Here is a 111,184-nt window from a genome sequence, read left to right as displayed (position 1 = left end):
CCTGTGGAGAAAAAGTTTGTTATTATTGTGAATAAATGAACCTATTTTATAATCCCGTGTTGTTTTTGGAATGTGTTTGAGTTTTTATTTTCCTGATGCCTCTTGCCGTCCTCAACGCATCGTGTAATGAAGCACAGTACTCTTAACCTTGTTTCCACGGTAACGAGGATCATTGTGACAAATTGTATACTGAATTGTGAAAGGGCTTTAGAGGACCTGTGATTTTGACCCATGTGGTTAAATGTGAGGTTTTAACATAAATCATGTTGACTCTTTGTGCTCTGTTGTTTTTTCTTTTTAATATTTAAATTTGGAATTGGCACAATCCTATCAGGCTGTATGTAATTACATATATTGCTTTTCTTTAAACCACTTTTTCATCGGGAAAAAAAAACCCCACCTCTGGTTCATTAGACCTTTTTTCAAAAGCGGAATGTGCAAATAAAATTCATCCCCGAGCAGACAAAGACAGTAAAGCCATTAGCGGTAGTTGAAATTAGCTTTCTGGAACGGTGTCGCCGAGCGTTGTCAAAGTAATGCACTGCAGACTCCAAGACAGAGTAGGAAAACATGTCCCCACGCAGATTTTCTCGCAATTACGCTCCTGTACCACTGCGCCGTTTATTCACTCAGTGGGCAGATCCATAATAAAATGAGCCTACAAGTGTCATTTAAGAAAATAATGCTCCTTCCCATGCTGTGCTGCTTTCTCCGCTGTTAGCGTTGCGTGCAAGATTTTGCCATCAAATTACTTTTTATATAGTTCTTCACCCGCAGAGACAAACGCAATTTAGCTGAAGCGATATCTTGTAAATAACAGACGGCATCGAAGAGCATTTTCCGCGGTAGTGGTCTTTTCCGAGCTTGCGTCTCCACTGGCCATCCGTGAACTCAATCGGTTCTTACACCGTCTGAATCAATTCAACGGGAGAAGTGACCATAATGCTTGCGGGGAGGCAAGTGGGTCCATCACACCGAGCGGAGATCTATGTGTTGAGTCTACGTCCGGGGGATAAAAAAAGGTCATCGATAACATCGTGGCTGAAATTAGGGGCCACGTCGATCTGATCTCAGCTGTGGAATGAACACTCTCACCTAAAAATGCGCCCGTACTCGCTCGCATATAAATATTGCATGTCCGAGCTCCACCTTGTATGCTTGCCCACCCAGGCGCATACACCGACCACATACTAGGACTATTTACCGAAAACCTCCACGCTGACACAGAGCGGCCCCTGTGTCATGTACTTTCAAGGTGGGATGATTTTTTCCGAGTGAGTGGCTGATCATTTGTGCGCTTCTTACACTGGCCACGTTATTTTCTCCTTATTTAACCTTCCTGTAACCTTGACCTTAACCATAAAACTTGGAGAGCTTGTAGGGGGAAAAAAAACACACTTCTAACTTCTAACTATCTAACTTATTAATTCCCGGTCTACAGAGCGCACCTGGTTATAAGCCTCACCTGGTACTTTTGTAAAGGAAATACTATTTGGTACGTACGTACCCCGCAGCCGTGTAAAAGCCGCAAGTGCCCACATTGAAAACCTCGTTGAAACACGAGATATTTACAAAGAAAGACGGTACACAGAAAGTTTAACGCAAGCGCCACCAAGCTAACGGTAGCGCCGCGCTAACAGGGATGGTTTAAAAAAAAAAAAAAAAAAACATACCAATAAAAATCACTGAGACGCAGCAGTAATATGCTAGCGCAGCGCTAACGGGGCCGGACCGGTAAAATTCACTTCCTCGGCACATATATCCTCACCTTTTCCCCTCCAGTGCCCCCTTGTGGCCGTTAGGGTTAGGGCAAATGCAAATTATTGGGCACTTCTTTCGTGAAGAATATAAAATTATGTGGTTTGATTGAACATTTTGGGCTTTAAATATACAATGATTAATTCTTGTTTTAATAGACCAATACAGCAAACATCAACAGGGAGTGACCAACTGCTCGAAGCACAAACACTTTTCCTCCTATTTGAAGAATCGTGTGAGCGGCAGAGTGAAAAAGGGGAACCAAGGAACGCTTATAATAATAATAGCTAACTCTAGCGCCGCGCTAACGGGGCCGGTTTAAAAAAGAAATCAATGAGACACGGCAGTAACACGCTAGCGCAGCGCTAACGGGGCCGGACCGGTAAAATTCACTTTCTTGGCGCATATATTCCACTGGTCTCACTCTTAACTTTTTCACTCGAGTGCCCCTTTGCGGCTGTTGGAAAAAAATGCACAAATTAGCCGCATCAGCGCATAAACCTCAAGGGTCGAAAGCGTGTGAAAAAAGTCGCGGCTTGTAGGCCGGAAATTACGGTATATTGTATGTTCGTGAGTATTATTGTAGGCTCTGTTTGTTTTTGTTGCTGCTCTGTTTGAGTTGAGGTAGCTAGCAGTTGTTTGTAGGTTCAGAATTAATGTAAAATCTATGCTAATTTATGATGGCGTGTCGAGGGTGTTTTACATTATATGTTTGCATTAAGCTAGTACATGTTCAAGAGCCAAATTATGTGGTGTGATTGAACATTTTGGGCACAAACACTTTTTCACCTATTTGAAGAACTGCATGAGCAGCAGAGTGAGAAAAGGCAACAAGGAACTCTTAGAATAGTAATAGCTAACTCTAGCGCCGGTTAAAAAAAAACATACTGCTAAAAATCACTGAGATGTGGCAGTAACACGCTAGCGCGGCGCTAACGGGGCCGGACCGGTAAAAGTAATTTCCTCGGCACATATATTCCGCCGGTCTCACACTTAACCTTTTTCGCTCGAGTGCCCCCTTGCGCCCGTTAGAAAAAAATGCACAAATTCGCCGCATCGCCGCATAAACCGCAGGGTTGAAGACGTGTGAAAAAAAGTAGCGGTTTATCGGACGGAAATTACGGGACTTTGTTGACTATCATTTGAATTGGTGCTGGGTGTTTTTCTCGTTTCATATGAAGTATTCAAAGTATGTTTTTTTTTTTTGACATTGCATCATCCTTTTTGGATATGTTAACAAAAATGATCCAGAAAGTCCCCACCAGGAGATATAAAATGAGGAATTAGTTCGAGTGGTTTGTTGCAAATTGATTTTCGAACTTGCTGTTCGGAAACTTTTAAACCCAGTTGCTATGTTTATGCCACACACACGCACACACACACACAAAAAGGCTCAGAACCTATGTACCTTCATATTCACCGTGTTTTGAGGCAATTGGATAAAAATTACAGAGTAGACTTATACACGAGTGCAGGTCAAAATGATTGACGCTTAGGAGTGTGCCTTGGGAATGTTGCACTTCAATCATCATTAGCACTCTTTACAAAGTGAGAGTGTTACCGAGGTTATTTTTGAAGAACTCCAGCTGCCTGAAAACAAGAATCCAAGCCATCAATATCTAATGTGTGTGTCTGTATACTGCATATACCGGTTAGCATGCTCGTAGGCGGCAAGAATTCTCCCTCCCTTGCCTTACTGAAGCATGCACACCCCAGAGGAAGCAATCAGCTGACTAGTAATCCGCCATCTCATATATTTAGTTGTATAAATGTGTGAAATTAAAACATAAATCAGGCAGTCATGAGCGATACTACCGGATAATGGCAAAACATCAAATGTGATGTGGACGGCGATGGAAGATTTAGATCCTTGTAATTGGCTTGTTTACGAGAGCGATATCGGGCCACTCCATCTGCTTGTGTGGAAAGGTTGAACTTCTGCGGCTTTACTACACAAGTCCTGGTTTGCTTGTTTGGAGCTGTAATGCAGTCATCTTGCCCTGCCACAAATAGACCACTGTGATCCCAAAATGCTCATTTCAAAGATCATTTGACAAAATTACCCTAAAAAATTAATTATAGGTGCACAAATAATTTCATGCCCACTCTCTGCCAACAACCCAGGCTAATTTTCGCGACTCCATATGAAGCTGGTCCACTCAGGAAAGATTGCATTGCTGCAAGGAGCTCTCTTGAAACTGAAGACTACTTTACTTTTATTGCACTTTCATTTTTTTTTTTTTTTGCTCAAATATGATGACCTTATACATTTAATCAACAGATAAGGTGTCGTCCATTTGCCAATCAGACGAGAATGTGTTGTGCAGTGCGGCTGCTGTCCTTGATCTTTGTACGAAGAAACCAGCCGGTGACATCCTCCTCACCCCAGGCGTTGCCGTGGAGACGAACGACAACAGATGAGGAGCGGAAAGTTAGTATCTCGGCCCAAGGTCTGTCTCTTTACCATGGACCCATATATATAAAAACCTCGTGTTACCGGGCAGCTTTTGTCTTCTTCTTTGGGTTATCCTGCCAGAAGACACACGTCTCGTGTGCGGCATATACCGAGATAATTGCACATTCCTTTGTAATAAATCCATTTCCTGTTAACTCCTCTCATCATTGGTCATCTCTTCCTCGATCCTTGAACACGCCTAGGGTCCAACTCGCAAATCCCTAGAAAACCAAGTTTTGTACTACTTTTATATATTTAAACAAGGATTTGGCGGCATCTTGTGGCATTTTACGGTGTTTCAAAAACCGCAAATAGGTGAGTTTTTCCAGTAGATAGGGGAAAGGGAACAAATGGGTGAACTGCGAATACACAAGGGATTACTGTGTCAATATTACAAAAATATCTTCCATGCATCATGTGATTTCACTCCAGTAATGTTTGGTATTTGCGTCCCAGTTTCGGAGCAGAGGCACAAGGGATTGGGCTAATTGTGATAACACACCAGTGATTGTGAAGAGATATGATTTCCTCAAATCTGTCGCTCTTTTTTTTTTTTTTTTACACAAAGCTGTTATTATTACTGTAGACTGTGCATGTCTAATTTATTGAGCTTATTATTGAGCGTCGCATTCAGTGTACCCTCACTGGACACTTCATTACTCACACTTTAGATAATGTCATGAGCTCCATTATAAGTGCTATGTCAATTTTTTTCCCCCGCATCGGCAAACGCAATAATACAGAATATTTATTAGCGTCTTAAGAAAAGCAGGAGTTAAAAATGTTTACGTTGTGCGATGTTGCATTGCAGTTGAATTCTATAACTTGTTTATATGAGAGTGTGCGAAATATTGGAAAAACTCCTCGGCAACAGCAGTCCTGCAGAGGCAGTTTGGATAAGGGGCTATTGAAGTACTTCTATAGCAGGCCAACAAACCAATGAAAACGCAGGACTGATGGAAGGTGATTTACGCTCCTGACATTTTTAACCGAATTACCCAGTAGCCCTTGCGGTGTGATTACTGTGATACAGTCTTGGTGGGTGTCTCATTTCTCTTCTCTCCCCGCCTACGCGGGGGCTCAAGGAAGGATTTAAACTCAATAAGTATGATATAAAAGTAGCAGAAAGGAAAATGTTGCTCCCCCCACCTCCCCGCAGCTCTTGTGCTGTTCCAAATAGCGGGGGGCAATTAGTATGCTGGCTGGAGGTGAGCCTTAAATGTTGTGTCTACTGAAAATATCATTTTCGTGTTGATTCAAATGCATTTTTACTAGCTGGTATTTTGTAGAAAAATGTATTATACATAAGCATGCGTGGGTCATTGAATCCTCCTGTGCCGAAACAAATGTCCTAATGACAAAACAATTTGCCTAAACATAAAATAAAATATACAGTGAAGAGAATAAGTATTTGAACAGCCTGCTATATTGCAAGTTCTCCCGCTAAGAAATCATGGAGGGGTGTGAAAGTTTCATCGTAGGTGCATGTCTGCTGTGTGAGAAATAATCTAAACAGAACAATCCTGAAATCACAATGTATGATTTTTCTAACGATTTATTTGTGTGATACAGCTGCAAATGAGTATTTGAACACCTGAGAAAACCAATGTTGATATTTGGTACAGTAGCCTTTGTTTGCAATTGCAGAGGTCAAACATTTCCTGGAGTTGTTCACCAGGTTTGCACACACTGCAGGAGGGATTATGGCCCACTCCTCCACACAGATCTTCTCTGGATCAGACAGGTTTCTGGGCTGTCGCTGAGAAACACAGAGTTTCAGCTCCCTCCAAAGATTTTCTATTGGGTTTAGATCTGGAGACTGGCTAGGCCACACCAGAACCTTGATGTGCTTCTTACGGAGCCACTCCTTGGTTTTCCTGGCTGTGTGCTTCGGGTCATGGTCATGTTGAAAGACCTAGCCGAGACCCATCTTCAGTGCTCTGACTGAGGGTAAGAGGTTGTTCCCCAAAATCTCACAATGCATGGTCGCGGTCATCCTCTCCTGAATACAGTGCGGTGGTCCTGTCCCATGTGCAGAAAAACACCCCCAACGCATGATGCTACCACCCCCATGCTTCACAGAAGGGATGGTGTTCTTGGGAAGGAACTCATCATTCGTTTTCCTCCAAACACGGTGAGTGGAATTACGACCAAAAAGTTCCATTTTGGTCTCATCTGACCACAAAACTTTCAGTGGCAAACTTAAGACGAGCTTTGACATATTTTAAGTCGGAAAACTTTCCGTGCCATGCGTGATTTCAAACCATGACGTCTTAGTGTATTACCAACAGTCACCTCGGAAACCGTGGTCCCAGCTCTTTTCAGGTCATTGAACAAGTCCTGTTGTGTCGTCCTGGGCTGATTCTTCACCTTTCTAAGGATCAATGAGACCCCACGAGGTGATGTCTCGCACGGGGCTCCACTCCAATTGAGATTGACCGTCATGTTTCGCTTCTTCCATTTTTTCTACTGATTGCTCGAACAGTGAACCTTTTTTCACCAAGCTGCTTGGCAATTTCTCCGTCGCCCTCTCCAGCCGTGTGGAGTTGTACAATTTTGTCTCTGGTGTCTTTGGACTGCTCTTTGGTTTTGGCCATGTTACAAGTTTGAGTCCTACAGATTGTATAGGGTGGACAGGTGTGTTTATGCAGCTAATGATCTTACACTGGTGCATCTGATTCAGGATAGCACATGGAGTGGAGGTGGACTTTTAAAGGCGGACTTACAGGTCTTTGAGGGTCAGAATCCTATCTGATAGACAGGTGTTCAAATAGTTACTTGCGGCTGTGTTACACAAATAAATCGCTAAAAAAATCAGACATTGTGATTTCTGGATTTTTCTTTTTAGATTCTCTCTCTCAAAGTGGACATTCACCTACGGTGAAAATTTCAGACCCCTCCATGATTTCTAACCGGGAGAACTTGCAATATAGCAGGGTGTTCAAATACTTATTTTCTTGACTGTAATAAAATAAAATAAGGTTGTAGTTGTTGTTGTTTGTACAAGGAACCACTTTGCCATGTTAAGTCTCTCTCCACGCAAACCGGCCCGGTATCAAGTCGTGCCAAAGGGGCCAAAACCACCGAGCGCATTCGCTTGTTTCGGTCAGCTCCTTAAAAAAAAACCAAAAAAACACAGAGAGGAAATGCTCTCATTTCACGCTTGCAGGAGTTAACGTCATTAAACCAAGCGCACAGACACACTGAAACGAGCCGCGATTCCGGCACGCACGAGCACATACACGCCAGTGTGCACGTGCACACTTATACACTTACATACACACACACACACACACACACACACACACACACACACACACACACACGCGTGCGCGGTGTAGCTGCTATCTGATAGCCTGAACGGTAACCTCTGAGATAAAGAGCAGCTTTCCTCTTCCTGATACACATCCATGTTCAGCCTCAAGATGATGGTGTGTGTGTGTGTGTGTGTGTGTGTGTGTGTGTGTGTGTGTGTGTGTGGTGTGTGTGTGTGCGTGTGTGTGTGTGTGTGCAGCTGCACTGTGACTGAGGCAGGACCAATCACTCAGTGATCCCATTACAAGGCTCTGAAAAAGTATGTATGCGAGTGTGCGTGTGTTTGTGTGTGTGTGTCCGCTGCATTCTCAATCACTCTGGCATGCTATTATCTATCCATGGGCAAGGCTACATCACTCACACTTAAACACACAAGCCCGATTTTGGGGAGGTATTTTTCACGGGTTTTTCTTTTGCCTGCGTCGAGTTCGTTATTTTTACTCATCTGATCCGTAGATCAGATCAATAACACACTTGTGTGACTAGTCAGGCGAGGAAAATAATGATGTTTTGAACACTTTGGATGTCTTGAGAACATCAGTAAAAGAGAAGCCGCCACCCCCCAAAATAAAGTAATAAACACATATCGGACTTCCAATTCACAGTTTGAGCGGACCTTTTCTATATTTTGGTTCTGAACTCTGGAAAAATGTGATATTTTATTCATGTGTGCAAGAAATCCATCCATTTCCTTAGCCGCTTATCCTCACAAGGGTCACGGGAGTGCCAGAGGCTATCCCAGCTGTCAACAGGCAGGAGGCGGGGTGACACCCTGAACTGATCGCCAGCCAATTGCAGGGCACATCGAGAAACAATCACACCTTGGGGCAATTTAGTGTCCAATTAATGTTGCACGTTTTTGGGAGGAAACCGGAGTGCCCGGAGAAAAGGGACGGGGTGGACATGCAAACTCCACACAGGGGGGGCTGGGATTGAACCCGGGTCCTCAGAACTGTAAGGCCAACGCTTTCCAGCTGAGCCACCGTGCCGCCGTGCAAGAATTCACTAAACAAATTAAATTTTATATGTTGAAGTCATTTTTGCAGGAAAAAAAGACTGAATACCTTTGTGACTAAAAACCCCTATAGAAAAACCATATATCCATAATTCTAGACAATCAAAAAGGCGTCACTATAGAGAAATATTCCGGAACAGAAGTTATCTTTATTGTTTGTAAGAATTGCACATAGATATTCAGTTTCTGTATTTGTTTTTCTCTCTTCTCACTGCATTTGTTCAACATTCTTTTGTATTTTCTGTTGTTCTTTAACACCTTGCGTAGAGATCCAGAAATAAAAACTCTGGAAAAAGATTCTGCAAAAACTCATTTATTAAGCCATTCATGGACAGGGTGGCAATTTTTTTATTGAGATAAAAGTGAAATGAAATAACACTTCTTTTTCGTTTATGGTTAAGTTATATGATAACTTTACTCATTTATAATCTCGTCCCGAAAATGGGACGCTCCCCGCGAGAGGGTACTTGGGTTTTCTTAATAGATCATCACAAAAACCAGAATCAGAATCAGATTCAAACACTTAAATATTTTGATATACTGAAGGATATAATGCGCGAAAATCATGATGTCCCAAAAACGGGACGCTGCCCACGAATGGGGTTTTGTTTTGTTTTTTTTTCCTCCCGTGTCGACAGATATCGTCGCCATGTTGCACGTCGAAAAAGATTCCATTTAAAAACACTATTTGGGTCCCTTTACAAACACGTCGTTTCATTTTAGCGATTTCCCTGTTCTGTTAGCTTGTTAGCTTGACTCATACTCACGAAATAAGCGTTCATGTCAGTCGTGAAGCTCTCCCGTGTTGCGTTTTCATGTAAAATGTCATATTTTAAAACAGAAGAAAAGAGTCAATACAAAAGCGCAACACGGGCAAAGCCTCGTGTGTGCAACCAAATGTTCCGCGACTCTGCCCTCCCTCCTCATGTTTCTCACCTGGCCCCTCAATTACTCGCTCGCGTTTGTGACACATGAAAGCGGATTATTGTTTACGGGGGTTTCCGTCAGAACAAGCGCTGCAAGTCGATCTGTTATCCTGAGCTCCGATCTAATTATATGCGATGTTTCCAAACACACAAGCACACGCACGGCGTCGGCAGATAAGGCGACAGCGGTGGTACCGTTCGGAAACAAAGCCTGCTCTTGTTTTTTTTTTTTTTTTTTTTGAAGACTTACCTAAGCTTCTCCGATATCCTTTTGTCGGGTGTTCTCCCAGCTCGCCTCACTGACGGAAGACAACTCGGCAGGAATTTAATGAACCTTCCCCGCAGCGTGTGGTCGATCGCGCGAGTCACTACAACAATTACGGCGTCTCCAGAACTCTGCCGGGCCGTGTTATCGCAAGAACCACATGGCTCCGTGGCTCCCTTTCTGATACCGCATGCAATAAAGAAAATACTGAATCTGCACCTTCCGGGCCATCAATAATTTCGCCACGGTGTACCTTTTGCTGACCTCTTTCACCTTGCCGTCCCCTCCCGCCCTCTCGGATCCTCGCCCTCCGTCCCCCTCGCCGTCCCCATCCACCCATCTGTCCACCGTCAAGGACAGAGACTTCAGCCGCTCCGTCTGCCGTCTTTGGAATAAATGAATTATTATTGTTGTTTTTGTTGTTGTTACATAACTGTTTGTGTCTTTGTAGACCTGGAGGAAGCCCGTGACAGAGTACCAAGAGAGGAACTGTGCTACTGCATGCGCAAGTCCAGTGTGGCAGAGAAATGTGTTAGAATAGTACTGGACATGTATGAGGGCAGCAGAACAGCGGTGAGATGTGCCGTAGGTGTGTCAGAAGAATTTAAGGTGGAGGTGGGAGTGCATCAGGGATCCGCGCTGAGCCCCTTCCTGTTTGCGGTAGTAATAGATAGGCTGGCAGTTGAGGTTAGACTGGAATCCCCTTGGACCACGGTGTTCGCAGATGATATTGGGGCTGCATGATGGTGCAGCTGGAAAGCGTTGGCCTCACCATCCTGAGGTCCCGGGTTCAAACCCGGACCCGCCTGTGTGTGGTTTTCATGTCCTCCCCGTCCCCTGCGTGGGTTTCCTCCCACATCCCAAAAACATCCTAAATGAATTGGACGCTCTAAATTGCCCCTAGGTGTGATTGTGAGTCCGACTGTGTCTCAATGTACCCCGCTATTGGCTGGCAACCAGCTCAGGGTGTACCCCGCCTCCTGCCCATTGACAGCCGGGATAGGCTCTAGCACTCCCGTGACCCTCGTGAGGATAACCTGCTCAGAAAATGGATGATCTATTGGGATTAATTTTTTATTTTATTTTTTACATCAGACCCCTCCGAAACTGAACGAATGAGTCTCGACGCTTGAATCACAATAAAACGAAGCGACGTCAGCATCAAACCATTGATCCCATCCAAAACCCATCCACGATTTGTAGGCCCAATTTAGCATTCAGCAGCTTTCATGCATTATGGACATCATATATTCCTTTCATGGTTTGAGTGAAATAACACGGGAAAGGTTCCATCGTTCATCCACATCAAACAGCCGCGACCACTTGACTTCAGTTAGTGCTCCGACGGCTCTTTCATCACTTTGACCCATCTTGCTCGCACTTTTATCCACAGCTAACGGGGGTGCTCATTAATTTCTCATCAAAGAGAAGCAGAGGTGCCAGGTGGATATTCAAACCCCCCCCCCCCCACTCCCCCTCCCCGCGGACCAGAAGTAGATAGGGGTCAATTATATTTTAAACAATAGATGTGGGGTACAAAAGGCACACATGAGTGCTTAAGTACATGAAAAGAAGTGAATATAACGTATCCAAGGCGGCCTACGATCAGATAATTTTTCATTCCATACATCTGAGACAAAAGAAAACGCACTGGAAAATGAGGAGAGGGAGTTAAAGCGAGCTGCTCACGGTCCAAAAAAAATGGTTTGCAGCAAGTCTCCCTGACCCAAAAACGTTTTCACCCTGAACCTTGAGCTGATTAATCCACAAGAAAAACTATATATAATAATGTACTGTAATATTATATTTATATATTATGAGATAATATATATCTTAAGTGCGGACATTAAAGCTATCTGCGCTAAATGGAACGAGATCCATAATTTTTAGAACTTCATCACCTGAATAAAGCTGAATGCTGCAGAGCACTGCAAAATTTTAATTATGTTGTTATAAGCCACTTATGAAAAGTGCTTAAAAGAGGGCAGAAACAAACATTAGATTCGTTCTATGTGAAAACGTGTCGAGTCCCCCCCACCGAAGACATCCGAAACTGTTGTTTTGCATTGTTTTTTTCTTTTGTTCCATTAACGCTACCTCTAGTTGCAAGTCAAATTTTTTGTACGTTACGTACTTTCTGTGCAAATAAAAAACAATGCGTCTGTTTTTTCCCGCTCATTATTGCTGGTTTAAAGTTATTCTGCACTTTTGCTAATAAAAAAAAGGTTTACAAGGCTGGGGGTCGAGTCGCTACAGATACGGCAATGCACTCCCAGCCTAGCATACTCTATGAGGCTAAAGCATACATTTTAATCAAAAAATAAATACATTTCTTAAATTATTTAATCATATTAAGTCTGTAAACTATACATGTATCTCTACTATGCAGTTTATTATCAGGAAAAGGTTAAAAACAGCTTTAAAAAGTATTTTTTAGGCTTGGAACGCATTATTTCATTTTCCATTCATTGTAATGGGAAAACGTGCTTTGGTTTTCAAACATTTTGGTTTTCAACCAGCCTTCTGGAACGGATGGTGTTCGAGAACCAAGGCACCACTGTACATATTTTCAGATAACCAAACTAATTAAAATATCTTGGAAATTTGTACCACAAGATCAGAAATTAGATCGAGTCACGTGGACGGATGATCATGCCGACCCATTTCAGTACCAAAAGACTGAAACAGAATGTGAACATTATGTTGATGAAAATAATTGAGCGGTCACGGAAAAACCTTTTGTAAGGGGGGGGGGGGGGGACACATGGCAATCCATGTGTGGAATGTTAGATGAAGTGCATTCCAGAGTCAACATGTTTTATGAGCAGGTTTAAGAATTTATCTTGATCCCTCCAGAAGTAAATAGTGATTTACCAAATGGTTCCAGGATTTTTTTTTTTTAATAAACCGTTTTAAGAGTATCATCACTGCCAAATATCAAGAAGACCATCTGTGATATTAATCAAACAAAGGCCAGCAACGGTATGAACACAACACAAATGGTTTTGAAGTCTGGATTTCAAAAATGAGACAAAGACAGCAGTACTGTACTGTACTGTATTCATATTGTCTTGCAGTGCCACCTAGCATCACACTGAAGTACTACAACTGGCTTTTCACAAAATCAATAGTGAGATTTACGTGTGCAGACTAATTTATCCAAGTACAGTACTAATGACTGTACAAAACTAAAATATTCCTACTTTAACATGTATAGTAAAACAGAATACTATGTATACAACGTAGGTAGGTAGGTGTGTTTCAGCCATCTTTTCTCATTTTATATGATAAACAAAACACAGTTAACTTATAGACGACATACCAGCCACATGAAGTAATTGGTTAAAGAAAAACTGAAAAATAAATTCGCAAGTGAAAACAATCAAAACACCCGCTATGAATAAAAATGTGTTATTTTGACCACAAGGTGGTGCTCTATTTTCCGTCGTGGACCACCGACATGACGTAACTTCCGTTTTGTCAGCTTCCGCCATATCCATGTGTTGACAAAAAAAATGTGAATTAGTTTTAACATGTTTCGAAGGATTATTTGAACCAGGGTCGCTGTTTAAAACATGGGGAAGCTAAACGTGGTGGTGTTGAGATACTTGTCTCGAGATGACTTCCGAGTGCTGACGGCGGTAAAAATACGTTTCACATATTGCTGTCTGCTATATTTTCCAAGCTCAGTTAGCTTCGACAATGCTAATTATGTTTCCACTTACATTCATGTTCATTTTAGTATTGCTGTGTAACTGAATATATGCGTGAATTCCTTACCGTAGGGCAATACTTTACAAATTATTCAGTATGAGGCAGTTGTATCACAGTATTACCACAATGAAAAGCACATCCATCCAGTCAAAGTTTATATAAAGACCTTTAATTAGATTATGTACTTGGGATTTATATTGTGGCTAGTGAATGTCTATTAAAATTTAAAAAAGGAACTAACAATAGTTAAATAGTGGCTAACCAGGTAGACATGACAAATAAAAGTACCTTTATCTTTGACACTCACTGTCAAATATAACGTTCATCTGCTTGTATGAATTTCATATCATGTTCGCCTTTGCTTGCGTAGGTCGAGATGGGGATGAAGAACCACGAGATTGTTCCAGTGAGTCTCCTCTCTTCAATTGCCAGCCTCAAACACGGCGGCTGCAACAAGATCCTCCGAGAGCTCGTCAAACATAAGCTTGTGGCCTACGATCGCACCAAGAGTAATCCTGAGGATTCTACTTCACGTGTTTTGATCCGTGTTATGACAATGCACGCCCTCTCAGATGATGTGTGTTACATTTCAGCCGTGCAAGGTTACAGGTTGAACTACGGAGGTTACGACTACCTGGCGCTGAAGGCCTTGTGCGCCAGAGATGTAATCGCTTCAGTTGGAAACCAAATGGGCGTAGGGAAAGAGTCAGGTGAAATTTATTAACGCATTTTACATTTTGCACTCACCCGTCACAACAGTGTATGTTGGTACTCGGGCCTTAACGATCCTAAAGATCTATTTGTTGGTGACAATAATGTCGCAAATGTCGAAATTGACCAATGGATGACGCTTTTTGCGCCACGGATCGGTTTCACGTAGACATATTGAGCAGGACCGTGATTTTGACATTGTACAACAGTACAAACTGCGAGCACAATAATGAACATAAATGTCAAATTAACAACAAAATAAATAGAGCATTATATTTGTGTTTTTACATGCATCATATTGTGCTGTGTCACATTTTATTCATGAATCTCTACATACGCAGTACAGTGGTGCCTTGGTTCTCGAACACAATCTGCTCCAGAAGGCCGGTTGAAAATCGAAGCACGTTTTCCCCATTACAATGAATGGAAAATTGAAATAATGCATTCCAAGCCTAAAAAATTGGACTTTTTAAAGCGTTTTTTTTTTTTTTTTAAGCTTTTCCTGATCATAAACTGTAGAGTTGAAATACATGTATAGTTAAAATACTTTATATAATAAAATAATTTAAGAAATGTGTTTATTTTTTGCTTTAAATGTAAGCTTTAGCAGTGGAATAGGCTAGGCTGGGAGTGCATTGCCGTATCTATAGCGACTCGGCCCCCAGCCTTGTAAACATTTTTTGTATTAACATAAGTGCAAGCAATAATGGGGGGGGGGGCAGAAAAAAATGTTTGTTTTTACAAAAAGTAACATACAAAAACATTAACTCGTAACTCGAGTTAATCAAATCTTTGAAACAAAACAAAAATGCAGAAATGGTAATGGAACAGAGCATTAGTAAAGTTCACAAGAAAAAAGCAATGCAAAACTATCAACTACTGTATCAAATCTCTTCGGTGGGGGGGGTGACTCGCCCCCTGGAAGTTCTTTTCTTTTCCCAAAGAACTTACCTACTGTCTCTTCTTTGGAGCCATGATTGGGGGTCAATAGTTCTCAATAGGAAGAAAAAACAGTCAATAAATGTAGCTAACGGGACGCGTCTGCCTACAAAGGCTGCGTTATACACAATAACAAAGCGGGTCGTGGGTCAGCTGGTCGGGCCGCACACTTATGTTATTTCCGGGCTTTGTCGGGGGCGTTCGAGTACCGATTTTCGTTTGAAAACAGAAGCAAAAAAATCTCAAAATCTTCATTTGAAAACCGATATTCACTGCAAATAGACTTCCACAGTTGTACATGTACGCAATGTTCAAAGCTGATCTATTTGTGTCTTTTTTTCATCAGATATTTATATTGTAGCAAATTCAGACGGGGATCAGTACGCGCTGAAGCTTCACAGATTGGGTCGCACTTCCTTCAGGAACCTAAAGAATAAGAGAGATTACCACAAGCACAGGAAGAACATGTCCTGGCTGTACCTCTCTCGCCTCTCTGCCATGAAGGAGTTTGCCTACATGAAGGTAATTCGAACCAGGCCGCATTATCATTATTATGCATCACGTGTGGAAAATGGCTACTCATCAGGGTTACATTAAGTAAGTGTCGTTGAGCGAGGTGCATCATTTATTATATCAAGGCGATCTTTTTCCAGGCACTCTATGATCGAGGCTTCCCTGTCCCCAAGCCTGTGGACTACAACAGACACGCAGTCGTCATGGAGCTCATCAATGGATACCCACTGTATGAAAAGAAGCCATCCCTCGTTCTTTAATCACTTCAGTCTCGTTGCACATTTATTTCTGAATTGTTCTCCATCCTCACATCAGATGTCAGGTGCACGAGCTCCAAGATCCGCCGGCCCTGTACAGCGAGTTCATGGAGCTCATCGTCAAACTGGCCAACCACGGCCTGATCCACGGAGACTTTAACGAGTTCAACCTGATGCTGAACGACCAGGACCACATCACGATGATCGACTTCCCTCAGATGGTGTCCACCTCGCACCCCAACGCTGAATGGTAGCCGCTTGTGACCGCACACCTCATCGCGAAACATTTCACATGTAACCGGATGGCCTTTCAACTCCCTTCTCTGATCCTTGCAGGTATTTCGACCGAGATGTCAAATGCATAAGAGATTTCTTCGCAAAACGATATAATTATGAGAGCGAGCTGTTCCCAACCTTCAAAGACATCAGGTAACTTCTCACTAGCAAACTGGATACAACTGTAATTAGTGTCAAATTGAAATGATGTGTATCTTGGTTTCTTTAGAACAGGGGTGCCCAGAGTTTTTTACCCCAAGATCTACTTTTCAAGCAGCCAGCCTCTCGCGAGCTACCGACGACGGGGTGGGGGGGTGTTAATCATGATACCAAACCGTTTTAAGGTTGATGTTATGTTGCCTCCTATATTTAAAATGCAGAATTAGCTTTTTGTGCACTATATTATCTGTGCTTTCATCCTGAATCAGGCTGTGGCAAGGTGGAATTCTAAAATGATACACCATCTCATCCTGCACTTTCTACTTTGGCTTCAGACCAGACCTTTCCCACTCAGAAAAGAGAAAATCTCGTCCAGTTTAACCACTTTTTCTTCTATTATTCACATACTCCGACAGTCATTGCGTCTTAAAACAACATAATTTCTTTTTTAACATTCTCCATTAGTATTGAAAATAAACATAAGCAGCACGTCTACCTCGTCTTTGCTCTACGTTGCCCGGACTGTGTTGCTGACTAAAGCAGTGGTGGTGGACACTTTCATTATAAAATACATTGATGGGGTGCGTGAGTACTGTTATGTTTGTAATTATGAGTGTACGTCTTTAAGAACGGAGGGGGGCGGTGTAAGGTAAAATAAGAAAAAGAGCGTTTGGCGGAGCGGCGGTCGTAGAGAAACTTCCGTGTGCTGCCTAAAAGAAACCAGTGGCTTCTTCTTTTCATTTTTTTACAGTACGTATGTGAATTGTGCCTTTGGATGTAACAACCAGTCATCCCTCACTTATTGAATCACATTGCAAAATGCCACAATCTACATAGATGTATGTTATACTTTCAATTTGCATTGGATTTTTTTTTTTTGTGCACAGCGCAGAATATCTGCGAGGATACTGCCTCAGCACGCGCAATTGTCCCGCGATCGACGCATTGAGCACCCCTGCTTTAGAATAAGCTTATCACATTGTTCATCACTTTTTGCTCTCTATGAACAAAAAGTTAATGTTAAACTTTTAACTGGGGTATCAATATGTTCAGGCTGGTTTTGTTTTGACCTATGAAGAGCTGCTTTGCATCTTGAGTTCGGTGCATGTATTAAAATAGGATCTTGTGCTTGAGTGCGTTCTTAATCGAGTTGAAACACTTGTTTATTTTTGCAGACGCTCAAGTTCTCTCGACGTCGAGGTCTCGGCGAGCGGTTTCACCAAAGATCTGGAGGAAGACGCTGCAGTGCTCCATCCAGCTGGGCCTGACGGAGAGCAAGACGGAGAGCAAGACGATGAGCAAGAGGACAGTGACGACGAGGAGTCCGGCGAGGAATTTGAAACAGAGCAGCAAAGTGTGGATGCGACTGACTACAAGAATGCAATTCTGGAACTCGAGGGCCTGAAGGTCAGCGGCGCAAACGGTGACGTGCCTGATAAAGACGAACAGGGTGAAGGAAGGGATGGTGAAGAGGAGGACGAGACAAATGCTGAAGCTAGAATCCATGACACGGCCGTGAATGATGTGGAAGAGGAGTTGGCGGATGACTTCCCCGAAGTGTCAAACCTTTCCGCGTCTAACAAAGAGTTCAAACCTTTCAGGTGCTGAATGATGAAAAAATTGGCTTTTCACTAGTTGAGTGTCATTTATTGTTTGTTTTTATTCGAATGTGTGTGCATTGGTAGCCTAATGTTAGTAGTAATGTAAGTAAAATGACACCCAATCATTTTCTAATGTCTTGCAGAGACTCAGAAAGTCTTCTCCAGATGGCAGAGCACAGGAGGAGGAGGAGGACAGACAGCGAGGCTACAATGGGCAGCACGGGAAGCTGCTCAACCATCCCACCGGTAAGTAAGACAGAAAGCTGACGTCGAGAGTGAGTCAATAGATACTTTTCACGTGACGTCTTGAGTCACATGGCTTTTGTTTACGACGCCATACTGGACGGCAGAACTGCAACACAACTCGTGTTTTTTCGTGATCTCTTTGTGAATATCGGCTCGTGTTACGGCCTTTTCATCATGCCATTTCGGACAGAAAAAAAGGTCTGACACTTCAGGCATTGTTTACCTTTTGCTGGCCATTCGTATTCTCCACACTTGTTACCTATCTTTACGGAGGCAACAAGCACCCGCAGTGAAACTTTGCTTTCCAGGTTTGCGGTGGATAACGTGAACCTCGTGGCTGTCGCTGGCCATAGCCTTTAGCTGCACTTTTGCTAATTCGTGGGAGCGGGCCTTGTCGATCGCTTTTTTTCCAGCGTGCGCTCCGGCCCCTGGCTGAGTAACTCTTCGCGTGCACTCGGTGAGTTGGTGGCGAAAAGTATGCGGTCTCTGACCATCTCATCGCTGTTTGTGTAGTTACAGTCTTTAAGGAACAGCTTGAGTTCTGTCACAAAATGGTCACATGATTCACAGTTACCTTGCACCTTATAGTTAGTTAGTTAATATCTAGCAAATATGGAGTTTGCTTTCGGAGTGAGGTAATCAGAGAATTCTTTGTAATAAGTAAATTGGAGACTCTAATTTGCCCCTAGGTGTGATTGTGAGTGCGGCTGTTTGTCTCTATGTGCCCTGCGAATGGCTGGCAACCAGTTCAGGGTGTAACCCCGCCTCCTGCCCGTTGACAGCTGGGATAGGCTCCAGCACTCCCTGCGACCCTCGTGAGGATAAGCGGCAAAGAAAATGGATGGATAGATGGAAGTTTTTAACCAACTTATCTTCGTCTCCGGTCAGTGTCCACGTATTGCCGACATCCCGTCCTTTATCTCCGATGAGTTGGAACTCCAAACGCCTCCTTGTTGTCTTTGTTTTTTTTCCCCTGAATTAGTTTTTTTTTTTCGTGAGTCCGCAGTTATACTACCGTCATTCTGATAACATGATATGATCTCGCTGTCGTGTTATTGAATAATGTAGGCGTAAGTCCAACAGTACTTTTTAACGTGGGTGATATTTATTTCGCTTTTCCCCCCCTGCCAACCTCTCTCGCTCACTTCCTTATCGTCCTGTCTTGTCACGGCCCGCTGACGTCGACACAGTCACACCACACTTGCTATGTTCGAGAAGTATCGTATTTTCTGCACTATAAAGCGCACCTAAAAGCCTTTCATTTTCTCAAAAGCCGACGGTGCGCCTTATAATCGGGTGCGGCTTATATATGGCTCAATATTGAGCCTTTTGTGCAGCTCCATTTAATGGATGCATAACGTAACCCCAGCCTCCACTGTAGCATGTATTCTATGCGCCTTATAATCCGGTGCGCCTTATATATGGGGAAAAAACTTATAGTGCGGAAAATATGGCACTATAGCTCAATCTAATAATAACAGACGGTGCTTGCTCTCGAGTTTCACACGCGGCGTCTTCTTTTATTCCTCACTCCAGCACAAGTGCCTCAACCGCTTCTACTTACAGCGTTCGTTTGTCAAAGGACTTTCAAGATAAAAGATCAAATGATAACCATAACCATAGCCAGAACATTACAGTAGACACTGGTCGTACCGTGATATGTAGACACGATCTTGCCGTCCAAAATGGCGCTGTAAACAAAAACACGTGGTCGGCGTGATGTCAATGAAAAGTATCAATTGTCTGTTAGTGTCGCCAAATAAACAGCTCGAGGTGTGCAGTGTCTGTCAGGTTCCGTTTTAAGTTTTCAACCCAGCGTCGTTATTGCGCGTTGCAGGATGTGGTCCGTCAGAAAGTGCGGAGGCAGCTCACCAAACAGCAGAAGTCTGCGCAAAGGAGACGGCTGCAGAAGGGTGAAGCCAATTTGGTGACCAAATCGAGACGAGAGAATGAAAACAACATCAGGTCAAGTTTGGAGAGCGCTACCTTCTGGGGATGAGCGCTCGTCTGGCACTGACGGGGTAGACGCCGTCACGCCTGTTCGACAAACTGTTTTGGAACGGTGACATCCCATCATTTTCCATCGCTTCAATGTAGACATGAACTACTTTATTGAAGCTATGTCAATAAAAATATCGGCATTTATACAATTGCTAAATGTGTATTATTCTGGTTTTTACAAACTCTGAAAATTGAGACCGAATGTGTTTGGGTTTTTTGGGGTGGGGGAAATCTTCCAAAATTTGCATAGTTTTTTTTTTTTTTTTTTTTTTTTTTTTGGAGGAGGTATTCAGAAAGCGAGTGATTTGAATTCCAACTCGAACAAAGGCTATTCAGTTCCAAGGGGATGAATGGAGCTCAGACCCCGAGCTCACTGGGCTCAAAACCGAGTGGCTCAAGTGTTTTGTTTTTTTGCTTAACCCTCTTCCCACACTTTTTGCAAACCAAATCATCACTAAACGTCGAAACTAACGCGGGGTTATTAACTTGTCATACATTCAATTTTGCAACTAAATCCTTTTTTTTTTTTTTTTTTCAAGTGAGTGTTCTGGGATAAGCCAGCTGCACAGCGTGATGGGAGGGGCTCAGCATTCCAGGGCTGCACCTCTGCGTGCGGTAGAGGGCGAGGGCCCCCTCGCCGCTAATTGGCAGCCAGCGTAACAAAGGTGGTCAGCTTCAAACAAAAACCACAGCGAGACCGGTGGACCCGGGGGCGGAGGAGTGGGGGGGGGGGGTCAGTAAGTGGAGAGAGAATGCGTTTGATTTTGAGTGTTGCCTTCCTGCAACGGGATGGCGGCGGAGCCCGGGACAGGTGAACGAGGCGAGCGTTCTGCGTGACTATTTTTGAACAGTTTGTGAATGATGATGAATAAAGCGGACGACGGGGACAGTATCGTGTCCCGCTTGACCCGGAACGACATTGACTTCAGCCCCAAAGACTGTGAGTAAACTTTCAACTAACAATTCCATTTTACAATAAGGATATCAAGAGCTATTTAAATTGTGTGCGTGTTCGTAGGGATTAGTTTGTGAGCTTTATTAAGGCTTAATAAAGGAGCGTGTAAGCCAACATTTAGCTCAACTCTTTTGTCGCAGTTTGTTATAAATGTTAAAACCACATTAACGATATTTCTTAACTTTTTTTTTGTGATTTATAAGTCATGCAAGCAAAGCGTAGTAGACAGTGGACTATTAAATGTTATTTAAACAGGTTTATTTAATTTTTTGGGGTAACTTTATAAAGTATTCACCACCTTATAATAATGTTTTTTTTCTTTGTTTGCTCAGTTTAGGTCAGTGTCAGTAATACGTGTTCAATTATACAGATGTCAGAAGCACTTTTTTGAAAATCTGCCAGGCCTGACTTATTAATTTGCGCCTACACGTTAAATTAAATCGCAACACTGGGAATTATTAGTAAGATAAAATTCGAGCAGTGAATCTCAAAAGTGCTTCATTAGTACCACTTCGTAGAGGAATATGGAGAAAAAAAATCGCCGCCTAAGTACAGTTCAAATATTTGAATTTACCCTCTAATAGCTGAATAAGCCGCTTATCCTCACGTGGGTCAGTGGAGTGCCGGAGCGTATCCCAACTAATTTTGTGCGAAAGGTGGAGTACACCACGAACTGGTCGCCAGTCAGTCACAGGGCACCTATCGACACCGTCACTGAGCAGGAATTGTGCCCGCGTCAAAGTAAGGCGTGTGTGTACCGCTACACCATCTATGATGGGGCTAGCTGAATATATGTAAACATTTCTTTAGGTATATTCATAAAATCATCCAATACATTTATTTTTATTTTTTTCACATATTTCTATGTACAAACAGAGAAGAAAAGAACAAAAGGGAGAGAATTTTTTTCAATTAATTTACATTCATTAATAGTGTGATAATAATACCTTTATAAATGACAAAATTAGAGGGTTTCTCTCATCTCCAATTATCTGATCTAGTACGTCATCCTCAACAAAGTTTATACCTGTAAGTGAGCAAAAAAAAAAAATTACCAAAGGGAAAACAAGAATAATCATAGTGGAAAAAAAGAAGAACAATGATGCCACCTCTAAGCACCTTATAACAAATGTTCCAAAAGCAATGTACAATGATTTACATATTTGCTTCAAGTAAAAAAAAAAAAACATTTTTGGTATCAGAACCCTTGGGTGATAAATGACAAGACAAGATGCAATATTGTGAGTTAGAAAAAAAAAAATCACAACACTCACAGCACATAATAATAATAATAATGGAATAAGTGGTGGGAACCAATGAACAAAATTAAGATAAACATGATTTGACATTATGTAGTAACATCTTATGACGTTATGGCAGGAGTTGAGCCCGCGTAAAAGGAAGGTGTGTGTAACACTACACCATCAAATAGGGGGCGAGTTGAATACTATAGATTTATATATATGAAGAGTTTGTTTTCAAAACGAGACATAGGCATTTTTTTCAATTAAAATTATCCAGCTTCGAATGGATAATTTTGGCGCGAGTTTCGTAAATCTGAAAAAAATGCCTATGTCTCGTTTTGAAAATAAACTCTTCATATACAAAAAAAATTTTCAGGTATATTCATAAAATCATCCAATACATTTAACTTGAATCGTTGGTATGTTTTTCCTTATATTTTAGCGCTATGTTATGTTCAAACTGAATAATATTACAGTGTCTTACAATAATATTAAACATGCTTTTTTATGGTTCAATCTGTATTTGTTGTATTTTTTTAATCAAGGCTATGACACTTTTTTTTTAAGTGTGGTCATTATGGTGGCACACTTTGATAGCTAAAAAAAAAACAATATTTAGGTTGTAGGCGGTGGGTCAGTGGATCAGCTCGCCTCACAGTTCTGAGGTCCCGGGTTCGATCCCAGACCCGCCTGTGTGGAGTTTGCATGCTCTCCTCGTGCCTGCGTGGGTTTTCTCCGGGCATTCAGGTTTCCTCCCACATCCCAAAAACATACGACATTAATTGGACACTCGAAATTGCCCCTAGGTGAGAATGAATGTGAGTGTGATTGGTTGTTTGTCTCCACGTGCCCTGCGATTGGCTGGCAACCAGTTCAGGGCTGGATAGGCTCCAGCACTCCCTGCAACCCATGTGAGGATAAGCAGCAAAAAATGGATAGATGGATGGATTTAGGTTGTACTAAATTCAAGAACTGCTGTATTTTAGGATATTTTTGACATTGCAAAATGTTCCCATCCCGCCTCTATTCTTGGACCATATGGACTTCCATCTGTGTCGTTGTCACGTTTCCATTTTCCTCCTCTCACCCTTCATTTTGCGCTCCTCGCGTGTCCAGTCAATGTCGTCGCCCTGCTCCATAACTTCTGGGAGCAGAAACAGGCGGGTCACGCGGACGGCTCTTGCCCCGGCTCAGACGGTTCTGCGACGGATGCGGCGGCTCAGGCGGAGAGCCTGCTCCTGTACGAATCTGCCGGTTCTCCGGGTCCGCCGTTTGTCTGCTTCGTCACACTGCCCGGAGGAAGCTGCTTTGGGAACTATAAGGTGTGTCGATATTGCTTCAATCATCCCTCTTGTGGATTGACCCAGACTCTTTTAATGACATCATTAGTTCCTTGTAGATACATTTAGCGTACATTATTGATCATATTGCTGAGTGCCTGTACAAAAATAAACATGCTGGTAGTGTCCGGCCTGCAAGTTTGACAATGTAGCAATAATTGTCCTAGAGTAATATAGTAAAAAAAAAATTATTTCATTGATAATTTTACTTAGTGCCCTATTAAGGTTTAAATGATTGTTTACTTTGGGACTGAATGTGTGTATTTATGCTCCATCAATGCATAAAGCTTGTGGAATATAGCACTAAAACTGCAAAATATATTGAGTCATTAATTTTTTAAATTCAGAAACAAACGCAAAAGTATGAATGTTGTTAAGTTGATGCCAGTGTATTTATCTTTGGAATAAATGAAAATACAATCTATTAACCCCAGAATTTTTTAACACCGTTTCCAAACATCTTGAATCTTTTAAGATTAAGACTAATATCACATTTTGCACAAATTAGATTTTCTGCAGGTGACCCAACACAAAAAAAAGTGGAAATTCCCCCCAATTCTTTTTTACCACCTTGCATTTTTATTTATTCCGTGAGATGCAATATTACATAACATTTAATGAAGCAAGACATTTGGAGCTTATATTGTGGCCAGTTGACTTGAAGACCGTTTCCGGGTGGTTTAAAACGAACGTTGTTTATGAACATGACTTCTGAACCTCGTGGTTCCTCTCTGAAATGCATCGTGACCCAGACCGAGTCTCGGCACCATGTGATTGGCGGTCTGTGACCGCCTCTAACGTCATTAACTCCCCGAGCTGAGATCCCGTGACCGTCTGCAGCGAAGTGTAAAATGGAAACGTAACAGAAAGGGCGCGTCGGACTCGAGGGGAATTTTTCATCCCACGCCCGCCCTCTCGCCCCCAGCTGTGCAACACTCAGGCAGAGGCCCGTCGAGATGCCGCCCGAGTGGCTCTGATGAACTCGCTGGTCAACGAGCTGCCTTGCCGACGCATCTGCCCGCAATTCATCGCTCAGAGTCTGCAGCAGGCCACCGTAGACACTGATGTGAGCTTTTACACGTGCGGCATTGGCACTTTTCATGCATTTAGATTGACTTTCTGTGTTGTCTGTGGTCAGGTTTCAATTGAGGATGCGAAGGATTCGAGCACACACATTGGAACATACAGTCTGCTTCTGCACTCTTACATGGGAAGGACCATGCTGGAGTTCCAGGTAAAATATCACTCGAGTTATGAGGTTTTCCTTGCAGTTATGAATCAGTCAACAGGAGCCATGCTGTAGAATTTGAACGTATATAAACAGATCCATCGGCTGCAGGTGTTTAAAGTAGCTGTCGGGCTAGTATTTGATTTATTTTAGTTACAGTGAAGAAAGTAAGTATTTGAACAGCCTGGTATATTGCAGGTTCTCCCACTTAGAAATCATGGAGCGGCCTGAATTTTTTATCGTAGGTGCATGTCCACTGTGAGAGAGAAAATCCAGAAATCACAATGTGTGATTTTTTTAAACGATTTATTTGTGTGATACAGCTGCGAATAAGTATTTGAACACCTGTCTATCAGCTAGAATTTTGACCCTCAAAGACCTGTTAGTGAGCCTTTAAAAGTCCACCTCCACTCCATGGATTATCCTGAATCAGATCCACCTGTCCACCCCACACAATCAGTCAGACTCAAACTTGTAACATGGCCTAGGCCAAAGACACCAGAGACAAAATTGTACAACTCCACACGGCTGGAAAGGGCTACGGAGAAATTTCCAAGCAGCTTGGTGCAAAAAATGTCCACTGTTGGAGTAATCAGTAGAAAATGGAAGAAGCGAAACATGGCGGTCAATCTCGATCGGAGTGGAGACTCATGCAAGATGTCACCTCGTGGGGTCTCAATGATCCTTAGAAAGGTGAGGAATCAGACCAGGACTATTCAACAGGACTTGATCAATGACCTAAAAAGAGCTGGGACCACCGTTTCCGAGGTGACTGTTGGTAGTACACTAAGACGTCATGGTTTGAAATCATGCTTGGCACGGAAGGTTCCCCTGCTTAAACCAGCACATGTCAAGGCCCGTCTTAACTTTGCCAATGACCATTTGAATGATACAGAGGAGTCACGGGAGAAGGTTTTGTGGTCAGATGAGACCAAAATGGAACTTTTTGGTCGTGATTCCACAAGCCATGTTTGGAGGAAGACGAACGATGAGTTCCATCACAAGAACACCATCCCTACTGTGAAGCATGGAGGTGGTAGCATCCTGCTTTGGGGGTGTTTTTCTGCACATTGGACAGGACGAATGCACTGTATTAAGGAGAGGATGACAACGACCTGAAGTACACAGCCAGGAAAACCAAGGAGTGGCTCCCTAAGAAGCATATCAAGGTTCTGGTATGGCCTAGCCAGTCTCCAGACCTAAACCCAATAGAAAATCTTTGTGTTTCTCAGCGACAGCCCAAAACCTGTCTGATCTAGAGAAGATCTGTGTGGAGGAGTGGACAAAAATCCCTCCTGCAGTGTGTGCAAATCATACATTGTGATTTCTGGATTTTTGTTTTTAGATGATCTCGCTCCCAGTGGACATGCACCTACACTGAAAATTTCAGACCCCTCCATGGTTTCTAACAGGGAGAATTTGCAATATAGCAGGGTGTTCAAATACTTATTTTCTCCACTGAACTATCAGTACTACGTCCTTAGTCAAATGACAAATATTTTATCCACGGTCATGTCTTTACTAAAACACTCGTAAACTAAGCTACGTAAACTGTAATACAGCTGCATATTTAACTTGTGTTGCACAACTACAGGAGATGATGACAGTTTTTCAGCTGTTGCACTGGAACGGGACATTAAAAGCTCTGCGAGAAAGGCAATGCTCCCGTCAGGTACGACGCAACGAGCACCGCTTTTTTTCCTGAAAACGACACATCTACTGTAAACCTCTCGCCTTGCCATCCAGAGCGTGATTGCCTATTACACCCGGCGCGGCCTTGACGAGTACACGCGCAGCAGCATGGCCCTGGACTGGCTCGGGCGGGAGCAGAGGTCGCCGGGCCGACTGGGCGAGGAGCTGCGGGCGGCGCAGAGGGAGCTGCTGTCGGCCAGGCGCCGAGGCGTCGAACTCCGCTTTTACAAGGAGAAGACGGTCATCCTCTCCTTGGCTCTCAGTCAAGCGTATATTCACCCCACGCCCGAGGTTCGCGCCCAGGCGCGCGACGACAAGGAGGAACAAATCCCCTTGCAAATATTGAGCCCCCTTGATATGGAAGTGGCGGCCACGCCATCCTGCAGCCCGTCACCATCCCTCCACGGACACGCAAACGCGGCGGTTTGCGAAAATTGCGGCAGGAACTTTCCCTCCGGTCGTTACGCAACCTGCTCGGTTTGCGCGCGCGTCCGTCCACGAAAGCGGAATGTATTCGAGGATACATGAAATTTCAACGTTTCGAGAGCTTTTCGACAGGGCGTAATAGCATGTCTGTGATGCTGCACAATTATGTCATTACAAAGTAATTCAGTTGTATAGGATTTGGATATCACGAAATACTAATGTATGAGTGTGCATTTCATTTATGAAATCTAAAATCAAGCATTTTCAAGCATAAATAGCATTCACATTGAGTAGGAAGGAACATTCTATGTATCATTTCAACTATATCTGCGACTGGCCGGTACGTACCCCGCCTCCAGCTCGAAGATAGCTGATGCTCCAGCACTCCTGCGATTTTTGTGAGGATAAGCGGCTCAGAAAATGGATGGATTTCAGCTATATTTTGGAATTATACAACCTCCCCCACTGCACTCAGCAATTTACTGCCATATTCCACCTGCCTTGTCATTCAGTACGTGCGATTGACTCCCAAAAGCAACTGTGAAATATGCTTGAAAGTTATTAATATTAAGTTACAGCAGGGCACAGCAACCTTTTTGAGGCTGAGGGCTGCTTCGTGAGGGCCGATCGTATGAAGGGCTACGTGACCTGTTTGCGGCAAATTTCGGACTCAGTTCATCACACCTACATTAAATATTTTTGATTTGTTTATTGTAGTAATTGACATTACAGGTATTTCAACATTTTAATTCACGTAAGCAAGTCAGATTCAGAATTTAAAGCACAAATATTAGCCAGAATTTGTGGCCTGCGCTATTTTTAGAACATACCTTACATTCGCCTTATATGGCCCTCGCGGGCTACCATTCGCCAGCGGGCACCGCGTTGGTGACCCCTGCCAGAGTTATACAATTATCTCATAAACCGAGTTATACGATTCAGTCTAAATTGTGTGTTCGATGAGATTACATAATAATACACTAATACTGATGGAGAAAAGGGAAAGTGCGTAAATAAATATTAGTGTTTACAAATGATTGTAGGCGTTTGTGTGTGAAATTGTCACGTAATTGTTTTTTATTTTATTTTTTTTACACGACTAAAAATGACTCAAAATGTGTACCACATTGTCGGTTAAAATAAGTCCTGATGGGTAGGAATTGTCCTTGGTAATTACCACACGGTACACGCGTGATGTTTTGTTTACGTTTAGGCCGCATTTTGGCCTTTCTCCTCTTCCGTAGAAAGGTGGAGTTACCACGTGATTACAGATTGTGACAGCCCATTTCCTGGAACAAACAAAACAAACGACAGCCGAGCCGCGGACGAGACCACCGACAGGATGTCCCCGGTTTGCGTTTTAAGTGCTCGAGAAACAGAACGAAGAGGTTCGGGACGCTGGGAGACGGACTCGTAGCGGTGGACCCGACGCGACGAACCAACGAGACCGCAATCCGTTAGCATCTTAGCTATAATTCGTCGAATTTTTTTTTTATTTTTCCTCGTTACATCGTTTATGTCGTCCCCATTGTCTTCATTGTGAAGTAGACACGCGTGTAACCGCCTTCTTAAATGCGTCCAACGAGCTTCCAAACTATTTGTATTTACATCCCCTGTCGCTGTTTTAACTCTTCAGCACAGCTTGCCACTTACAGCTTATCAAAGAAAAGCACGTTTGCTTCTTATCGATTGTTTGTGCACGTTATTGATCCGAAGAGCAAAGTGTTTTCCGGGACTGTTGTGATGTAAGATTCGGGGTCAAGATGGAGGCTGTGCGACACAAGAAGACCAAGGCAAAAGTTGGCGGAAAGGTATATGTGGGCTTACTTTGGGTTGACTTATGTTAAACACATCATCATAACAATATTCTGTCGCAAACAATATTAATTGGTTGTGCTGATCTATTTTCTGTGCGCATTTTTAAAAAATAAACATCTTCTTTATCAGCCGGTGAGGAAGCAGAAAACGACAGAAGCCAAAAAAGATGCGGCCCCGTCATCCATTTGTGTCGACGCCTCCGCCTCTGAATTCGCCAGCATCCCTCTGTCCCTCCCGCAAGAGGAAAAGTGTGAGCCCACCCGTACCCCCGATCCGAAAGCCCAGGCGACGGACCTCCCCGCAGACTCACGGGCTTCGTTAACGTCCGTGTTAACTGAGACTTTACAGCCAAGTCCAGATTTGTCGCAGGCGTCACGAGTCACCCAGCAGAAAGAAACGGATTTGGGCGTCAGCGTTTTGGAATCCGAGCTTGAGGTGTCGTGCATTTCGACCCATCTTGATGTCAAACACGTCCCCAGTGCTCCTTCGCTGTACCCATCGGTCCCCGCGCTGGAGGAGGGATCCTTGCTGGAGTTTCACGGGCGAGCTGTGAAGAACTGCGGGAAAGGACCCGCCGTCTTGGCGCTTGCCGAGCAGGAATCTTCTCCTCCGAGTCTGCAGCCCCTCGAGTGTGTGGCTGAACTCTCCAGGAACAAACTCTACCCCGAATTACCAAGAACCGCAACGGAAGTTCAGGTAGTTTCACGCAGACGCCATCCCAGCTGTCATCCTGAGGCCCTCGTGAGGATAAGCGGCAAAGAAAATGCATGGATGGATGGATAATAATAACGTGTACGCACTTTGTGTTTTTTTTTTTTTTTTTGCAGCCGTTCTCGTTGGAGCAGCTGAGCGTTTGGGAGCCCGGAGGAGGGCTTCGAGCTTGGCTAGAAGGCGTCGAAGTGTGCTCGGGTCAGTTCTGCGCGCTGGCGCGACAAGAGAGCCACGAGTTGACGGAACTTCTCCAGAACTACTGGCGCTGTCGCAGACAGCTGACTCAGTCCCACACGCAATTGCACACGCAGTCGTCGGACTGCAAAAGCGCTCAAAACCGTCTGTGGAGCTTCAGAGACGAACAGCTGACGCTCCAGGTTCGGTGTTGAAATAATCCGGCGGATGCAATGATAAGAATCATTTGCCGATGGATTTGAATTTCTGCCTTCCACCAGGGTGTGTGCGCGGATCAATCCAAAGTGTGCGGGTACCACCGTTTCCAGCAGGCGGAGTTCGGTAGGGACGCGCTGGCCGAGCTGAGGAAACTCTTCGAAATCCGCAGCGAGCTGCTCCATCAGAAGGTGGCGCTGCACGCGTACACCGCGTTGCTCTCACGCCTGCAGGTGGAATCATACTTGCACCGCTTATTAAAAGGTGACGTCAACTTACGCCCAAAGCATTGCACATCCCACGTTATTTTATTTGATATTTATGATAAAAAAAAAAAATGATGATCCCTCGAGGGAAAATTCAATTGAAATTGAAATTAAATGTTAACTCTCACCGCACATTGAATCAGACCACACTCACGCAGGCATGCGAAGATGCAAACACCGAATATGCCCTAGAATTTTTTTAATTAATATTTATGTATTTTCTCCACAGATTTTACTGATTCCTTTGTGAGCTTTATTAAGGCTTAATAAAGGAGCGTGTAAGCCAACATTTAGCTCAATTCTTTTGTCCCAGTTTGTTATAAATGTTAAAACCTCATCAATGATACTTCATCCATTTTTTTTTGTGATTTATAAGTCATGCAAGGAAAATGTAACGCATAGTGGACTATTACAAGTTTCAGGTTCTATTATTTACCTTTTTGGGTAACTTTATAAAGTGTTCAGCACTTTATAATAACATTTGTTTTGGGTTTGTTTTCTCACTTTAGGTCAGTGTCAGTAATACGTGTTCAATTATACAAATATCAGGACCCCTTTTTTGAAAATTTGCTATGCTGACGCCTGACTAATAATTTGCACCTACACTTCAAATTAAATCGCAACACTGGGAAGTATTGATAAGATAAAATTCGAGCAGTGAATCTCAAAAGTGCATCATTAGTACCACTACGTAGAGGTATATGGGAAAAAAAGCACAGTTCAAATATTTAAATTTGCCCTCTAATAGTTGAATAAGCTGCTTATGCTCATGAGGGTCAGGGGAGTGCCTAACTAACTTTGTGCGAGAGGCGGACTACACCACGAACTGGTCGCCAGTCAGTCACAGGGCACCTATCGACACCCGTCACTGAGCAGGAATTGAACCGGCGTCAAAGTCAGACGTGTGTGTACCACTACACCATCTATGATGGGGCTAGCTGAATATATGTAAACATTTATTTATGTATATTCATAAAATCATCCAATTCATTTATTTTTTCATTTATTTTTTTTCCACATTTTTATATACAAACAGAGAAAGGAAGAAGAAAAGAAAAAAAAACGAGACAATTTTTTTCAGTTAATTTACATTCATCAATAGTGGGATAATAACACCTTTATAAATGACAGAATACACTACACTACTACTACACTATAAGTGAGTGGGCTAGTTGAATAAAGTATGTGTAAACATTTCTTTAGGTATCTTCATAAAATTATCCAAAACATTTAACTTGAATCATCAGTATGTTTTTCAATATATTTTAGCGCTGTGTTGTGTTCAAACTGCACAATATTACAGTGTCTTACAATAATATTTAACGTACTTTTTATGGTTAAATCTTTGTTTGCAAAGATGCAAACACTGAATATGCCCTAGAACAGAGTGCTTGTTTTGTTTTCTCCACAGATTGTTCTGAAAGCCAAAGACAGCCGCGTTCCATTCAACCGCTTAAAGATGCCGTCAGCGTCCTCTTTAGCTTCACGCGACGCGTCCTTGATGACGCCCAGTTCCAGACAGACATCCATCACTGGTTGGAAATACTGGTACTGCTGTACACTACGCACAAAGCACACAAACACGCAGCAGTCAGTCGCGTTTGAAAAATGTACGGCTGTGCTCAGTCATGCCCGCGGATAAAGTCGCGGGTGTGATTAGGGATTGCATCTCGAGACTTTAAAACAGGGGTGTCAAACTCATTTTTGTCGTGGGGCACATTTTACTTGCGGTTCCCCTCGGAGGGCCGTTAGGACTGTGAAGCTTTAAAAATCTTTAACCGCCTCATCATATTTACATATGAAATTTATGAACTCATTTTGGAATCAGAAATCGAGACTAATGGGTTTTGCAGGTATTGCTGTTGGGTAACACAAAAATGCTTGTAATATCTCAGTGTTATCATTTATGATATGACAATTTGAAATTTGGGTACGGATTTGAACAAAAATCATGAAAGTCGATACATGTGACTTGCCTCCGCGGGCCACATAAAATCACGCGACGGGCCGGGTCTGGCCCCAGGGCCTCGTGTTGGACACCTGTGTTTTAAAATAACTTACTGGATTAATATAATATAGCTGTCAATTAAAAAAACAAAATAAACAAATACATAACTAAAATAGAAAACAAAAATTTCAAACTCAGAAATGATCATTTACAATTTCAACTGAGTTTAGTAGAACATGATTTAAAACGGTATTTAAAATTTTTCATCAATAAAAATTATTGATCTGACAACTTTATGTGAAGAAAAGTGAAACGCACCGGCCTGTCAAGGAATGAACACGAATGTTTTGAAAATGCTGAAAGTTTAGTTCAACAAAATCAGCTAGCGATACATTGGAACAAACGTTCCTGTCGGCAATCGTGATGTATTTTTACTACTATCTGGCGTAATTTACGGCGTTATCTAGTAGCAATCCATTGATGAAAGCCAGCAGTAGATGATCTATATCTTCCTAGAGCACGTAGAAGGGAAAAGTTTTCAACTTCGAGATAAACACGTACCACAGGGAAAATGACCGTTCGCATTTAGCTATATGGGCAGAATAGTCTAACATTGACCCCGAAAGGGACAAGCCGAAAGAAACACACACAATGTAGATCAAGTCAAAGTAAATCACAATCTCTTACTTATTACCGTTAGATACTGAAACATAACTTGTGTTTATATCCCAGAAATGTTTTCAATGTAACTCAGGGGTGCCCAGATTTTTTTTCCCCCCAAGATCTACTTTTCAAGCAGATGGCCTCTCGTGATGGACTGGCAGGGCGGGTGGGGGCACACGGCAACGCCTTAAATAAATGGGCCGGCTTTGCTGGACGCACCTCAATCAAGTGACGAGGTGGATGATAGTCTAATGTCTTTTTTTTTGGGGGGGGGGGGGGTCACGCCATCACACGATCAACCAAAACTGCCTCGCGATCGACGCATTGAGCACCCCTGCTGTAACTGAATTTCCTCATGGCTCATGATGTTGATGACTTTCGACGTAAATGCGCTCGCAATACGTGAAGCAGCTCTGAACACGCACTTTCGGCCTAACTTCCGTACATGCTCAGTACGGTGAACTTGCATTTCCTGTTTCTGGGTGAACACTGCGATTGTTTAGGAGCAGGCTTGTTTCGTTAACAACGTTTTTGAAATAAACACGTGAATTCACGTCAAGACTACACAAAATAAGCGACGTCTTTCCATATCTAGTTTTTCTACTTGTGCGGATTTGCGCCCGTCAAATCACAGTGACTGCACTGCCTTGTGTTTGTGTTCCGCCCGCACTGCTCAGTGGCTGCCTTTCGACTCTGCAGGTGGGAGTGTTGCTGCACGTTGGTGGTTCAGGAGAGCACCTGTTCGTGCTCGGTCACCTGCTGTGCTGTCCTGCTGGGGTGGGCAAGTGGGCCGCCCCCTTCCTCCAGGTTGGCCAAGGAAACCTCCTGTCAGCCATCTTACACTGTTACATATTCAGAACTAACAACGCGATCTCCTCAGATCGAAGTGTGGGGAAACGCCTGTGGAGTGCAGGACTTCATGCAAGCCTTGGCAATTCTAATGTCACCTGCTCGGTGGGTAAAAAAACACACGCAATGCCCACAACTTTAGGTCCACCTGGATGATAAAATAAAATAAATTAAAAAAAAAAAAAACATTTCCCGCCTCAGCTAGGAAAACGTTGGCCTCACAGTTCTGAGGTTCCGAGTTCAATCCCGGACCTGCCTGTGTGGAGTTTGCACGTTCTCCCCGTGCCTGCATGGGTGCGTTTTTCTTCGGACTCTCCGGTTTCCTCCCACATCCCAAAAACATGCAACATTAATTGGACACTCTAAATTGCCCATAGGTGTGATTGTGAGTGCGGCTGCATGTCTCCATGTGCCCTGCGATTGGCTGGCATCCAGTTCAGGGTGTAACCCCGCCTCCTGTCTGTTGACAGCTGGGATAGGCTCCAGCACTCCTGCGACCCTCGTGTGGATAAGCGGAAAAAGAAAATGTATGGATGGGTAACGTTTCCCATCGAAATAAGATTGTTTTATTGCAAGATTACTTCCCTTATTTATATGGAAAGGGCACACCACGTCTGCTACGAAATCGTACTTGTACTGATCTGCATAAGATTCTGTACCCATGCGCCGTACATCACTGACTGAATCCATTTCTGTTCTGACATTAGACACCGTGCTGAGTTTTTGGCACATATGAAACCTTGTGAGAGCCTTAATCCAGCTTCATTTGGACCTGAGTCAGGCAACTGGACTCTTGTGGATGAAGGAGGAGAAGAGGTACCTGCATCAAGCCTTTAAGCATCTTTCACACACAGTTTTGACAAGATTGGCACATCAAACCTTCACCACATTCCTCAAACAACTCAGCAAAGCAGCTTTTGACCTTTAGCGTTGCCTGCGTGCGGATCATTAGATTTGTGACATGCTGGTTGGCAATAATTGCTATTAACACAACAGGAAAGGTGAAATGAATGTTGATATTAAACCCAAAGACCTGCTAAACTGACCCAAAATTATTTAGTGGGGGGAGGGGCGGCTCATGCCGGAGGCGAGCTTGCGTTAGTTAGCCTCGATTTTGTCCCTTCCCAAAAATCCGGTCAATTGACAGAGTGAAAAAAAAGGTTTAGGGGAAAAAAAAACTTGAAAATGAGTTTACCGGGGCTTTAATGTACTGTAATTTCTCAAAAATAATGCACAAATTTTTAGCAAAAATATTTTCAAAAAGTTAATAAAGCGCATTATATTTAGGTATGGATGAAAAATAAAAAATACAATCACATTGCATCGTCGTATACAGGTACACAGCGTGGTAAAAAACATATACAATACATATACGATATTTGATGTCTTATGTTACACATTTATATATATTAAGTTAACGTGCGCCCCCAACCTGAGCTCTCAGAGGTCCTCTGGGAGCTTGCATTTTATGATCGTTAGCGTAGCAGGCTTGTTGCTACATCACCAAAGATCAGACACGACTGCCCATGAGTTTGTTTAAACATAATAAGACAAAAAAAAATGGCGACTACAACGGCTAGTTCTGCAGCTTCTTTTAAAAGAAAAATATGTCATCATTCATGCCGATGACACCGCCATCCCGGAAGTAGCGCGGCTGTCCGAAACGTGAGCCCAAATTACGTAGTATGAGCAACATGGACACATGAAAAAAGGGAAATGCTCGCTTTTTTGAAAATATGCCAATTACGCTCGTTTCTACATAGTTTGAGCTCACGTTGTTTTGATAGCAGGAGAAGCTGCGCCGCGCAACCCAAACTCTTGGGATTCAAAAAATGTTTCCTCACAAACGCCACGGATGGCACAAAGGATGACATGCGGTGGGAGAAAGATGGAATGTTAATGATGCAAAGCAAAAGGCACCGGAACTGTACCAAGTCATCAATGATGAGTTCCACAGCGATGCACCAAAGGTCGCTACTATGGATCTTTTTCAGATCGGAGATGAGTCATAATGCTTCTTTTGAGGGCTCGGCCAAGGATGTGTAATAAATAGAGGATAAACTGCACTACGCACAAATGTTTTATGCACAAATATTTCATGCAAAAAAATGTTTAAGTCAAACATTGTTAAATAGTTTATATTTTTAAGACTGCAGTATGTGTTATCAACAGTATTAATAAAATATTGTGCCATCCTTAAGCAATTATTTTAGTTGGTTGAGGGATTCTTTTCTGCGTGGCCTGTCGCCTGTCCCGAAATATATATTACCGCTACATCAGAAGATGCACAATGATTATTATTAATGATTGTTGTATGGACAGTTTTTTGAAAAACAATACAAGTACAAACCTTACAAAATATAAATACAGATCATTCCTAACATTCTGAGCACATGGGTAGTGGCAAATTGGTGGTGCGCATTGTTCGCTGGTAGAAGGGTTTACCAGATTTGTTTTAGGTCAACTTTGGGGGTGCGCATTATACTTCAGGACACATTATACTCGAGAAATTACGGTACTTATTGCAACTTTTATCCTCTCAGTCCAGCAGTGTCACACCCGTGATGCTCCCTCAAAAGCCAGGAAACGCCGTTGTTTGTCGATGCCTTTCACACAGAAAAGGCAAAGGCTGACTAATCTCTTTATCTTTCTAAATTCCTGTTTTCTTTACTCCCTTAGTACTTTCAGTATCTCTTTTATTTCGATAATGGCGATGCTTCCTGGGCGAATAGTTTGTGCACGTCAAAAAAAAAAAATTGAAATCAGCAGCCGATAATGTTCAGACAATCAAAACAAGATTATGTTTTGATCTTTGTTCCTGTGAGCTGAGTCACATTTCACAGTAGTGTATAAAATGAACAGCCCTTTAAATATCACTCTGTTGACTCGGCACCGGGTCTGCAACTGTGTCGTTGGTGAAATGTCAAGCGTGCCGTCCTCCTTTCTAGGATGAGGATCCGGAGAGCAGTTGGTTGCTGCTTTGTGAGGACGACCTCGTCTCCTTCATGACCCAGTTCCCGTTCCAGCAGCTCTATTCACACATGCTGGGGATGAGCAAGCACGGTAAATGCGTCTGCCCTTACTTTTGTCTTGTGAAGCTCTAACGAAGGGACAAGTCGTTGCCAAGTAATTACAAAAACCGCCTGCCGCAGAGGCCCTGGTGCACACCCATTAGCTGTGGTGTCCTGGAGCACAGCACTGAAAACGTTAAAGGTCTAATCCAGATGAAATGTGTTTTATTTGTCTATCATACAAATGTAGCTAAAATTTCATGATTTTTTTTTTCTAATTCTCAACACAACAAAAATGAAATAAATTAGCATCAAAGTCAGTCTCGAGATTTTTTTCAAAATGTCGCTTAGATTCGGCAAGTTCTGGTACTCTCCGGGATGTGACGTCACGTCACGACGACATTTAGCCGGAGAGTGGAAAAGCTAGCAATGAGAATGAGGAAGTGTGTTGTTTGTTTACATGAATGGCCGAAACGTGAACGGATAGCTAGGTTATGGACCAGGTTTGTGAAGACAAAGCGGGCGCATTGGACTTACGTATCAAATTGGACAGTAATATGTTCCAAGCATTTCACGGAGGACTGCTCTGAAAACCCGGTGCAGCATTCACTTGGCTTCCGTAGCAAGAAAGTACGTACATACGTGTTCAATTGTTCATTATTGACAAGTATCTACCTCATTTTAAATGAAAGTACAATAGCGATACAGATATTTATATGTATGTATGTATGTGTGATTTTTAAGAGGTGACCAAATTTGGGCACTGTATAAAGTTAGTGTACCGTTGACGCTGAGGTCTTCCTGAAATTTGACTACGGCGGTGTGTGCTCTCAAGTGTTAGGTGCATTATTTAAAATACGGGGCTAAATCTTCGTTCTGTTTCAATTTTTGTTTTACGCCGACTCCGTCGCCAGCACAACAACAACAAACAAACGACTCACTGATCATCAGACGTTTAAACGTGTTTGAATGAGATTATTTCGTCAACAAGGTGTACGGTAGATTTCTCGAGGCACCTACCGGTCTGTGTTTTGGGCGCGAAGTTCCACATCAACTTCATCAGGTCTCGTCGAATCCCGTCCTTGTGTTGCATTCGACGCTCACACCGTCACACCGGTTCGAACATATATGGATGAATTACACCTGCGTGGGATGTTTTTTGAACATGGGAAGAGTCTGTAGATTATTGGTTGTTTGTCACTCTGCCAAGTAGGGGCATACACATCTCCTAGGTGTTATGGGTTAGGTCCCTTATCTATGTTCTAGTTATTTACCTGCGGCAGTCTATGTGTCGCCGCTCACTGTGTCTATGTCCTCGGAGTTCACAATAAACACTCATTGCTTCGGAAACCTGTGTGATCTCTTATGCATTTACACATTCCATAAAAACCTCTTCATCACTGCTGTCTATCTTCTCGAGATCCCACTCGCGTGTATGATTGTCTATGTAGGAAGCCATTTCTGTACTGGGGTTGTCTAGGTGTGACATCACAACAGAGCCTCGGTTTGAAACCGACATGGGAGGCATTTGGATTCCAAAGAAAATGTGGACTCTGGGGCTATATTATATACACATTTTTAATGACATTTTAGCTACATTTGCTTGATAGACAAATAAAATACATTTCCTCTGTATTAGATCTTTAAGAACAAAGATTATTATAAAAGCCACGTCAAGAAAGGTAAATCATTTTTTCTGGGTGAACTAATTCAACCATTGTTTGTAGGCGTCTATGAGCCTCAGGGGTACTCCAGTCAGAAGATGATGCGCGTGTTTGCTTTCGCCTCCTCGCTCGTTGAAATCCTTGCCCTCGGCCTGCAAACGTACAACCGGTCCCGATACAGACAGCTTGTGAAACGAGTCGGACACATCATACGGTCAGTAAACCAAGCGGATCACGCGGTTGTTACGCTCATGCTTGGTGTTGACACAATTACTGGCAGAAAATGTGATCACATTGCTGCGTTTCTTTTTTTTTTCTTTTTTTTTTATATATATATATATATATATATATATACATTTCCAGGATGACACTTTGTTACGTCAGTGATCACTGGGCACAATATGTCAGCGTTACTGGTACCACTGGGTCGAGCACCCATGCGCACGCTTTGCCTCTAGAGAAGTTGCAGGTGGAATATGATCACCTTTTTCTCAGATCTGTTCTGCATGTGCTCAGAAACAAGAGGTGTGCCGCCATTCTTGAGATTTTATTTCAAGAGAATAAAAGACGAGTATTCTTATTCCTCTCCTATTTCTCTGGCAGGTTGGGAATTTGGTTGTTTATGTCTGAGATGCCATACGGGACTCTGTCCAGCCCCATGCTTTGGAGGATCCTTTACGTGATGCAATGTGCAGAAACAGCAGGACTGGAAACTCTTAGTCATTCAAATGACACGCAGTCCTTCATTCAGGCTCTAAGAGGTAAACAAAGAAAGCAAAATTGAAAAAGAATATTTACAATGGGCTACCCGGCTTCAATTTTTATATATTTATTTGTTTTTATATCGATATGTATATTGTGTTGGAAGACGAGCCCGTGCCGGTGAGGTATTGAAAATCTTTGTTGCAGAACCCGATCACCAAGAGAGGTTTGAGTCGTGGTTGTGTGAGGTGAACAGCTCTGACGGCATCTCGCTGCTCACGGCGCTTGCGCACATGGCCACGCCCACTCAGCACTCCGATCCTGCCTTTGTCACGACCATCACTCTGCTGATTTACCAGGTACGGCAAAAACGCACAAAGGGAATCTCTTACAACTTGCGGGGTACACCTAGACAATCCAGTGAGATACAGTACAAGAGCTGCAGTAGTATTTCTGCCTCTGTACAATCCTCAATGCAATTGTAATTGATGTTATGAGAAACAAATTTAATTAAATTCAAGTGAACAGATTCAGCATTCCTGCGACCCTCATGAGGATAAGTGGTTCAGAAAATGGATGGATAGATGGATATATATAAATTATAAATACATGTCAGTATGTTGTAATTCAGTTCAACAAAAACTTCACCTGCATCACAAAACCACATACTGTAAAGCCTCGGTTTTCGAACGTCCCCGTTTTCAAACAAATCGGTTTTCGGATGAAAATTTCGAGATTTTTTTTGCTTCCCTTTTCGAACGAAAATCGGTGCTCGGACGCCGCTGAAAAAACACGGAAATAACATATTGCTCGCGGCAAGACAAGCTGACCCACGACACGCTTTGTTGTGAATTCCCGCGCTGCCGAAAAAAAAACGGGAAATAACATAATGCGCATGGCGCGAGCAGCTGACCCACCCACGACTGGTTTTGCTATTGTCTATTCAAAGCCGCCCCTCCCTGAAAAAAACCCGGAAATAACATTGCGCGCGGCGCAAGCAGTTGAGAGCAGAAACAAATGCTTTTTTTCCCCCCTTATTATTGTTTGTTTAAAGTTATTCTGCACTTTTGTTAATAAAAAAAAGTTTACAAGGCTGGGGGCTGAGTCGCTAGAGATACGACAATGCACTCCCAGCCTAGCGTACTCTACTACAACAGCATACATTTTAAGCAAAAAATAAATATATTTCTTAAATTATTTTATTGTATAAAGTATTTAAACTATACATGTATTTCTACTATGCTGTTTATTATCAGGAAAAGCTAAAAAAAATGCTTTAAAAAGCCATTTTTTTAGGCTTGGAACGGATTCTTTCTTTTTGCATTCATTGTAATGGGAAACATCAATTTGGTTTTCGAACAATTCACTTTTCGAACCGTTTTCTGGAACGGATTGTGGCCGAGAACCGAGGCGTCACTGTAGTTTAATGAATCTATATCACAGCATATTCAAACCTCATCTTCTTTCCAAAGGCTGAATTTTGATCTCGTTCTTTTCGTGGATCTTATGAGTGTCCCTAAAGCTGTGGCCTACGCATTTACAATATTTGTTCTTATGGCTTTGCTCTGTTTACAGGTGTCTTACGTTAGTGTGTCCACGAGAGAAATTTACTCAAAGGTCGGAAGAGAGCTGTTGGCTACCATCGCGTCAGCCCATCCCCACATTATCTCTGTGCTTCTGGAGAGGCTGCGAGAAACCATCCAAGCTGTGGGCATGGTTAGCTCCTTTGTGTCCTGAACTCTAACCGGGTGACAATGTGTCAAGTGTAAAGCCAAACCCATTTTCTGTGTGTTAGGCGGCACTGTACTTGTGTAAAGAGCTTCCTCTGAGCCTTTGGCATCCACAGCCCGAGGAAATATGCGTGATCGGCGCGTGGTTGCTCCAGCATCCTCTGTCCGCTGTGGAGAATCGTCTGGCCTGTGTCATACTGGAGGGTCTGAACTGGGGATACTCGCCGGTGGGTCCAAGTCTTTCCCCAGTTGTCTCTCGTGTTTGTCCGTCTCGTGTCGTTTTCGGTTTGATGCGACGAAACCTGTCTGGTTTGTCAGGATGGCTCCTTGGCCTTGTCGTCGTCGCTCCACAGTAAAGTGGCGCTGCTGGTGGCTGAGGCCTATCAGAAGTATCTGACTGACAAACCTTATAGTGGCCTCATATCAGAAGGGATCAAACAGGTAAGCCGGTGTCGGATATCCATGATGAAAGACTTTTACCGAGAACTTCTCTTCTTCCTTCAGGTGTCTTACCTCGCCAGCGTCCTTCGCTTGGGCGTATCCCCTGAAGTGTCTTTCAGTCAGTGGGCGTGGCAGCTCTTGCTACGACTAAAGCTTCATGCCAACGCACAGAACCCCAAAGGGGCCTGGTCAGTCCCCGCTTTAGTGTCCGTCCCGCCTGCAGAACTTACCCACTCTCCCAGCATGCACTCTGTTCTCCGGGCTGTAAAAGCGGGCATCCCCATCGGAGCATACCTGTCGATTGCCATGACGACAGTGGGACATAGGTATGTGGACTCCTGCATTAAAAAATGATTTTTACCGGTCAATGAATGAGCTCAGTCGATGTGATTTTTCATCAGCCTGGAGCACTTTTGCACCGACGGAGTCAGCTTGTTGAAGAGCCTGATTCAGTCTCGCCACCTGCGGGCCGCAGTGCATCTTCTGGACATCATTCTTCCTCAAATCTACCCACTCAGTTTCTACCTTCTCAACAACTCTCAGTAAATAAAATGCACCTTCTTGACAGACATTGACTTATTAGCTACTTATAGACTATTTTTGATTTAGAATGCGGGCGCCATCTTGGTTGGGTGAGTTCGCGTAAACACGCGTAACTAATGCAGGAATCATTTGAGAACGGCGTGTGAATGTGGGCGCACTGCTATGTTATCGGTTGCTCAAACAAAAATGGGCATTGTGCAGCGTCTTTCTTTCGACTGTTAGCTGTGATCAAGAATTGGTGCGAGAAAACGGAGCAACCAAACGGCGACAACTGCGGCAGTCTCATATTAGGAGAGCCGAGCTAGCAGCCAAGCACAATACTCGTGTGTGTGAATGCAATGCATGTCTCCAAAATCTGTATTTTCTGTTTTGTTACAATAAGTTTGCGAAAATGAGTGACCGCACCGCTAGCTTGTATTTCGTGCGTTGAGTTAAAAATGTAACCGTGGAAGTGGAGAAAAAGGCGCGGGATCCACTTGGGACTCGTCCCGGTCGAACCTCTCTCTCTCTCTCTCTCTCTGCCTCTCGGTAACAAAAACAAAAATAATAATCTACACCCCTTTCGTTGGTATAATCCACACAATTTAACACAACGCTGACTGTAATCACGCGGTACATATTTAAATTGCATTGTGCGGTACACTAACCTTAGCAGCGTGCTTACAATGGATACCGCCGCATGACGAACCCAGCCATTGGTGAATTGTTTGTAGGCCTCCACACCTTTGTAATTCTTTAGTCGGTCCACGGTATAAGCGCTTGTCAAAAAAAGGAGATAGTTGACGATGTCTGGATAGGTTAACGACGCCCACATTTGTGTGCTCCATTTGTGTTTCTCCAAGGCATATAGGTCGATATTGTCGATCAAAGCACATTTCTTGTCGTGACGTTTTTTTGAAACAACATCTAATGAGCCCCGATAACTTTCCAAAGTCAAAACTTTTGTGTAACTCCGATCTGTATGCAAAAGCCATAGAGTGAGCGGCGCGTCAGTAGAGTGAACCCATCCAACATGGCCGCGTGCCCCGGATGTAGTCACGTGGTCGAAAACAGTCTATTAGCTGCCTCAGCTAACCCTTTAAATCTTGTCTTTTTCTGTCCATGCAAGGTTTGTGAGTTGCATTCAGTTATTCTTGCAGTACGACAGCGTGTGTCCTCAGGGTGTGACGCAGCAAGTCACACACCGGGTAGCGCCGCTCCTCACCGGAACCACCTACGGAGACAATGTGCGACTGCTGAACAGTGTCATACAGGTACGTTATCGGTCCATTTTGCAGCATTGATTCCAGAAAACAGTTGTCGTATTTCCCGGCCTGCAGAGCGCACTTGGTTATAAGCCTCACCCAGTACATTTGTAAAGGAAATACCATTTGGTACATACATAAGCTGCAGCTGTGTAAAAGCCGCAAGTGCACACATTGAAACGAGATATTTACAAAGACGGACGGTACACAGAGAGTTTATCGCTAACGCTAGTGCCGCTGCATTAACGGTAACGCTTGCACCGCCGCACTAATGCTAGCCCCGCGCTAACCCTAGCGCCACCCTAACAGGGCCGGACCGGTAAAAGTCACTTCCTCGGCACATATATTCCACCGGTCTCACTCTTACCTTTTTCCACTCGAGTGCCCCCTTGCGGCCGTTAGAAGAAATGCACAAATTAGCCACAAAAGGTCGCAGCTTGTAGGCCGGAAATAACAATAAATATACACGCATTTTGATTATTTAGAGAGTCAGTGCTTTTGGTTATGCACACTTAAGATCTGTTTTGAATTTTTAACATGGGTGTGCCACTGATTATGTAAAATTGACTTTTTAATTGCTTGTATAGAAATAGTTGGGCCTATTGGACGGCGTGCTCAAACATCAAGCGATAGACAATTGATGAATCATTAATAGAAGCGTGCACATTTGTCTTCCAGTGCCACGTGGTCGAGAGTTCACAGCCCAGCCGTGTTGGCGCTGTTGCCGTGCTGGAGTTTTGGGTGGGGATTTTGACCCAGCAGAACTTGTGGTACCGGGATAAGACCGTGTTGTTCCTCATGGATCAGATCTGCTGTGCGGCATTCACACACCGTCAGGAGGAATGTCTGCTGAAACTCCTCCACCAACAACACAAGGTATTTGCATCAGCCACCGGTGATCGTTTGAATTCCCGACCGGGAATTGAGCAAAGTCAGTCATGCCGTGATTTGAATGCCTGATGCAGAATGCTTTGGGTTACCACGGAGATCGAGGTCTGCTCTCCTCTCTGGTTGGTTGGATTGCTGGAAATGCCACACCTTCCTTCATCGAGGGCCAATCACTGAGTACTGAGGTGAAGCTCCCTAAGCACACACAAAAAAAAAAAAAAAAAAAAAGATTGTTCTCACTTGTTGACAGGATTAGTTTTGTTGCTAGGTTTGGTTTGCCTGGCTGGTGCTTAATATGGAGGGCACATTTGAGGAGGACTCTCAGCTTCGACCGTGTGTTGAAAATGAGCTCCTTTCGGAGCCTAATATCGCTCCAGAACAAGCCTTAAAGGTACAAAAGTGAATGACGTAACCAAAATGGATGAATGAACTAGAACTAAAACGCTGTAACTGCTCCATGTGAGGCAGAGGGCGCAGCAGAGGCTGAAGTTGCCGGTCACCCCTTCTTTGCAACGGCTGCAAGTGTACCGCTGGGCCTACCAGGCATTAGCCACGCCCCCTGACCACCCCCTCCTACCTCTTGTTTGGCAAAAGTTCCTCCAGCTCTACCTCAGGCAGGCTGGTCCCGATTATGGGTATGAGACGCTCATCTTCTGAGCGCAAACATTTTTTACTACCCTGTGCAAAATGGCAAACTTCATCCAGTGCTGAGTTGTTCATTCATATTTGTAATTTGAACGGGATCTGCGTCCTACAGACTGGCCGCCGGGGGATGCATTGGCCGCCGTTTTTTCCAGGCATCCTCTCATGCCGCTTTACTGCGAGACTTGAGACAGAGAATACAAACCGTATCCGACTTCCATCATGCTGCCAGCCAGGCCCTAAAGGTGCCCCCGGCAGTCACACCCTCGGCGGAAACCCAGTGCGACCGACGTTCCGGCAGCCCCCGTCTGTCTTACCTCACCTCCCCTCAGCTGCACACGGAGCTGGTCAGGTGGGTCGCCTGCTTTGCTGAGAGCACGGAGAATATTGTCGCTTCTCACTGTGGGATTTAGCTGAAAAATCATATCTCGTCTTGCAGGCTCTTTGGCGTTTTTGCCGTGTGGTTGGATGATGAAACGCTGCAGAAGCAGGAAGTTTACCTCCCCTCTCTCCCTGCTGAATATGAACCACACAGGCTCGCGCAGGTTATGCAGCAGCAACAGGTCCGTCGGATACTTCAAACTATTCGACGCTTTACATTTTGAAAAGCTAATAAAATTTGCTTTAGGTACTCTGGCTGGAGTTTGTGGACCAAGAGCGTCTGCAGTATGACATGATGGAGGTCCTGTCCCTGTGGGAGAGGGTGCAGAGTGAGCCGTCTTTCCTCCAAACCCAAAACTTCAGCTTCACTGACTACACCAGCCTCAGCAATGGTACAAATCGCTGCTCACGGGTTCAGTGACGTTAGAAGCTCATTTGTGAGATTTGAACACGCAGGTGTCCGATTTTGTCTGCCCTGTTCATCAACTTGATTGCTCAAACAGGAATGCGTGAAAAATCTCTCACTTCGACATGAAAATGTTTGTTTTTAGATGTTGCAACTTAATAACTGAAACAACAAAATGTAATATTCAACAGATAAAAAAATAAGTATAAAGTAATATAAGTGAATACTCGGTTCTCGCACATCTCCGTTCTCGAACAAATCGGTTTTCGGATGAAAATTTCGAGATTTTTTTGCTTCCGTTTTCAAACGAAAATCAGTACTCGAACGCCAGCGACAAGACCCGGAAATAACATAACGCGCGCGGCCCGACCAGCTGATCCACGACACGCGTTGTTATTGTGTATAACGCTGCCTCTGTACGCAAACGTGGGAAATTTTCGATTCGGTTATCGAACAAATCGGCTCTCGAACCGCCTTCTGGAATGGATTGTGGTCGAAAACCGAGGTTGTACTGTATAATAATCAAATAAAGCATATTTTTGATGTTTTTTTTAAATTGAGATCTCAATGTATGGATGGATTTTATTCATTATTTTGTAGAATAAAAGACCATTATATCAAACTCCAAATTTATCCAAGCCTTTTTGGAGCAGCAGCTCATTATAGTGTAAGAGCAATCGAAGTACTAAATGGCTGTGTCTCCGGTTCTGTAGCAAAGGAACGTATCCGGTCCAACTTGCAGAAGCATCCAGTACCTCGTCCACCCCCAGAACTCCAACACTTGAAGACTCCAGTGGCTGAAGTTCCCAGCATTTGTCTCTCCGACTCCAAAGCTGCTGCTGAACTGCTGCAACGGGATCTCGGGATCCTGCAGGACCAAGCCAGGTAGTCTCAACCTTTTACAGGGTGGATGGTAGATGATTAAAGTGCTACTGTCATGAAATGCATGATTTTTAGTATGTTATTAATAAAAAAAAGGCAGCTGGAATGGACCCATCCGTTTTTTTCACCACAAAACATGATTTTGACGTATCTGGCTTTTTGTCACTCCCGGCCTGAAAATCCTCTTGAGGGATTTGTTTTTGGAAATTAAGCAGGAAGTGACGTTAACAGCAGCAAGCGCACTCAGGCAGGCTCGTCTGTTTATACGCGTTTTACCTGTTGGAAGGGAGCTCGTTGTTCCTTCGTGTTAGCCAAAACGCCGGCTCGTTGTATTGCTGGATATTGCTCGAACACTCGGGAGGATGGATTCACTCTTCATACTTTTCCAAAAGACCCGGTTTGTCGTGAAAAATGGATTGCACGGGTGCAAAGGACGAGAGCTTTGTGGGTTCCAAATGACAGGTACGTGTGTGTACAGCTACTAAAAAAAATTATAGTTTGAGGAAGGAGGGCTTAATCCTCTCAGAATGTAATAAAAGATCTGCGCACGTAAGTCAGGGGTGCTAAATGTGTCGATGTACCCGTCGGCTCCTCATCCACCGCGGACGAGGCACGGCTTCGGTTGGGCTGGCTCATACATATTGTCTGGGAGTCTGTTAGTTAGAAGTGATCCAAATATCATCTAAATATGGCTCGAAACGATGGGGTTATATTGCCCCGGTCACTTCACTCGATTGTGAGATCTTCTCTTCTTTGAAAAGAGCTTCTTTGTCCCATGGTAGGCGGGCGGGCAAGGCGCGGCTTTGGCCAGGCTGGCTCATACATACTGTCTGGGAGTTAGCTGTTAGTTTGAAGTGATCCGTATATCATCTAAATATGGCTCGAAACAATAGGGTAATATTGCCCCGTTCACTTCACTCGCTTGTGAGATGTTCTCTTCTTTGTAAAGAGCTTCCGTGTCCCGTAATAGGTGGCCCAGAGTGTTTCCAATGTCGCGGTGTGACGTAATGAACAGAGGATGCAGGCAATATGGCTACCATTTGGATGTCAAATGAGACTTCCGCAACTTTGCGCACGGATGACGGGCACTCCACTCAGATTTCTTTTTTCGTATGGACATTGAAGTGAATAATGTTATGAGTATTTTTCATTACAATATCTATTTTAGAATGTTTACAGGCATGACACTTGACCTTTAAGGTAGACGTTATTGTCTTAAAGCAGATACTCTGCGTTTGTGTTTTCAGGATTGCAGTATCACGAGAAGCCCAGCAGGTGGCGATGGAGCAGGAGCTCCTGGAGAGTCTTCCTCTGCTTTACAAGAACCGATCGGAGCAAGTGACCATGACCCTGGAATGTAAAGGGAAAGGAGGGCAGCCTTGCAAGGGTCCGGCTAATATCACCATCACGGTATCGCCCCCTCTGATTGCGCTGCAGAAGCATTTTGAGACTTCCCGGCCTTGCTGTTCACCGGGCGTCCTCGTGTGTTTCGCTGGTGTAGTGCGAGTGTGTCCAGAGACAAGAGGCTGTGCAGACTCAGATAACGTCGCTGCGGAGGGACATCAAGAACCTTCAAACTGACGCCATGGCTCCTCCTCCCCAAAGTCTGGCTCAGGCCGCCGTCCACACAGAAAACTTTATCACGTCAGCGCAAACGAACATCCGCTATCTCCACAACAAAAACAGTACACAGGTGTTTTTTTTTTTTTTCCTTCTGCAATGTCGTCTATTAATGTGCGCAGGGCTCTGGTGAACATGTACAAATCGCAAAAATCCCCATCAGTGCACCATGTTGGGGTGTCAGCCTTCTACAAGGTGGTGTCCTACGTGTGTGAAGACACGCTACGCCACCCGCCAACACGCCAGTACCTCTGCTCGTGCGTGGAGATACTGGGACAGGTACGCACACATACACACAAATGTTGCCGTGGCGAGTAGCATTCAGGAAGATGCGGACCTCAGCCAATGATTGTAACACAACCCACCTCATGGATTTGCTTCAAAAGTTAAATTCAGATTCAAGCTTTACTCACTGTGAAATTAAAGTGATGATACCCAAAGTGAAAACAAAAGGAATTATTTGTACTTTGCTACTGCCCCACCTGTTCAGTAGAAGCTGACGTAATTCTTCTTCTTCTTTTCCTTTCGGCTTGTCCTGTTAGGGGTCGCCACAGCGTGTCATCTAGGCCTATCTCGTGCATCTTCCTCGCTAACACCCGCTCATGTCCTCCCTCACAACATCCATCATCCGTTTCTTTGGTCTTCCTCTCGCTCTTTTGCCTGGCAGCTCCATCCTCAGCACCCTTCTACCGACATACTCACTCTCTCGCCTCTGAACATGTCCAAACCATCGAAGTCTGCTCTCTCTAACCTCCTCTCCAAAACATCCAACTTCGGCTGTCCCTCTAATGAGCTCATTTCTAATCCTATCCAACCTCGAGAACCTCAACATCTTCATTTCTGCCACCTCCAGGTCTGCTTCCTGTTGTCTCTTCAGTGCCATTGTCTCCAATCCGCACATCATGGCCGGCCTCACCACTGTTTTATAAACTTTGCCCTTCATCCTAGCGGAGAATCTTCTGTCACATAAAACACCAGACACCTTCCGCCAGCTGTTCCAACCCCGCTTGGACCCGTTTCTTCACTTCCTTACCACACTCTCCATTGCTCTGTATTGTTGACCCCAAGTATTTGAAGTCGTCCGTCCTCGCTATCTCTTCTGCCTGGAGCTTCACTCTGATTCCTCCACCCCTCCCGTTCACGCACATTTATTCAGTTTTACTTCAGCTAATCTTCATTCGTCTCCTTTCCAGTGCGTGCCTCCGTCTCTCTAATTGTTCCTCCTTCACCGCAGATCGTAATATCATCTGCGAACATCATGGTCTAAGGGGATTCCAGTCTAACCTCATCTGTCAACCTTTCCATTACTACCGCAAACAGGAAGGGACTCAGCGCGGATCCCTGATGCACTCCCACCTCCACCTTAAATTCTTCTGACACACATACAGCACACCTCACCGCTTTTCTGCTGTCCTCATACGTGTCCTGTGCTATTCTAACATATTTCTCCGCCACACCGGACTTGCGCATGCAGTACCAAAGTTCTTCTCTTGGTACTCTGTCATAAGCTTTCTCTAGGTCTACAAAGACACAATGTAGCTCCTTCTGACATTCTCTGTTCTTGTACTTGTAGAAACTGTTGTAATTGTACTCACTAAAAAGCAGTGATCCCTTTTTAAAGTGATGATAAGTCCAGTGAAGCTCTCGTTCCTCTCAAGGTGTTCATCCAGGGCAATGCCGAAGAGTGTGGGCGTGTCCTGAAGTCCATCCTGGAGCAGAGGCGTCTCTGCCCTCTCATTTCTCCTTTTTTCACGCCCAACGCGGCCCCCGCCCAGCTGGTCCTGCTCTACCAAGAGGTGGTGACGTCCCTGCACTTCGACAGTGCCGATGTGGTTTTCATGCTGCTCACCAAGGTCAGTCCAAATTGTGGAGAATTTTTAAATACAGAGTCGTTCTGTGTCAACGTTTTTGTCTGTTTTCATCCGATTTCAGTTTGATTTGCCCGCGTGGCTGAATGAAACGCATCCCGTGTTTTCCGAGAGGAGCCGCTTACTCGAATTAGTCCACGGGGGTCTTTGCGTGTGCGGCCGAGATCCCGAACCTGATCTCCTCACCCCTTTTCACCTTTTCACCAAACACTGGACCTCGCTTTTACGTCACCGCTTCCCCGACCACTACAGCGACTGCCTGCGTCTGCTCACGACCAGTAAGTGTGTCTGTTTGCGACGTGATAAATTACATGAGGTCGTCAAGGTCGAGTAGTTTGCTCACACCGGATAAAAATGTTTATTTTCGTCAGCCGTAATTTTGAATTTAATTGGCGGTAACAAAAGCCCGCAAAACAATTGATGAAAAGGTTTTTATTAGCGGCAGTGATTCATGGCAGGGACTTGCTTGTTTTTCCGTTTATTCGTATTTTCCTTTTTTTTTTTGTTATTTGCTCGGTCGTGTCCCTTGGAGTAGGCACTTAGATAAAACACAGAGTCATCGCTTTGAAGGACTTCCATGTACTCATCGTTTGCGCTTGCAACAGATTAAATAAGTGGAACATCGTGAAATAAATCTGAATGGTTTTCAAAGATTTTCCCAAGATAAATATTTTTTTTTTTATAGCAGTGTTGACATTTTGACTGTCTGGCTTTCTCTACTCTGCTGTTGACTGCCGACAAGTGCGGGCTGTATTTACGTTACAATTCATCCATCCATCTATTTTCTTTGCCGCTTATCCTCACGAGGGTCGCGGGGAGTGCTGGAGCCTATCCCAGCTATCAATGGGCAGGAGGCGGGGTACACCCTGAACTGGTTGCCAGCCAATCGCAGGGCACATGGAGACAAACAAGCCGCACTCACAATCAGACCTTGGGGCAATTTAGAGTCTCCAATTAATCTTGTTTTTGGGTTGTGAGAGAAAACCCACGCAGGCACGGGGAGAACATGCAAACTCCAGACAGGCGGGGCCGGGATCGGACCCGGGTCCTCACAACTGTGAGGCCAACGCTTTAACAGCGTGCTGCACCGTCCCGCCTTACATGACAATGTTCATCTTTTTTCAACGCATCACAATAAACACAGAAAGCGCAAGTCAGGGTTTATAATGTGATCTGTAATCTGATTTTAGTACGATCTTTTTTACATATAATATTGATTGCAATCTTCAGAAAGGTCATCATTTAAGTACAATTATTTAGTAGATTTGAAATATATATTATATTTTTTTTGTGTAGCTCACCATTGGCATAACTTCTGAGATTGTTTGAATACACTTGTGTAGTTGTTGTAAAAGTTTTTTGTTTTTTTTCCCCCCCGACAGGTTCCTCAAACCAATTACTGAGTCCGGAATGCTGGAAAGTGACGACGCGAGTGCTCGGCTGCTCCCCTCCATCCCGCAACACGAAGAACAAATGCGAGCAAGGTCACGGCTCGGACGCGGCGGCACGCGCAACGGCTTCCCCGGGGTCGCCACGCAGATCCGCACCGATCACCCTCTCGCCTCAGCAGGTGACTTCATGAATCGTGTCATGAATGTTCTCATTGATGACTCGAATCTCGTAAAAAATAACTTAAAAATCAGTTGTGCCTTTATGCCAGATTTTATTTGCGTTTATCCTTAAAGGTGTTGCTTACATTGAATTTTGTGTCTGTGCAAATTGTGATTTTAAGCCTGCCAATTTCTCTCTGTTTGTCATTATTTATGTTTTTATCAGGTGAATGAGACGATAGATTGGCTCAGCGACTACTTCCTGCGTAGTCGCCTCAGCAAACCTGATCTGCGTACTTTCGGCCTCTACTCTGCCTGGTCGCCCTACATCGCCGAGGTGGCTTCCTTCTGGGACTATTTGGTCAGCTGTCTAACCAACGCATCACTTAGCGGCTGTGCAAGAGAGTCCGTTGGCAGCAATAGAATAATAAAAGGTAAAAAAATCGCAATATTTTGAACATTCGAACTTCGTCCTCGTGCTCGTATGGCATCGTAACACAAGTGTGGCACTCTCACAGCTCTTCACGACCTTCACAGTAAGATTGTGAAGTTATTTAAGCCTTGGATCTTTCCCCTGGACACCGACGACGGAAGGTACGTCTGCCTTCGAGAGCCATGTTTTCACCCAGTTGGAATGCAGTTCAACTCGCCGCAGTATGATAAGTGGTAAACCGTGATCTCGTGGAGTGCGTAGTTGGAATTGAGTCACTGGACTCGTCTTACGTAAATAATGACGACATCGCAGCAAAACGCAGTGTTAAGTGGTCATTAACGACAATGAAGGTCGTGTATAGCGTCGTCTTTATCTTTTAGCATGTTTGGTGTCTCCGACTTACTTCATTATTTCTGGCGGCACGTTTGAGGCACCGTACCACCGAAGTTAGTACCCCAAAAGATCTTTTGAGACGGTACTGCTCAGCTGTTCTATTACCCTTACAATCACATAAATATACCACATAGAGCTGAACAAACGACGCCGCTCGGTGGAAACTTAGCATAACTGAACCGCAATGTTTGCAAAAAATGATGTGAAGTGAACATTTGCAATTAGCGGATCACAACCGCTCAAGTTAATCGCATTTTCTTTGCTGCCTTTTCTTCTCTTTTTTTTTTTTTTACCGACCACTTCGTTAATCACGTCGAAATAAAATAATACGTGTACAGTATAACATGACTCACTGAGGGTGTAGTGGTACACACGCCTGCCTTTGATGCGGGCAGCGTGGGGATCGATTCCCGCTCAGTGATGTTGTCGATATCTGCCCCGCGACTGACTGGCGACCAGTTCAGGGTGTCGTCCGCCTATCGCCCGAAGCTAGCTGGGATAGGCTCCGGCTTTCCCGCAACCCTTGTGAGGATAAACGTCTTGGATAATGACATGACATGACAGTATAACATATCAAGGTTGCAAAGGTGATACATGTACCGTATTCCCGGCCTACAAGCCGCGACTTTTTTCACAGCCGCTAGTTAGCGTTAGGGCCTCCGGGTTAACGTTAGCACCACCGCACAAGCGTTAGCACCGCTACGTTAGCGTTAGCACTGCCGCATTAGCGTTAGCGCAGCCGCACTAGCGTTAAACTCTTTCTGTGGACCGAGGCTTATCACCATGTGCACTGTGTAGGACGGGAATTACGGTACTGTATTTAAATGTGTAGAATCTAAGCCATCTAGGTCGTGACAATCTGCAAAACGTAAATTGAGGCAACTGGACTTTTTCTGGGTTGTTGAATCTTTTACCTTTAATTGAAACGGCTCCTTCGGTTCTAAATGGACCTTTTTTTTTTTTTCGGCTTAGTAAGGTCGGGGGAGATTCTTTGGCAGCGAAGTGATTTAGGGTCTTGGTGCGGTCACGCATATACGTCCTCTCTCTTGCTTTTTCCGGCTGACCAAGTTTTGTCCGGTGTAATCGACGGCGTTTCTGTCACAGCAATGTCAAGTGCTACCCGTGGCTGGAGACGGACGCGACTACCGCGGGGCGCCTGGTGGGCCTCTACGCTCAACTCACCGACAGACTGCATCAGAGATTCAAAGGTAGCCTCCGAGCCGTCGTTTGCCCCCTTCTTCCGCTTCCTGTGGGGTATTTGAGTGCACTGCGTGTGTCCGCGCATCCGTTGCAGACCGCCTCCTCCCCGGCCAGAGAGGCGTCCTGTGGCTCAGCGTGATGCAGTACTGCGAAAGCTGCACCTCTCCGCGGACGCCCGAGTACCTGTTGTACCTGCACCACACTCACCTGCGCGGCCTGCCGTGGAGATACCTGCATCCCGACACCGTCCTCATGGAGCAGCTCTTCAATGTGAGACCCGACGCGCAGTCAGTTTCAGCGCCGTGTTGCTGTTATTAACCGGCAAATCTCATTTTAAAACACATTTCCTGACAATCTTTCAGTATGATATGCAGATCATGTTTTCTTAACCTTTCAAGCAAACGTATGACTCATCGTGAGTTATTTCTGATATTGTATATGCTTGGAATCTAATAACACATTGCCAGCGTTGAATGTTTTATGTACAGTCATCTGTGGGTGAAAACTGTTTGTTTTTCCTCGTCGCATTTTGCCGTTCTTATTTTTGTATGTACATACAAGGTGGAGAGAGGAAGCCCCAAAAGCTGCTTCCTGTTCATGGGGGACGTTTTGTGTGAAGTGAACTGGGTCAGCGTCCTAAGCGAGCATTTACAGCCACCTCCGGAACCCGCGGCCGGCCCGCCTCAGTCCGGTGCGGACCCTCGGAAGGAATCGCACACCATGCTGGTGTATCTGCTCTACATGCTGGTTTTTCTGGCGAAAGAGGAGCAGCTGCTCAGCCAGCAGGTGACTCCCAAAATATTTTGACGCTTTCCAGAGTAGACCAGCAACCCACGTGTCCCCCGTTATCCAGGACTCTCCGCTCCTCAGTCTGTTGACCCAGTGCACGTCTTTGCCCTGGCACCAGCTAGACCTGTCGGCCTACCAGGGGGTCCTGGGATACGTCGGGAATTATTACAATCCCTCGCTGCTGCTCAGCGCCGATTCCGCAACTCAGTTGTTGCTTAAATCGCTGCGTAGTGCGGCCGGGCTTCACCCCCGCCCCTATGAAGCTGCGCACACGGTAAGCCGACTTCAGCACGTGCACATTTTTTTCTTGAACTCCATAATGCTGCGTCACAATAAATGTACAGTACATCAGTAAGTGGCGACGTATTGCCGGATGCTCAATTTATTGTCTGAATGCTGCCGATTTTTCTCTTTTTTTTTTTTTTTAAATTCACTTTTGGATGCTACACTGGTAATTAAGAAATGTTTCCTTTTCAATCCATCCAATCCATTTTCTTTGCCGCTTATCCTCACGAGAGTCGCGGGGAGTGCCGGAGCCTATCCCAGCTGTCAACGGGCAGGAGGCGGGGTTACACCCTGAACTGGTTGCCAGCCAATCGCAGGGCACATCGAGACAAAGAGCCGCACTCACAATCACACCTATGGGCAATTTAGTGTCGAATTAATGTTGCATGTTTTTGGGATGTGGGATGGACCTGGAGAAAACCCACGCAGGCACAGGCAGGGAGAACACGCTAACGCCACACAGGCGGGGCCGGGATCGAACACAGGTCCTCAGAACTGCGAGGCCGACGCTTTTACCATCTGATCCACCCTGCCGGTTCTTTTTCAATATTTCCTCACTTATTTCCCACATAAATTATGACAGCAATCTACTCAGTGACAACCTGGGGGGGTTCCACATTCTCATTACCGGCGTCATTAGGTAGAGCTGCACAGTCTAATGAGATCCATTAGGAGAGTCGCAAGAGCCGAGACCTAAAAATCTCCCTTCACAAGCGATAATAATCCTTCATTGTCTGAGATATTAATTCAACGGAATTGTTTTATTACTTTGTCGTACGTTTAGGAACGTACATTTCCTTTTTCTTTGTTCGCACGAGTGCGCGTCACACCCTTTTGTTGTCATAGTGTATATTGTGTATTTTGAAGGTGTGTAATTACCTTTTTAGGTATCATTTCTGATGGATTATCAGCCATTTAATTGTTTTTGTTTCATATATATTAGGGGTGTCAAATTCGTTTTTGTCACAGGCCACATTGGAGTTCCGGTGTGACGGTCTGAGCACTCCCCCGTGCTGAAAAGTCTCCTTGTGATGAATGCGCATGCGTGACTAACAGGGGAATTCTGGGTACGTAGCAAACGCTTACTGGGAAATCTCCCAGTCTCATAGTTCCCCGTCTTCACCATAGAGGGAGCTAACATACGTTATTACCTAACCTTAAAACAAAAGTTGATAAAAAAGATATACACATATATGTACGTTCGCTACGTACGATAGCGAACACGAACACTCGGCGACAAGTTGTCGAACGGCACACGTTGAAGCACGGATGGGGATTTTTCAGACTGGCCAGAAGTTTACAAAAATATACCCGCATGCGCATTAATCACAAGGAGACTTTTCAGCACCGGGAGCGCTCAGACCGTCACAGCGGTTTCCCTCAGAGGGCCGTTATGACTGTGAAACCATAAAAAAAATCTTTCACCGCCTCATCATATTTCCACATGGTATTTATAAACAATTTTTGCACAAAACACAAGACAAAAATGCTTGCAAAACCTCAATGTCATCATTTCTCTTCTTCTTCTTTTTTTCCTTTCGGCTTGTCCCGATTAGGGGTCGCCACAGTGTGTCATCTTTTTCCATCTAAGCCTATCTCGTGCATCTTCCTCTCTAACCCCCCCCCCCACTGTCCTCATGTCCTCCCTCACCACATCCATCATCCGTTTCTTTGGTCTTCCTCTCGCTCTTTTGCCTGGCAGCCCCATCCTCAGCACCCTTCTACCAAAATACTCACTGTCTCTCATCTCTGAACGTGTCCAAACCATCGACGTCTGCTCTCTCCAACCTTGTCTCCAAAACATCCAACTTCGGCTGTCCCTCCCATGAGCTCATTTCTAATCCTATCCAACCTGCTCACTCCGAGCGAGAACCTCAACATCTTCATTTCTGCTACCTCCAGTTCTGCTTCCTGTTGTCCCGTCTCTAATTCGTACATCATGGCCGGCTTCACCGCTGTTTTATAAACTTTGCCCTTCATCCTAGCAAAGACTCTTCGGTCACATAGAACACCAGACACCTTCCGCCAGCTGTTCCACCCCGCTTGGACCACTTTCTTCACTTCCTTACCAATGTCATCATTTATGATATGAGAATTTTAAATTTTGGTACAGACGCCAACAAAAATTGATGGCACGATGGATCAGCTGATAAAGCGTTGGCCTCACAGTTCTGAGGTCCCGGGTTCAATCCCGGCCCCGCCTGTGTGGAGTTTGCATGTTCTCCCTGCCTGCGCCTGCGTGGGTTTTCTCCAGGTGGGCACTCCGATTTCCTTCCACATCCCAAAAACATGCAACATTAATTAGACACTAAATTGCCCATAGATGTGATTGTGAGCGCGGCTCTTTGTCTCCATGTGTCCTGCGATTGGCTGGCGACCAGTTCAGGTTGCACCCTGGCTCCTGCCCATTGACAGTTGGGATAGGCTTCCAGCATTCCCCGCGACCCTAGTGAGGATAAGCGGCAAAGAAGATGGATGATGGATGAATGGATGGATGGATGGATGGATGGATTCCAACAAAAATCATGGACGTTAATACGCAATATTTTTCTTCGCGGGCCACATAAAATCATGCGACAGGCCGGATTTGGCCCCGGGGCCTTGAGTTTGACACCTGCGATATATATATATATAAATGTGAAAGTACGCTCGATTAGTACGATACATACAGTATATATCAATCATCTTGTGAAGAAAATGAAATGTTAAAAACCATTGCACCAGCAAACAACAGCCTCGATAATACGACGACAACAAATGTCTGTCTAAATTCTTGTGAAAAATTCAATTTTTCCTCCAAGTGCACTTTGCTCAAAACCCAGACAACACGGTGTTGCTTATTTTGTTCTGTCTGCATATCACGCGTCGTGTACATCAATTGCGCCGCCGCGCGTGCCAGGAGGAGACGCCGAAGGCGGCGGCGTTCTTGTGCTGGTCCGTGCGCTGCTTGGTGGCGCTGGAGCAATCGGGCGGCGTCAGCGTGAGCGTCCTTGAGACGCAGCTGGAGACGCTGTTGGAAAACGTCGTCACGTTCAGCCCGCCAGGTGAAGCCCGTCTCGTCCCGCGAACATCTCGCCCCGAGTCCTCGGTCACCATCTGGCTCGTCTCGGTCTCCTCGGCAGAAACGGGTCTGGAGGAGCGGCACATGGCGTTCTGCAGCCTGTTCAGCGGCGCGCTGGCTCTGCTCAACGGAGTCGGCGTCTCCGCGGGCGAGGCCCTCTCAGTCCGGGTCATCGCCTGGCTGGACAGGAAGGGGCGGGGCTGCCCGATTCTGCCCCTGCTCACCGCTTGCTCGCGCTGTCTGGCCTCGGTGAGCCACATGACGCGCATCATGGAGGCGTGCATCACGGCCCACTTCAACCACGGTACGCAACCGAGTGCTGCATTTCTGAAATTATGATTCAGGATTTTGATATCACGTGCTTCATTGCTCAGCTGAGGAGGAGCGTGTCGGCTGGGGTCCCGTCCTGGCGTCGCTGCAAGTGCCCGAGCTCACAGTGGAGGACTTCCTGTCCGAGAGCCAATCAGGAGGCAGCTTCCTCACACTCTACGCCTTCGTCCTGCAGCGCCTTAACTCCGAACACACGGCAGCCAACGAGAGGAGGACGCTGGCTCTGATCCACACGTGGACCCACCAGGTTTTCCCCAGGTTTGCGGGTTTGCAAAACTTGTTTCAAAATGTTTGCTCGGAAAACGTGTAAATCCCGAAACTGAAAAACAACAAAAACAAAGGACTTGCACAGCCATCTATAGAGCTCGTGCACCTACGTCATAAAATCACGTCACTGGCCGGAAGTGGCGGTCAAACAAAGCATTCTTCAATGCTAAGTCAGTTGAAAATGACGCAAAAATACGTCTTATGGCACGACGCCCAGAGTTTTGTCAGATACCGTTAAACATTTAGAAGGTGATAATAAAGAAAGGTACGTGGAAAAATGAGCATAGAGGACCCATATTTAATACTGATGTCGCTGATAAGAAATTGGACTGTTCACCCGCTTCGGCTTGTCTTGGACAACTGGATCTACACACGGATCTGGGGAGTAAGTCGTCGAGATTTACACGGAGACTTTGAAAGCTTAGAAAAGTCTGGACACATACAAATACTTTGTTGCTGGATCTGTTCTCAATCAAGAATAAATCCCACATAGTGATGGATTAATACAAATACCAATATTTAAATAAATGACCCCTGGTGTTATACAAACTCGCATTCATTAACTATAATTGGAAAAAAGACAAAAAAAGACAGCGAGTTGGCTCCTCGTACACGGAAGCGTGTTGCGGCCACACGTTAAACTTTAGTAAACCTCTCCGTTGACAGACGTTTTTTTTTTTTTTTTAATATGCATTGTTCCCAAAATGAGTCCAATGCGTATTTAAAAAAAATCAAATAAAATCAACCGCTGGGATAGGCTTCAGCCCCCATACACGGAAGCGTGTTGCGGCCACACGTTAACCTACGTAAACCTTTGTGTGACCGACGGTTTATTTTCTTCTTTTTAAATACGCATTGGACTTATGTGATAACAATGCAAATTAAACAAACAAAAAAAAATGTCTGTCAGGGAGAAGTTTACCGAAGTTTAACTTGTAGCCGCAATACGCTTCCGTGTACGTTCGAGACAACTCCCTGTCATTTTTTTTTTTAAAGCATTGTTCTCAAATGAGCCAACTTGGCATTATAAATACTTCTTGGGAATTTGAGATTGAGAAGAACAATTCCTACCTGGCGTGTGCGTATTTTGGTCGGGCACCATCCATCACGTTTATTTACCAAAATCCATCGTTTTTTTTCTCGTCTTTTCAACTGGTATTCCATAGAATGACCTCTTTGAATATCTGTCTCGTCTGTTGTGAATGCCAACAGCACAACGGGTCTGTTTGACCGCCAATATGGCGCCGTCAAAATGGTGACGTCACGTGCACGAGCTCTATGGAATGCATAATTCATCAAAGAATGAGTTATTCATAATTCCCATGTAAATATTGTAAGTACACACTCAAGAAGTGTGCTGAAAATACTGCGAATGTACACTGCCAGCAGTAGGTGGAAATCTGCAATGTCGACATATCAATTAAAATCATATTTTTCTTTTTAAGTAGTTTCAAAAATATTTCCACTTTTCAAAAGCAGATTAGTTTCATTTCATTCGTTCTGCTGACTTCATCAAGGCTCAGCATATCAAGAAATGTCTTGAATATTGAAGCCGCAGCCTTGAAGGGCAGCATTGGCAAATTTGATTCTGTGCCATCGACATCAAAAACAAAAAAAATTCTTCACATTTTGGGTCAAAGGCAATCCATATTTTGGCAAAGTAGAGATTTTGTCGTGTGTGTCTCCCCCCCCCCAGCGGACCATGCAACGAAGCCAAACTGTTTCTGTGGTGGCACAAAGCGCTGAATCTGTCCCTGGAGCACTTGCAGCCCCAAGCGGGCCACACTGAACTGTCCGGAGTGGTCTCGGGTCTGCTGAAGTTGCAAACGCGCCTGCTTCAGCTGGGAGAAGAAAGACTCAACTCCGGACTGCTGGGGGCCATCGGTCTCGGGAAGAAGTCCCCCGTTTCCAACAAGTAAGCGCACTGGCGACTCGAAGGTTCTGACAGGGCAGCTGCTAAGGCCTCCTCCGCTGCCCGTCTAGATTCCGGGTCGTCGTCCGCAGCCTGGCGGCGTTCCTCTCCGTGCAGGTGGCGTCGCCAAGCGAGCTCCGACTCCAGCCCACCTCCGACTTGCAACTCTCCGCAAAAGCGCAGCAAGTAGGCAGCAAGCGCGCTTTCGCGTTTAGAGTCTTTTCACCGTCACCTGAATATAGAAATTATATTTTGTTGTTGTTGTTTTTTTTTTTTTTTGCACAGTCGCTGGGAACGCTGGAAGCCATGACCGGCAATAAGCAGTACGCTGAAGTGGAAGACTCGCTGAAAAAAGCTCTTCAGTTCATCCGCTACCCGGGTCACTGCCTCAAAGACGGACCTCGACTCCTGGCCCTGCTGACAAACCAGCTCTACCCGGACCTCAAATACTTGCACGTCATCCGCTGACCCAAACGCTGCCTGGTGCGATGAACCCCCTCCCGACCCCCGACCTCCGCCCCCGCCCCCTCTCGGGAAAATCATCGATGGAGCACACTTGTCGAGAAACTGGGACTGCAGTTAAGTGGCCTCGGGAGTAAAAAAAAGTTCTCAGTCGGAGCGTTTGTTCAAGAGCCGATCCGTTTTCTTGGCATCCCGTGTCGGCGCTTTTCTTCCTCTGCTTATCGTCGGGCCGTTTTTTGCTCTTTTCGCGGCTGATCTGTTCATCGTCATTGAGGTCAAGACCGCGGACCGCTCCAACGGGGAATCCAAAAAAAGAAGAAAAGAAAAATGGAGGAAGTTGAAGGAGATGTCGAACAAAAAAAAATTAATAGAGGCTCGGTACTCTTCACACACAAAAGATGGCCGCCTTTCTGAATTAGCAAGGAGTCAGTATTTATATTCATATTCATCCCCGACCAAAAGTGCTTTCCATGAAGGAATATTAAGGTCCACACTGAAAAGTTTGAAAAAAAAAAAAGAAATAGTGGGAGAAGTCGTAATGATACAAAATAAAGTTGTAATATTTCGGGAGTAAAGACACATTTTTAACTTAATAAAGGCCAAGATGAAAAACATACAATTTTGGTACAGTGACAAATGTTGTGGATATATTACTTTTAATTCCATTTTCACAAATAATAAAACCCCAAAAAGCTCCATCATGAAGCTGAACACTTTGAGAAATCAAATTCATCCATCAACCCATCCATTTTCTTTCCCGCTTATCCTCACAAGGGTCATGGGGAGGGAGAAAACAAATATGATATCTTGATGAACATTAGGCAGATATTGAGTTCATGTGCGAATTTGGACTCTACAATACAACTTTTGTTCTTGACATATTAAAATAAATTTTTCCCCCCTTAAAAAATATAGATTTTCCTAATAATTTCTCATAACATTCACTCAGAATTGTAAATGTTTTCCTTTTCGGTGTGGCTGTAATAGTCCTTGGTAGCGTTTTGGAGGGGGGAGGGAGGAAAGAGGTTTTTGTTTTTTGTGTGGCAGCACGGTGGGCTCAGCTGTTAAAGCGTCGGCCTCACAGTTCTGAGGACCCAGGTTCGATCCCGGACCCACCTGTGTGGAGTTTGCATGTTCTCCCCCGTGCCTGCGTGCGTTTCCTCCCGCATCCCAAAAACACGCAACATTAATTGGACACTCTAAATTGTCCCAAGGTGTGATTGTGAGTGCGGCTGTTTGTCTCGCTGTGCCCTGCGATTGGCTGACGACCAGTCCAGGATGTACCCCCGCCTCCTGCCCATCGATAGCCGGGATAGGCTCCAGCACGCCACGCTACCCTCGTGAGGATAAGCGGCAAAGCAAATGGATGGATCATGATTGTGTAGTTTCGAGTCCGGTACCCCAAATTCTTGTAGGTTCTGTAATGTTCTTCCGTTCCGATCCGTTTTTCCACATTTCCACCGCCAGCGCCGTGCGCTGACTGTTAATGCGGAAAAGGTTTCAGTCGCCGTTTGTCGGGAAAGCTCGGACGACGCTCGCGCGTGGAAAAGTGGAGCCGCGAGACACCCCAAACTCCCCGCCGTTCTCTCCGGGAGCGACAAACTGCAAAATAAATCATCTTTGCGCAACGGCGAGCCATCCAGCGCCGAGCTCACGTGCGAGTACGTCGGACGTCCTCGTCTGACACCGCTTCTGGCCGCCGCGGTTTCCACGGTTACGGAAAGAGGGAGAGGAGGCGGGAGTTAGACGGGTTTGCTTTGAGACCGAAAAAAAATTCAAAAAGAGGAGCGGGGGATTTTTTTTTTTTTTTTTTTTTTTGTCTTTCCCACACGTGCGTCTGTGGGAAGCGTCTCGTCTGTCTGGCATTCTCGTCGACCTTCTTTTCGCTGGTCGAGTCTAATTTATGGAGCGCGGCCACGCTGGCCAGCACGTTACATGTCCTCACATGAACACATAAAAAAGAAAAAAAAAATGTAAAATTGAGACGAGTACTCCTGGCAGGCGCGTCGATGTCTGGCACATCCCTGCGTCGCCATGGAAACCCGGATCGGGTCAGGAATTGTTGGTCCTAGACTGCCGCAGCGCCCAAATGAGCCAAGTGTGCGCTTTCGGAGATGTTGCCTCGCATTTATGAGGTTTGGGGTTCGAATCCCCCCTCCTGTCCGACGACAGTTGGGACAGGCTGCGGCGCTCTCGCGGCCCTTGTGAGGATAAGCGGCTCAGATGATGGAAAAATGATGCACTTTTGGCAGGCGCGCATCGCTGTGGAAACCCGGGATCGAGTCAGCCCTAGACTGCCGGAGCGCCCAAACAAGCCGAGCGTGCGCCTTCGCACTCGTCGCCTCGCATTTATGAGGACTGGAGTTCGAATCCCAGGTGTACCCCACATCCCGCCCGATGGCAGTTGGAATAGGCTGTGGCGCTCCTGCAGCCCTTGTGAGGATAAGCGGCTCAGATAATGGATCAATGATGCACTCCTGGCAAGCGCGTTGCCATGGAAACCCGGGATCAGGTCAGGAATTGTTAGTCCCAGACTGCCGGAGCGCCCAAACGAGCCGAGCGTGCGCTTTCGGAGACGTCGCTTCGCGTTTATGAGGACGGGTTCGAATCCCGGGCGCACCCCGCCTTCTGCCCGATGACAGTTGGGATGAGCTGTGGCGCTCCCGCGCACCCTTGTGAGGATAAACTGCTTAGATAATGGCTGGATGATTCAATCCTTGTCGCAAATTCTACTTGAAAATGTTCAAAATGTTCAGGATCTTTGCGTTGAAACAACAAAACGTGAACAGCGGCAACACATGTAGACTATATTGTTTGAATTTGATCAATTTGCTGTGGTGACCACCGGCAGAAAGCTTGGAGAGAAATCCGACAGTGGCATAAAAATGAATAATACACTGTTAAAAACACCCAAAAAGACGAAAACATTGACGTATTGTGAGGTGGTTTTGGATAATCCCTGATCTAAACCCTGTTGAACATCAGTGGAAGGATCTGAAACGTTCCATTTCATAAATGACCTTTGAACCCCGAGATAGACGGATGGAGCAGCTCTGTCACAAAGCGTGGGCCGAAATACATCTTTACATGAATATTAATGTAGTTTTCCTAAGTTCAGCCCCTATTAAACTATTCCACAAACGTCGCTCGAAGTTCCCTCGCGGTGTCAACAGGTGAAGGCGGCGCGATGACTCAACCGTGCACTTCTCTCCAAGTGACCCATCGGGCCACTTTGCCCCCGCTGCCGGCGCCGCCTTTGTGCACTTAACACTTAAAAGTCACCGGTAATGACTCAGAGCTTCGCCGGCGTTCCGTCCCAAGTTCATTTTTAGAAAATAGTGGGCTGCATGTTGAACTGCATCATCATATACAAACTACCTTATATCTGTTGATACTCAGGATATTATTATATATATATATTTTTTGTTGTACCTCTTGATAACAGGAAACAACACGGGCAGTAATCGTCCTTTTTTTTTAGTCGCACTTGAGATGTACGATCTTTCTTTCCTCCCCGGAGACGCTCCAGTTGCTTGTACAGTAATACTGCATTATTCATCCTGCATCTGTCGTAGTCAGTGGGTCGTCGCATACAGCTGGTGATGTATCGTGTTTTGCAACTGTCAGCAATCGTAAGCACGTTCTAGAACACTGGTGTCAAACTCGAGGCCCGGGGGCCAGCTCTGGCCCGCCGTATGGTTTTATGTGGCCCACGGAGGCAAATCGTGTGTGTCATCTTCGAGGATTTTTGTTGAAATTTCAAATTTGCCATGTCATAAATGACAACTTGGAGATATTTCCAGGATTTTTGTGTTTCCAAACAAAATGAACAATAGTCGGAAAAACCCGCTTAGCTTTATTTCTGATTCAAAGACTAGTTGATAAATTGCATGCGTAAATATAAGGAGACGGTTAAAAATTGTTATTGTTTCACAATCATAATAACAACTACGGTGTGGCAAAAATGAGTTTGACGCCACTGTTCAAGAACATACACATCCACACCACGACTGCCTCCTCCGCGATGTGGCGCGGTTTTCCTTATATATATATTTATAGGCGGCACGGTGGCCTCACGGTTCTGAGGACCCGGGTTCGATCACTGCCCCACCTGTGTGGAGTTTGCATGTTCTCCCCGTGCCTGCGTGGGTTTCCTCTGGGTACTCCGGTTTCCACAACATTAATCGGACACTCGAAATTGCCCCGAGGTGCGATTGTGAGTGCGGCTGTTTGTCTCGACGTGCGCTGCGATTGGCTGGCGACCACTTCAGGGTGTACCCCGGCTCCTGCCTGTTGACAGGTTGGACAGGCTCCAGCATTCCCTGCAACCCTTGTGAGGATAAGCGGCTAAGAAAATGGATGGCGTTGTGTGTATATATATATATTTGTTTTTGTTTTTTAATATTCAAAAAGATGTTTGAATAGTTTTAAAGTTTATCCGAAGTTACCTCGCTGATGCATGAAATCGTTGGGTCGGACTGGACAGTATTTGGGTCTGGTACATTCAAAATCAGGTAAATCTCATTCCGTTCAATCAAAATTTGTCGGTATATCATAAGAAAATTGTGTCACCGCTGCTTTTATGCCGGATGCATTTCTCTGTAAGAGATATTTTTGAATGATTTACGCGAGTGTATTCGGGAGCAACAACAAAACACACAAGAAACATTTCCGTGATGTGTGAGGGAAATAATCCCGAATTATATCCTGACGTCAATTTTTTTTTATTATTATTTTTTCCTCGTGGACACACGTCGTGGGCAGAACAGAACCGGTGCGAGGGTTGGGCTTCCTTTTGGAAGACTCGACGGCACATTCCAGGCAAAGTCAGAAGCAGAATTTTGGATGCGCGGCCAGACAAGGTAAGGAAATGACTCAAATGAAATCCCTCCCGGGGGGGGGGGGGGGGGGTTAAAATTGGCTCAGGGCAGTCACTGGTGCTGTGGGGGTTAAATCCAGATTTAATCAGACACGCTCAAGAGTTATTTTAAAATACATCACCGCCGTCGTGGATATGTGCGTCGAGGTCCTCCACTCCGCTCGCCTCACGCGTTATTTTCTCTCCTGACGTCACTGGAGACGGAAGCGGCAGTTCGGAAAAGAGCAACACAGAACCCGGTCGGAGCGCCGGGGGAGAAGCCGGGGACGCCGGACCGCGGTGATGTGAACAGCCAAAACCTCGTCTCCTTTCGGTAGGATCCAGTTCCACTCACGGTTCTTTTTAAATTGGGCTTTTTACGTGTTGCCATTGAACGTGTCACCCTCGTTTATAATATTAATATTGAGTGCGGCGTTGGGGGGGGGGTTCCCACTCGAATTTCTTTATCGAGCACTCCCATTTTCCATTTTCCTATGACTGTATTGTTGTATTTCTGATCGAAGCAGACGGCATTTGGACTCTTTGTTCCCACCCGCAGTGGACAATAGAAGCCATCCAGGCATATGATTGCAAATATTTGCGGCAATTAATCATTTTATTCGTGGGAGAAGCCCTTCGACAAAGCAGGTGATGGGGGATTCCTCGTCCGCGCTCCGTACCTGACTTCGACCCATCAGCATCCGTGTCGCCATGGCAACATCGTTGTTTGCTCTTCGTGCACTCGGAGGAGAGTCCTCGCTTGCACTCCCCGTGGCTAAAGATTTTCCCGAGCGCTTGAGCTCCTCACATTAAATAAAAAAGAAGAAAAAAATCACTCAAATATCTAAAAGAACAAAACAAATCAATAAGAAGTGCGGCAAAATTATGAAAAAATAATTAGGGATGCGGAAAGTCCTCCCCATTGACTTTCATTTGAGTTTGAGTTGTATTGTCAATGTAATTTTTTTTTTTTCAAATTAATTTCTCAGTTTTACTAATCCAATCTGGCATATACTTTAGTTGCTGGCCCGTGAAGGTCAAACTCAGCTAATCCCTACAACTATCCATCGGACTACCTGCAGCACTGGTGTCAAACATAAGGCCCGGGGGCCAGACACGGCCCGCCAAATCATTTTATGTTGCCCGCGGAAGCAAATCATGTGCATCAGGGTCTGGTAAAATGTTACAAGTATTATTCATTTTTGTTACCAATCGCCCCCTTTTTTTTTTTTTTTTTTTTGACAGGAACTGAATCCTGTAATCCTGATTTCAGAATTGGTTGTGCGTCAACAGTATTTCTTGTGGACTGTATATGTAATAATATGAGGTGATTAGCCATTTGTAGGCGGAACGGTGGCACAGCTGGAAAGGGTTGGCCGTACAGTTCTGAGGTCCCTGGTTCAATCCCCCCCCCCCATGTGTGAAGTTTGCATGTTCTCCGGGCACTCCGGTTTCCTCCCACATCCCAAAAACAAACATTAATTGGACCCTCTAAATTGTCCCTAGGTGTGATTGTGAGTGCGGTTCTTTGTCTCGATGTACCCTGGGATTGGCTGGCAACCAGTTCAGGGTGTACCCCGCCTCCTGCCTGCTGACAGGCTCCAGCACTCCCGCGACCCTCGTGAGGATAAGCAGCTCAGAAAACGGATGGATGATAACCATTTCTACACCTTCACAGTCAAATCGCCCCTCCGAGGGAAATCGTAACTAACAAAACAAATTTGACACCCTTGGCGAAAGCATCTGTACATTCTGTATCTCAAGATATCAAATCAATTCATTTTTTAAGGAGATTCACATCTCCGTCAATGATCATTCGATAGTTGCCTGAGCGACGTATCAAAATCCGAATTTTTCCGTGGGATCAATTAAGGAATCCTCACGCTGCGTCTCAGTCACGACGGTTCCGGTTCCTCGTTCGAGATAAGAACCCGACGCTCTTGTCCGCCGCTCCGCAGCCATGGGGAAAGACTACTACAAGACCTTGGGCATCCCCAAGGGCTCCAACGAGGAGGAGATCAAGAAGGCCTACCGGCGCATGGCGCTGCGCTTCCACCCTGACAAGAACACGGATGCCGACGCCGAGGAGAAGTTCAAGGAGATCGCCGAGGCCTACGAGGTGCTCAGCGACCCCAAGAAGAGGCTCGTCTACGACCAGCTCGGGGAGGAAGGTGAGCGGAGAGTCCTTTCGGCCCGCCCCGATCGAGCCCCGCTAAAAGACCCTCTGATAGTTCACCGCGGTTTTCAGTGTACTCGCACAATCCAGTAGGAGCCAAAACAAGAACTGTGTCAGAAATTCTGCCTTTGCATGTTTGCGTTTGTGATACGGTTCTGGTTTTAGGTGATCATTACTTTGGGTAGGGTTGGAGTTGCGATTGAAGTCACCCGTGAAGCAATTCAGCGTCCTTTTACGCGAGTGCGGGACTTTCGAGGTCGTCACCCGCCGACTTTCCAGACGATGAGATATGAATAGCCGTGACGGCTGGACTTTGGATCTGTGGGTGTTTTGTGTCAAGCTACGGTGGGGGTGCGTAACTCGGGTCTTCAGGGATGGATTTGCCAGGGACTGTTTTCGAGCTAACACACGCACGCTCGTCCAGTTCTGGCAACGTCCCGAATCCTCCGGAATTTCTGTTAACAGTCAAATCAGGCAGTCAAATATTGGAAATTATGGAACGTCGCGTGGGAAATGCGTCCAATATTAAAGCAATTCGATTGGTATTTTACATTCAAAAGTTCATACGTTCTCGTCACAGGTTTCAAGACCGGGGGCAGCAGCTCGTCCGGTGCTCCCGGTACCTCGACGCAGCACTACACCTTCCACGGAGACCCCCACGCCACCTTCGCCACCTTCTTCGGGGGCTCCAATCCGTTCGATATGTTTTTCAGCTCCAACCGCGGCCACGCCCGCGCCAACGGTTTCCCCTTCCACAGCGAGCACGCGAACGACGGCGAGCCGGACGCCGACGCGGACGACGACGACGACCACTTCGTTCACTTCGGGAGGCCGTTTGGCTTCGCGGGAGGGATGAAAAACAGCGAGGGCCGCAGGAGGAGGGGCGGGCCCCCGGAGTGCCCGGGGGCGGCTCGCAAGCAGCAGGACCCCCCGGTGGTCCACGAGCTGAAGGTCTCGCTGGAGGAGGTCTTCCACGGCTGCACCAAGCGTATGAAGATCACGCGCCGCAGGCTGAACCCGGATGGGAGGAGCTTGAGGACCGAGGACAAGATTCTCAACATTGTGATCAAGAAGGGCTGGAAGGAGGGCACCAAGATCACCTTCCCCAAGGAGGGCGACCAGACCCCCGAGAATATTCCCGCCGACATCGCCTTTGTGCTCAAAGACAAGGGCCACGCCCACTTCAAGCGAGATGGTTCCAATATCATTTATAACTGCAAGATCAGCCTCAAAGAGGTGAGTTTTGGCCTTTTCTGATCGATTCATTCATCGAATTTCGGAACTGATCAGGGAATCCATGCATCTACGTATACACAATTACAATAAACAGTTTGGTAATGACAGTAACAAACTGTCATGGACCAACGGCGCGGGGGCGAGCCAAAATGCAGGACTTCGAGGCAGAGGCATAATGTTCAATGCAGTTTATTCCGAAAACTGGGTCATACACGGTGTAGCAGTCCGACAAGGCAGATGCGCAGAAACGCTAGGCTAGGCGGGATCCAAAAGACATACAGCGAGGTCCGATGACTATGGGGCAAACTAACAACTCAACAGGACAGGATCAAACAAAACGGCACAGAATCGCTGTGACTGGGGTTACTCTAATTTAGGCATAGAAGCGGGAAGTGAATGCAACTCACTAACGCAAGGCAACGAACTGGCAAACGCCAGTGACAAAAACTCCAACTTAAATGCTTGTCTAATTACTGGTGTCACCGCCCAGAGCAGTGGCCTGGCCACGCCCCTCTTTGCAGTGCCCAATCCTTTGCTCATGACACAAACAGACAGTTTTCAGTATGACAGAGCAATTCCATACCACTGCAAACTACAACATTATATTGCGATATTATATAAGCGTACAGTAAACCCCCGGCGATTGGTGAATGACCGATTATCAAAATAGTCGCGAACGGATTCATGTCGATCCAGGTGTTTTTGCGCTCTTTCTGTAACGGCAGATTCTATCCAAACAACCCGCTACGCCGAAGGTGCTACGTTAGCGGAGGAGTAGCTAGCTGTGGCTAACGGCTATCGGGCGCGCAAAGATCCTCGTGAGCTTGAGGCTGGAGAAACACCTCAAGATGATCCAAAGAAAGGAACCGATCGCTACCGCCGGTGGTGGAAGTTCATGGGAGAACAGCCTGAGCTGGATCTATTTATTATTCGTAGATTTGTTATTTATGAAAAAAATGACAGTAGCCATGTGTGACTGGGAAAAAAAAAAAATAGAAAAATGATGCGCCTTGCACTTCCTGTGCATTTTTTTCTCTAACTCAAACCACTTGTAAATTATATATTATTCATGCGCGGTGGGCTCAGCTGGTAAAGCGGTGGCCTCGCAGGTCCGAGGACTCGGGTTCAATTCCGGACCCACCTGTGTGGAGTTTGCACGTTCTCCCCCGTGCCTGCGTGGGTTTCCTCCCACACCCCCAAAAACTGACATTAATTGGAGACTCTAAATTGCCCCAAGGTGTGATTGTGAGTGCGGCTGTTTGTCTCGATGTGCCCTGCGCTTGGGCTGGCAACCAGTTCAGGGACAGCTGTGATAGTCTCCAGCGACCCTCGTGAGGATAAGCGGCAAAAGAAAATGGATGGATATTATTCATGATATAAGATCAGTGTTTTTGCAATCATACTTTGATGTATATTTCGAGTTTCAACTACAATAATATCGGAAGTCATTCACATTTGTAGTGAAGGTCAATTTTCATATTTTTTTACGATTTGTCGCCCACGGCACGATCGTTTAAATTTGCGAGCTGTCAATCAAAACCGTAAAAGCATTGCATCCGTTTGGACTATGTCCCTAATGTTTTGGACATTGCGAGCATTTTGGGATCCCACACTCCGACCCGAGCACGAAATGCGTGACCGTGTTTCATAATCTGAACCCATTGGAGTACTCGTGCATGTGTGGTTTTTGTGGACGCTCAGGCCGGAGGAAATCCTCCGTGACAGGATCGGACTCGCGGTGTCCTCGTGTGACTGTTGCAGAGCGGACTCTCTCTGCTCTTGTTCTTTCCGCCGCGCGACCGCGAGCAGGCGTCCCCCGTCGGACGGTCGACGTAAAACATGCAGCCGGGCCTGGAGCACGACTCGAGACTCATTCGTCCGTGAAGTACACGAGTTGTAACGTCGCTTCAAATGGCGCCGGCCACTTTCGGGGCACTTAGCGGCAAAGGCGTCGGGGTAATTATTTGGACACCAGTCGTGATAATATCGTTCGGCTTCCCTTTTAGAAGGAGTTTTGGGCTCAGCTCGTGGACTGCGTGTTCTGATGAGGATTAGAGCGCACGCGTCTCACAGCCGGAGTGTTTGCAGCTCGAAGAAGGGATTTGGGGGGGGGGGGGGATGTGGGACGGGAGGATGGCAGCTCGAACTGGGGAACGTTAGGGAAGTGGGTCGAATGATTCAGAATCCAAAGAAAAAAACGAGCTCTTATTCCTTTTGCCCGAAGACGTGATCGCTCAGCGCGAGCATGGTATCGCTCTGCTGTGATTTAAAGTGGCGGACCCCACACTTGTGGGTGCAAGCGCAGTGGAAAGGAGGCATGGAGGGGGCTGAAATTGTCATCGTGGGTGCATGTCCACTGTGAGAGAGATCATCCAAAAAGAAAAATCCAGAAATCACAATGTATGATTTTTCTCAACGATTTATTTGTGTGATACAGCTGCAAATAAGTATTTGAACACCTGAGAAAACCAATGTTAATATTTGGTACAGTAGCCTTTCTTTGCGATTACAGAGGTCAAAGGTTTCCTGTAGTTGTTCACCAGTTTTGCGCACATTGCAGGAGGGATTTTGGCCCACTCCTCCACACAGATCTTATATAGATCAGAGAGATTTCTTGGGCTGTCGCTGAGTTTCAGCTCCCTCGAAAGATTTTCTATTGGGTTTAAGTCTGGAGACTGGCTAGGCCACGCTACAACCTTGATATGCTTCTTCTTATTGACTATTGACTGATTCAGGATCATACATGGAGTGGAGGTGGACTTTTAAAGGCGGACTAACGGGTCTTTGAGGGCCAGAATTCTAGCTGACGGACAGGTGTTCAAATACTTATTTGCAGCTGTATCACACAAATAAATCGTTTTTAAAAAAAATCATACATTGTGATTTCTGGATTTTTCTTTTTAGATGATCTCTCTCACAGCGGACATGCACCTACGATGAAGATTTCAGACCCCTCCATGATTTCTAAGCGGGAGAACTTGCAATGTAGCAGGCTGTTCAAATACTTATTCTCTTCGCCGTGTCTGGCGAAACTTAGCATGCTGTATCGGTAAACAAATCTTTTTCATAGGATCTCATTAGGAGGCGCAGGTGCATGGAAGGAAATAAGTGCCACCGGGATTTGAATTTGAAATGCAAAGTGATCACGTTTTCAATAGTTGTATTTCAGTGTAACTTTTCAACGTTAACGTGGGTTCGTATCCCACTGGGGCCTCCACTCCCTGAGAAGGGTTGCGTCAGGAAGGCCATCCGGCGTAAAAATTGCGTTCATCTGAGCTGACACGCTGTGGCGACCCCAAAAGGGACAAGCCGAAAGAAACGTTTTGTTTTTTTTCAATGTTAACAATTACACCGGCTACATTTCGCCGTCTGTGCCACCAGGCGGGGTTACTTCAGGTCAGAACCGAACACCCAGCCAATCCAGTTACGCTTTCTTAGTCAGGTGACGTCACATACTAAGAAAGCGTAACTGGATTGGCTGGCTGTGCGGTTCTGACCTGAAGTAACCCCGCCTGGTGCCACAGACGGTGAATTTTAGACACCGAACTATTGAAAATTTGATCGCTTTACATTTCAAATTCAAACCCTGGTGGCACTTATTTACTTCCACGTAGGTGTTCCTAATACCGTCCATGCTTACTTGGTTTTCGAGTAATATTAACTTTAAGTTGGCAGGATGGTGGCGCAGCTGTAGAGCACAGTTCTGAGGACCGGGGTTCTGTGTGGAGTTTGCGTGTTCTCCCCGTGCCTACGTGGGTTTTCTCCAGGCACTCCGGTTTCCTCCCACATCCCAAAAACATGCGACGTGAATTGGACATTCTAAATTGCCCCAAGGTGTGATTGTGAGTCCTGCGACTGTTTGTCTGCGATTGGCTAGCAACCAGTTCAGGCTGTACCCCGCCTCCTGCCTCTTGACAGCTGGGATAGGCTCCAGCACTCCCCACGACCCTCGTGAGGATGAGCGGCATAGAAAATTTACGTGTGGAAAATTATTTCTTTCATCATGACAATGAGTGAACCGCCTGGAATTCACGGAAAAGCGACGCGCATTGGGCCTTTTCGCCGCCGGACGGCGTGACGGGTCCTCGGACTATTCCTGGCTCTCTTCGTCAGTCCGGGCTATGAGAAGGTTGCTAAAATTAGTCCCGTGTGTAACGTGTCGCTCCTCTGACGAGGACACACACTGAACGGTAAAGTTTTTCCACTTCCTGTCATGTTTTTATTCATCGTTGGGCGGAACCCCGCAAGGCGGCTCTTGTAAATATTCGAGCCCCTTTTTCACACACATGATCTCGGTACTTACTCATGAGCATCATTTATTGAAGGAAGACTCACTTTTTTAATCCATATTGTTCTCGGGACCGCTAAGTTATGAACGCACTTCGGAAGAGAGAAATTTCCAGCGTGTGTCCTTTGGCCCGCAGGCGTTGTGCGGCTGCACGCTCAGCATCCCCACGCTGGAGAAGCGTTTCATCGCCCTGCCGTGCCACGACATCATCAAACCCGGGACGGTCAAGCGGCTCCGGGGGGAGGGCCTGCCGTTCCCCAAGAACCCCTCGCAACGCGGCGACCTCATCGTGGAGTTCTCGGTCCGCTTCCCGGACAGGATCTTGCCCCAGTCCAAAGAGATTATCAGACTCCATCTTCCTCCATCGTAAGAATTCCGTAACCGAGATGGATCTGGATCCTCTCCTGCGGTTTACGAACCCCTCCCGTGATCCGTCACTCCCTCTCGGCGTTTTTACAGGTCCTCTCGGGATTCGCGGGTGGGGGGCCGACATTTTATTGGGGTTCAAACTGCACAATCTAATAAAATCCACTGCAAGAGCCGGAACAAGAACTCTGCCTTGGCAAAAATTTGGATTGACACTATCAGAGACACAATGTTTCTTACTATAGTTGTTGCGGTTTACAGTGGGTTTCGAATTACATCGCTTCGTACCAGAAGGTATTTACAACATTTTGCTTACCTTTAATTGAGCAACAGGAGAAGGAAAATAAAAGTATGGCTTGACTGTAACTTCCATAAATAGTTCATAGACGCCACGCATCGCTTCGTTGCCGACTGCATCACATAGCGGAGACGTCACTGCCAAATTTCAGACGCACAAAGTGATACTCCTTGATAATTACAGTATAGTAATCGATGTGTATCCCTGCATAATCGGGGTTTGGCATCCACAGATTATATTACGCGCAGGATTTTTTTTCCCCAATTTTTAAAAATCTATTTCTTGATCTTATAATTTTTGGGGGGAAAGAATGGGGACCAACCCTAATACAATTAGTGGTGATCTATCCCTAATTATTAAAGAATTTTTTGAGTAAAAAAACAAACATATGTCCAAAAATAAATACATTAAAAAAATAATAATGCAATTACCGTAATTCCCGGCCTACAGAGCGCACCTGGTTATAACCCTCGGTATGCAGAAAGAGTTTAACGCTAGCGCGGCACTAAACTAGCTAAGCTAGATAGCTAACGCTAGCGCCGCACTAACGCTAGCGCCCCACTAATGCTAGCGCCGCATCACCGCATTAACCACATGGTTGAAAGCGTGTGAAAAACGCCGCGGCTTGTAGGCCGGAAATTACGCTAAGGGGTGGATCAAAAAATAAAGGGTGGATTTTTGCATTGTACAGTATTTTACACATTTCTACAAAAAATATTTATCTTATTGAATATTATTTTCAATATGCATCTAGACAAAATAATAAATGTGTGGTACACAAGGCCGTTGATTTAACACCGCTGGCCACTATTTCAGGAAATAGACAATACCGTACAGCATACAGTATTAAAATTGTTGTTCCTCCATGTTTTTTGTTATCTGCACACCAGTCAGTTTGATTTACATTTTTTCCTTTTACGATGATATCTTGGCTCTTTCAAAACAGTCCTATCGGTGGTTTCCTCCGCACCATTTTGGGTGCCCCTCTGATATTTCTACACAGCGCCATTTATTTCTTCGGAACTTCTCTGCCGATTAGATGATCAACTTGAATTAGAATAACAAATGAGGAATGACAATCATATACTGGCTGAATCAGCAGTTTAAGCTCAGAGCTTGCACAGCAAAATCGGTGCTTTTCCGTTTGAACCGCACAGCCAGGCTCGCTATTTATGTGCCTTAGCCAAATGTCGTAACACACACACACATACACGCGCACAAAACCAACAGATAAAAATGTAACACACAACCAGCCATGAGCAACTGTAAGCAAACGACCTTAAAAGCAGTCAAAACGTTGTACTGTAAGCGCGCGCAACCAGTAGACATCCTCGCGCGGACTCATTTATTTTGCTGTCAAATGCTACGGACCTTTCCGACTGGCGATCTTAAGCTCCGCCCCCTTAGCTACAGTTGCCATGTCCCGCAAGCTTCCAAAATGGCGACTGAACAGAACAGGTTTGAAGTCGATTCTTTAGAAGTGAGTGGGTGTATTCATTTGACCCGGCCCGTAATGGAACCCAGTGCTCTGTCTTAAAAGTCCGATGTGATGCAAATCGGCAAATAGAAATTTCTCTTGCACGACATTAGCGTATTTACGTATCGCTAACCCGACTCTCCGGCATAAAACATGACACGCTTCATTCAGCAGGTCAGTCATACGCTAACAAAGTGAAAGTTGTTCTCCTGCAATGTATAAAGCCCTGATAATAATTCAAGATACTTCTCCCTCACTTACCTTGGAACACACAGCCTTGTGTTTGTTGATATTGTCCACATTTAGTTGTACGCGCGCTCTTCCGCGAGCCTTAATCCATCGTAGACACTTCGTCAACTGTGTTTTAGGCTTTGGAAAATGAATCAAGCGGGCCCCTTGTAATCTTTCATCAGAATTGCGCGTCCTCCAAGCGCATCTGAGGACCATTTTCCTCGTAACATAAACTTTTCCAAGCGCACGCTACTGACAACCAGCATTGCTTGCGGGGCAACATGGCGAGAGGGGCGTGTCAAGACAATGCGGCTATCTGATTGGCTATTATTGTACGAGCGATTGACGGGTCGGAAAGGTCCATTCAGCACAGGTTGAGTTGCAGTACCACTGAATAGAGCTGGACAATAAATACTGTCACGGTGAGTCCTCCGGGGGCCGCCATCTTGTCGCCCGTTTTGTTTCGATTTCTCTCGTGTCATTCCAAGGCGCTGGTGCTACCGTGAGCGGTGCCGACAACAACCTTTTGCTTTCGTTGACTAATTTATTCATATTTAAACTTTGCTTGTGCCACGTGTAACATCTGTACATTGATATTTAACCTTTTTTTTTTTTTTTTAAGGAGAAACCCATGAATATACAGTGCGAATACTGGATCCGCTGTGCTATGTTTCACTTGTAGGTGGCCCTTTGGTTATTTCTAAAGTTGTTTATAGGCAGTTTGAGGGGTCTACTGTGCATTAGTTGGCCAAAATATTAAATATAGCTGCACATTCGAATGAGTTTCAATCTCCCGCCTCGGCTCTCATTACTGAACGTGCAGTTGTACGCAAACGGTAATCGCAAATAAATGCACTTGACGTCCTGTAAAAGAACTCAAATAAGCCCTGGATGACATCAGGACATGGATAATGTCATACCATATGAAATATGAAGTCGGCTCCAGGCAGAAAGCACACGTGCTGCTGCTGCTGCTGCTGCTGCTCACCACTTCAGTGCATTTGCCAGTGTTCGTTGTTTTTAAAATGGCAACAAATAAAAACCAAATGTTTGAAACTGTTGGTCTACATGTCGTGACGGACAAAAAGCACAAATGTGAAATGATCGCAGCCCAGCGTAGTTTCTCCAAAGTCCACACGGAAGGGCCGGAACTGGGATTCAAACGCACGGCGATTCACATTACCAACCACCATTAAATTATTTGAAACATTTACTCATTTCAATCACATCGATCCTAACGAGTACTCATTTAGATACTGAGTTTTTCTAAAGATAATAAGCACTGGATCTAGACTTTAGTAAATGTGTGCTTTTGGCCATGGGGAATACATAACGCAAAAGAAAGAAAAACATATTTCGACCGCAAGTGTGTTGAATCCCGTGGAGTTTGGACATCAGCTTCGGTTACAGATCAACAAGTTAGGAAGACTTTGACCTTGGTCTGCTAAAAAAAAAAAAAAACATACCGGCTGTCATTTTTCTCATCTACCCAAAAAAAAAAAGACATTCCAGGTAGGCTCAATTTTTATTTCATACTTTTTTTTTTTTAAATCTAAATGAACCAGATGGCGGAGGTGACCTCTGTTAAGGTGTCACAGGGTGAGGGGAAAAAAGCAGATGATTAGTGAGCCGCGGGAAGGTCGATGCCGGCAGACGAGCGGCACGAATTGCACGCCACGCCGTCGCTAATGCTGCGTCGCTGCGTTGACTGTTTCTGGCAAGCCGGCGAGCGTTCACCCAGGGAGCAATTATGTCCACGTGAGGTTAAAATAGCGCAATCTTGTAAAATGTCAACTACTTTGTAGCGTAATGAAAATCTATTCAGATCAAAAGATAATCGCTCTATTGCTGTGGGTTAAAAACAACATTTAAAAGTATTGAAAACCTTTAAACGTTCATCTTTGGATTTGAACATTTTCCTGTCAATCACATGAAGCAGATTTGGGCAGAGTAGCCAAATATTCTACTCAAGTACGAATACTGTGACTCGAGTGAAAGTAAAAAAGTAATGTAAAGAAACTTCTCAAGGACTGAGTAAATAGCGAATCACTTCTGATATATATATATTTTTTTAATCAGAGCATGAACGTCCAATAAAATAAAATGTGTATAATCTTTTTCAGATGCGAGGTTAAAATTAAACTATGGAAGTAAATAAGTGCCACCAGGATTTGAATTTGAAATGTAACGTGATCACATTTTCAACAGTTGCTACAATTTGCTGTCTGAAATTCACCGTCAGTGCCACCAGGCAGGGTTACTTCAGGTCAGAACCAAACTGACAGCCAATCGCAGTTACGCTTTCTTAGTCACGTGACGTCACACGCTTACAAACTGTAACTGGATTGGCTGGGTGAATTGTAGCCGGTTGAATTGTTAACATTGAAAATTTACACTAAAATACAACTACTGAAAATGTGATCACTTAACATTTCAAATTCAAATCCCGTTTTCTGTACGATTTATAATTCAAATCCTGGTGGCACATATTTACTTCCATAGGTAAACACCTGAAATCAACTTGAACGTGATTGGTTTAGACTCAAGATTGAACTTGGTGGCCAGGTCACCACTTCAAAAGGGATCTTCCGTTTTAATTGGTCCTTTACTTTGGTAAAATAACGTCGAGCTAAAATAAATCAAAAATAAAATGTGTTCCCACAAGGACATCTCCCACCATTTTAATTTTGAAATGGGGGAGGTGACAGCAACACTATTTGCTTTTCACTAAAATGAAAAAACAAAAACATGTGAAATTTACCACAGGGTGTTTTTTTTTTTTCAAGTTAGGAGTGGTCTTAAATGTCCAAACTTGGTCCGTGACAAAACGACACGACATATTAAAGATATTTATCGTAAATTAAACGCAAGATTTGTCACGGCTCATTTTCATTGGCCCGAGAAGTGTGTATGTGCAGACACGTGACATTTTTGTATCGTTTGATTGGTGAACTCGAGTGAGGCGTCATTGTGGCAATCACGATTGATTGGAGCAACGGCGGCTCAGAATGTTCAATTAAAAAAAGAGCAACGGCGCCCGATGCGGAAGTGGAAAATAATAGTTTTAAAATATATCTCACACGCAATTTTTAACATCTGCATTACTGTCATCAAGTTTCTTCTTAGTGTAAATATTCGAGTAAAAATTAAAAAGGCATGTCTTTAGAGGGTATCTGTTCCGGTAGCCACATTTTAGTTTAGTTTTGCGATCGAGCGATCTGAGCTCGATTGTTGACGTCTCAGCGCACCCAGCGTGACGACGTCACCGCAGCGGGAGTTTCCTCGCTCAGGTCTGATGAGCAACCATCACGTGACCCCGTTGTGATTCTTTCTCTCCGTTTTCAGGTACGTTCCTTGCCGGACATCATTCAGATTCGTCTGACGTTTAGTAGATTGCCGCGAGTGTAAAGCACAATACTGTGCGATGTAAATATTTTCCGTAAAAGACGGACCCATTGGGGCCGCAGCCATTTTACGGCTCCGCGGGTGAGGGCAAGTCCACTTTTTGCTGTTATTTGGAGCCTCTGGGGCATGTAAACATAATATCTACTTTCATGAGAAGATGCATGCATTATTGATGGATTTCCGTGTATTCTGCACATTTGGAGTAAATCTTGCATAACGTTATCAATACCCCCCATTTAAATGGCCATTGCCGTTTGTTAAAGGGAAAAATATTGTAAGTAGAAATGATTTTTGTGTAAAATGTGGATTCGTTGGGCGAGGAAACGACACGTGTGCCCCCTCCGGATTATTTCTGCCTGATTTCAGTAAATTCCCCTGCTAAAAATTTTCTAAAGAACATTTCCAAAGAATTTCTTAAGAACTATAGAACTTTAGGACCCAAGTCCTATAGAATATCTATAGAAAATCACAGCCAAAGTTGTTCTGCACAAATTCTATAGATTTTTTTTTTTTTTTTTTAGCAGGGTCAGGGTGTGACATGCATTTATAATCTCCAAAACAGATGAGCAAATTTTGAAAAAAAAAAAAAAAACATTTGTGCAACTTGCCAGGTTGAATAGAGTTCAATAGTTTCAGGATTTTTTGTGGATTCCACTCCGTGGTGGGATGTAACCAAATACTCTTGTTACTCAAGTAGATTTTTGGCGGGATAGCTTTAGATTTATTGTTTTATTGAGTATGTTCTTTAATGATAACGCGTGTGTGTGTTTTTTTTTTAAATACATATATTTAAAGACAGTCATTTGTACTTGGACTGTGAAACCTGACGCTAATCAGGACCTGGTCGTGGTGACCGCTGACTTGACAGACTCACTTGACGCGTCAGCTGCACAGAGGTGGAACATGAGCGCCTTCACGACTCTCAGGACGGGCCAGACGATGCCCACGGTCGGCCTCGGTACATGGAAGAGTGCCCCGGGCCAGGTAGAAGCAATTATGCAGTCCGCCCGCGCTTTCAGTTCTAAAACTGGAGCGCAAATTGCGCTACTGTCGTGGCTGATGAATGGTTGCGCTGACGCGATGCGTTTCAGGTGAAACAGGCCGTGTTGACCGCTTTGGACTGCGGCTACAGGCACATCGATTGCGCGGCGGCGTATTGCAATGAACAGGAGGTGGGAGAGGCTCTGGCTCTCAGGGTCGGTCCGGGAAAGGTGACGTTGTCCAGTATTTGACCGTCTCGCGATGGTGCCGCTCACTCTGGCCTATTTTATAGGAAAATTCCGGTGGTCTGGAGCAACAATGTATCCAATAGGTCATGTGATATGTACTCTATCTTGATAATGTGATGTTAAATCCTCTCTCATTTAATAGTGTTTTGCCAAGGTTTTTATAGACAATTACAAATACGTTTAAATCTGTATGAAAGTATTCCTCCGTCTTCCCGATCATCCGATACTGCTATTTCTTCATCAGATGAGGATATGGACATAAACGGTGTCCCATGTAACCGAGCGTTTGGAACGGCACGTAACAACATTACTTGCGAGAATGGCGGCGCACCTAAAAATTTGCAATTGTCATTAAAAATATTCTTAAAACACTCTTAAATGAGAGAGGATTTAACATCACATTGTCAAGATAGAGTACATATTACATGACCTGTTCGATACATTTTTACTCCAATCCACCGGAATTTTCCTTTAATTAAAATGTGCAGATTCACAGACATACTCTACTTATTTTGTTTTTACAGGGATTTGTCTTCATTTTTAGTCAGTTAGTCCATTTGACCATAGATGTAAATTATATATATTTTTTATGTATTCTTATTGAATTTTATTTAATTATTTATTTATTTAGAAAACGTCAGAATGCTAATATTAAAAAATGAATAGCAGTAAAAAAATAATAATCTTTTTTTTTAAATAAAAAACAGGTACCTTATCAGAATCTGAATTAAATATGTAAAACAAGGAATTTGTCCCTGGAATTTTGATCCTTTTTAGTATGATAGCAAACAAGCCAGTTTAGCAAAATCCAGGACATAATTAGGACATAAATGCAAAACTACTGAGGGTTCGGAACCAAAATAAAGGATTCAGAAGTGCAATAATATTGATAAACTGCAGCTTTTAATATTGGATTGTGCTTTATGGAGGCAGCACAGTGGAGCAGCTGGTAAAGCGTTGGCCTCACAGTTCTGAGGACCCGGGTTCGATCCCGGCCCCGCCTGTGTGGAGTTTGTGTGTTCTCCCCCGTGCCTGCGTGGGTTTTCTCCGGGTGGCCACTCCGGTTTCCTCCCACATCCCAAAAACATGCAACATTAATTGCACACTCTAAATTGCCCCTAGGTGTGATTGTGAGTGCGGCTGTTTGTCTCCATGTGCCCTGCGATTGGCTGGCAACCAGCTCAGGGTGTGCCCCGCCTCCTTCCTGTTGACGGCTGGGATAGGCTCCAGCACTCCCCGCTACCCTCGTGGGGATAAGCGGCAAGGAAAATGGACAGATGGATGTATTATGGAGAAGGTGATGTCATGGCTGGGGTAAGGCCCCGCCCTAATTTTAGCAGAGGCTGGTTTTGATCCAGCAACCTCTGCCCAGACCGCTTCTGCTGCGCCGTTTCGCTATACCTTCCAGATGCTGATCATAAAAATGTAAAAAATATCATAAAAAATATAACACCATCAACACCAGAACTGACGCAGATGAGCTAACTAATCAAAACTACAACCACAAGAACTACTACATGAATAAACGTCAGTTCAAACATATTTTGACGTCGATCATGAAGGGTCCCAATTTCATTTTTTTTTTTTTTTTAAAGAGTCAAACCGATGGCGATGTATTGACAGAAACTGTTTTGTTCTTTCGCACTCAAGACTTTGCGTCGTGACGAAGTGTTTGTGACGTCGAAACTGTGGAACACCAAACACGAGCCCTCGGACGTCGAGCAAACATGCAGGACCACCCTGGCCCACCTGGGTCTCTCCTACGTGGACCTGTATCTGATCCACTGGCCCATGGCCTTTCAGTGAGGGATTCTTTGCACCCGACCGCGCCGTACTTGTGTTTGTGCGTCACGTCGCGTGGTCTCGATGTGCTCAGAGCGGGGAACGAGCTGATGCCTCGACGGGAGGACGGCAGCGTGCGTTACTCCGACAGGCACTACACGGACACTTGGGCCGCCATGGAGGACCTCGTGGACCGAGGCCTGGTCAAGGCCGTCGGGCTGTCCAACTTCAACGCCAGGCAGGTGGATGACATCATCAAAATGGCCAGACACAAGCCTGCGGTAAACCAGGTAAACCTCAAATACCTCACGTGGGATTTAGTTCCTCTGTACGTAGCATGTTGTCATGGTCTTCCAGAAGATTCCAAACTACTAACTCTTTATTTGCAATTTCAAAAAAATCTCTCTTGCATAACACCAGTCCTGGAACCTTTTTGACACGTCTTGGAGAAGTCCCCAAAATCTATTTATAGCAACGTTTTACGTCACAAAAAAAGCAATGTGACAGTTTTCACAAAGTAAGAAATCAGACAAACACATGGGCAACTACCGTAATTTCACACGCTTTCAACCCTGCGGTTGATGCGGTGATGCGGCGCCACTGATCTTGAAAAAGAAAAAGACTGGATAGCAAATACACATCAAGCGGGATTGAAGACAGTTGGCCGCCATCTTTGTACTCCCAAAACGTGTGGAGGACATGGTTTACAAGTCGGATTAGGGTGGGGTTTTTCTCAAAATTTGGCCTGTAGAATTAAAACTGGTCATGTGAGCTTGACATTTTTCCAGTTCTGGTGACATGAAGGATTTTTAATTCGACTTAAGTGCAAAGGAAAGACATAGAACACCGTGAGTAACAAGAAACATTGCATATTACCTAGGGCCCGATTTCCGTGACGTGTTAACTTTTCCCAAAATATGCTGTGAAGCACTACCATCATAACATAGCAAAAAAATAAGTTTTTTTTGGTCATAAAAACATTACATTTTAAGTCAATCAGTTATTTGCAAATAAGGACTCGCACTGGAAAAATACACGCTAAATGCATTGTTCATTTGTTGTCTCTGCGACCTCTGAATCCAGACAGAAAAATTCAACTTGTTTCCTCGCACTTGAAAATCATATTCAATTTGCAGAGTTCTGTATTCTGAAATTCATCAAAAAATTTCAGTGTTTTCTTGCTTATCCACTGATGAAGTTTGGGAAAATCTCTACATCGCTTTTTCGCGAAAAACCGCCGGCCTATAAAAGGTGAAGCAGAGAGTGAACAGTGAACAACCGTAAACAAAACTTTGTTCAAGTGAATTAAGCACATCAGAAAATTAAAAAAAAAAAAAAAAAAAAACCCTTTACAAAGAAACTCTAACAATGTCAAAGTAAATCTAACTTACTGTGGAATGTTTTCTCACACCCACGAAAACTGGCGATTAGCGCACAAGTCCGCATGGTTGTTTTGGGAGTATCAAGATGGCGGATGGCGACTTCACTTTTGGTAGCCAATTAATTAATTAAAGAAGAAGAAGTGTGCAGCGTTAGCGTGGCACTAGCTTTAGCGCACTTGGTTATATAAGCCTGGATACACAGAGTTTAACACTAGCACCACGCTAACGCTAAACTGCGTACCGAGGCTTATAACCAGGTACGCTGTGTAGGCCGTGAATTACAGTATATGGAGTAAAAAGAAGCAGAAAATACTAGGGGACAAGTATCTTTAAAAAAAAATATATATATATATAATATTTAGGTACTTTCCTTTCTCCGTTAACTCATTTTTGCTGCAGGTGGAAAGTCATCCGTATTTGTCCCAAGCAGATCTTCTTGCTCACTGTCGGTGAGTAACAAAGTTGGATTTTCCTTTTTTTTTTTTTTTTTACAAAAAGGTGCTCAAAAGGTGTTTTACTGTATGCCTCACTCAGGTCAGCGGGAGTCTGCCTGACCGCCTACAGTCCTTTGGGCAGCGGGGATCGACCCTGGGCCTCTGCCCAGGAGCCTCGTCTCCTGGAGGATCCTCAACTGGGAGAAATCGCTCAGAGACTCCACAAGACACCGGCCCAGATCATACTCAGGTTGGAGAGCAACTCTACCATCCATCCATCCATCCATTTTTATTTGCCACTTATCCTCACGAGGGTCACAGGGAGTGCTGGAGCCTATCCCGGCTGTCAGCGGGCAGGAGCTGGGGTACACCCTGAACTGGTTCCTAGCCAATCGCAGGACTCCCAATCACACCAAGGGCCAATTTAGTGTCCAATGAATGTTGCATGTTTTGGGGATGGGGGAGGGAACCGGAGTGCCCAGAGAAAACCCACGCAGGCGGGGCCGGGATTGAACCCGGGTCCTCAGAACTGTGAGGCCAACACTTTACCAGCTGCGCCACCGTGACGCCTCAACCCACCCACTATCTACAAAAGTTTAGGGCTTTGTGACCAGGAAGTGTACCTGTGACAAAATGTCGTCCTCTGTGTGCAGGTGGCACGTTCAGAGGGGCGTTGTGTGCATCCCCAAAAGCGTGACCGCCTCCAGAATCCAGGAGAACCTGCAACTTTTTGACTTTTCCCTGTCAGAGGACGACATGACGCTGGTCGACGCTTTAAACCGCGGCCAGCGCTTCATCGTGCCAACAGTCGAGGTGATTCCGCGCGTGCGCTCTGGCGCCTTGTCAAGTGTTTTTTTGTTCTCAACTGTAACATGAGCACGTTTGCTTTTCCAGAGGGATGGCAAGAGAGTTTGGAGAGATGCTGAACACCCCCACTTCCCATTCCACGACCCTTACTGAGCCGATATTTACATGTACCTCGTGTGCGCATTTTGTCATTTCAATTGCAAAATCTATTTCTATCAATTACTCAATCTATGCAATAATTAGTACAATAAATTCTGATAATTTTCAGCATTGTATATTGTAGTGATTAAGGATTTTAGATTTTGGGGTCACCCGCCATCCTGTATCCCACTAAATTAGTGCCACCAGAATTTGAATTGAATCACATTTTTTTTTTATTTGCTACAATACAGACAGGGTTACTATTATGTTATTACTAGTATGTGACGTCACGTGACTAACAAAGCGTAACTGGGATTGGCTGGGTGTTTGGTTCTGACCTGAAGTAACCCTGCCTGATGGTACAGATTGAATTTTAGACAGCAAATTGTAGCAACTATTGAAAATGTGGTCACTTTACATTTCAAATCCTGTCCGCACTAATTTACTTCCATACTTAAGGCTCATTATTGAGACGTTAACAAATCTTACTTTTGCTACAAAGCAGAAGGGGAGGAAAGCAGTTTCTTTGCAACTTTTTTTTTTTTTTACAATTTTTGTTCAATTACTTTTTACACCCGTCTTAATCTAACAACAAAAAATTGAGCTGTCAGATTTGTGTGTATATATATATATATATCGTATTTTCCACACTGTAAGACGCATAGAATAAACACTACCGTAGAGCCTGGGGTTACGTTATGCATCCATTAAATGGAGTTGCACTAAAGGCTCAGTATCGATCCATATATAAGGCCCACCGGATTATAAGGTGCACCGTCGGCTTTTGAGAAAATTAAAAGGCTTTTAAGTGCGCCTTATAGTGCAGAAAATATGGTAAGAAGCAACGCCCTTTTTTTAAAGTCCAAAATCAGTTTGGACACACCTGAAGCAAACCACATAATGCCATCAACAACTAAATGTCTCAGTATTGCTCTTCAGACAATAAGCCATGTTACTGTACATGAGTTACTGTCTCTACAGACAATAGTAAACCATAAAGTTGCTACGTGATCACTGCAGACAATGCCAATACAGACCAGCAATATTATAGCTGCCAACCAACTTACTTTCAAAATTGCTGCGGTACAAAGACATGGAAAGATTGAAACCCTTTTTAAACAAATGTATCCAATAGATCGTGTAGTATGTACTGTATCTTGAAAATGTGATGTTAATCCTCTCTCATTTAATGGTGTTTTGAGTAGATTTTTGTAGAGAATTACGAATTTTCAGGGGCGCCGTCATGACCGGCGTGCGCAGATGTGACGTTAATAGGCTCGATTACGTTGGGAAAGAATTGTGGCCAGCGCTGATTTCTCAGATTTATCCTCATCCGATGAAGAAATAGCAGTATTGGTTGATCGGGAAAAACGGATGAATACTTCCATACAGATTTGAACATGTGGCTGTAAATAATGTTGAATATTCGGATGGTTCTTCGGACGGGAATGACACGGAGTCTGACGAGCGAGCGGTGGGGCTTCACGTCATTCCGTCCGAGGGACCATCCGAATATTCAACATTTACAGCCACGGGTTCAAATCTGTATGGAAGTATTCCTCCGTTTTCCTGATCAACCAATACTGCTATTTCTTCATGAGATGAGGATGAATCCAAGAAATCAGCGCTGGTCACAATTGTTTCCCTATATGAGCAAGCCTTTGGTGCCGCGCCAACTAGGTCATGTGACTCTCCCAAAACAGCAGCGCCACCGAAAATTCGGAATTGTCAATAAAAATCTTCTGAAAACACCATTAAATGAGATATTTAAATCACATATTACACGACCTAGTGGATACACCAAAATTTCCCTTTAAGCTTCTTCTGATGCACTGGCAGACAATTCTTTGTAAATCATTCACAGTAGCCCAATTTTCAGTAATTTAAGTCGACTGAATTTGGGCAAGCTTGGCACAATCACTGCCTTTGGCCCCCCCCCCGATCAGAAGGTCACATGCCACTGAACAAAAATGTGGGAAAGCCCCACTCTGCTAAAAATGGTCTAGAACCACCACTGATGTCAACCTTTAACCACTTAAAGCTCATTAACGATTATGACAGTTTGACCACCAGCCAGTCCGAAAATGTTGACACAGATGGATTATGGACCACACTGCAATCTAGCACAAGTCATTTAACGCAAAGACATTTATAACACGTGAAATTTTATTTTCAACAACATAATCTTGACAAATTTAATACATTATATGCTACTGTTTTTTTTATTTAAAAAAACAAAAGTAATTTAGCAATTTTTTTTTTCTCCATTTCTCTAGCATCGAATCCCGCCACTAACTGTATTATATAATATACTGAAAACGAGGCCGCTCAAACCCCCCCCCCCACCCCGTTGGAAAAGCTCCGTAACTCACCTTCCGTTTGCAAACATCCCCTTCTCCGTGCCCACAATAAAGCCAGGGCAAGCCAAGTGGCAACATGCTGTCTCCGAGGGAACTCATACAAAAAACATAGGAACACAAGAAAGAAGCACAAAGTCCTAGAAAGGTGGAATCTGGTGAGAATTTGTACAGGTGTCATCCCCTGTGCTGACCGCTATGGGGCAGCGTGCACATTTATCCATACAGGTCGTCGTCGTTATCTTCATTGAAAACGGGACCGGTGCCGCTTCCTCCCGAGCCGTGGCTTGGGCCGCTGCCGCCTGTGGTGCTGTTGGGGAACCTGGAAAAAACGAAGATGTGAGCTTTTAGACCAGGGATCCATGGGAGGAACCAGAACAGATGTCGAGGAGCCCACCCATGTGCTAACCACAACTGTACTCCATGGAAATTTGTCCTTACACGAAGCAGTAAATTGCATCATTGTAATAAGATACGGGATGCGTTATGATACAAAAATGTTGAACAAAATTAGCACTCAATAAAAATCACATAATACATATTGCTGTCTTGAAGGCAAGCAGTACAAAAGATTCCTAGATGATAGTCTTCTAAAAGAAAACTCATTTTTTTTACAAAAAAAAAAAAAAAAAAAATCAGAATGTTGGGCACCTCGACTTTAACATTAGCTGACAATACCAATTTTAACAATCGTAAAATTAGAAACGCATACAACCGTTTGGTTCAGAACCTTAATTTATGGTATGACGGTCTGAGCGCTCCCGGTGCTGAAAAGTCTTCTTGTGATTAACGCGCATGCGCATTAATAGATGCGCATATTTTGTAAACATCGCCATCCATGCTTCAATGCGTGCCATTTGACAACTTGTCGCCGAGTGTTTGTGTTTGCTATGGATGTCTCAGAAAAACGAAAACAGTGAACGTATGTGTATATCTTTTTAAATCAATTTTTGTTTTAAGGTTAGGTTATAACGTATGTTAGCTCCCTCTACGTAGAAGAAGGGGAACTATGAGACCGGGGGATTTCCCTACCCAGAGTTCCCCTGTTCATAATGCATGCACATTAATCACAAGGGGATTTTTCAGCACAGGGGAGCGCTCAGACTGTCACACCGGCCTATAAATTATGTTATGTTTTTTCTTTTATTGAATAAACAGCCCTGTTCGTTCTACCGTGTTGTTACTATGTTAAGCTAAGGTATTAAAACTTTGAAAATTCTGTGTACATTCTCTCTTCGTAAATATGTGGGCACTTGCGGCTTATGCATGTACCAAATGGCGTTTCCTTTACAAATGGGTGAGGCTGATACAATCAGGTGCATTTTGTAGGCCGGAGATTACGGTACTTTGTTTTCGGGAAACCCCTCAAAATAAAAAATATAAACAAAGGCTTGGGGGATTAACTGTACATAACATTTCAGGAACCCCCTACATATTGACTTATTTGTGTATAAAAGGGGAACTTGTTTTCAGTTATTCACGCAAAAAAACCAACAATGTATTTTTTTCCCCCCCACAAAATAAAAGCTCTTTGGTGGCAAGGAACTTATGATGAGTCCAATTTTATTTAGATAAAAGTAGTTTTGTCTCCATCTTGTACATTCTGTATTTTTCTTTTAATTTGCTAACAGTGAGCAGCATCGGCAACCTCATTATTAGTTGGGGCGATGAGGATGCTGCTGACATGACGACAAACCCAGATGCGGGAACCAGCCTGTGCACTTTTCCTAGAACTGCTATAGACAAATATGAGCGAACATTTTGCAAGAGGATTACAAATTGGTGTATTTTAGGAGGCCATAATCTGTGAATCAGCTATGGGACTCTTCCAAGGTGGAATCTGAATTCACGCAAATGAGTCAAGATCAAAACTGTACCTGAAGCTGCCGAAGCCACGACTCTGCTGCAGCGTCTGTGCAAACATCTCGTATTTGCGGATGTCGTTGTCGCTGACGGAGCGGCGGGCGAATCGCATGGCCTCCTCAAAGTGGTCCTTCCTGATTTCAGGCACAGGGTCATCCTCTTCCACCTCCTATAAAAAGAAGAAACGTGTTGGAAACAGAATAACCGCTTGATGGAGACCAAGAGAAAAGGACGAGCACTGACCATGGCTAAAGGATTGGTCTGCCTCTCCCTCTCTCTGCGGATCTCGTTCTCGATGCTCTCCCTGATGGCCAGCTTACACGCTCGCTGGCAGATCTCTGTGAGGTCAGCTCCTGAGAAGCCATTGGTCATCTTCGCCAGGTAGTCCAGGTTCACATCCTAGGTGTTGGTTCGAAAGGTTAGTTGTGGTTTGAGTGGCGGCTCTAAATGACATCATAAGCCAAGATGCAGTGTTTGGGAATATTGCTGTCTACGCTTTATGAGCCGGGCTTATGAAGTTTCACAAGTTAGCATTAAACAGAGTCAAAGATATCCATTTGAACATACTACGTTTAGTCTTTTGTTTTTACGGTCAGTTTCACTGTAAAAATTCAACTGGGAGTGATACAATAACACTTGAAGCGAGGAAGACTTTAAAACACTGATTCTCAACTGGTGGGTCAGTACCTGCTAAATGGGTCGTGGACCCTTTGTGTGTGGGTTGTGGACTATAAAGTGAAGTAAAATTTAAAAAAAAAATGAAATAAAAATACAGCGGACACGCAGGTCAGCGCAAGGGGTGACATTGCTCCATTCGTGCGCACACAACATTAAGCATTATAAAGGGGTATAGAGATACTCTTTGAATAATAAACTTGTAAGCATAGCACCGTTCAGAAATATGTTTGCAAATGTTACTTCTGAGGATTACATTTTCTATTACAGATCTGAACATATAAAATTGGGGTGTGACAATAGGACAATCCAGGTCCCAGGGTAACAATAGTTGAGAACCACTGCTTTAAAAATTGCACCTTACCGTATTTTCCGCACTATAAGGCGCACCTAAAAGCCTTTAATTTTCCTCAAAAGCTGTCCGTGCGGTTTATATATGGATGAATATTGAGCCTTTAGTGCAGCTCCATCTAATGGTATGTAGAAAATAACCAACCTCTACTGTAGCGTCTATTCTATGAGCCTTGTAATGTGGTGCACCTTATATCTGAAAGGTTTTAAAATAGGCCATTCGTTGAAGGTGCGCCTTATAGAGCGGAAAATGCGTTAAGTTTAAAATGTGTTCTAAAGCATGGGGTAGGGATTCCCCCCCACCACCACCAATATTGTTTCTATATACAACCGCTTTCTACAGATTGGACATTGGTCTGGAATTACCCTGGCCCCACGATGAATTTTGCAACATTTATTCAACTTGGACTTGTGAATAATTCAGTCTCAATGAATGTAGTAAAGTACCGTAAATTTCCGCCCTACAACCCGCGCCTTTTTTCACACGCTTGCGGTGATGCAGCTTATTTGTGCATTTTTTTTTTTTCCCCCCTAACGGCCGCAAGGGGGCAATTCGAGTGGAAAAGGTAAGAATGAGATCTGTGGAATATATGTGCCGAGGAAGTGACCTTTACTAGTCCTGTTAGCGCTGCACTAGCGTTAGGGCTGTGCTAGTGTGTTGCTACTGTGTTACTGGCGTGTCTAAGTGATATTAACCATGAAGTTTTATTTTAACTGGCCCTGTTAGCATTAGCGATAGGGCACTAGCGTTAGCGCTAGCTTTAGCACAGCGCTAGTGTTAAACTCCGTGTACTGTCTTCCTTTGTAAATATCTCGTGTTTGAATGTGGGTTTCAAATGTGGCCACTTGTGGCTAATGCACAGCTGCGGCGTATGTATGTACCAAATGGTATTTCCTTTACAAACGTACTCTGAGGCTTATAACCAGGTGTGCTCTCTAGGCCGGGAATTATGGTAGATAACTCGGATTCAGTGTAAAGAGAAACTTCACCTTGCTGATGGGACTCTTGCGCAGGTTGGCCTTGAGGATGCTCATTCGGCTCTTCTCGTCTGGCAGGGGGATGTAGATGAGCTGATCCAAACGGCCGGGTCTCAGGATGGCGGGGTCGATGATGTCTGGTCTGTTGGTGGCGCCGATGATGAAGACGTTCTTCTTGCTGGACATTCCGTCCATCTCTGTCAGGATCTGGTTGATGACTCGGTCAGCCGCGCCGCCGCCGTCTCCCACGTTGCCGCCACGAGCCTTCGCTATGGAGTCCAACTCGTCAAAGAAGAGAACGCAGGGGGCTGCTTGACGTGCCTGCCAACACACATTAGCGACCGTGAACACTTTCGCCAGATGCAGGAATCATCTCGACAGGCGGGGCGAAGCGATACTAACCTTGTCAAAAATTTCTCTGACGTTTGCCTCAGACTCTCCAAACCACATGGTGAGCAACTCGGGGCCTTTGATGGAGATGAAATTCGCTTGGCACTCGTTGGCGATGGCTTTGGCCAGCAGAGTTTTACCACAACCAGGAGGCCCGTAGAAGAGCACACCCTTGGACGGGGTCATGCCAAACTTGAGGAATTTGTCCGGGTGCTCCACTGGGTACTGAATTGAAGAAGACATTTTATAGACGTTTGCAGATTGTCATCCAGTGCTTGTTCCGTTCAGTGAGGTTTCCATTACCTGCACCAACTCTTGCAGCTCTCTCTTGACATCTTCCAGTCCACCAATATCCTCCCAAGTAATGTTAGGAACCTCAACAACAGTTTCTCTGAGAGCTGATGGGTTGCTCTGGCTCAGAGCCCACTGAACAACATTTAATTATTGAAAGTTAGTGAATGTTATCGCAAGAAATCTCTGAATACTGAACGCTGTACCTTGAAGTCATCCATGGTAACAGCAAGAGAATTCATGACTTCAGCATCAATTGTCTCATCCTCCAAGTCGATCAGGTCCATCTTCTTTCTGATGGCCTGCAGGGCCGCCTCGGAGCACAGGGCAGCCAGATCGGCACCCACGTGGCCGTGGGTCTCATTGGCTACCTGCCACAGCACACGCATATTTCAAAAATGCTGAACTCGCAAGTCGACGATCAATGAAGTGGAAAAGTTGGACTCTACAAACGTTATCACCTGTCGACTAAGTCCTGAAAGCAACGTGCCAAGTAAGCTTTACAATCATATTGCTCAATGAATGGAAAAATGAAAGACTCAACGTTGAGCATTTGAATAAAAAGCCAAGCTCCAGTAGTTTCCATACAACATCAGTCTAGCAATAATCCACGTCAGTACAATAGAAGAGCACAGACCTGTTCCAAGTCCACATCATCAGCCAGCTTCATGTTTTTGGTGTGAATCTGAAGAATCTCTAGTCTGCCAGTGGCATCTGGGATGCCAATGTCCACCTCCCGGTCAAAACGCCCTGAAAGGGTTTAAATATCCTTATTAGCTCCACTGAATGATTTGACAGCGTGAACATGAAAGCCACTGAACTTCTATTGTGTCACCACCATCCAAAAGGAGGCTGGCGTAATTTCTAACTATCTCAAGTGAGCAGCTGTATATAATTTACAACTGGGTATACAATGTGTAGAGCAGGGGTGCCCAGACTTTTTTTTTTTTTACCCCAAGATATACTTTTCAAGCAGCTAGCAAGTAAGAGACCATAAATAGGATGCCAGCTTGCAGAACGCACCTTTATGTGTATCTGCCACACCTGAATCATGCGACAAGATGGATGATAGGCTGACTGCCTTTTTTTTTTTTTAAACACACCGTCAGGTGATCAAACAAAACTGCCTCACGATCGACACCTTGAGCACTTCTGGTGTAGTTTTGAATATTCCGAGAAAATAAAAAATAATACAGAAGTTGTCCAGTGAATTATTCAAAGAGTTTACTGTTGCCAAGTATTGTACTGGCACAAAATCCCACACACCATCAAAAATGATTTTCCTATAGTGGAGATTTTGGAATGACAAATTTACTCCAATTCAGTCTTGAAATAATATGGTCAAAAATTAAATTCATACCTACACTCCTCAAGTCAAACAAATTCTTAAGAGTTAATATTTGTCCTTTTAAACATGTTACTTGGTCAATTGGGACCTCTTGCAACGCCAAACCCAATTTGAGTCTAAAAAGAATTTAAATGACTTTTTTCCAAGGCAAATTTCATTTTGAATATTATTACCGAGGCCCCGCATCATATTTCAAAGTTGTTTTTCTTCTGGGTTTGAATCTTTGCTCTGGTCTTCCTGTGTGGAGCTTTTTTTTTTTTTTTTTTTTTAAGTTTCCCTGAGGAAGCCAGAGTATTGGGGCGGGGGGACAACATATATGCAAACCAAAATAGAAATTTAAAAACAATTTTAAAAAATAATTAAAAAAAAAAAAAACTCCTCATGAGAAAGCTAGAAAATAAAAGATTAAAACCCAGAAAACAAAACTTTGAAATATGATGCAGGGCTCTGGTAATAATATGCAAAAATGAAATTTGCCACACCAAATTTCAACAGACAGAACTTGGCATGGACTCCAAGCTTTGTACATTAGTGTGCGAGTCTGCATCAACCAACCAAGAATTCTAACTAAAACTTGCTCATTTGTAAGCAACTCTGCAACAGATGCTTGTTGGCCATGTCGAGTGTGCCGTGTTATTTACCAAATCTCCTGAGAGCTGGGTCGATGCTGTTAGGTCTGTTTGTGGCGGCCATAACGATGACATGGGCTCTCTGTTTGAGGCCATCCATCAGAGTCAGCAGCTGCGACACAATGCGCCTCTCCACCTCACCGTGAGTCTACAAAAAGACATTGTTACAGCAAAAAGCATGGCACCATTTAAATGTAATCAATAATATATACCCAGCGCAAGTGTTTGGCAACATATGACTGTGGATTTTAGTTTCAAGAGTGCAAGCTATAGATGTATTCATCTCTCTCTCTCTCTCACCTTCTCTCTCTTAGGAGCAATAGCATCGAGCTCGTCGATGAAGATGATGGCAGGAGCATTTTTCTCTGCTTCCTCAAAGGCTTTCCTTAAGTTACTCTCACTCTCTCCAGCCAGCTTGCTCATTATCTCAGGGCCTTTAAAAAAAAAAAAAAAAAAAAACATTTTCATTAGAGAAATACTGTTGTTTTTTTTTTTTTGTAAGAGGCTGGCAAATCCTAGTCTTGTCCACGACCAGAATCTAAAAAGAGCAAGGCTGACACTGGCAGTATTTTATGACACCCAAAGGAAAACTGTTATGAAGTCGAAACTCATTTAGCCAGTTCTCATGACAATGCAGTCACACCATTATAATAAATAGCATTCATACAGAGGGATTACGGTACATTGAAAAGTCACCATACCATTGATCAGGAAGAAAAAGGCCCCCGTTTCATTGGCCACAGCCCTGGCAATCAAGGTCTTTCCAGTTCCCGGGGGTCCATAAAGAAGAATTCCGCGTGGGGGCTGGAAAAAGCAATGGATTAACACAATGTAGTTTTAAGACCAAGTATCATATAGGACAACATTTTATTTTTTGTCATAGTAGGGTTTTCAATACACCAGCAGCAAAATTAACTAAATTTCTGGTACTAACTGTTGCTTGTGTGGCATTTTATGCAACACTTTGCAATTAAAAAGCGCTGTCTCCCGAATAAAAGAACTACTACTATGGAAATACAGTATGAGAGAAAGTTCGACTTCTAAATTATTATGAATCATATGGTTGTCATGCAAGATGACCGTTACCTTGCTATTACAACAAAACCATCATAGGCAAAACACTTAATACAAAGTTAGGTACACGTTTAACCCATTCGTGAGCAGAGTCACGCATTATATCCTTCAGTATATCAAAATATTTAAGTGTTTTAATCTGAAGCCATAATTTGGTATCAGGAGAGGATAACTCATCGGTCAAAGTTAGCACAGAGTTATTTCCCTTTCCTTCCTGACCCAACACGGCTGCCTCAAGTACACATGGAGCATTTTCCAAGAGTAGAAAGGCAGAAAGGTCAGTGTGCAACCAAGTTTGTCTTCAAAATGCTAATCCATCAGTATTCCTCCTCCCATCTTTCCACTTGTCTCTTTCGGGGTCGCCACAGCGTGTCATCTCAGATGAACGCACATGTGTGTTTAGCACAATTTTTACGCCGGATGCCCTTCCTGACGCAACCCTTCTCAGGGAGTGGAGGCCCCAGTGGGATACGAACCCACAACCCCTGGTTTACCAAACCAGTGCTCTAACCACTGAGCTACGGGGTCTCCTAATCCATCAGTATTATTAATGCATAAATGTTCTATAATAAGAATTAATTAATAAACATATCTAGTATGTACCACTTCACAGAACTGATAACATACCTGTCCCAATTTTGGGACACTGCCCGCGAGAGGGGATATCTTTTTTGCCCTTTGTTTTGCGTTAAACGAAAAAGAAGTTATTTCCTTGATTGTGGCCTGTTAGGAGACTTATCTAAATAAGGCAAAGAATTGCCACCCTCTCCATGAATGAGTTAATATCTAGCATTCTGAAAACAGCTGCATTAGGAGTTAAGGCCAATGTAAAAGCACACCTTGACACCTATGGCCTTGAAAAGTGCAGGATGCCTCAGAGGAAGTTCCACCATTTCTTTGATCTGAGCGAGCTGCTTCCTCACGCCACCAATGTCATCATAGCCGACCTCATTCAAAGACTCCTCTTCATCCTGCGCGATTGACCCAAAGTGAGAAGGGGATAGTTGAATACGTGCTTGTGGGCAAGCAGGACAGCTTCGTACCCACCTCTCTCCTGATTGGCTCGCCCTCACAGTGAATGACGGTGTCCGGAGCAACGATGCAGTAGGGAGAAGGATCGGTTTCCACTACTTTGAATTCCACAGCACGCATGCCTCCTCTGACCAGGAAAATATCACCTTCGAAGTAATAATCAGGTCATTTATATTAAGGTTTCAACTCACTGAAAATAAAACGTGGTCGTATAAATCTTGCACACACAAACCTTTGCGGATGGGTCTATAAGCCTCGAGAAAGTACGGCTTGAGATAAACCTCAAACAAGTTGCCAGTGATTCCCTCTACTGTGTCATCTATTGGTAGGACGTGGATCCTCTTTCCATACTTTACATCAGGACATGGCTGAATGCTGAGGGAAAATATAATTTTTTTTTTTTTAAAAGCCAACTTTAGAACAAGCCAAGACAGTAGTGCATCACTCCCCCACCTGATGACATCACCCAGTCGGACCCTCAGGTTGTTGCGCACCACCCTGTTCATTCGAACCTTTTCGTCTGAGCAGGTGTCATCAGACAGTACGATGCACACCGTCTCACGCCTCTTTTTGCCCTTCATCAGCACTGTGTCACCACGGAAGAGCTGCAGCTCATCCATCTTGGTCTGGAAGCCACATTAAAAGACATTGGATTTGAACACCACTCATGTGCTGATAATATTCAAACACCACTCAGCTGTACAATCCTCCGTACCTGAGAGAGAGACACCACACTGTTGTCTTCATTAATAGACTCGTCGACTATCAGTCTGTTAGGCCTGTTCTTCTGTTTCAGAATTGCTGTGGCTAAGTCATCATTCTTTGATCTTGAAAGGACAAATAATAACCACAATGAACATAGGCACTAAATAGAAAACCAAGTCAGATATTGCAGTTGTAAATACAGATTGTTGAAAATCTTCTTGTGACTTGTCTGAAGTGGTTGCTTACTCAGCTAAACAAAAAAATAAGTAAAATCTGTGCGAATTACACAATTTGTGCTCCAGGCTTTCTTTTCCATTCATATTGACAAGTGTCTGTGCTCAGTATATTATACTCTCCTGACACTCAGCCTTCAATATACATAAATTACTTATGTATACTATTTTTCCACACTCACGTTTGTAAACACATAAAATGACCGTGTCACCTACTTCACTATTTTAAGGGTTTCCTTATGATAACGTGTGTTTGAGAGGACTGTCAAAAAAAAACAACGTGAAATAAGACACGTGCTCGAAAAGATTTCGTTTCTAGAACACGCCAGCACCGCTTTTATAATGAGTTTCCATGTCGTTAGCACGCTAATGTTAGCCTTTACGCTCAGTGACGGGCGAGCGAGGGAGCCCAGATGACACAGCAAAAGAATCGAAAAGGGAAACTATGGCAGTTTTTTTCTACCACAAGATAAAGTTGTGAACGCTTCTACACAACCGGTTGTAGCGTATCCCACGTTATCTTATGGATTTTGTCGTACATTCACCCGGTGAAACATTATTACACCTTTAGCGTTAACTTGGGCGTTTAGCATAAACGCTAATGATGCTAACCAGCTAGCATTTGCGGCTGTTTGTAGTGTTGATGTGACGCGAGAAGGTCGCTACGTCTTCAGAAACAACAGTTAGTAATGACTCTGCCTATTTTGTGGGGCGTCGGGTTGAATGTTCCAGCACTCCTCACCGTTAGGCCAACTGTGGCCGGGCTACAAGCTGCCAAATGGTGTGAACGCCACTTCTGTGTAATGGTGGATGATGGCTTTGGCCTTGACGGTGTTGCTAAGCTAAGACGCGGAACGATTCCACAGCGATGACTGCGCTTTGTCGAGCCGTTCACAAGACAAGTTCGCTGAAACTACTCAACGACAGCGTGGGAATAACACCGATATGTTAATTTGTTACATCCATTCACGATAACACCCCAGTGTCAGAAAAATGTAGCTAATTGGCAAATAACTGACCCCGTTAGCTTTATACGTTAGCAGTCCGGCTAACTTTAACCAACTTGTGCATTTCAGGACCGGTAGTATCATTTTTCGATGAAAACATACATTAATGTGTCTACTTACTCCCCGCCCGATGCCATGGTCGTCCACCTGCTTGACAATAATAAATATATAAAAGCTAGTTAAATGCGCGATGCTTCACCGGCTCTCGTTTCCACACTTAGCAAAATATCACACGAATGTCCAAGCAGAGGTTTCCGTGGTTTTCTATGCTGCTGTACAGAGCACCCGACGCCCCATTCGCTCTGATTGGTTGGTGCCCTTCATCAAACTCGTCAACCAATTGTAGTCAAGACGGCATGACGTCACGTCCAGCGGTGTTCCTCTTTAGCCAATTGCAAACACTTCAGTCTGGCCTTATGGTCCGCCTGCTTTGATCTAATTGGTCACTCGACCCTGTCAGTAAACCAATGAGCGTGTACCGCGTTAAAGAAGTGCTAACTCTTGTCACTTTCACCTTTCTTCGACGAAAAGTTAAGCGATATATTTCCACAGAATGGATACTAAACGCGACACCGTCGTGTCGAGTTTCCAGCCAAACGGTCAAACACCCACGATAATCGTGTCATTCGCGAAGCTCTGTCATGTCTGATACGTCAGCAGGACGTTTGTTCTTGATTGTTGTGCATCTCGAGGGCGACGTGATTGGTTGTCTTGGAACGTCAGAGGGACACAAATTTCCCGGCGACTTGTTCCAAAACTACATAAAGTTGCATCGCTTAATGCAGGTATCTGTCAAAGGTTTGATTCTTTGGCCTGTTTAGTTTAATAGGAATACTTCTGTAAACAAAGTTGAAGAAAGAACAACAACAACAAAAAAATAAGCATCCAGTAAAAAAATAATAATAAAAAGTTCAGCCATAACTATGGCATGAAGTAACCTTGAAGTACACGTCCAATTAGATTTTAGGGATGTCATTCCTGACAGCAATTGGCACATCATTTTAGTCCTCAAATCATTTACTGAGTTAGCATTTCAGATCATACAAATGGTCTTTAAAAAAAAAAATAAATAAATTTACCCTGAAATTTTTTGTAACTGTGGCAGTATGTGAGCAGTTTTGCAATGTGTTGTGTGTTCTGGGGCCTCACAGTTCTTAGTATTCGTATTCGATCCCAGGCCTGCCTGTGTAGAGTTTGCATGTTCTCCCCGTCCGTCCCTGCGTGGGTTTCAAAACATGCAACATTAATTGGACACTCTATATAGCCCCTAGGTGTGATCATGAGCGCGGGTATTTGTCTCCATGTGCCCTGCGATTGGCTCCAGCACTCACCGCGACCCTCGTGAGGATAAGCGGCAAAGAAAATGGATGGATGGGTGTGTGTTCTGCATGCTGCAAATCCATTAGTTTTAGTTATAAACAATGCAAATGTGTCGCTTTCCTTTAGACATTGACAGCTGTACAAATAAGCAAAAAGTTACATATGAATATACGTGACATTCTTCTTCATCGCTCAAGGCGAGCTAGCCGGAATGAAGTTCACGTATCCTGCGGCGAAGTTCTTCAGTGTCCAACGTGGGTCCGGATTGAGGTTCCCGCAAGTACATAGGCATGTTCCTACACCAACAACAAAAGGTATAAAAATGTATACGCTATGAAATTATTCATTTTGGGGACAGAACATTCAGACTAAACGACTGTCCCCTGGGGTTCTTACTTACTCTGCTGAGCTTATGCTAATGCTCCACGTCTTCTCCCATATTGCGGCCGCCTCACTTTTCCTGTCGAACCTCCACAGCAACTCTCCACACCAGAGTCTTGCATTCACATACTCTGCACAGGGAGAGATGCGACAAGATTTACGGTGTAAAATTCTAGTTTAAGTCGGCTTGTCAAAACAAATAATGCGTCATTTTGATTGATATTGATTGTTTCTCATGGATGTTGTTCGCAGTGGCGTACAACTATTGGTCTACTACTTCCTCACAGTTTCTAATACATTCAATATTTTACCGATGTGAAGTAGCTACACAAAACAACAGCAGTACTACAACCACCTCAGTTGTCATTGTCCGCATGTGTGCATAGCTAACATGCACTGTTCCAATCCATAGAATTTTATTTCAAATCAAGTTCAGAAAACTAGCGTAATTCCCGGCCTACACAGCGCACCTGGTTACAAGCCTCACCGAGTACATTTATAAAGGAAATACCATTTGGTACATGCACGCAAGTGCCCACATTGAAACACGAGATATTTACTAAGAAAGACGGTACACAGAAAGAGTTTAACGCTAGGGGGCGCTAATGCTAGCTTTACGCTAACAAGGCCGGTTAAAATAAAACTTACCGGTAAATATCATTTAGACGGGCCAGTAACACAGCAGCAACACGCTAGCACAGAACTTAACGCCAGCGCAGTGCTAACAGGGCTGGTAAAAGTCACTTCCTCGGCACATATATTCCACCGGTCTCTCTCTCACCTTTTCCGCTCGAGTGCCCCCTTGCGGCCGTTAGAAAAAAATGCACAAATTCGCCACATCACCGCATAAACCGCAGGGTTTACAGCGTTTAAAAAAAGACGCGGCTTGTATGCTAGAAATTACGGTAAATAATCAGAAGGGACCAATACTGTTCCAGTTATGTATTGTACATATATGATTTAGGAGAAGCGGTATACAACAACAACAACAAATTTCTTTCGGGTTTTCCCGTTAGGGGTCGCCACAGCGTGTCATCTCAGATGAACCCTCGTATTTGTTTGGCACAGTTTTTCCGCCAGATGCCCTTCCTGATGCAACCCCGCTTTGGGGAGTGGAGGCCCCAGTGAGAAACGAACTCACAACCCCTGGTTTACCAAACCAATGCGCTAACCACTGAGCTATGGGGCCTCCAGGGGAAGCGGTATACAATTAAAAAAAAAAAAAAAAAACGAAAAGTCATTAACTTGTTTCTCTGTCTCTGACCAAGTTGCTCATTTGTGTGATTAACAATATACCTGGAAAAGCGTGCAGGCTGAGCTGGAGGTTTCTCAGTGCGTGTCGAAGCTGGTCGGTCTGCGCGAAGCTGATGCCCCGCCCCGCTAATGAGAGCCCCTTCATCCTCTGTAGAATCTGAAGATCTCTTCTTTTCTCATTGCACATGTCCGGAGTCGGGATTTGAGGTTGGCCACCTAAGAAGTCAACGTGGAAGCCTTTTTACTCCAAAGACAATTTTCGTCTCGAGGCTGCCGGCGAGGAAAGTACTTGCCTCTCTCTTTAAAGCTCACTTTCACCAGCAGGTTAATACATCTGTGACGCACAACAGAGTCTCAGTTTGGTCAGATAAAGAGGTGACCGAAGTCCTGCTTCACAAACCTTGTGTAGTGTGCCGCAGCTTGCTTCCAGTCCTGCAGCTGACAGCAGCTGTGACCCTGGAGGAGGTAAGCCGCCCCCGTCCAAAAAAGCATCGCCGCCCCATCCTGTTCACCGTCAGCGCACGTAGACGACTCCTCCACCCCTTCCTCCGGGTCTTCCAGCACCACGCGCTCCGGCAGCAGCTCCGCCGTGGTGGCGATGACTTCATCGCACAAAGTCATGCAATCGACGGGGCGCTCGGCCATGAGCAAGGCGGTGCCGGCTTCCAGGTAAAGTTCGGCTAACCGGGGAAGGCGAGAGTCCTCTGAAGATACCTGGGGGGGTTGATAATCAACAGCACAGCGGACTAAAGTATAGAACTCGTGCACGTGACGTCACCATTTTCACGGCGCCACATTGCCGGTCAAAAAGAGCTGGTCGACAGTGTTGGGAGGACATTGAACCGGAGCAGAATATTCACAATGCCCGAGACTTGTTGTGCTGGTGGTTGTCACAACAGACGAGACAGATACTCAAGAGATCGTTCCATAGAATACCGTCTGAAAATACCAGAAAAGATCGATGGATTTTGGCAATTAAACTTGATGGATGGGGCCCAACCAAATAGACACGACTGTGTAACGATCACTTCATTTCAGGTAGGAATTATTCTTCTCAATCTCAAATTCCCAAGAAGTATTTATAATGCCAAGTTGGCTCATTTGAGAATAATATGTTTAAGAAAAAAAATAAAATGACAGGGAGTCGTCGTCTTCAACGTGCACGGAAGCGTGGTGCGGCCACACGTTCAACTTCGGTAAACCTCTCCCCGACAGACTCAAATTCCCAAGAAGTATTTATAATGCCAAGTTGGCTCATTTGAGAACAATGCGTGAAAAAAAAACCAAAAACAAAACAGGGAGTCGTCTGCAACGTACACGGAAGCGTGTTAAGGCCACACATTAAACTTCAATAAACCTCTACCCGACAGACATTTTGCTTTCTTTTTAAAATATGCATTGTTCTCAAATGAGTCCAATGCATGATTAAAAAAATAAATAAATAAACCGTCTGTCACAGAGAGCTTTATGTAGGTTAAGGTGTGGCCACAACACGCTTCCGTGTACAGGGGCTGAAGCCTATCCCAGCAGTTCACTTTCTTTTTTTAAATACGCATTGAACTCATTTGAGAACAATGCATATTAAAAAAAAAAAAAAAAAAAACATCTGTCACAGAGAAGTTTAAGGTGTGGTCGCAACACGTTTCCGTGTACAAGGAGCGGACTCTTTTTTTGTCCGATCATAGTTAATGAATGCGAGTTTGTGTAAAACCAGGGGTCATTTATTTAAATATTGGTATTTGTATTAAAAAAATCTGAGTGGCTCCATCACTATGTGGGATTTATTCTTGATTGAGAACAGATCTAGCGTATGCGTCCAGACTTTTCTATGCTTTCAAACTCTTGCATGTAAATCTTGACGACTTACTGACCAGATCCATGAGTAGATCCAGTTGTCCAAGACAAGCGGAAGCGTGTTAACAGTCCACTTTCTTATCGGGAGAAAACATCAAATTTGGGATTAAATATGGGTCCTCTTTGCCAAGCGTTTCTCATTTTTCCACATACCTTCATTTATTATCACCTTCTAAATGTTTAACGGTATCGGACAAAACTCTGAACGTCCTGCTATAAGACGTAGTTTCGCGCCGTCTCCAACCGACTTAGCATTGAAGAATTCTTTGCTAGACCGACAGTACGGCCAGTCACGTGACTTCGGTGACGTAGGTGCACGAGCTCTATAGTGTGCGCGGAAAAAGTGTTTCTTCTTACGCTGTGTTCCTCGGAATGAATAGCAGCCAGCAGGTCCAGATAACATTCCACACCTTCAGACACCCTAGAAGAATTAGACATCTATTGAATACCATTTCTATCAATGTGCATAACTACACTCACAAGGCAACTGAAGTGAAAAAAAACAAAAAAACGGGGAAAATGTAGGCGGCACGGTGGAGCAGCTGGTAAAGCGTTGGCCTCACAGTTCTGAGGTCTTGGGTTCAATCCGTACTCGCCTGTGTGAAGTCTGCATGTTCCTCCCACATCCCAAAAACATGCAACATTAATTGGAGACTCTAAATTGCCCCTAGGTGTGATTGTGGGTCTGGCTGTTTTCTGTCTCTGTGTGCCCTGCGATTGGCTGGCAACCAGTTCAGGGCGTAACCCGCCTCCTGCCCATTGACAGCTGGGATAGGCTCCAGCACTCCCTGCGACCCTCGTGAGGATAAGCGGCAAAGATAATGGATGGAAAATAGAGTTAGGAAGCAGAGGCGGGATTCCGATTCACCTTGAATCCAGCACGCATTTCTGGGCCAAACTGTGAAGAACACACAAGGCAGTCGGGACAAAAAGCAGGCTGCGCAGGGCCGGACTCCGTAGAAGTACGGACAGCGAGAAGATCTGATCGCCGGCTGTCAGAGGCTCAGAGGTGGAGGGCAACATCAGCGTCTGCCGGAGAAGAATCAACTTTACCCCCCCCACCACCACCACGCAAGCGTGCGCATCAACAGCGGGGACGCATCGCTTTACCCACAGAGTGCAAGAATCGAAGCATTTGTATCTCCGCCTGCGTGTCCCCCAAGCCCCTGAAGATGAGCACGCTCTGATATTGAGCGCACACACACAGGAAATCTGTCTCCACCGCGTTCCTGAAACAGTGCAGTGCCATCTGAGGGCGGCCCTATATATTATAAAAAAAAAAAAAAAAAACACGCAGACATTGAATGCATTTACACACGCACGCACGGATCGCTATTTCCTTTCCGTTATTTTAAAGCGACGCTACCGTGCGGGCCAGACAGGCGCCGGATAGCAGGTGCGTGTACGCCACTAGAATTCTGGGAGCAGGCAGGGAGGAAGCAGCGTGCAGAGCCGTTAGAGCCTCTGAGCTTCGGCCCTCATTCAATCTCTCCGCGCCTTCGTGCATCAAAGAAAGAACAACATAGTCGAGATCGAGATGACGCTGGCATTATAATTCACGGAAATTAATATTTAAACACACGAGCTTTATTAGCTCAATCTGCTGAATCTGAGAAGTCGTGACAAAGGAAATGTTACATGATAAGTGACGCATTTCTAAAGCAGTGGGTTTTTTTTCTAAACATATGCCGAGATTATGGAACTCAATAATTTTAACTTTATCGAAAGGCACCTAGAGATGAAATAATACTCCCGGGGATTTCTCACAAATTAGAATTTCTACATTCTTTCAAGCTTTGGACAAAATGTCAATGTTAAATGTCACGTTAATCCTTGTGAGACGTCACAGTCCAGGTTTCAAAATATTACAAATAATGTGATTTTGTGAAATTCTACACTTATGGAAGTAAACATGTGCCGCCATAATTTGAATTTGAAATGCCAGCCAGCCAATCCAGTTACACTTTCTTAGTATGTGACGTCTCGGGCGGATGATGGTGAAGACGCTCCCAAACCGTTTTAGGGTTAATGTTATGTTGCCTCCCATAATTAAAATACAGAATTAGCTTTTTGTGCACTGTATTGTCTGTGCTTTCATCCTGCATCAGGCTGCGCCAAGGTGGAATTTTAACATTATACACCATCTCATCCTGGCACTTTCTACTCTGACTTCAGACCAGACCTTTCCCACTCTGAAAAGAGAAAATCTCGTCCAGTGTAACCACTTTTTCTTCGATTATTCACATACTGCGACAGTCACTCCATGTTAAAACAACACCATTTATTTTTTTAACTTTCTCCATTAATATCGAAAGTGAACATAAGCAGCATGTCTAGCTCGTCTTTGCTCTACGTTGCCCAGACTCTGTTGCTAACTAAGGCAGCGGTGATGGACGCTGTCATTATAAAACACATTGATGGGCTGCGTAAGTACTGCAACATTTGTAATTATGAGTGTACGTTTTTAAGAGTGGGGAGTGGTGGTGTAAGGTAAACTAGGAAAAAGAGAGTGTGGCGAGCAGCAGTTGTTGTTAGAGAAAGTTCGGTGTGCTGCCTAAAAGAAACCAGTGGCTTCTTCTTTTCTTTTTTTACAGTGCGTATGTGAATTGTGCCATTGGATGTAACAAGCAGTCATCCCTCACTCATTGAATCACATTGCAAAATGCCACAAACTGATTAGCTGGATGTTATACTTTCAATTTGTATTGGATTTTTTTTTTTGCGTGCAACGCAGAATATCTGCAAAGAGACTGCATCGGCGGTGCACAATTGCGCACGCGTGCAGTTTAGAGGGAACATTGGCTGACATTTTTTTTTTGTTTTTCGGCACGCCTTCCCACAATCGACCAAGAGTGCCTCGATCGCGCATTGAACACCCCTGATATATACAACAGCATTCAATTTTGTCACAATAAATAATTGAATATGTGTATTTAATGTTGTGGTTGGTGATTACTTTTGAAATGCGTCAGACCTTGGGTGATGAGAGTGCAAATTTGCAACAATTCAAGAAGCTTTCTTGGCTCCATCAGTAAAAGCGGAACGTTTGACGGAATTCGCCTGGCTTCGCTTGTCACGTCTTGATCAAGTCCTGCGGAAAGAGAGGAAAACTCCTCCTGCCCGACAGGAAAAAGAAAACCTTTTGTTCAAAGAATTCATTTACATGAACTGAAGCACACCACAGAAGGAAATCGTCTCTTACCTGAAGTCCTTCGATGGCTTCAAGCGTACAGTTGGACAACCAGATGGCCCACCGCACACACAGCAGGTTTTGTACACCGGTCTTGAATGCTTCGTTTTCCACTGATGTCACAACTGCGCGCCAGAACTCCGGTGGGGACGACTCCGTTGGCTCAACTCTTGCCATCTGCAAAACTAGAAGAACAAGATTTGGATTACCTTTAAAGTGAACGTATGGCATTTATTTTTTCGCAAACTGACCTCTGTCCACAGTTTGTGTGAGGAGCATCTCAGCTTCTGACATCTGAGACAGAGCGATGGAAAGCAAGCAAACATTGTACGCCACGCACAACTCCAACCGGACGTGATCATCGAGGGGAGGAAGACCTGCGGGAGCACAAACGCAACATGAAAAGACGACTATTCCTCTGAACTTGACAACAACGAACTCGCTGACGCGACACTGAGATGAGCTCACCTTGTATTTTCCTTAAAAGTTTTTGGAACTCAGATGACAACAATAATATGACGTGGTTCTGGTCTCGGCTTGACGCATCTCTGTTCTAGATGTGAGATAAATATGATCATTGAGATGAAGAGAGATGCTGTTTTATCACATTGGGCAATTTGAGACAGTTTGTTCCAGTATTATTCCCACTTTTGATCTTTTTCACCTTTGTGGGGCGTTTTTTTCTGTGCATGTGAAAATAAATCTTGAAAAATCACGACTGACCATCATTAATCCATCAAATAATCTATCTAGTAACTCATATTTTCTGTCAGAACGTAGACGACCAGTGATTTTTAGCTGTTTAGGTCTACAGCACAAAGCAAGCATGCTAATTTGTTTATGTTTGGATTCAAAACAAATGGGGGCTTCCGGTCAGCGGTTAGATTTTTACCTTCCATTTGTTGACTAATTCGTTGTTTTCTTGGAGCCATCTATCCGGTAAATTCGACGGTGATTGTTGCCTTTCGGTGGACATTTAAACTGCGTTTTCTGACAAAACTGTTCAACTTTCCCTCGTTTGTTGTACAACCGGAAAACGGAAGTGTCATAACAGGCTGGCTCTCTTCTGCCCTCTCGTGGCTGCGAGTGATAACGACAGCGGAAACTATTAGAGTCAGAAAATTATTCTTAAAAAAAAGTGTCGAAAAATTGTAGAAATCTTACTTGTCATCATTTTGTACACAAATAACTGCGTCTCTGGACTGGCTACCCACCCCTCAATTCTGAAATTAAACAACCACGTAAATCTTTCTTGTTATCCGCCCTTTGTGAAAATGCCCCCTCCCCCCCCCGAACTAGCCATTCTTCATCATGAAAAATAGAATGATTTTTAGCCAATGACTTGGAAGCTGAAATGGAAAAATTTCAAAAACTACTTTCCAGCATCAGCCGAAGCAAATAGGCTGTAATTGTGTCAACGTCAATGACGTAGAATAAAAACTGGACTGCGCACAGACCCTATTCAGGTGGTAAATCGTCTTTATTTTCCGGTCAGGGCAAAACATTGCTTTGTCTACTATTTCACGTGAAAATTGACATCCTTTGATGTCCTTACAATCGAACATTGTGAAACATATTATTGCAATATGTTAGGTTTAGCTTTTTTTTGGGGGGGGGGTGTCATCATAGGTTATTTCTTGTTGCACTGTTAGCTGTCAAAAGATGCAGGCGGTCGGAAAGAAGTAACTTTTACGTGTAAGTGTACTTCAGAGTAAGTGTGTTTTAGTTTAACCTTCATAATTATTATAGCTATGAATGTGGAAAATATATCATTACAATATTATGAAGGTCTGTACCTCCTATTACATATGTATGCTGTCAATCTTTTGAACCTTCCTGGGCATGCTGCAAAAATTTTGATTATATTCATGTCTCTGGGGATTCAAAACATCCCAAGTATATTGATTTATCGCATCATTTTCCATAACAATGTGTGCATTGTTTACCATTCTTTTTGCCCTGACTGGAAGTCAGAGCCTGTTGACCATGGCGCAACCGATGATGGATGCAGAGTGCGCTGGCTAGTTTTTATTCTACGTCATTGGTCTAAGTGAAAAGGTAAGCAGAGCTGCAGGATTAGCGCAGATTAGCATAAACTGACAACGTTAGAGTCTGATAAGCGGCAGTCACTTGATGGCTTCTTTCTTTTACAATGTGTCCATGTCCCACATACACACAGTATAGCGTATGAATCGCTACCTCCACAAGTTGAGAAGACTTTATTGAGTCGGTTGACTTTTTTTTTTTTTTTTTTTTTTTACCCCCCTGACTGGACTCTGCTCACACACGTCAAAGGAAGCAGCCGATCGCAGCGAAAATTTGCCGTTGAGCTTCACGGAAGCGAAGACGGCGAGATCCATCTTACTGGTCGTCTTCGTCATTGGGTCAGCAGGATATGATGGACACCGTCGGCCCCGAAAACCACAATACTGTATTTCAGCCATATGAGAAATATTGTGTGGTAAATATTCCATATTTCTAGTTCTTTTGGATGATTTTCTGACCAAAACATGCCACAGAAATGTGTTAAGACATCCCGGAACTATTTAAATTTTGGCAGGTGGCTGTCAAGTGTTGCTTTTCATTCATTTCTTGCATGATCATGTCTTCTTTTTCTTTTCTTTTCTTTCCTCCACTCACTTTCACGCAAATTGACCCACATTAGAGCAGAAGTTTCAAGCAACTCCCCGAGCCGTAATCACATTTCAGCTGAGTCACCGTTGACGCTGCCATGGCAGCCATTTTTCCGGCCGTCCCTGAAGGTGACTCTTCCTTCCTCCGGTCTCAGTCCTCCGTCTTTCCTCTTTCCCTTTTATCAACGCGCCACTGCATCATGTCCCGAGCTGTCTGCAGCCTCCCTCGAGTGTTCGTCTACCTCACAACCTTCCGACTCCTCTTTCCCATCAGTCTCGGATCAAAGTGCTCAAAATAAAACGACAGCCAGCAAAACAGTAACCATCCATTGTCACTGCATTGATGTTAGCGTATTTATAGTAAATCATTTTATCCAAACCAGCTTTCACCATGCTGGGTTCTTATATTTTGGTTTTTATTTGATTTTAAAGGGGAAATCCAGTGCTTTGCATGAACAGTGAGTCCAATAGGTCATGCAATATGTACTCTATCTTGATAATGTGATGTTAAATCCTCTCTCATTTAATACTCTTTTGAGAAGATTTTTATCGACAATTACGAATTTTCAGGGGTGCTGCCATTTTCATGAGTCACATGACCTTGGTGCGCGGATGTGACGTGTACTGTTCCGCAACAAAGGCTCCATTACATGGAACACCGTTTATGCCCTTGTGCCGATTTCTCGGATTCATCCTCATCTATATAAATAGCAGTATCGGTTGATCGGGAAGACGGAGGAATAATTTCATACTGATTTGAATCTGTGGCTGTAAATGTTGAATATTCGGATGGTTCTTCGGGCGGGAATGACGTAGAGTTTGACGGGCGAGCTCCGGCGGCGCGCCGCGAGGCGAGCTTCCAGGCGGCGGAGGCTGTTAGCTCCACTCGCCGAAGCTAGGTTAAAGGCCTCCGCCGCCACCGAAGCTCGGCTCACCGATGTCCGGGGAGGCCGTGAGCCGGGCTTCGGTGGCGGCGGAGGCCTTTAGCCTAGCTTCGGCGTCCGGGGCTAACGGCACATCACATCCGCGCACGTAGGTCATGTGTCTCGCGAAAATGGCAGCGCCCCTGAAAGTTCATAATTGTCGATAAAAATCTTCTCAAAACACTAATAAATGAGAGAGGATTTAACATTGCATTGTCAAAATAGGGTACATATCGGATACACTGTTCGTGCAAAGCACTGGATTTCCCCTTTAAGTGAAGTATATATTTGTATTTAAAGGTCCACTGTCATGAAATGCATGATTTTTAGTATGGTATTAATGAAAAAATGACAGCCGGTATGGACCCATCCGTTTTTTCACCACACAACATGATTTTGACATGTATGGCTTTTTGTAACTCCCGCCATGAAAATCCTCTCGAGGGATTTGTTTTCGAGAAGAAGCAGGAAGTGACGTACAGGGCAGTCGCGCACTAAGGCCGGGTCGTATGTTTCTATTAGTTTTAGGTAACTCTTTGTTCCTTCGTGTTAGCCAAAATGCCGGCTCGTTGTATTGCTGGATATTGCTTGAACACTCGGGAGGATGGATTCGCTCTTCATACTTTTCAAAAAGACCCGGTTTGTCGTGAAAAATGGATTGCACGGGTGCAAAGGACAAGAGCTTTGTGGGTTCCAAATGACAAGGTAGGTGTTTATAGAGCTACTAAAAAAAACAATAGTTGGTGGGGGGCATAATCCGTAAATCAGGGGTGCTAAATGTGTCGATGTGCCACCCAGGCCGAAGCCGTTTTTGTATAGATATTGAAGTGAATAATGTTATATGTATTTTTCATTACAATATCTATTTTAGAATGTTTATAGATGCCTGTTGTGTGTTGCCAAGTCATCATTAAATCATACAGAAGAAATAAAAACACTGAAGTGGCCATAGTTGTATCTTGTATGCTGCTGCTTTTTTTCATATCATAAAAATGAAAATGACAGAAAACAAAAACTGATCAAAATGTGCAAATACAGTGACTTCCCTGGTGCATTGGTTGATGGGGTGCACTGAAAGAATTTTTTTTTTCTCCTGGATGATATTTTTGTGACACCATCGCGGGCAAGAATAGCTGATGCGGAGAAATTAAACTCTTTGCGCTGATCCAATTCATTTTCAATAATATTCAATACCTTTATCATTTGCAAAATAGAGTCACTCTGCTAACTCGGCTCTATGGGTTTATCTTCTTGTGTGAATGCTCGTAACATTCCCACACCTCAGCGCACATGCTAACGGCCGAATTCTTGTTGTCTTGTCCGACATTTCGAAGTTGGAACACGAAACGTAACAAAAACGCACTGAAATGCCGTTCCAGGGATGAAAAGACAACGGAACAGTTTGATGTGCGTTTGTGTGCGCGGGGCCAAGACTCCCTGCGGGACTGCTGTGGATCTGCAAACTCACACTGCAGCAGTCGGGCTTTGAGCATCAGCAGAAGGCGAAGCCGCGCTCGCCCTTCAGCAATTCAGTATGCCAGGGGTGTCAAGCCCATTTTTATCGCGGGCCACATTCTAGTTACCGTTTTTGTCAGAGGGCCATTATGACCGTGAAACCATGAAAATCTTTAATTGATCCATCATATTCGCATATTAAATTAATGAACTATTTTTGCAATCACAAATCAAAGGGTAATGGGTTTTTCAACTTTTGTTGATGTTTGGTAATAGAAAAATGCTTGCAATATTTCATCATCATCATTTATGACATCCATTTTCTTTGCCGCTTATCCTCACGAGGGTCACAGGGAATGCCAGAGCCTATCCCAGCTGTCAACAAGCACACCCGAGACTGATTGCCAGCCAATCGCAGGGCAGATAGAGACAAACAGCCGTGCTCAGAATCACACCTAGGGGCAATTTAGAGCGTCCAATTAATGTTGCATGTTTTTGGGATGTGGGAGGAAACCGTAGTGCCCGGAGGAAACCCACGCAGGCACAGGGAGGACATGCAAACTCCACACAGGCGGGTCCGGGATTGAACCCGGGTCCTCAGAACTGTGAGGGCAATGCTTTACTAGTCGCTCCACCGTGCCGCCCCCATTTATGACATGACATGTGGAAATTTTACTCCAGATTTGAATAAAAATCACGGGCCACATAAAATCATGGGGCGGGCCGAATCCGGCCCCCAGGCCCTT

The 111,184-nt window shown here is 44.5% G+C and overlaps 7 protein-coding genes and 1 long non-coding RNA gene across 12 annotated transcripts; 6 read left to right on the top strand and 2 right to left on the bottom strand.

The window, feature by feature from the left end:
* The first annotated feature begins 13,189 nt into the window (after window positions 1–13,189).
* Window positions 13,190–20,302, top strand: riok2 (RIO kinase 2 (yeast)). Its single transcript, XM_061817343.1, has 10 exons — window positions 13,190–13,375; window positions 13,819–13,957; window positions 14,042–14,158; window positions 15,445–15,620; window positions 15,752–15,840; window positions 15,927–16,118; window positions 16,205–16,297; window positions 17,479–17,904; window positions 18,048–18,150; window positions 19,988–20,302. The coding sequence occupies exons 1-10, from the start codon at window positions 13,310–13,312 to the stop codon at window positions 20,147–20,149; spliced, it is 1,563 nt and encodes a 520-aa protein (XP_061673327.1). The 5' UTR covers window positions 13,190–13,309; the 3' UTR covers window positions 20,150–20,302.
* Window positions 20,303–20,894: 592 nt separating this feature from the next.
* LOC133499410 (protein limb expression 1 homolog) lies at window positions 20,895–28,039 on the top strand. Of its 2 annotated transcripts, XM_061817420.1 has the most exons (6): window positions 20,895–21,091; window positions 23,467–23,672; window positions 24,616–24,756; window positions 24,829–24,924; window positions 26,513–26,590; window positions 26,665–28,039. In XM_061817420.1, the coding sequence occupies exons 1-6, from the start codon at window positions 21,010–21,012 to the stop codon at window positions 27,136–27,138; spliced, it is 1,077 nt and encodes a 358-aa protein (XP_061673404.1). In that variant the 5' UTR covers window positions 20,895–21,009; the 3' UTR covers window positions 27,139–28,039. The 2 variants fall into 2 exon arrangements, with proteins under 2 accessions (XP_061673404.1, XP_061673403.1); XM_061817419.1 differs by having other exon boundaries at window positions 24,616–24,924.
* A 263-nt stretch (window positions 28,040–28,302) lies between these two features.
* Window positions 28,303–62,181, top strand: epg5 (ectopic P-granules autophagy protein 5 homolog (C. elegans)). The gene is made up of 45 exons (XM_061816981.1): window positions 28,303–28,847; window positions 28,984–29,550; window positions 29,682–29,942; window positions 30,021–30,219; window positions 31,633–31,769; window positions 33,532–33,639; window positions 33,713–33,786; window positions 34,389–34,497; window positions 36,630–36,744; window positions 38,420–38,570; window positions 38,720–38,881; window positions 38,960–39,117; window positions 39,266–39,417; window positions 40,634–40,774; window positions 40,854–41,015; window positions 41,107–41,229; window positions 41,293–41,555; window positions 41,631–41,771; window positions 42,881–43,025; window positions 43,695–43,892; window positions 43,982–44,089; window positions 44,173–44,295; window positions 44,373–44,539; window positions 44,662–44,898; window positions 44,986–45,109; window positions 45,175–45,319; window positions 46,047–46,218; window positions 47,463–47,625; window positions 47,717–47,859; window positions 47,958–48,114; window positions 49,494–49,688; window positions 49,768–49,981; window positions 51,086–51,273; window positions 51,480–51,687; window positions 51,772–51,847; window positions 53,184–53,287; window positions 53,374–53,549; window positions 53,841–54,065; window positions 54,133–54,342; window positions 57,253–57,397; window positions 57,476–57,718; window positions 57,789–58,002; window positions 59,708–59,926; window positions 59,995–60,109; window positions 60,209–62,181. The coding sequence occupies exons 1-45, from the start codon at window positions 28,800–28,802 to the stop codon at window positions 60,389–60,391; spliced, it is 7,668 nt and encodes a 2,555-aa protein (XP_061672965.1). The 5' UTR covers window positions 28,303–28,799; the 3' UTR covers window positions 60,392–62,181.
* A 1,590-nt stretch (window positions 62,182–63,771) lies between these two features.
* Window positions 63,772–76,286, top strand: dnajb5 (DnaJ heat shock protein family (Hsp40) member B5). Of its 2 annotated transcripts, XM_061816983.1 has the most exons (5): window positions 63,772–65,247; window positions 65,465–65,577; window positions 67,202–67,414; window positions 68,000–68,655; window positions 73,080–76,286. In XM_061816983.1, exons 3-5 carry the CDS (start codon window positions 67,204–67,206, stop codon window positions 73,311–73,313), a joined length of 1,101 nt encoding a protein of 366 aa, XP_061672967.1. In that variant the 5' UTR covers window positions 63,772–65,247; window positions 65,465–65,577; window positions 67,202–67,203; the 3' UTR covers window positions 73,314–76,286. The 2 variants fall into 2 exon arrangements, with proteins under 2 accessions (XP_061672967.1, XP_061672968.1); XM_061816984.1 differs by lacking the exon at window positions 63,772–65,247 and having other exon boundaries at window positions 65,426–65,577.
* A 2,134-nt stretch (window positions 76,287–78,420) lies between these two features.
* Window positions 78,421–84,621, top strand: akr1a1a (aldo-keto reductase family 1, member A1a (aldehyde reductase)). Of its 3 annotated transcripts, none has more exons than XM_061818295.1 (9): window positions 78,421–78,660; window positions 79,589–79,704; window positions 79,812–79,931; window positions 81,600–81,751; window positions 81,826–82,021; window positions 83,513–83,562; window positions 83,648–83,797; window positions 84,201–84,360; window positions 84,442–84,621. In XM_061818295.1, exons 2-9 carry the CDS (start codon window positions 79,624–79,626, stop codon window positions 84,505–84,507), a joined length of 975 nt encoding a protein of 324 aa, XP_061674279.1. In that variant the 5' UTR covers window positions 78,421–78,660; window positions 79,589–79,623; the 3' UTR covers window positions 84,508–84,621. The 3 variants fall into 3 exon arrangements, with proteins under 3 accessions (XP_061674279.1, XP_061674280.1, XP_061674281.1); XM_061818296.1 differs by lacking the exon at window positions 78,421–78,660 and adding an exon at window positions 78,665–78,801; XM_061818297.1 differs by lacking the exon at window positions 78,421–78,660 and adding an exon at window positions 78,692–78,807.
* A 2,208-nt stretch (window positions 84,622–86,829) lies between these two features.
* On the bottom strand, window positions 86,830–97,709 carry vcp (valosin containing protein). Its single transcript, XM_061817212.1, has 17 exons — window positions 97,549–97,709; window positions 96,199–96,310; window positions 95,937–96,109; window positions 95,716–95,858; window positions 95,499–95,629; window positions 95,291–95,422; window positions 94,079–94,181; window positions 93,678–93,811; window positions 93,390–93,525; window positions 92,038–92,150; window positions 91,607–91,771; window positions 91,413–91,535; window positions 91,122–91,334; window positions 90,732–91,040; window positions 88,959–89,114; window positions 88,730–88,884; window positions 86,830–87,174 (listed from the first exon to the last, which is right to left on the bottom strand). The coding sequence occupies exons 1-17, from the start codon at window positions 97,563–97,565 to the stop codon at window positions 87,069–87,071; spliced, it is 2,421 nt and encodes an 806-aa protein (XP_061673196.1). The 5' UTR covers window positions 97,566–97,709; the 3' UTR covers window positions 86,830–87,068.
* A 518-nt stretch (window positions 97,710–98,227) lies between these two features.
* Window positions 98,228–106,468, bottom strand: fancg (FA complementation group G). Its single transcript, XM_061817213.1, has 14 exons — window positions 106,320–106,468; window positions 105,896–105,980; window positions 105,679–105,804; window positions 105,440–105,612; window positions 105,212–105,353; window positions 103,604–103,734; window positions 103,352–103,498; window positions 103,106–103,266; window positions 102,595–102,658; window positions 100,784–101,097; window positions 100,677–100,717; window positions 100,426–100,599; window positions 99,149–99,260; window positions 98,228–99,044 (listed from the first exon to the last, which is right to left on the bottom strand). The coding sequence occupies exons 1-14, from the start codon at window positions 106,401–106,403 to the stop codon at window positions 98,951–98,953; spliced, it is 1,848 nt and encodes a 615-aa protein (XP_061673197.1). The 5' UTR covers window positions 106,404–106,468; the 3' UTR covers window positions 98,228–98,950.
* LOC133499318 (uncharacterized) lies at window positions 100,578–101,045 on the top strand. The gene is made up of 3 exons (XR_009794618.1): window positions 100,578–100,707; window positions 100,793–100,848; window positions 100,945–101,045. It is a non-coding gene; the product is annotated as an uncharacterized LOC133499318 (long non-coding RNA).
* Window positions 106,469–111,184: the final 4,716 nt, after the last annotated feature.

The sequence above is a fragment of the Syngnathoides biaculeatus genome, chromosome 4 (genome assembly GCF_019802595.1).
Source record: "Syngnathoides biaculeatus isolate LvHL_M chromosome 4, ASM1980259v1, whole genome shotgun sequence".
NCBI lineage: Eukaryota > Metazoa > Chordata > Actinopteri > Syngnathiformes > Syngnathidae > Syngnathoides > Syngnathoides biaculeatus.
The sequence above is the reverse complement of the archived record's forward strand: the minus strand, read 5'-3'. Positions and strand labels throughout refer to the sequence as shown.

Excerpts from the sequence above, each read along its gene's own strand:
- riok2 (XM_061817343.1), top strand. The coding sequence starts at position 13,310 with ATGGGGAAGCTAAACGTGGTGGTGTTGAGATACTTGTCTCGAGATGAC. Across the intron at positions 15,841-15,926 it reads CTCATCAATGGATACCCACT|ATGTCAGGTGCACGAGCTCC; the intron begins GTATGAAAAGAA and ends TCCTCACATCAG. Across the intron at positions 16,119-16,204 it reads TCGCACCCCAACGCTGAATG|GTATTTCGACCGAGATGTCA; the intron begins GTAGCCGCTTGT and ends TGATCCTTGCAG.
- fancg (XM_061817213.1), bottom strand. The coding sequence starts at position 106,403 with ATGTCCACCGAAAGGCAACAATCACCGTCGAATTTACCGGATAGATGG. Across the intron at positions 102,659-103,105 it reads AAATGCGTGCTGGATTCAAG|GGTGTCTGAAGGTGTGGAAT; the intron begins GTGAATCGGAAT and ends TAATTCTTCTAG. Across the intron at positions 100,600-100,676 it reads AGTGAGCTTTAAAGAGAGAG|GTGGCCAACCTCAAATCCCG; the intron begins GCAAGTACTTTC and ends TTGACTTCTTAG.
- akr1a1a (XM_061818295.1), top strand. The coding sequence starts at position 79,624 with ATGAGCGCCTTCACGACTCTCAGGACGGGCCAGACGATGCCCACGGTC. Across the intron at positions 81,752-81,825 it reads CACTGGCCCATGGCCTTTCA|AGCGGGGAACGAGCTGATGC; the intron begins GTGAGGGATTCT and ends CGATGTGCTCAG. Across the intron at positions 82,022-83,512 it reads ACAAGCCTGCGGTAAACCAG|GTGGAAAGTCATCCGTATTT; the intron begins GTAAACCTCAAA and ends TTTTTGCTGCAG.
- LOC133499410 (XM_061817419.1), top strand. The coding sequence starts at position 21,010 with ATGATGATGAATAAAGCGGACGACGGGGACAGTATCGTGTCCCGCTTG. Across the intron at positions 21,092-23,466 it reads TGACTTCAGCCCCAAAGACT|TCAATGTCGTCGCCCTGCTC; the intron begins GTGAGTAAACTT and ends TCGCGTGTCCAG. Across the intron at positions 23,673-24,615 it reads GCTGCTTTGGGAACTATAAG|CTGTGCAACACTCAGGCAGA; the intron begins GTGTGTCGATAT and ends TCTCGCCCCCAG.
- epg5 (XM_061816981.1), top strand. The coding sequence starts at position 28,800 with ATGGAGGCTGTGCGACACAAGAAGACCAAGGCAAAAGTTGGCGGAAAG. Across the intron at positions 41,016-41,106 it reads TGAACTGGGGATACTCGCCG|GATGGCTCCTTGGCCTTGTC; the intron begins GTGGGTCCAAGT and ends CTGGTTTGTCAG. Across the intron at positions 48,115-49,493 it reads GCGTGGAGATACTGGGACAG|GTGTTCATCCAGGGCAATGC; the intron begins GTACGCACACAT and ends GTTCCTCTCAAG.
- vcp (XM_061817212.1), bottom strand. Across the intron at positions 94,182-95,290 it reads TCAAGGCCATAGGTGTCAAG|CCCCCACGCGGAATTCTTCT; the intron begins GTGTGCTTTTAC and ends TGCTTTTTCCAG. Across the intron at positions 91,536-91,606 it reads TTACCATGGATGACTTCAAG|TGGGCTCTGAGCCAGAGCAA; the intron begins GTACAGCGTTCA and ends AATGTTGTTCAG.
- dnajb5 (XM_061816983.1), top strand. The coding sequence starts at position 67,204 with ATGGGGAAAGACTACTACAAGACCTTGGGCATCCCCAAGGGCTCCAAC. Across the intron at positions 67,415-67,999 it reads CGACCAGCTCGGGGAGGAAG|GTTTCAAGACCGGGGGCAGC; the intron begins GTGAGCGGAGAG and ends TTCTCGTCACAG. Across the intron at positions 68,656-73,079 it reads GCAAGATCAGCCTCAAAGAG|GCGTTGTGCGGCTGCACGCT; the intron begins GTGAGTTTTGGC and ends TTTGGCCCGCAG.